The sequence below is a fragment of the Hyperoodon ampullatus genome, assembly GCF_949752795.1.
Source record: "Hyperoodon ampullatus genome assembly, chromosome: 17".
In the NCBI taxonomy this organism is placed as follows: Eukaryota; Metazoa; Chordata; class Mammalia; order Artiodactyla; family Ziphiidae; genus Hyperoodon; species Hyperoodon ampullatus.
Window position 1 is genome coordinate 39,850,214 of NC_136930.1, and position 144,179 is coordinate 39,994,392.

Here is a 144,179-nt window from a genome sequence, read left to right on the forward strand (position 1 = left end):
ATAGAGAAAAAAGGAGCACGGAGGAGGAGAGAGAAAAAGGGGGGAGAGAGTGGGGGGCGGGTAAGGGAGTCAGAAAATGAAGGAATACTAGAGCACTGGAGCACAGACTGCGGACGCACAGACCCAGAGCAGCCACAGCGCGGAGCTGCTGGTGGCCACTGGTCGCCGGAGCTGCCAATCCGGGCGTAATCCTGTAGGAATTTCTCCCGGGTTTAGCTGGGAGTCACACTGCCGCCTCCCCTCCTCGAGACGCCCGGAGAAGCCCAGAGAAGCGGGCTCCGGAGGGAGGCTGGGAGCGGTAGGAGAAGAGGAGGAGGAGGAAGGGAGGAGGACCCTGGGAGGGAGGCGGCGGCGCGGGAGGAGGAGGGGCGCAGCCGCTGAGCCACTAGCTCCGCTCCGACGCGCTTCTCTCCAGATACTCCGGGAGCTCCAGCCGCGCGGATCAGGCGCTCCCACCGCTCTGTGCCCAAACTTCAGCTGCAGCTACATTCCAAGCCACCTAATTTATTCCTCAAAAATCAGAAACGGAGCCGCGACACGGGGAAGGAGTCCGAGGAGGAGTACAACAACAGCAGAGCAAGAAGAGCTCCAGAGAGCTGCCTCACCGGAGTAACAGCTAGGCATCGGTTGTGTAGGAACCAACAAGTGAGAAGGCGCCGCGTTCCCGGGGCGCAGCCGCAGGCGCAGCAGGAGGAAGCGAGAGCCCGGAGCCCGAGCTCCCGAGCCCGAGCCGCGGTCGCTGCGGCTGCTCTGCTCCGGTCCTTCTGCGCAGGCTGCGCCGGGCGCTGGGCGAGAGACTTCGCTTTTCCCTCGTTGCAAAGCGGCGGCTGGGAGCAGCCGGTCCCCGGGGAATATGCGGCGCGCTTGGATCCTGCTCACCTTGGGCTTGGTGGCCTGCGGGTCGGCGGAGTCGGTGAGTGGGCCAGGCTGGGGACGCGCGCGCCGTTTAGGGTGCAGAGACCGAGCAGAGTCCGCAGAGCCCGGGGGGAATCGGGGAGCGCCACCTGGGGGATGTCCCCCACTCCCAGACGTGCCCCTCGGCCCCCGGCGATCTGCTGGGACAAATGAGCTCGCTCCTCCACTCCTCTCCCCCTTCGCTTCCCGCAGAAAAGCGCCGCTCGCTGGAGTTGTCCTGAGGTCCCCCGGGATGAGGGCAAGAGTACTGCAGTTTTGTCGAACCGCAGAGGCCCCTGAAGTCACTCCCAACTTCTTTGCAGTCGGAGGGTCTGGAAGCGTGGCCGGGAAGGACCGATGGGGAAGGGTGGCCGGAGAGAGGAAGCCCGGATAGGTCTGCGAGGGAACTGGCCCCCTCCGCGCGCTCCCCGAGACCCGGAGACGCCCTGGAAACTTTGGGGTCCCTTCTCCTGCACACCATCCCCCCAAACCCCCGCGCCAGCTTTCCTACTCGATTGAATGCAGGTTCTGGGGAGATGGGGCTCAGCTTTAAGAAACCCTTGAGTGTCCGGAGAGGAAAGTTTGCAAAAAGTTCTTTTGTTTGATGTTCCCCTGGCTGGGGCGAGGGAGCAGACACTACGTGGAAACGCTACCGGCGGAGGCGCAGTCCTCGGTCCCGCGGTGGGTGAGCGGAACGCGCCCGAAAATGCCGGGGTGCGGGCCTCTGGACTCCCGGTGGTGCGGCGACCCGTGCTTCCTGCGGGGCGGGGGGCAGCTCGCGGGGCCTTAGGGACAGGAGGGCATTTCAGTATGGATTGCACTCGAGTGCAGCAGCGGGGCGAGGCGGGGTACTGTGACACTGCGACCGGCCTCGGGTCGATCGGCCTCGGGTCGCCCGGCCGCTCGGAGACCGAGGCTTCCATCCCGCCATGCTTGCCCTCGTGGGACCCGGCGGGAGTACCCCGAGGCCCGGAGGAGTCTCTTCTCCGGCGGGGCCGGCTGCGGGCACCCAGCCTACCTCCCCGGCCTCGGCCGTGGGAACTTGGTTTCTCCTCCTCTGGGCCGCGTTTTGGGGGGGGGGTTGGAGCTTGCTTCCTTAAGACGCCCAATGAGCGCCCTCTAAAGAGAACTGCCTCCTGGGCTTTCACTTGTGCTTGGCGGCCCCTACCTGGGCGCCCTGAGCTTTGTCCGCGATCCGGTCTGCAGCCTCAGGGCGGTCCGGGGCCTCGGTTAGGGAGTGCAGCTGTTTCTGTCCCTTCCAGTTCCCCATGTCTCCTCCCTTTGCCACCGAATAACTTGTCCATTTCTAATAAACTGAACCGCCTCTTCGAAGACAAATAATGTCATCCGTAGAGGTGGTTTTGTGAGTTTCTTCCCCTCGCCTTTAGCGTGTTGTTTCTCCCTTCTCCCCCCACCCCAGCCCCCTTTTTTGAGTTGATGCGATTTAGGATTGGGAAACCTCTTTGGCACTCAGCAGCAGATGGGCATTTTTCATCGGTGTGGGAACCTCTGTGTGTGCTAGCAGGTGCCCAAACGTTAGGCGAGATTGGAGAACAAGTAGGATTGTAAACTGAACACAGCAGATGAGAATTTGGGTGCTCCGGCTGTAGAATAGAACTCCGAAACGTATCAGCATTTCTCTTTGGCAAATGATCGTTTTATCCCTTGGGATTGGTAATCTCCCAGCCAGTTATGAACTTTGGCTCTTTGCACACCGAAAGGGAGAGATTCTCTGTTTATTTCAGAAAAACATTATTGATCATCTTGTTGCAAAACAGGGCAAAGGGAGAACTCCATCTAAAGATTTTCAGGAGAAGCCTGCCTGCCTAAAAAGCTGTGCAGGGTTATAAGGAGGTCCCTTTTTTGCTGAGTCCTGTTCATAAATTTGCTAGAAAGTGTTGATGTTTGGGGATTCTAGAGGAATAATGTTTCCTTGGAGTTTTGCATAAATCTGACAGTGCTTCTTTTTTTTTTTTAACATCTTTATTGGAGTATAATTGCTTTACAATGGTGTGTTAGTTGCTGCTGTATAACAAAGTGAATCTGCTATATGTATACATATATCCCCATATCGCCTCGCTCCTGCACCTCTCTCCCACCCTCCCTATCCCACCCCTCTAAGTGGTCAAAAAGCACCGAGCTGATCTCCCTCTGACAGTGCTTCTTAAGGAAGCTTTTTGGCTGAACTATACCTGTCTTCTCTGGTGACACCTCTACCCCCAACTCTGTGCCTTTGGGGTTCTAATATTTCTCATTTCCAACCAGAATTGGATGCTTTCCAAGTGAGCTGTTTCACTGTGGTAGATACTGTTTTCAGTAATTGGAATATCATTCAAAAGGGTGATTAGATATTTTTTAAATGTCAACTTGAAGACTGTAGCAGAGAGTCTTTGTTAAACAGTGAATCAATTTTTCTCAATAGAAGCTTTTTCAAGGCCCGGAACAGCCAATAGTCCATTTAAATTACTTTTCAGCCTCTGTTTCACATGTAGCAGCATAAACGTATGCGAAGTTGAAAGACTTCACTTTTCAACATTTAGTTATTAGAGTACATGATTTCCAGTACTTCTAATTTTAATTGGAAAACTGCAACTGTTTTCTGGGAGTTAGAAGTAGTGATCATCTAAGCGTAAAGCCTCTCATTTTCAAAAGGAAGAACATCTCCAGTTAGTGCATTCTTGAGTTTTATACTAAGTTCAAGGGGGTGAAAAAAGAGGTTCTCAGCAACCAAGGCTCAAAGCTGTCTGTGGAAAGGAACTGGTGGCCCTGCCTTTCTGGACGCTGGAGACAGCAGGGCGAGCCTGGTCATGGCGTTGCATTTATACCTCCCACCGGCATGCGAGAGGAGAGACTGACAGAGTGTGGCAGTAGTGATATGCTGCTGCTTTTCTATCAATTTTTTACATGACTGTTTATCTTCAGAAATAATACATTGCAGACTGCCATAAACACGTAATTTGAACTGGAAGTATGCTTAAGAAAAGGAAGCGTTTTGAACTAGTGGAATTTTTTGCACATGCTTAGATGTGTGTAAATTAAAAGAAACTGTCAGATCATTTGGACCCATGCCTTACGTCTCCGTGTATTATGAAAGGCAGGCCTTGGAAAACTTGCATTTGAAGGAAAAATTAAATTGAAACCATATAACCTTTTGCAGTTCTTTAGAAAAATACATTTTGGCTGCTCTAGTAATGTGGCAGATCATACTTGCTAGGGAATCTTAGAGAAATAAGGGCTCTTTCTCTGTTAGTTGGATATTAGCAGGAGGTAGATGTCACTTGAGAAGGGAAGACCTTATTAAGATCAGGCTTGTGGAAGATGGGCATCCAGAGGAATTTGAGTACACCCTCCAACTCCTGCTTCTGGGACCCGGAACGTATAATTTTGATGGTGCTTGCCATTTGAGGAACTGTGGAATATGCTTACACACAAGGCACCTTGAATAATCATTCGTTTGGAAGGGATTTCAAAAGATCATCTAGTTTTTTTCTTGGGTAGAACTAGTTCTCAAGTCTCCTAGAAGCCCCCAGAGACCTGACTGGCCAGCTTCAGGGGGCCCGGAGTCTCCTCAGGTTGGCAAAGCCTGAGGATGACCAAGCCACACAGAGCCTGGCCAGCTCTGTCAATTCAGGTTTACAGGGAGTCCAGTGGCTTAACGCCACAGTGCTATCGGCATGTCAGCTGGCAGTGATCTTAGGTCATGTGAAGAATGTCATCTGAGTTTAGATTCTCACGAGATTGTCTCTCCTCCTTTGCCAAAGAAGCAAACCAAAAGATCTTGCCCATCGTTTTCTTCTTCCCAAGACAGAAGACCTGCTGTTCATGCCACTGTCGAAGGTACATTCCGGTATTTCAAAACCACCTAATTCTTCCATGCACCAGAAGCCAAAATAAAGTTTTAGAGAAAAGCAAGAAGGAGTGAGGAAGAGCTTTCGCTGAAAACAAGCTACTCTTTTTCAGTCACCTCTGCCAGTACCATCATCTTAATTCTAGATTTGAATCAGATTTGAATCTTGAAGTCCGGTCCTTGACCCATTCATCTTTGTTGACTTTCGTGACCAGTCGGCCACTATATGCACCTATATGTTGTTCATTCCATGATATTTATTCAGCATCTATTGTACTAAGTGCTCAGGATAAAGGCGTAATCAAACCCGGCAGCCAGGAAGTGTTTCCCCTTCAGGTTTTTCTTTGTTGGCACCTTGCCAGCATGTGCCCCATGTCAACAGCCTTGCCATTGCCCTTCCTGGCCCAGATGCTCACCTGCTGTTTGATTTACCCTGTACCACTTGGATCGTGTTTCCTTGTTATCATGGTGTGGAGTCTACATTCCTCTGCCAGATTTATATGATGCTCCAGCATATCACTCCTTCCTAGTTAGTCCCACCCCCCGCCCCCATCCCTCTCCATCACGTCTCCCCACCCTCGCCCTCTCATCTCACTTTTGTGAATGCTCGCTGGACATGGCCACCTCTTCAGTGTTTCTCCTTTTAAATTCTGTTGATTCAAATCCAAGCTCCAGACAGCCTTTCACCACTGATCTAGCCATTGTTTTTCTCTTTCTGTAAATAGTAAGGCAGACTGACAATCAGAATCACTGTAAGTATGTAAAAATAGAGATTTCAGGGCCTTCTAACAATCAGAAACCTAAAGGGGGTGGGGGGTTTGTATTTTTATAAAGCATCTCAGATGATGCTAAAGAATTAGCCACATCTGGGAACCACTGGTCTAGTAACACACTTTACCCCTTCTACGTGCTATTTTGCGTTAGTCTTGGGGCTCCCAGGGGTAAGAAGCTTTGTGACCCTGAGGGACCAGTGTAGAGATAAAGGGTTTGGGTGGGGGAGATGTTGCTACTTTGCCACTTACTCCGTGTTAGGACTTGGACAAGATACTGACACTTTGAGTCACTTAAAAAAATACATATGTGCGTGTGCATATAAATTGCACCTGAGAATGCCTTTATAACAGGATTGTTGTGAGGATAAAATGATGGAGCGTGGGAGTGGTACCTGAGGCACAGAAAGTAAGTGTTGTTTTTTTTCCTTCTTCTTTCTTGGGCTGTTTTCTTGACTATGAAATGAGAGAGCCATATATGATATTCTTGAGGCCCCTTAGCCCTCTGATGTTTTGGAGACTGGCACTGAGGGGAAGGTCCTTGTTTCCACACCTTTGACCCCTGTGGTAAACACCTGTTGATGCTCCATACTTAAGGGCAGGTGCCCACGGCTGGGGCAGTCAGGGTCAGCTGGTCCTGCTGAAGCTCTCCTTCGCTCTGGTCACTGAAGACAGTGTGGTCTGGGGTCAGCTGAATCTACCAGCTTGGGGGTGGACCTGGGTTAGTTTGCAAGTTTTGACTCTCGACCTCAGTTTCATCCACATTGTGGTGTTGAAGAATAAAAAGGCAAATCCAGTGCCTCCCATCAGTGTACATTCCTACTTCTTCCCGTGTCCATGTCCTTTGGCTGAGTTGAGATTCTAGCAGGTCGGAAGGAGAGAGTTACAGTGGCATCGCATGCTTAAGTGCCACTGGGTGTCTAGAATGAGGTGGCACGGGAGGTCAGGGAATGTTGGGCAGCTGTGAGTAGCAATAGGGAGAATTTTTATTTTTTAAGAGTAGAAATGCATGGAAGAATTTCTTCTCTTAGCAATTTGAGATGTGGGTCCTGCTATTAAAAATCTCCATTGCATTTTGATGAGTCTGTTTCTAGGGCAACATTCGTTTTAACAATAAGGCTAGAGGGGTGATTGCCTCTGAGTAGGAAAGGACACTGTTGAAATAGACTGTGTACATCTGTTTTTCTTGGGTATCTCAAAGAATTGGTGGGACTAGGAGAAAGTCATTGGAGATTTCCCATTTGAATCAGCAGTGAGGCCAACTGGTACCCCAGTCAGTGATGTGAGAGTCAGGTCATGGTGTTGGACTCCAAGCTATAGAAAAATATTAGTAAAGACAAGACATGTTTTCACATTTCTCTCCTCTGTTGTTGAATCTGTTCTGTGAAAAATGTCACAAAGATGCAGTAAAATGTGTCCTTTGCAAAGCATTTTGATGTTTTCTTATCTTTATACAGGTATATTAAATACAAATAGTACAGATGTTTAAGGAATATGTACAATAAATAGAGTTTAGTCTCATGGTAAGAATGACACATGGAGCAAGATATACAAATACTAAAGGAAAATTAGTTTTTTAAAGTTCTTATCAAAAAAAGAGTAAGAGTTAAATATGTATTTTTGTACAACGTATTGTTAAATATAAAGATAGTGAAAATAAATGTACAGTATTGAAGGCAAAAGAGAGGCTTTGCACACATATAATTAACAATCTTAATCCCTGTGGGACCTCAGCTTTCCCAGCTATAAAATGATAAAGTGAACTAGAAGAACTTCTGTCTTTAATATTTATTTTTTTCTATATGCTTCAGGGTATGATTGGAGCAATGTTAAGATTAACCTAATCAATAAGTAATTATTAAGCTCCTGCCAAATACTTACTATTTTATTACCGGAGCAAGGAATTTATTCACATTACAGAAATGTAAAGCTACTGGTAAAATGCTGGTGGTAATCAGTTAACTTGAGCTAACTATTCATCATGTACTGGGATTATATACATTGCTCTGAATATTCATGATCTAATATCTAGTGTTTTCCCATGTATTTCCTGATATAGGCCAGTGTAGCAGCAAGAGCAGTTGATGTGATGGAACTCACTTTCATTCTAGAAAGAAGACAACATGACTTGTTGATGTAATCTGGAGGGCTTTTGAAGCATAATCCACTGAGGGCCTCAGGTTTCTCATTTGGTTTCTGGCCTTGACCTTCATTTCCAGAGAGGGGCCTTTAACTGCCTTCCCTTTGGTTCCTTTCTATAGCACCAGAGCCCAGCGTCAGTGCTGTAGAGACCATAGCAAGAGTCTAAATGAGAAGACAGTATGGTACAGTGGTTCAGAGCCTGGGCACTGGAGTTAAGACTTGCCTGGGTTAGAATCCACTTACTGTGTAAACTTGGGCAAGTTTCTAAACCTCTCTGTGCTCAGTTTTCTCATCTGTAAAATGGAATATCGTCAAATAGGTTCTTAGGATTACATGGGACAGAACACACTGGAGCTTTTAACACAGTGGCATCTTCACACTCAGTGTCACATGTTAGTTACTTATATTCTGTTTTCTGCTTCCCTAAAGAGTAGGGGCTTGACATTCTACGGGCTCATCTGATAAGCTCCAGCCCAGAGGGTGGCCTGGAAACTACATGATTGAGCCTGCATTTTCATAGCTGGGGTTCTTTCCCTGACTTGGGGAGGCCTAGCTCTACCTCGAGATATTGGGGACATTTTTGTGTAGATATACTGGGAGATACTGTGGGTTTGGTTCCAGACCACCACAAAAAAGCAAAGATTGCAATAAAGCGAATATCACAATAAAGTGAACCACATGAGTTTTTTGGTTTCCCAGTGCATAGAAAAGTATGTTTATACTATACTGTATTCTGTTAAGTGTAGTGTGTTGTGTCTAAAAAAATCAATGTACATTATCATAATTAAAAATTTTTTATTGCTAAAAATGCTAACCATCATCTGAGCCTTCAGCGAATTGTAATCTTTTTGCAGGCAGAGGGCCTTGCCTGGATGTTGATGGCTGCTGACTGATCAGGGTGGTGGTTACTGAAAGCTGGGGTGACTGTGGGAATTTCTTAAAATAAGACAACAGTGAAGTTTGCCGCATAGGTTGACTCTTCCTTTCATGATTTCTCTGTGGTATTTGGTGCTGTATGATAATCTTACCCACAGTAGAACTTCTTTCAAAACTGGAGTCAATCCTGTCATACCCTGGTGCTGCCGTATCAACTTGGTTTATGTCATATTCTAAATCCTTTGTTGTCATTTCAATGATCTTCACCAGGAGTAGATTCCATCTCAAGAAACCCCTTTCTCTGCTCATCCATAAGAAGCAACTCCTCATCCATTCACGTTTTATCATGAGAGTGCAGCAATTCATTCATATCATCAGGTTCCACTTCTAATTCTAGTTCTCTTGCTATTTCCACCACATCTGCAATTACTTCCTCCACTGAAGTCTTGAACCCCTCAAAGTCATCCCCTCAAAGGGTTGGAATCAACTTCTTCCAAACTCCTGTGAATGTTGATATTTTAACAAATGTTCTTAATGGCATCTAGAATGGTGAATCCATTCCAGAAGGTTTTCAATTTGCTTTGTCCAGATCCGTCAGAGGAATCACTGTCTATGGCCCTACGAAATGTGTTTTTTAAATAGTAAGACATGAAAGTTGAAGTGATCCATGGGCTGCAAAAAGGATGTTGTGCTTGTAGGCATGAAAACAGCATTGCTGTCCTTGTACATCTTCATCAGAGCTCTTGGGTGACCAGGTGCATTGTCAACGAACAGTAATATTTTGAAAGGAATCTTTTTTTTCTGAGCAGTAGGTCTCAACAGTGGGCTTAAGATTACGTAAACCATGTTGTAAACAGATGTGCTGTCATCCAGGCTTTGTTATTCCATTTACAGAGCACAGGCAGAGTAGATTTAACATAATTCTTAAGGGCCATAGGATTTTCTGAATGGTAGATCAGCATTGGCTTCAGCTTTAAGTCACCAGCTGCATTAACCCCTAACAAGGGAGTCAGCCTATCCTTTGAAATTTTGAAACCAGGCATTGACTTCTCTGTAGCTGTGAGAGTCCTAGATGGCATCTTCTTCCAATAGAAGGCTGTTTCATCTACATGGAAAATCTGTTGTTTAGTGTAGCCACCTTCATGAATTATCTTAGTTAGATCTTCTGGATAACTTGCTGCAGCTTCTACATCAGCACTTGCTGCTTCACCTTGTACTTTTACGTTACAGAGATGGCTTCTTTTCTTTTTTTTTTTTGCAGTACGCGGGCCTCTCCCTGCTGTGGCCTCTCCCGTTGCAGAGCACAGGCTCCGGACGCGCAGGCCCAGCAGCCATGGCTCACGGGCCCAGCCGCTCCGTGGCACGCGGGATCCTCCCGGACCGGGGCACGAACCTGCATCCCCTGCACCGGCAGGCGAACTCTCAACCACTGTGCCACCAGGGAAGCCCCGGCTTCTTTTCTTAAACCTCATGAACCAATCTCTGCTAGCTTCAAACTTTTCTTCTGCGGCTTCCTCACCTTTCTCAGCCTTCATAGACTTGAAGAGAGTCAGGGCCTTGTTCTGGATTAAGCTTTGGCTTAAGGGAATGTTGTGTCTGGTTTGATCTTCTAACCAGACCATTAAACTTTCTCCATATCAGCAATAAGGCTGTTTTGCTTTGTTATCATTTGTGTGTTCACCTGAGTAGCACTTTCATTTCCTTTAAGAACTGTTTCTTTGCTTTCACAACTTGGCTAACTGTTTGGCGCAAGAGGCCTAGCTTTCGACCTCTCTCCGCTTTTGAGATGCCTTTCTCACTAAGCTTAATCATGTCTAGCCTTTGGTTTAAAGTGAGAGACTCTTTCTTTCACTTGAACATGTAGAGGCCACTGTAGGGTTATTAATTGGCCTAATTTCTATATTGTATCTCAGGGAATAGGGGGGCCCGAGGAGAGGGAGAGAGATAGGGAACTGATCCGTGGAGCAGTCAGAATACATCCAACAGTTATTAAGTTTGTTGTTTTATATGGCCGAAGTTCATCCCCAAAACAATTACAACAGTAACATCAAAGATCACTGATCACAGATCACCATAACAAATATATTAATAATGAAAAAGTTTGAATATTGTGAGAATTACCAAAATGTGACACAGAGACACGAAGTGAGCAACAGCTGGTGGAAAAGTGGCGCCGATAGACTTGCGAGACGCAGGGTTGCTGCAAACCTTTAATTTTTAAAAAATGCTGTATCTTTGAAGCACAATAAAACAAAGTATGCCTGTACTCACCCTTTTCTCTAAACGTGGGTGATGTGAGAGAATATGTCATCGATTATTTCTGGCCCATGAACAGTTTCTCCAGTAATTTTATCTCTACAAATCTCTCCAGAGGAAATAATCGTAGCTGGGTAAATGTATTTATTGAAGCCTTACTTATAATAGTTTAAAAAAATGGAAACAACCTACGTGTATAATACTAGAGGAATGGTTAAATAAAAGATTCTAAATTATACATTAATTATCATACAACCATTAAAAATGTATTGGAAGAATGTTTATAACTTGGAAACTGTTTTTATAATAGAAAAAAAGTCAGATATAAAACTATGTATAGACAACATTGTAAATCAACTATACTTTAATAAAAAACTATGTATAGTAAAACCCTGGTTATATTAAATAAATTTAAATATATCTACACATATATGTATATATTATGTATTTATGTATCCACAAACCTGTGCGTTGATGAAATTGCATAGAACTAAATACACACAGATGCAAACACAAATGAGTACAGGTAAAACTGGGGAAATCTGAATAAGATTGGTCAATTGTATCAATGTCAGTATCCTTGTTTTTATATTTATAAAATGTTACCATTGGGGTAAACTGAGTAAAGGGTACAAGAGAAGTCTCTGTTATTTCTTACAACTGCATGTGAATCTACAATTATCTCAACAAAAAATTCCATTTAAAAAAAATGGCACCAGGGGACTTCCCTAGCAGTCCAGTGGTTGAGACTTCGCCTTCCAATGCAGGGGGTGCGGGTTCGATCCCTGGTCAGGGAGCTAAGATCCCACATGCCTCACGGCCAAAAAAGCCAAAACATAAAACAGAAACAATATTGTAACAAAAATTCAATAAAGGCTTTAAAAAAAATGGTCCACATCAAAAAAATAAAAAAATAAAAACTTTAAAAAATGGCGCCAGACCTAGATGGTTTTACAAATAAGTTTTGCTGATCCTTCAAGGAACAGATACTTGTTCCAAAGCTTAGAGAATGACAGAAGATTTCATGAGGTTGGCATTATTCTGTGTCAAAACCAGACAAGGAAAGCACAAGAAAACAAATCTTTAGGCCAGTTTCACTTGTGATCATAGATGCCAACTTTTTATTTTATTTATTTTTTAAACATCTTTATTGGAGTGTAATTGCTTTACAATGGTGTGTTAGTTTCTGCTTTATAACAAAGTGAATCAGCTATACATATACATATATCCCCATATCTCCTCCCCCTTGCATCTCCCTCCCACCCTCCCTATCCCACAATTTTAAATAGAATGTTATCAAACTGAGTACAGCAGCTTATTAAAAGAATAATGATGAGTTCAAGTAGGCTTTATCCAAAGAATGCTTCAGCATCAGAAAGCAATGCAGTTATTAACAGTTTAAGGGAGATAACAGTATGGTCATCTCAACAGATTCAGAAAAGCATCTGATAAAAATTTACAAAAATGTTAATATAAAGGTCTAATATCTGGTTAACTGAAGGCTTACTGTATTAGGGTTAGTACATCTGTGCTGAAGACTCAATATATTTGACATGTTTAGGAACCAAAAAGCCACTGTGTACTGAGTTGTTTGGCAACAGTCTCTGCATGGATGACAGGTGCGTGACAGTGCAGTAAATTATGGGTCATAACATATATAGATCCTAATTCACATGAAGTCGTAGTTCTAGTGTTGTCATGTTTCACTTGTGTGCCCTCCCAAATTAAGATAACACAGGAGATGATATTGAAGGGTATGATGATGAGTCAGGTATGCTGTAGTTCAGTTTCTGGTATTACCACCTAAAAGCCACATGACCTTGGGGAAGTTTCTTATCATCTCTGAGCTCGTTTTTCTCAGTGTAAAATTGGGAATTATAATATTTTGCTTTTGGGTTAATTTTGAAGATTAGCCTCAATAATGACTGAAAACTTCTAACAAAAAACCCGACCCAAAGTAGGTGTTATAAACTCATTTGATCCTCTTTCCTTTCAGCTTTAAGTTTCGTGATTCCCGAGTATATTATATATGCACAAATATGTATGCATGTTTCTTGTTTCTTGCTTGCATTCTGACCCTTGGCACCAAGGGACATATGTTTTCACACATTTATGACCAGTTTATTTTTCACCAAGCAAGGTGTGATGCTGAATTATATTTTTTCTTTCCTGCATCATCCGTTTCCTGGATTACATTCAAGTAAAGCTCAAAATAGACTTGCATACAGGTTGGAAATTTAGTTGAGATTTGAAAAATCTAACATAATACTTGGGATTATAATTATAAAATGCTTAAAGGAGGTCCTATAAACACTGATTTATCTGTTAGGTTTACTAATGAATTAAAATCTTAATTTCATTTATGTCTCACCTCTGAACTCATTTAGATAAGAGTGCAGAGTATTTTGGTTTGAGTATTTTGTTTATTTTTGAGTTGATTAGATTTTGTAATTGTTCTGATAGTTATTGGATGAAGTTTCTTATTTGGTAAGTCAGTTAATAATTAACTCATGTTACTGCACATCGAACAAGGGCAAAGCTCTTGCTTGTCTTGCAGGTTAAAAAGAAATGACATGATACCTACCTTCAAGCAACTATTATCTACCTTTTGATTGTTTAGGGTAATTGCACCTGGGTTGAGCCATATTTAACACATGCATTCTTTGTAAACTATGGATCTGTTTGTTTTTGTCTGAATCTAGTTAGACGTATCTAGCAATCAAAACTGCTTAAGAACTACAGTTGAGAAGGATAAGAAGAACCCCTTGTAGAAGAGAAGTTACTGCTTTCCTAGAAAGAAGCCTTCCCTGAAGTGGCACAGTGTGCTAGAGAAAAACCAGAATTAGACACTGGATTTTCATACTTTTTAGTTTTCCTCCACCTGCTCTGCAAGCAAAGACTTCCGAATATTAAAATGTACAAAAGATTCAAAGAGCAAGAAATTGTTTAGAACCTGAATAGGCTATTGATATTTATATCAGGCAAGAAAGAAATCTTACATTTCATCCAGTTTAATTCTCCATACTTTATAAGCTTTGGACTCTTAAAGGGGAGAGCTAGACCTTATACTATGTGTTCAGTTGATCAGATAGTCTTAACTGATGAATGAAAGAGGTATACAAGTGTTGGGATGATTTTCACTGTGTTCTTTTGGATTCTGCCTTTTCATTATGTGACCATGGGTTTTGGAGCTAGAATTGACTTGTCCAAGATCACATAGTTAGTTAGTGGTGGAGTTATAAGTTGGGCCCAGGCTATCTGATTTGCTGATGTTTTCTTCTTACCATAACACATTCCCTTTGGGGCTCATTCCTCTCCCTTATTCCCTACACTAATGATTAGCACCTAATACACTTACTTCTGCCACATGTTTGATAAATAAATGAAATTCCAAGTGGAACATACATTATATGTTATATCTCTGCATCAGTGTGTTTTGTGCAAAATGAATAAAGTGATGTTGAGATAATTTCAGAATTTCCAACAAAAAATGTGCTCCTGCTAATTTCTTTATTGTCTGTGAAGCTTTTGGCTGATTAGGGGAGAAGGGCTGAGAGTACTAGGATCTGGAAGACCCAGAGAGAGAGAGAGACTAAAGTCAAGTTGATTTGTAAATCTTGGGAAGATTGTGGAGACTTGCAGGCAGAAAAGGAGATAAAAACTTCATGGAGATAAGAATCAAAACTGGAAGCAAAATCCTCATGAATTACTACCACATTTTATGTAGGTAGCAAACTGCTGTTGTAGGTTGAGGGGAGAGGAACATTCTTTGGATTTTTATACTAAAATTATGTCAGAGCCTTCAGGGAAAAATGTCTGTGGAACTGAGGGCCCAGGTAGAAGCAATTTTTGCCAGCATTGGATGATCTTCTAACATGTTTCTCTTGAGTACTGATGTAAATCTTAGTGTAATAACATGAATATATTTGAGTCCTAGTTTTTCAGAAAATAAGTCTGTGGGATGATATTTTTAAGAATTGAATTTTGTTAAAAGACAATAACATGAGAAATTACTACACTGATCTCCTACTGTGGGCTTAGAACTATGGTAGGCATTTCCCATTTATTGCCTATAATTGTCTCACAACTGCTAGGCGGTATTACTTACCATGGCTGTATTTTAGATGACAGAGCAGAAGTCAGATCCTCAGTTTTTCTAGCTTTAAATAGCCCTGGCTTGATACTGTAATCTTTCGAGAGAGCAGTGAGAGTGTTTAAATGTATAATCACTTTTTAAAGCAGTCTGATGGGTGCAGCCCCCATTAGTGGTGGGTCAGACCCTTCATTTGCATTGTTGGACTAATATTCTAGGTCACACATTTCCTGATTTCTTTACCAACATTTAGCACCTTACCCCAAAGGCTTCTCTCCACAAGCTTCTGTCTGTGGAGAGAATGGGAGAACTGAGTGTAGAATAAATAGGAATCTCTTTAAATACCAGATCTGCTGGTGTCTGGCTGTAGGGCTTTCAGCAGCTTACTTAGTCTCTCTGGGCCTCAGTTTTCTCATCTGTGAAAAGAAGGTGAGTCACAGTAGCAGCTCATCGAGATGCTATGAGGATTAGTTCCTGCACATCAAGCATTTAGGAGAGTGCCTGGTGTAGAATAGGCACTAGTCTCCTGTTGACGCTAATTGAAATGGATGGCTAATTAGGTGTGCTGATCAAAGAAGAAAGCATCCTCTTTTGAGGTTTTGAAACTGAGACAGAGAAGAATGATGGTGCCACTGACCAGATGGGAAAGACAAAAGCAGAGGCTGAATTTTTTTCTTTTCTATTTTTTTTTTTTTTTTTGTGGCTGTTGTTTTTTGGTGAAAAAAGGTGGTGTTTTGCCTCTTCAGCTCCTGTTCTCATCTGGAGAGTGAAGAGCAGGTTCTAGGTCAGTGGTTCTCAGCTTTTCCTGCACATTAAACTCATTCAGGGAGCTTTTGAAAGCTCTCTGTACCTGAGCCCCACCCAGAACCAATTAAACCAGAATCTCTGGGGATGGGGCCCAGCCAGCTGGAAATCTCCCCAGGTGATTCTAACTTCTAGAAGATTTGAGAAGAGAACTGTTTTGGATGCTTTCGTGGTCTCCTCCAGCTCCAGAGGAAGTCGGGCACTCAAGATTTTGTCTTCTTAAACCATGCTCACCACTGCCTGTGACCCAGCCACGTGGAATACAGTGGCTTCCCAGGACAGTTCTGCTGCCTGGCACAGTTTAAACTGTGTAGAATTGGGAAGTGCTCGCTCCGTCTGAGCTTTTTCCTCTTCTACCCTTCTCTTCAACATCTCTTTCTCTTGGGTTATACTCTTCTGATAATTATGTTGGTGGATTAGGATGCCATTTGCGAGGTCTTTAGACAGAAGATTATACATGTATAAGTGAAAGTTATCTAAGGATGTCTTTAAAAATTTGAAATATTTCCCTTGCCTTTTGAAAACTCTCCTTGGTGGAACAAAGAATGCCTGTCCTCTTGGCCTGGTTGCAGAAAAGCATGTTTGGTCAGCTTATTAGATTTGCCTGAGTTCACGCTTTGAGCAGAGAGATGGTGTGTTTTACTGATTGAAAATGTATTCTAGGGCTTGTCTGAATGTACTGGTCATGTATAAGCTGAGCACACGTGTCTTAATGATGGCCCTCTTATTGTAACTGCACTTCAGCTACTTGAACCTGGTTCAACTCGAATTAATTCCATGGAAATAGACTGTTTCCGGTTGGAGTTGGGAAGAGAGAGTGCTTTAGGCTGTCCTGTGAATAAGACATCTGAGTTGTCTTTAGTTCTTTCTTAAGTAAAAAAGCAGCAGCCCATTATCTAATCTATTCATAGTTTACTTTGTTCAGATATCTAATTTGGGAGCATGTTTGCCCTCACTCAACTCTGAACACAATTTTCCATCCCTTGAATAAAAGAGGATCTCTTTAATTGACTCGGGAAAAAACCTTGTTTGAGAATTCTGGAGTTCTCAAAGCTTTTAAAAACAGCTCTGCAGGATGACATTAAAATGCTGACCCTTTAGAAACTACCACTCAACATGTATCTGTCCTACAATACAGATGGAAGAAGTATTATTCTGAGCAAGCTGTTAAAGTGAGCCATTTGCTGTGATTCATAGGCTTTTAAACCCAATGAGTCTGTAATATCCAGAAGAAAAGTTATTGTTACTGTTTATTATTTTGGCGACAATAGGGTTAAATCTGTCTTTACAAAGTATTAAGCGTGCACAGAAGACTAGTCTTAGAAATCAAGGAAGTGGAAATGTGAATTCTACCCCCCTCCGCCAGTGTATCCCTGATAGATGTTCCGGAGCATTAATAGAATAAAATTGGCAGATAAAGGCATTTGTTCTCAGTGGAAATTGAGGTCTGTTGCAGGAGTCATTAACTCTAGCTTTTGACCAGTGGTTCTTAAAGTGTGGATGGATCGTGGCATCTTTATCACCTAGGATCTTGTTAGAAATGTGGGTTCTGGGCCATACTCCAGTCCATCCAAATCAGAAATCTGGGGGTGGGGCCCAGCAATCTGAGTTTTTAAAAGCCCTTCGGGTGATTTTTGTGGCATGCTAGAATTTGAGAACTACTGAGAAATGGTTCTCATCCCTGACGGTACAGGCACCACTAAAGGAGGGCCCCTAGTGGTGGGGCCCAGATATCAGTGTTCTGTTTTGTTTTGTTTTAAAGCTGCCTTGGTGATTCTACTGTGCAGACAGGCTTGCAGACCACTGCTTTAGGGCGCTACTACTCAAAATGTGGGCACTGGACCAGCAGCCTGAGCATCACCTGGGAGCTCATTAGAAATATAGAATCCCAAACCCCATCTGAGACTGCTGACTTCTAATTTGCATTTTAACAAGACTCTCAGGGACTCACAGCCACATTATAGTTGGTCAAACACTACTTTATGGAAATAGTGAGTTTCCTTTAAAGAAGTCAGTCCCTAGAATGCCCTTAATTTACAGTTTTGAGGGGAGGCAGAATAGCTGCTTTGGCTTCTGTCTGGTGTTGACTCAGGGAAGCAGGCACTGATGAGGAAGCAAGGGATGGCTCAATAGCTACTGCTTAGGAGATCCTGGAACCATGAGGTGTAGCAGTAGCCCATAAGCCATCATCATTTAAGCAGTTAAGACACTTCCCGGTGCAAGTAACAAAACTTCCAACTCAGATTGGCATAAGAAATAAAAAGAAACTTTTTGGCTAAGATAATGGAGAAGTCCAGGAGTAGTTTTGTCTTCAGGCTGGGCTGCCTCAAGAGGCTTAAATATCAGGTCTTGGGTTGTACATATCTTTCAGTGCAACTTTCCTTTCTCGGGTTTACTCCCAGGACTTCTACTAATTAAGGTAACAGCTCAGCTGTTGTTAAAAAGAGATTTCCCCAAATATAGTGGCTTAAAATAGCTGTTTTATTTCCCTTTGACATAACAGTCCAAAGACAGAGCTGGTGGGATGGTTTTACCATGCTCCCATGCAGCTCTTATCTGTGGCTCCAAGGTGGCTGCTTCATCCTTCCCGTCTCCCAGCCAGGAGGAAGAGTCAAAGGGTGGACATGAACATTCCTCTTTAGGCCACAACCTGGAAGTGTAGCGTCACTTCCACTTGCATCCCATTGGTCAGAGTATAGTCATGGCTACACAAAATGCAGTGCAGGTTGGGAAATGTCTCTACGTGGGCGGCCACATGCCTAGTAAGAATCTGGAGAGGTCGTATTACTAAAGAAGGGACGATTTTGGATATTGATGACAACCAGGAGAAACCACTCCCCTTGTGGTGGCAAGATGGGGTATGGCAACTTCAGGTTAGCACACAGCCTGTCTTCTCAGCAGTTGTAGAAACAGCTTCTCTTTCCCAGTTATTCTAGTAAGAATCCGAAAATAGCTTGTCATTAACTTTTTTTAAAATATAAACTTATTTATTTATTTATTTGGCTGTGTTGGGTCTTCGTTGTTGCTGTGCGTGGGCTTTCTCTAGTTGCAGCGAGCGGGGGCTTCTCTTTGTTGCGGTGCGCGGGTTTCTCGTGGCGGTGGCTTCTCTTGTTGCAGAGCACGGGCTCTAGAGCACAGGCTCAGTAGTTGTGGCACACGGGCCCAGCCGCTCCGTGGCATGTGGGATCTTCCCGGACCGGGGCACGAACCCGTGTCCCCTGCATCGGCAGGAGGACTCTCAACCACTGCGCCACCAGGGAAGCCCCCCGTCATTGACTCTTGATCGGCTTGACCTGACTGCCTCTGGCCTGGGTCATATGCATCATCCCTGGAACACAAGTGGAGGAAGAGCCTGAATCCCCTTGGACCGTGATAGGAAAGGATTGGCTCCCCAGATAAAAATGGAGTGACTGTTACCTGAGGGAGGAGAATGAATGCTGTCAAAATGGGACACCTTTTTTTTCCCTTCACCTGTGCTCTGGCTCTTATACAGTAACTTCTCTCTCCTCTTTCAAGCCTGACCTTCACCTTACCTGATTTTGCCAGGGTAAGATATTTGACACACACAACAGTTTGCCTTGGGGCTTACACTCCTGATGACCATATCTTGGAAGTAGGTTCATATCTTGGAAGGGGGGTCATATCTTGGAAGGGGGGGTCATAACTTGGAAGTGGAGGTTGTAACTTGGTTGTGGGTTCAGGCATTGCCCTTTGTCCAGGTAAAAACTCCAGTATCCATCTATTTAGTGACAAATTAAAAAGCAGGCATAGTATACAGTGAGCTTACTCTTTTAACTGACATTTGGACCTAGACAAGAAAGGGAAGTGGAGAACTTGGGGGTGCTAAAGCCAGGGGTGGAGGAGTATTTACTGTCAACTTAGTCGTGTATGGAATATTTGAAGATTATTGGCACATTAGATAAAAGGCATTTAAAAACAAATATTTTGATGAGTTTAATAAACATAGGAGACTGCAGCAATGTACTTTTGATGTCTTATTTTAATGATTGGTAAGTATTGATAAAGGAAAAGATAAATTTGTTTATCTTTGACTGATTGGTAAACTTTTTTAAAAATATTCTAAATGAAATGGTTTGCATCTTTAACTGCAAAAGATTGTATAAATAGAGGCCATCATCAAACAGTGATGAGTGTTATAAAAATGATGAATTGTGCTGTGTTTACCTCTCATTCTCAAGGTTTTGTTTCCTTTAATATATATATATATTTTAAAATAACTTACTCACTGTATAGAAGATTTGAGGTGATATCCAAGACTGCAGACTTTTCCACAAACTTTAGAAGAAATGATATGTGGTTGAATTATATGAAACAGGAGCATTTTAAAAGCATACCATGTTAAAAAAAAGTTGTAACCATTAAATGATAGAAAAATAATGCATAATATTCAAAATAACATGCTATTTCCAAGCCTCTCAACTGAATGCTTATTGCTTATTGCATTATTGTCCTTTTTAATAAAAATGTGGATTGCAGGCACATCTGATGTAAATGAATTAAAATTTTATTTGCCCAGAACTTTGTGTATTGCGTTAATAAGATTTACCCAAAACACTATTGTTGGTTTAATAAATATTAAGAGACGCCTCCTAGTGTTTGTCATTTTTCTCCCTGGGCATTAAGTACTCTTGTGAGTCTTTACCAGACTGTTTGTGTTGTTTTGTGCCTTGAGGTATAAATAGAGACAGAAAACCTAGAAGATTCAAACAAGTTCCATACCGTAAACTATTCGCAGATGTGTTTAGTATTCATTCAGGAAAGCCTTTTAATCTGTTTCATATAAAACTACTTTCTTTTAGCATCTACATATGCAAGAGCTTGTATTTATTTTACTGGAAATTTAAAAAACGATCATAAAAACATTTTCTGGAAAGCATCGTCATCTAACAAGCACTAGGAAGATATAATGTGATGACTTACATCTGACCCTTTGCCTTCTTGGATCTTATATTCTTTTGGACAATTAGGAATGAAAGGGGTGGTAGCTCCCAAAGAGACAGATTTTGATTGAATAAAAGGAAGCCCTTTCTAAAAGGCAGGCAGGGATGGAATAGACCAGTTCAGAAGTAGTGAGGGCCCCAGGCTGGAGGTAAGTAAGCATGTGCTTGGATGGCCTTTTGGGATTTTTAGAGGAGATTCAAAGCATTAGCTGGCTGGGAGATGAGCTGACCTGTATAGATTCCTTCTAACTTTAGATTCTATTGTTCTTATAATATTTTGAAGTTAAATGCCAAACAACTTAAAATATATTTTATTTCCTGATAACCTGGTCTTAGACTAGACATCATTTGTTGTCTCAGTTGAAGGAGTATGGCACTCTAGGGCCAATTTTCTGTTAAACTGTTGGCAAGATGTCTATTTGCCAACTTGAGGGGACAAGTAACTATTGAAATTTGCCATTGCCTCAAACTTCAAGTGACCCTGACAGGTACTTAAATGAGGAAGAATGGACAGCTTGACTGTCTGATGTGAGCCAGAGAGGTGTGGACCTGGGAGATGAGGCAAACTCAAGTCACAGCAAGGGGCCAGGACTTGAGGGCAGCGGAAGAGTCTTCAAAGGAGGAGAGGTAGATGGTCTCCAAGCCAGCATGAAGAGTATCAGGCAAAGAGGCCACTGTCCCAGGCTGTCAGGGATGTGGAAGGTAGGCTTAGCCTCCGAAGCATTCATTCCCCCATCACTTTGTGACATGCACCAAGTACCTCTTCTTCGACTGGATGAGATGGTCATGCTGCATCATGATCACCCATGACCCATGGGACACAGCACAAAGCTTTCCTTATGAGGCTTAAGCAACCACTGTGAAAAACACCACTGAAACAAATGATGGGCAGAAGGACTCTAGGTTAGGAACCATTTCTCTACCTCTTTACTCTTGTCCAAATAGCACCCCATTCATGTTTACTTCTTTATCCTGCATGAAGCAAGAGAATGCTGGCCAGGTAACCAGAAGACTTGGGTTCTTATAAGCTGGCCTTTCTCTGCCAGTAACCAGCAGTGACCTCTAGCACATCCATCACTCAACCTCTTTTGTCTCATTTTCCCCATTTGTAAAACCCGCTGATCTCTGCCACCAAATGTGCTATAGTTCTATAATGGCTGCACTCTTCTTTTTTTTTTTTTTAAGGAAATAATTTTTTCTCCTCTCTACCTATTGCCTTGGAATGAAGTTTTTTTTTTTTTTTTTTTTTTGCGGTACGCGGGCCACTCACTGTTGTGGCCTCTCCTGTTATGGAGCACAGGCTCCGGATGTGCAGGCCCAGTGGCCATGGCTCACAGGCCCAGCCGCTCCGCGGCATGTGGGATCTTCCCGGACCAGGGCACGAACCCGTGTCCCCTGCATCGGCAGGCAGACTCTCAACCACTGTGCCACCAGGGAAGCCCAGAATGAAGTTTTTAAAATTCCAGTCCACATTTTAACATTTTGCTCTATTCTCTTCTCCTTTGTCAGCCAAGTAAATTGGTTACAGTTGTCATTTAGAATGCTATAATCTTTCATGACTAACCACTTCCTCTCAGGGATGCCACTCCATCTAGCTGTTATAGCTCAGATTTCTTCCTCCCAGATAGGAGGATGGAGGTTGCTTCTGAGTATGGGAAATAGAAGCTGGAGTAGGAGGTGAAGTTCTCACAGTTGGGAGAATGTGCTCCACCTGTTAGAGACAGGAAACAACTGGGGTGTGAAGGCCAGCTGTCCTTGTTCTGTGGATGGCAATTCCCAGCAGATTTTTTTCCTCATTTTTGGGCTCTGAATATTACACACTATGCAGTTTCTTTGTCCTGGAATCTAATAGTTCTGTTAAAAACTGTGCAAGTGAATGTACTCTAGAAAGATACTGAGACTTTGAGTAGCTCAAGCATGGTATTCTGGGGGTTCCAAGGAGTGACTGAACCGCCTCTTCTAAAGGCGAGCATTTCACCCAGCATGATTTATCCACAGACTTTCAAATCTGACTATCTCCCAAATGCCTATGAAATTGATGGCAAGTATTAGTATGAAAAATGCTGCCCAACTGTGATCACAACTGGCCCACCGATTTACAGCTCATTAGCTCCAGGACTGCCCAGAGGAGGCTTTCCGGGTGGATGGGTCTCCTTGCCTAAAGTGCTGTCCTCACACTGCCTGGATTAGAAACATCTTGGGGGAGGGAAAGGGGGGGTTGTTAAAAATGCACGTTCTGGGCTTCCCTGGTGGCGCCGTTGCAGGGGATGCGGGTTCGTGCCCCCGTCTGGGAGGATCCCACATGCCGCGGATCGGCTGGGCCCGTGAGCCATGGCCGCCGAGCCTGCGCGTCCGGAGCCTGTGCTCCGCAGCGGGAGAGGCCACAACAGTGAGAGGCCCGTGTACCACCAAAAAAAAAAAAAAAAAAAAAAAAAAATGCACGTTCTTGGTTCCCACCCTTGACTCTGCATTTTAATGTCTAAACACACTGAAGTTACAGAATGAACCGCTTTTGGCCGAAAAACTAGAAAGCTTGGAAGGACTTTCTGTGGACCCCACCTCTATGCTAATAACCTTTTTGGTGTTTTTAGTTCTGGTCTGAGGTCCTCTACAAAATGCAAAATTTGACACTGAGCTCAGGATCAAAACATACCTTGCATTGTCGGGAAATTATTTAGTTATTAAAAAATAGTTTATTTGGCTGTGCAATAGGATCACTGGCAAATAGTCTTTCTTTTATGCTGCTTGCAGTTGATGTACATATATACATAGAATTTAATAGCTTTCTTAAGCTATAACTCACATACCACAAAGTCACCCATTTAACGTGTACAGTTTAGTGATTTTAGTATTTTCACAGTTGTGCAACCTTTGCCCCAATTTGATTTTAGAACATTTTTATCACCTCCAAAGGAAACCCTCTACCCATCCACAGTGACCTCTCGTTCCATCCCCACCAAGTCCTAGGTAACCATTAATCTACCTTCTGTCTTTATAAGATTGTCTCTATAGATGTGTCTATTCTGGACATTTTGTGTAACTGAAGTCATATAATATGTGGTCTTTCGTGACCACTTTCTTTCACTTAGCATAAACTTTTCAAGGTTCATCCATATGGGTGCCTGGATGAGTACTGCGTTTCTCTTTTATTGCTGAATAATACTCCGTTGTATGGAGGTACCAAATTTTGTTTACCCATTCATCAGTTGATGGACATTTGGGTTGTTTCAGCTTTTGGGCAGTTATGAACAACGCTGTTTCGAAAACGCTTGTATAGGTTTGTGTGTGGACATGTGGTTTTGTTTCCCTTGGCTGTACACCTAGGCGTGGAATTGCTGGGTCATATAGTAACTCTATGTTTAACATTTTGAGGAACTGCCAAACTGTTTTCCAAAGTGGCTGGAATATTTTACGTTCCCACCAGCGGTGCACAAGGATTCTCTGCATCTTTGCTAATACTTGTTATTTTCTGTCCTTTTTGATCATAGTCATTCTAGCGGGGATGACATGGTACCTCACTGTGGTTTTGCATTTAATGGCTAATGATGTCGAGCATCTTTTTGTGTTCCTATTAGCCACTTGTATTTCCTCTTTGGAGTACTGTCTGTTTAAATCCTTTGCCCATTTAAAAATTGGGTTATTTGTCTTCTTTTTACTGAGTTTCGAGAGTTCTTTATATGTTCTTAATGCAAGTCCTTTATCAGATATTCAATCTGTAAATATTTTCTCCCATTCTGTGGATTGTCTTTTCATCCTCTTGGTAGTGTACTTTGAAGCACAGAAGTATTAATTTTTATGAAGTCCTGTTTATCTAATTTTTCCTTTGTTGCTTTTGGTGTCATATGTAAGGAACTGTTTCCTCACTGAAGGTTGCAAAGCTTTACTCGTATGTGTTCTAATAGTTTTATGTTTTTAGCTCTTACGTTTAGGTTTGTAATCCATTTTGAGTTAATTATTAATTTTTGCATGTGTTGTGGAGTAGGGGTACAACTTTTTTTTTTTTTTTTTTTTGCATGTGGTTTCTAGTTGGTTCAACACGTTTTATTAAAAAGACTATTCTTTCCCCCATTGAATTGTCTTGGCACTGTTGTCAAAAATCAGTTGACCATAAATGTAAGGCTTTATTTGTGAACTCTTGATTTTATTCCATTTATCTGTATGATCTATAAGCACTATAGGTACATATTTATGTACACAGATAATGTGTGTCTATCTCTATAGACACACCTATGGAAGGGAATCTTCAAACAAACTTGGTTGTGATGGATGTCTTTCCTTTGGCTTTAATTTAGGTGGTTAGGAAATGGGATGAATTAAAAAGTAGGAATGTAAGACATTAACTATATCAGGAGACTTGGCCATGAGGCCCCTCAAGCCTCGCTGAGCCCACTTGCCAGTGATACAAAGGGTAGGTAGCAGAGTGGTTGGATTGCTGTTAGTTTTTATTCTGTTTTTCTCCCTTCTGAAATGGAATGCATTTCTGAATGTTTGGAGTGGAGCACATTTTAGGTCTCTGGTCCCTGGCTTAGCCTTGCCAGTAAAAACTTGGTTAAGTGACCTTCCTGAGCTCTGACTGCCTCTACCCTGCCTACAGTTTCTGAGCCTGGGTTTCTTCAGCTGTGAAATGAAGGAGCTTGAGTAGATTCTGATGCTTCTCCCCAAGTCAGCTTGAAATGTGTGATTTTTGTGCCTGGCCACCCTTTAAAAAATGGTATGTTTTATCATGGTCGCCTACACATATAATTGAAAGAGTAAAGACGTGTCCTACTAATGTTCTCTATTGGTGATTTTGGTGAGAAGTGTCTGGGAAGCACATAAATGGTGGCATTGAAGTGATCCGTTCTCTTAGTTTAACGGTATTAAAAGCCTAGTCGTGTGCTTTCATAATATTTCTTGGTTATTTTAATTTTTAACGATAAAATGGGTGACATAGAAAAAGGAAAAAACAAAATTTTGCTGTGACACTGTGTACTTCTGCCTTGTGGATATAGTTAGAGAGACTGCCTTACCTTGAGAGCAGTTAACTTACAGATAAATAGCTGAAACTTCTTTCAGAAATGTCTTAATTTTATTCTTGGGTTCGTGGGAATTTTAGAAATAAAGGCTTTTAACTGTTCACAGCTGGTGCATGAATATAGTGGTAATAATTAGGAACAATATGGTTCACCTCTTAAGTTGTTAGTTTTTTAAATTTTTTTCTTTTTTTGCGGTACGCGGGCCTCTCACTGTTGTGGCCTCTCCGGTTGCGGAGCACAGGCTCCGGACGCGCAGGCTCAGCGGCCATGGCTCACGGGCCCAGCCGCTCCGCATGTGGGATCTTCCCGGACCGGGGCACAAACCCGTGTCCCCTGCATCGGCAGGCGGACTCTCAACCACTGCGCCACCAGGGAAGCCCCCACTAAATTTTTTTGATCTGAAGTCCGGCAGCGTCTTCCAGTGGAACATTAGGTGGGGGTCCGTCCTAGTTTTCAGTCAGGGAGTGTGCGTGTCTTGCCTTGTCTTGCCAATTTGTTAGAATGATTTCCATGGTTTGATTTTAAGGTCTTCCACCTAAAAGCACATACACAAAACCAGCCCATACTCAACAAAATCCATCCAGACATCCTCACTACAGAGCCCTTGAGCAGATGCAGTGAGCACCATGAGCCTGGATCAAGCATATCTGGGGAGCTTGCGACCTCAGATGTGGCCCCTGCAGTTGGACCCTACCTGATGGAGATGGGAGCCTTGTTAGGAGAGGAAGTGAGCTTGAATTAAGCGCTTGTGAATGGGGGCTGAACCCCATTGTGGAGCTCATTACTTCCTTGGGGTAAAAAACTCTTTCTATTCCCTGGATAGTAGACCCAAATCAGAAAGCTGATTTTTTTGTTTTTTGCAGTACGCGGGCCTCTCACTGTTGTGGCCTCTCCCGTTGCGTAGCACAGGCTCCGGATGCGCAGGCTCAGCGGCCATGGCTCACAGGCCCAGCCGCTCCGCAGCATGTGGGATCTTCCCGGACAGGGGCACGAACCCGTGTCCCCTGCATCGGTAGGCGGACTCTCAACCACTGCGCCACCAGGGAAGCCCAGAAAGCTGATTTTTATAAGTTATTTATCCCTCCCACCTTTGAAGACTTTTGTAAAGTCTTCAAATTCCAAAGTAATAAGACAGTTTATTGGTGGAGTTCATGCTCCATGGTTCCATCTTAGAGAAATTTTTCTAAGTGATAAATATTTATTAGAGAATAAGTATTGGACACAGTGGTTAAGACTTTGTGCTTCCACTGCAGGGGGCGCGGTTACATCCCTGGTCAGGGAACTAAGATGCCACATGCCATGAGGCGCGGCCACAAAGAAGAAAAAAAAATAGAGAGAGAATAAGTATTAAAAAACATGTATTCTTGAACAGTGATTTGGATGGAAGTAGTATTCTGAGAAACTTTAAAGCAACGACAAAATCGATTTCATATGAGAACATGTAATTACATCACACTGTTAAAGGATACCTCTTTTACCTTGGATACCTTGGGGAGAAAAAAAAATCTTAAATTTACATTTCATGTCAAAGAAATGTAAATCCTAATTTATGTTATTTTTAGGAGTTAGTGGTAGAACTTTAGTTTTATGAACAAATTGATAGCTTCTTAAAATTCACACAGACCACTAATTTGGCTGCGGCAGTCCACACTTGTGTTCTGAAACTAAGTGATTCTCATAGCACATCCTCTTCACTTTTCCCACAGGACTTCCTGGAACAAGAAAACTTTTGCCAGGTAGAGCTGATATAAGAATGCTGCCAAGAAAACGTTGTAATGACAACCTTTATGCTTTTAAAGGAACACATTGTAAAAAGCTCTCTTGAATCTACAAATAGAACCCATTTTACAAAGCTAAGCTGTTGTTCACATTGTATTTCCAGGGAAGCAAGTTGGAATTGTTTTTACTTCAGAGGGTCATGGAAGTGAAGTGGAGAGAGGTTCTGACCTTGTGGAAACACTAGGTCACTATTAGGAATTAGTGTGAGATCCATACATTGAGCAATTTCTAAATGGGTGATTTTTTGTTGTTTTAGTCACTTTTGCTATTTCTTGAAAGATTGTCTGTCCAAGTGAACAGAGGGACAGTGAGAATCCCTTTAATAAGGAGCCCTACCTCCCTGCCCCTCAAAGACTCTCTTTTTTTCATCCCGAGCTGTTTATATATGATGAGCGTGTGGACACTGTGCATGCTTATGTCTTTTAAGTATTTGCTTCTGGAGAGCCAGCTTGAAAAAGCAAAACAGAAAAATCCATTGGCATTTTGAGAGTTGAATCCACAGAAGATGTTGTTTGCAATGTGCCGAAAACATAAGGTCCAAACAGCCGGAACAGGCCTGGTGCCAGGCAGTTTCACTGTGAGAGAAAGAGGAGGTCTGAAGTAGTCCTTTTAGGATTATCTCCAACTCCGCAGCTGCTGTCTGAGTTTGATTATGCACATCCTGCTCCGGGAGAACTGCCTTAACCCTTGGGCCCCTGGGGAACATCAGGGCTGTCTTTTAAACAAAAGACTCTTCCCCTGGACACCCAAGGGCAAAAGCCAAAACAATATGGAGGTTAAAAGAAGGTGGAGCTTTTGAAGATTGGATTTGAGAAAACAATCTAGGAAGCAAACTGACTGCAGAAGTTCGGAACTGCATTGTGCCTTTTAAGACCCTTTAATTTTACAGACGAAGGAGCAGAGACTTGGGGAAGTTAAGTGACTTGCCCAAAGAGAACTAGTCAGGACTGAAATCCAGGTCTCCTCGCCCCCGGATTATAGCTGTTTTGTAGAGCACCACATTCTTAATGACACGATTCTCACATCGATATACGTAATACGTTGTATATTTTTGAAAATTGAGCCGAAAGAGAAGAGACTTTAAAAAAGCATTTGGAGTTATGAGCTAACCAGCCACATTCAGATTTTTCTTTAAAGCAGTAGTGTTCCTCAGCGTGTAAATCCTAATAACTGGACCAGTATATAGATTATTCCAGTAAATTCTGTGTATGAGTCCTAAAGACAGTACAGGCATATTAGAGAGGTGTTGGGAGGGAAAATTTGAGTCTAGGAAGACTGTTCTGAAAACTAGGAAGGATGTTTATGTAAAGAACTCTTTTGTTCAACAATGGTGGCTGCCACCTCTGAGGATTTATGGCCTCCAGTCTGGAGAAGGTAGGTGGGCTCACATTATCTGTGCTGAAGAATGTGTGGGGGGTCCTTGAGCCTAATGGTGTCCAGGTAACAAAAGGCTTCGTCAAAGAAGATGGCTGTCTAGAGTTCTTGGAGTGTAATGTGTGGCTGTTTGTTTCACATTTGTGTTGGGAAGTGAGAATTTTCCTTGCTCTGTAGTTGAAACAAGATCCCCAGTTTTCTTCCTTTTAAAGGTTGGGAAGTGAATTTCTTGTAGGAAATAATACATTAAACCCAGGAATGTCACTGAAATGTGAATGCTTTCCCTTCTTGCCCAGTTAAAGGACTGAACTGGTAGAGTTTTGTTTGGTATAATGGAACTGGGTATCATTGTTACCTAAAAGGGTGTTTGACTAAGCAAGAGAGAAAAATCAGGATGATCTTATTCACTAACATGCCAAGTGGATTTGGAACCTATTTTTTTTTTTAAATATAAATTTATTTATTTTTTTTTGGCTGCGTTGGGTCTGTTGCTGCGCGTGGGCTTTCTTTAGTTGCAGCGAGCGGGGGCTACTCTTGGTTGTGGTGTGCAGGCTTCTCATTGTGGTGGCTTCTCTTGTTGTGGAGCATGGGCTCTAGGCGCGCGGGCTCTAGAGCGCAGGCTCAGTAGTTGTGGCACACGGGCTTAGTTGCTCCGCGGCATGTGGGATCTTCCCGGACCAGGGCTCAAACCCGTGTCCCCTGCATTGGCGGTCAGATTCTTAACCACTGCACCACCAGGAAAGTCCCTGGAACCTATTTTTATACTTTCTAATAGTGGGGTTTTTAATTACTTTATTCACTTTTAAAGGTTATGTTGCTTGTGAGCTGAGCATCCTTTTCTATGTCTCACCATCCTTTCTGCAAGACTTAAAAGAAAATACTACATTTAGGATACCCTACTGAGATAACAGTGGAATGTCTTTCTTTGCATTTATTCTCTTTCTAGGATTTTGGTGACGTCTATAGCTGAAAATAAAGCGGTTGACGGGAGGTCTGGAGCATATCCCAAACAGGCAAATGTGAGAGTCTTCTTTTAGAGCTATGCCTTGGGAATGTCTTTTATTTAGTGGTCTAATTAGGACATGCCTGAGTCCGTTTACTGATTGACAAGCTTTTGAAGTACCTGTTGCCTGCAAGTGAATTTTTCAAGTGGTTACCTGATTTTTTTTTCCCCTCGACTGGAGAAAACTTAGGGCACAAGAAGAAGCTATATATTATTTTCCTTGTTCTTCACCAAAGACAGAGTTTTGGGTACTTTGGAAAGAGAAGGTTATCAAAAGGTAATGAATCCTTTCCTCCTTTGTTTCCCTTAATTGATAGCAGTGGCTCTTTGTCCCTTTGGGAAACACTTTCTCAGTGCTATTCTAATGCTGTAATGATATCAAAGGAGGCAATTAAGGTGATTTTCTCTGAAGGCAATTATTCCAGTTTATGATATATTATAAAACTTTTGGAAGAGCCATTTAGACTCATAAGAGAGGGGAAGTAGTTTAGGAATCTATGATCTTTATTTGAGATAGTTCTTAGTCTCTCTACTCGGATATTTTGAGCAAAATGGGCAGTTTCAGAATGTGTAGCATAAGATGAATTTTGTGTATGTACTGCCTCCAAATTGTCACCTTGCCCAGAAGCAACCTTCTTCAGGTGGAAGCTTTCTCTGGGAAGGGGATGTATATGTCTATTTCTGGATTAGTTTCACACAAATGAAGTGTCTTTGCCACCTGCTGCTCTTTGCCTAGGGTTGGAATTTTTCCCTTTCACTTCTTGTCACTTGGCCTCTGAATGGCAATGTGTCCTCCCTTTCAGAGCCAGAAGATTCTGCGTAATTCATCAGGAGAAGTTTCTCCGAGGAGTTATTAATTCAGTTGCTCCGGAGCAAATAGCTCACACTGCAATGATAAACCTCTGAATTTGAAGTCTCTTCAAAAATTCTTTTTCTTTTCTTCCAAAAATGTATACAATGGATTTCCAAGCCGCTAAAAATCCCACATTGCATCGCACTGTCATTGTCTGTAATCTCTTTTTAGAGGATTTAGTGTTGTTTGGCTGCTTCAGCTAAACCACATTAACATGAAGTTCAGGCTTTTGAAGTGTAGAAGCAGTGAAGGAATAATATCAGGAGATCCTTTAGATTCCCTTGAAGAAGAAAGAGGAATGTATGGTGAATATACATGAATGTCCCATGTTTGAAAATGTGACTTATTAATTTTGGCTGGGAGTTAAGCTTGCCCCTGGTGCCTTGGGCCTCTTCCAGGAGTGATACTCAGAGTCCTGGGTACTGTTAGAGAGGACCCTTTCATTCTTGGCATTCTGGGGGAGATTTACATCTGTAAGCCGGATAAAAATACATGGAAAGGTGATTAGTTTAATTGGCCCACTATTATAATTATTCAGTAGGAGGTGACTGTACAGGACGGCTATTCTAGCCCAAAATGCCTGGTCGGAATGGGAGGAAACTCATTGAAAACAGCAACAACATTATAAAATGTTGGTTTAAATGTGCATTTAAAAGCAAATTACTCTGACACTTTAAGAAGGATGGAGGAATTCTTAACTATGTGGGATTAGAATCCACCCTCACCCCCCCGAAATGAGGTGGGCTTTTTTCAAGGAAAATTGTGGGGAGTTCTGCTAATGATCTCTCTCCCCTTAAATATTACCAGGGTAACAGGATTTAGTGGATGTAAACTCGTTCCAAGTGTTTGTAACATTCAGATAGCCATTCATTCCCAAAGTGTGGGGACCGACAGGGTGGCCACAAGGGTGGGGATGTTTTGGCTTCTTTCAGAAAAAGCTCCGTCGAAGGGAATGTTGTAAAGCAGAGTATTTTTCTTTCACATCAAAGACCAGGGAATGTTGTACAGACAGTGAGCTAAGAAGTAGGGAGCAGGCCTCTCAGTGCTCGCTTTGGGAAAATATGTGTGGAATGTCGTAGTTCACGGACCAGGGCCCCCGTCCCCAAGTGAATCCAGGTGCCTGCCCGGGGCTGTTTTCCTGGAGCCCAATGACCGGAGGCAGAAACTGAAGCCAGATGAACCAAAAATAAAATTGATGGCTTTATTGGACATTCTTTTCATGAAATTTAACTTTCTAATGTGCACATATATCACTCGGGGGATGTCATTATCTGTGGCTGACCTTTTGTTTGGGGGAGTTGCAGATCACTGCTGCTGTGCTCAGCTCAGCTTTGATTCGGCCCACATCTGTTGAACATGTGGGGTATATATATATGTATATAATTTTTTTTTCCCCTCTGAAGTACACTGACAATTGGCTAAAAAGATTTAATGAAAACCAGTCAGAACTAATTTCACTTACCTATTCCAGTTTAGGGTCTCAGCTCTCCTCGTTTCAGATGTAGACGTTAGGGCTTCCTGCAAGTCACAGCTGCAGGCAGCATCAGGGAGGCTTCTTGGGCGGGGGACTGGGTGCCTTTGTCTGGCCGCCCCCCTCCGCGCCCCCCTCCCCCGCGCCGCCCCCGCCGGTCCCCCCGCCTCCGACTGCCCCGGTTAATGATTGCAGGGCGGGCTGGGAATAATGAGCCAGCGCTGCAAGGCTTGTTATCAACGTGCTCGAGAAATATTTAAAAACCATCCCTCCTCCCTCTCCGCCTTTCCAATAGGAGTCAGAGCATGGCTGTGGTTACACCTAATAAATCCCTCAGACTTCACTGGGCTGTTTAATGGGACCTAATGGAGTGTCATGTGCACTTCGGTGGGTGGCGGGTGGTTCTTATTTTTGTGTGGTTTACTGCTCACTCTTGAAAAGCTGTGAGGTCTGAAGACATTCCAATAATTACAGTCTTTTATGGGATCAGAACCTGCGGGAGACACGACTTGGGCCATTATTTAACAAGTCATCCGAATTTCCATGTGAGCTTGGGGGATAGCGCAGGAATTAGGTCACAATAATATAAAATTGGACTTTGTCCTTCAACTTACTCCAGAGAAGTGGCTGGAACGCCTGCTCTCCCTTCTTCAGGCAGATCCCAGTCATGGTTTCTCCCTCTGCCCAAGTGCTCCTGAGCGTTCCTGGCTGCCCGTTCCTTCTCCTCACGGCATCCTCAGTCTCATCTTTGGCCAGTCTGGAGGCAAGCAGTGGTGAGGCTTCTGGTTTGGGTATGATGTCACTTAGGGCAGGAGATGGCCTTGTCTTGAACTTGGTCGTCCTAGAGAAGCTTCTGCCTCTCACCTTGGAAGATGCCCTCCTTGGGGTTGATCAGTCTTCTTTCCACAGCAGCTCCATGTTCAGCCTCCCACCTGTGCTTGGTTAATACTGGTCGGTCTCGTTCCCTGTAGCACTGGGCGGTCCACTTAGGTCACTGGACAAGTTCCTCCACAGAGCCCCTTTCCTGTTAGACTGAGGCTGCACCGTCTCCTATCCCTGCTGTCTTGGTTGGACTGCATTATCTGTGGGCCACTTAGGGAGCAGGGACAAGGTTCTTACCCTGGGAGCTAGAAGTCAGGGCCAATTCCTCCAGTCTTTGTCTTCTCCTTAAAGCTTTCTTGTGATAAAACCTTCCTCTGCTGGTCTACCCTCCAGGCAGGTTTGTTGAACTCAGACAGATGAAACCGTGGTGCTTGGAAGGGTTAGACTCCTCTAAGATCATACCTTGATACAAACTAGATTCCCCAGTCTTTATTGATTTCTGGGTGCTTTCTCTTGATTTGTTAGATTCTCACCTGCCCTGGAAAAAGCATTGTCTGGCCTTAGTTTCTCCATAAGTAAAATCAGAATAAGACGACTAACTCATGTAACTGAAAGGGGAGCAGTCACAGTGCCTCCAGAGGGAAGGATCTAGGATGTTTTCTTGGCTCTTCATAATTTACAGAGCTTTTCTCACACTTATCAAGGTCATTCCTCACAGTAACCCTGAGGGGTGGGCATCATTGACCTTGTTTCACAGGTGAGGAAAGCAGTCTCCTCGCGAGGTTGAAGGACAGGCTTAGCAAAACTGAGCATTCGGTCTGAAGTTTATGAAGCATCAAATGGTAGAGATGGCCTTGGCTCTTGGACATGACGGGTAGTGGGAGGCATGTTTTGCCTTTCTTGATGTTTTGGGCCTGGCAGCCTCCCCAAAGTGGCTTTGTACCTATTTTTGTTATAGGTCTAAGGAGGTTAGAATTCAGTGAATACATACTGATTATTTGTGATTCCTGATTTTAAACATAGGAATCTTTAAAGGGAATGCAGACTTTTAAGTCTTACAGAAAATGAAGTAACAAAAATCATTTTACATAAGCCAGAGAAAAAAGTTACAAGTTTACATGCTTGATGTACAGAGCTGATCTCCTTAAAGCAGTTGCTAAAACCACCCTGTTATTATATAACAATATGTGATTCTTGTTATGCCTTACATGACCATTAAATGCAGAAATTTCTTCACTCCTTTCCTTGACCTTAAAAAGGTGGAGCAGATGTCTCTAGTCTGTTCTCAATGTTATGGGGGAAATAGAGAAACTTCTTTCTAGATGACAGGAGTGCCAAGAGGGTGGGCTCCTGTTAACAGTGGGTGGATTGTGCCCAGAGAGCTGTGGAAACCACACCCCCATCAAGGGGAGGAGATTAAACAGTGAGCAAAAAGTGGGGAAAAGCCCTTCCTTTTTCTTCATGAGAATTAAGGGCCTCCGTAAGTACTTGGGATACATCACAAAGACACAATGGTCAAGCCAGGGAATCCAGAATTGGGTTCTGTTTTGATCCCCCTGCATGTAGCCGTGGTCGGGGTGCCTGATTTCACTTGTCTCCGTTGATCCATCTGTAAAACCGGGATGGTGATACCGCTTCAAGGAAGGCTTGAAAGGCACTCACAGGGCTCCCGGATCTGCAGGGGGAGATGGGGACCTGGCCACTGGCCTGGAGTGGAGAGGCAGGTGTCCTCTGGAAGATGGTGGCTCCGTGCAACAGTCGTCCTGATGTCTGGGTGACGCCGGTTTCTAACACTTGGTGTTTGGATGTCAGAGTCATATTCTTCGTTCTCTTGTGACTCCTGCTGATTTTTGGCACTGACCCATCCAGGATTTATTTCAACAGCTAGCATGGTGCCTGACCCATAGTAGGTGCTCAGTGAATACTGGTTGAGTGAATGTACCCCAAGGGGAAGAGGGACAGTGTGCTTACTGACATGTGGGGAGAGACCATGCCCGGGGACAAGTTTCGAGCTTCATTATTTCTGCTTCTGGAGTGTTCAGATGTGCCCTACGTAGCAACAGAGGCGATGCTGCAGTGCCATAAATATCACCAAAATCATTCTTTGTTTTCCGTTGCCATTGTCCTGGTCACTGCTTGTCTAGAACAGGTACTGCGGGAGATTCCCAGCTGTTCTTGTGCCTCTGTTGGATGCTTTTACACTAAGCTAGCTGTCCACTCTCACAGCTATCTTTATCCTTCTAAAAGAGAAATCTGATCATGGCACTTTCCTTACTACTTAAGTGCCCTCAGCGGCTTCCTATCGCCCCCAGTGAAGTCCGCACTCCTTGCTGCCACGGCACAGGGCCCTCTGACCTGGCCCTGGCCTTGGTGCCTCCGCTGTGTGATACCCCAGGGCCTCCTTGGGTGGCCCTGCAGGCTATTTGGTGGGGGGGAGGGGGAGGGGCTCGAATCTACCAGGTGGAATTAGATCTGCTGGGTTTAAAACCAGGGAGTTTTAAAACCTGCTATGTGCTGAGTCTCCAAATGAGCTGAGAATCAATATATTTGGGACAAGTCAGCAAGGTACACTAAAAAGAAAAAAAAAAGTCATTGACTGTTTGGAACAGGAGTGCAATAATTCATGTTAAGGGACCAGAGAAAATTGAGATGTTAAGAGTTCTTTGCATATAGTCTTCAAAACTCTATTCAATAAAAAGTGTTTTTCAACTGATCCTATAGTTTATCTGGAAGAATATATGTTTGTATAGGTACACACATATATACACACATATATATATTTTACTTTGGAAAAGGAATGAGATGGAGACGTACTACTGGAGATTAAAACGTACTGTAAAGCTATAATAAAAGAGGATGATGTGGGAGTAAAAATATACAAACAATCAAACAGAATAGCACCTCTCAGAAATTTTCAGTGTGGAATAGCAATTCCACAATAAGTCCTTGGGGGAAGGTACAGATTATCTGGTAAAGGAGGTCATGAAATTGGATAGTTTAAAAAAAACACACACACAAGCTATTTAGATCCTTGCCTCAGGTCATCACCAAAATACATTCATGTGGTTTGGGTTATATATTTTTATATAAAACAGAAAAAAAAGGATATTTGATCTCTGAACAAGGATATCTTTTAAAGCCTGAAAGCAAGAAACTTAGTGATTGCTCAACTTGAATACAGAAAATTATTCCTTTTACTGAGGAATTACAAATGACAATAATGATCACTAGTACCAAAAAATACAAACCCAAACTAGTGTTCATTGTTCTATCCTATATTAGACAAGCTTTAGAAAATGCAAATACCCAGTACTCATTAGGATACATCCTTTCTAGAAAGAAATGTAATTTAAAATAAATTCTAGATATTTTTAAGTGGTTTGGATTTTACATATACTGGGGGAATGTTACTATTTAAAAACTAGTGTAAATTATTTAAAAATGAAAATCTCTAATTTTAGTTTTATAACCTTGGTTTTTCATCTTAGTTCTGTTGTTGTTTTTTAAAATAACAAAGACCTTTTGGCCTTTGGGTTGTCCAAAAGAGAGATATCTATAATTTACTTCTATTAATCATTTACTTCTCCATATAAAATATGGCAAAGAGATAAACCATCGGAGAAAACATGCCTTATGAAGGGGATTTATGATCCTTAATATTCTAGAAGACCATAATGAGGCATCCTATGTAAAAAACAAGTCATACTAGACTCCAGTTTCTGAAATGTTCACATTGTAAGTTGCAGGGTGACTTTTTTTTTTTTTTTAATTTATTTATATTTGGCTGCATTAGGTCTTTGTTGCTGTGCGCGGGCTTTCTCTAGTTGCAGCGAGCGGGAGCTACTCTTCATTGTGGAGCACAGGCTCTAGGCGTTCAGGCTTCAGTAGTTGTGGCGCATGGGTTTCAGTAGTTGTGGCTCACAGGCTCTAGAGCGCAGCCTCAGTAGTTGTGGCGCACAGGCTTAGTTGCTCCGCGGCATGTGGGATCTTCCTGGACCAGGGCTTGAACCCTGCATTGGCAGGCGGATTCTTAACCACTGTGCCACCAGGGGAGTCCCAGTTTTGCTTATTTTATATCTCAGACTTGCCTTTCTCATTCAATGTTATGTTACTAAAATTCATCCATGTAGTTGTGGGTAGTTATAGTTCACTCATTCTGTTGAGTGAACATGTCATAGAATAATTTATCTATTCTGCTAGTGTGAACATCCATTTTTTTCTGTCCCCCAAAATATGAGTGTTTGTGTAATGCACAAGTATATGCCTAGGAGTAGAATTGCTGGGTCACGAGGCATGACTTTATAGGATGATGCCAAACTGTTTTCCAAAATTAATGTAGCAATTTACACTCCTAGTTGCAATGTACAAGTGAGCCTGTTCATTCGTATCCTTTCCAATATTTGGTATTGTCAGATTTCTTAATTTTTGCCAATTAAATGGGTATAAAATGATATCTAACAGTCTTGATTTGCATTGGCCATATATGTTACCTCTTCTGTGAAATGACTCTTCATTTCTTTTTTCTGTTTTTCTTATTTATTTATTTACTTTATTTTTGGCTACGTCTGGTCTCTGTTGCTGTGCACGGGCTTTCTCTAGGTTGCGGCGAGCGGGGACTACTCTTCGTTGTGGTGTGCGGGCTTCTCATTGTGGTGGCTTCTCTTGTGGCGGAGCATGGGCTCTAGGCGCATGGGCTTCAGTAGTTGTGGCACATGGGCTCAGTAGTTGTGGCGCACGGACTTAGATGCTCCGCGGCATGTGGGATCTTCCCAGACCAGGGCTCGAACCCGTGTCCCCTTCATTGGCAGGTGGATTCTTAACTGCTGCGCCACCAGGGAAGCCCCACTGGGTGACTTTGAACAAGCTGCTTTACCTCTCTGGGTCTCAGTATTCTCATCTGTAAAAATGCGAGAGTTGCATTAGCTCACAGTTTCCCAACTGGGATGCCGTGCCACAGCTGTGCCAAGATTCTGATGCCCCTGAGCATTCAGGGCAGCTGGACAGAGCCTGTGGTGGAGGCCACAGGTCCGTCACCTCCAGACAAGAGCAACTATTTCTTTCCCCCAGTGAGTCGTGCAAATACTACCACAAATCACACTTAATGCATCAAACCTGTGTGAAGCAAGTTGTTCTATTCTTAAATTCAGGAGGTGAAAGCTAGGTGGAGAAGGAGATAATTTCAAATACCATAATAAACCACTCATCCTTTCTACTCAATGTTCAATAGCGTGTTAAAAATGAATGGCGGGGGCCTCCCCGGTGGCGCAGTGGTTGGGAGTCTGCCTGCCAATGCAGAGGACGTGGGTTCGTGCCTGGGTCCAGGACGATCCCACATGCCACGGAGCGGCTGGGCCCGTGAGCCATGGCTGCTGAGCCTGTGCGTCCGGAGCCTGTGCTCCACAATGGGAGAGGCCACGGCAGTGAGGGGCCCGTGTACCACAAAAAAAAAAAAAAAAAAAAAAAATGGCGGAAAATACATCAGAAGGTTATCAGTAATTGTTTCTGGTGGTGGGTAATTTTATTCTCTTATTTATAATGTTCTATATCTTTTAAATTTGCTGTGTTAGGAATGGGTTAAGTTTAAAATAAGAATAGTCTTTAAAAACAAATTCTCCCTGTAGCCGTCCTTATATTCCAAAACTCCATAAGTACAGGTGGCCGCTTGTGGCTGTCAGTGTTAAGATTCTAACAAAAGTAAACCACCAAACCTGGACCCATTTCTCTTTATGTAAGTATCCCTGGGCATTTTCATCCCAGGCTTTCTTGCTCAGGCTGATTTAAGGTGTGAGAAGTAATCTTTAAGCAGAAGACCTGTCTGTCAAGGGAGTTAGAAGCCTTCTCCTTACTCAAGGGTAGCTCACCAGAAAAGTCTTCTTCCCCATAGTCCTCCCCAGATGCTCTCTTCTCTCTCTTTTCCCTTCCCTGGGATCCCTGGAATTACGGAATAATCCTTCTTTCTTTGCTCTTCTTGATCCCCGGTGTGGATTTAGAGGTCCCTTGTGCCCGCTCAGCTAAGTGACGGAGATTCTGTTCACTTGTCCTTTATATGGCAGCCCTTCTCCTTCCGTAGTCATTATTGGTTTTCCTCTCCCAGCCTCCTCCTGCTTATTTACATCGTTCTGGTAATGAGTTGCCTGGAACTTTCCAACCTATTAGTTTAAATCAGATTGGGGAATGTGGGCTTTTATTCACCGTTTGTTGGCTTTGCTTTACTTTGAGGATAAACATTATAGACATTAAATATGTTTAAACCCTATTTTCTCTGGCTTCTTAAACAGGTACTTCTGATTGACTCCAAACATTTTAATTTTCTGAAAAATGTAATTGCTTTGTCTAAGTGATGGGAATGGCAGGCCCATGGGAAATGAGAAGTGCCATTATAATTCTTAAGTAAAATTTTAGATTGATTAATAGCGAGGCTACTGTGGCATATAGTAATTACTTATAAAGGTTAGAATATACTATCATATTGTTTATATTAAAACTATACTAAATATAGATTACTTTCTTTTATATAACACTTTAGGGTCTTACAGGGTGCTTTGACATTCTAAGCAGAGATAACAAACTAAGGTATTAAGTAATAGAAATTTCTAGTCGGTAGAACCCTAGTAAAGAACATTGTAATTATATATTTAATTTTTAAAGTAATGTCGTTTTCTTAAGTGATGCCACTGCACTTTGAGCCATTGTAACAAATTTGTTGAGTGCTTTCTGATTATACAGCACCATGCTCTGCATTGCAGGTGATAGAATCACTTAGTAGCTGGCCACTGGCAGTAGCTCAGACTTAAAATTTAGAGTTACAAAATGTCAGAGGTAGTATGGACCTTGAGGTCATCTTATCCAGTGCTTCCCAGCCATTTTCACGTCATGGCACACATTGAAACGGTTTGCACAGCCCACTGCCGGGAAACAAATGGCCGCTTTTGGCTGGAGGTAATGGTTCTGGGGCCTCCAGTGTGGGCTCTGTCCAGCTGCCCTGAGGGCCCAGGGGCATCAGAATCCTGGCACAGCTGTGCCAGCGCATCCCAGTTGGGGAACTGTGATCTAAACCAACCCTCCCATTTTACAAATGAGACGTCTGTGTTTACACTGAGACCCAGAGAGGTAAAATAGCTTGTTCAAGGTCATACAATGAATTAGTGATGTGTTATAGTAGATAGAATTTGGAGCATTTCGGAGTCTGAAATGACTTCTTTTTTACATAGAATGATCTTTTTCAAGATCATTAAGGACCATGAAGACGTTTTACAGGGCATGTTTTCCCAGAAGGTTTATTATCTCTTTGCCCTATTATATAAAAGAGAAGTACATGCTTAAGAGTAGGAAATTATACGAATATTTCTTTTCAACAATCCAAAGAATAAAAGGTTGTTTTAAAAAAACAGCAAAATGAAGGTTATGAAGCTAAGAACAGTCCAGTATACATAAAAACCACCAAACCATTTTAAAATATTTTATTTACACAAATCAAAAATGTACTCAACATTTAAAACCTGTAAGTTTGGGAGTTATCTTGCTCTTGAAATTCAAGAGATAAAAGTAAGATGGAAAAGGAGATGAAAAATGTTAATATCATAATGAACCACCATCACCTCCATCCTTATATTTACTGACCGACTATTGAATATGACTCAATGATTCTAGTGTATTCGTGGCTTGGTTCAGCCTTATGTACGTCCACGTGTGTGCCAGTCAAGATGGGCACTGGAACACGGCATCTCATTTTCAGTTCCTTGACTGAACTACAAACTCTGTGTGCCAATTTAGGACAATTTATGGCATGCTAGAGTTGTGACATCACATTGAGTTGTTCCATCATTACCTGTAGATGTGTAGCTCTGGACTAGCATCACCTACCATTAACAGCTATATGACCTTGAAGTTCCTTAATCTCTCTCTGACTCCTTTTTCTCATCTATACAGTGAGGGAATAATAGTACCTGTCTGCTAGGCTTGTTGCACAGATTAAGTACTTTTTATAAATGCAAAGACTTAAGAATAACATCTGGCACATAGTAAACCCACAATAAATGTTAGTTGTTGTTATTATTTGCCACGATTGTCATTGAGAAGGCAGCAGTTGGGGTCTTCAGGTGTAGCTAAGAACTACCGTAATTTGTTAGTCTCAGACTTACACCTTTTATATAAATAGTAGTCACCTAACTGAGTGCTTGGGACCCCAGGGAGTATGACTCTTGCTAGGCACCAACTGGCTGCCTTTTGAGGGGACTTTTTGTTGGGCTTTCTTATTTGGGGGGAACAAAAGAAAGCCTACCTCCTGGGACATGGGTAAATATATTTTCCCCCATAGTTAACATGAAATTCTAGTCATTATTTTGCAGAATATCGTGGACTAAGAAGGAAGGATAAAGATCCCAACTTTTGGCTTTCCGAAGACTGCAAGTACCAATAATCTAGACGGCTTCTGGCCCACATGTGACTGAGTACATCCTGGGCTGTGCCTTTACCTTCTCTGACAGTCCTCCAGGTGGGAGCCAACTGCTAGAGGTGTTGCGAGCCATCAGGGATATGGTGTAAGAGACTAACTAGGTGCCTGGAATGTAGACCGCGTGCCATGAATGTGACTTCTCTTTTCTGAGTTCATTGTTGCCAGAGTGCAACAATGAACTCAGAATGCATTTTTTACCTTTGTCTTTGGGCAGTCTTGTGTGGTGGCCCATGGGAGGCTGTTTCACTCCAGTGGCCTTTCCATTGGTGGCTTTCAATGAATGGTTCTCAGGCTCCTCGTTCTCTGCTCTCTTCCCCCACAAACTTTTTGAGCATCATTCTAAGTTATTTCAGCCCCTTTAGTTTTGTCACCCAAGTTCTTAGTCCCCTCATCACAGTCTCTAGCCTCACCACGCTTCTTGCTGTCTCACTGTCCTACCCCCTCCCCCATAGGGTTGACAGATAAAATACAGGACTCTCAGTTAAAATGTAATTTCAGATAAACACCAATTTTTTTTTGCGGTACGTGGGCCTCTCACTGTTGTGGCCTCTCCCGTTGCAGAGCACAGGCTCCGGACGCACAGGCTCAGCGGCCATGGCTCACAGGCCCAGCCACTCCGCGGCATGTGGGATCTATCCGGACTGGGGCACGAACCCGTGTCCCCTGCATCGGCAGGCGGACTCTCAACCACTGCGCCACCAGGGAAGCCCACACCAAATTTTTTTAACATGAGTACATCCTATGCACTAAGTGGGACATACTTATACTAAAAAGTATTCATTATTTGAAATTCAGATTTAACTGAGCATCCCTATTCTTAGGGCTGACAACCCTGTGCATACCTGTACCAGTGACACTGTTGTAACTCACGCCTGCAGGGGCATCTTTTGGCTTTAGGAGCATCAGCAGGAATAAGAGAAGCTTCCTAGGCACCTCCCGAGGCCTTGGTTTGACTTCCTTGAAAGAAAAATGGCCGCAGGTTAAGAGGAGAGTCTGACAGTTATCAGGGGGCTCTGTGATGTCAGGGCATGAGATACATATCTACTACTTTGATTTGGGAGATGGACACTCTAAAAAGATGGTCTTTCAGCAGTTAAGTGTTACATCAGGCAGCTTTATGAAACGTAGAAAAGGCTTTTTCATGCAGCTCAAAGGCACGATGTTGAAGGGGAAAACCCAGACAGGAATGATTTGTGTTCATTGACTATGAACACTTCTGGAAATGTCCGTGGGGAACCCCGAAGTAATCAGATGACATGGACTTGCCCCGCAAGGAATCTGATTTATGGGTGAGAAATTTGAATATAGAATGGCTTATGCCAACTTTTCTTTTTCTTCTTTTTGTTTCTTCCTTTCATGTCCCTCCCGAAAGACAGAACTAGGGGCTGCCACAGCTATGGATAGGAATAATTATGTGAAGGTTGGTTATGGCCAGAAGGCTCCCACATAGGGGTTACGCTGATGGCTCCATGATATTTCCTGAGTACCTGCTGGATGTGGTTGGTCATCGTATTTATTGTGTGCCTTGTGTGTGTCTGGCAGGGCTCTAGGTGCTGGGGTTGCAGCAGCGAGTGACACAGTTCCAGCTACGTGGAGCTTGTGCTCCATCCATGTGGGTGCTTTGAGAAATACAGATGTACCAGGTTGGGAGGGAACCCTGGCCTCCAGGAGCCTAATGAGGATTGGTTCCTATGTGCTTTCCCTCTGTTCAATTAGAGAAAGAGTCTGCTGTTGGCCAGAGCACTGGAAATCTGTCTGTGCGTTGTTGTTTGGGAAGCTCATCAAACCTCAGGTCCCTCGTTGAGGAATTTTATACCAGAATCTTCAGTAGCCAGTCCAAGCTGACAGTGGCAGGCTGTAACAAAATAGCTAGTCAACCAGCCAGTCAATGTATCTTCATAAACGAATGAAGGAACTCTCCATCTTTTGTCAGATAGCAAGCCTCCTAATCTTGGTACGTTAGCAGTACTTTTGCAGGGGTCTACTGTTATGAAAAATGGTGGAACTTGATTAATTCTGATGACATTTTGATAAATTTGAGGGGGCTAAAAAGATTGTACTGTGACAGTTAGGTTTTTCTTCCTTACCAAGAGAATTTATAAATGGTACAGAGTAACAGAGAAAGCTCGTGGTTCTGAAATTTCTAATTTTTTTTTTAAGATAAGAGAAAAAATAAGCCTTATTTTAAACCCCTTGGAGTTTGAACTCTTGCCTGTATTCTAGAACCCTCTTGGGCTGCTTGAGATCCCCAGCCTGAAGTTCACGGGATCTCACAGTGTCCAGGTATCTCAGAGATGTCACAAAGTTCTCCAAAAATTCTGAAAACAATATACTTAAGGAATAGATGCCCTCAGTGGAGTACTCTTTAGGGCTAGCAGGGTTCTCTGTGGGGGCGGGGGGGAATAGCAAATCAGGCAAATCAGGAGGTTATGTCAAAAAGACTGCATAGAAATCATTGGTTTTAGGTGTTCAGGGAAGTTGAAAGAAACTAATAACTTTTCTTCTGAAAGATTTTTGCTTTGGGATATTTTGTTTATTTTGTACTGGTTTCAAATGCTATTTTAATGAGCCTAGTATTTTGTAGTGGGCCTATAACATAGCCATGAATTTTAATGATAATTTAGGGGGGAAAAAGTTCATTCTCCTATTCCTTAAGGGCTAATACACTTAAAAGTATGTCTTTAAAATCTTTTTATTTACAAGTGACCTCTGACTTTAGACCTAATTGGTTCCCGAACGTTTAGTCTTGAGGCATGGCCATAACACAAACTCTTATTTCCTGTAGGCTGTGTTAAATGTAAAGCTTATGTGATGTATTGGGCTTCCATTCCTGGAAGTCGGTTTTATAATACTAAAAATAACAAAATGGATATGAAAATATATCAAAAATACAAATGCACTTTTTAAAAAACAAACATTAAATATTTTAAATGAAAGATACTATAGATAGTAAAAAAAAAAGCAAAAAAGCTTTGCTGTAAATAAATGTTACTTTTGGGGAATTTTTCTGCTTAGGTTGGATTGATTGAAGCTTGTTATTTGAATTTCCCTTAAGCAGATATAGGTATTTTTTTCATTGCTTCAAGGACCTTAAAATTGTATTATATGATAGGGTTGTCTGCCTCAGATTCTGTTGCACATGAAAATTGTTAGAAATGCCACTAAGTTTCTTAATTGCTGAAAGTTGAAGGAGGGACAGTTGCCATGGCAACTTCTGCAGCCACCCATGCTCTGATATTTCAGAAGGATCTTCTTTGCTGAGCTGTGAATGAAATACTAAGAATTCATTCAAGTCTTCAGAATGAGCAATTGCTAAAGAAATTCATTTTCCCTAAGTATGGTTAGAGCAGACAGTTAGCTGGCTGTGTGCTGTCCCCAGCTGTGTCAGCCAGGCCAGTACACTGACCAAGGCATTGACTTTTGTGGGTCTGATTGCCATCAGTTTTGTTATCCCCGTAAGGATCTTTTAAGAGGAGAGGCAGTTGCAAGTTGAGCTGTCTTTGGGGTTTGCTGCCCAAACATCATTAGGATGTTCTCCTTTAATCTGTGTGTGTTTGTGTCTCAAGAAAGTAAGCAAAACATAAATTTTGGCTAAGAGAACAAATTTATGCTGTAATCATTTGTTGGTTTTCCTTTTAAATAAGAAAACAAAGCAGGGCCTGGCATTACTTGTAATAACCAGCACTGACCATAGAATTTCATGTAGGAGTTCCTGCAGAAGTGACATTAGAGGGAGATCTTTTATCTCCCATGTTGTCAAAGATGAAACACATCTAAGTGTGAACGAGATGATATAAAAGTATTTTCTTCAAACATCTTGGGGTACTTATTTTTTCTTACTGATCATCTCATCTAGATTTTGTGCTTTGTAGAGTTGCATACATGGTAAATTACTTAAGAATTTATGGATATGTTGACTCTCACTTTCTGATAGAATTTTTATTTTTAAAAAATAACTGACTTATGTTAAGAAAGGAAGAGAACCAACAATCTTGCATTATTGCTCATAGTCAAGTAAACATCAATCTATATATCAACATGTGTTAATCAACAGTAGTTATTTGCCTAGCACTATACCACAGGGATCCAAAGGAGACACGAGGAAGGGTCTCTACTCCCTTGAAGTTGCCTGACCACTTATTAGTGATTAAAAAGCAATATGACATGCGTTTAATGAGGTTTTCACTACCAGTGCATTCTACGTCCATTTTTTTCATTCATCCAGTTTGCTTGTGTTAGATAACATTTCTGGTATTCTTAGTCTTATAGGTCACTCCCCTATTCAGGTTTTCCAATTTTCTAAGGTGTCCTTTCTGGATCAAGGTATAATTCAACCCTTTCCTACCCTTTGGGACATCATATGAGAGGAATGAACAGAAGCAGTTCTGACCAATTAACGTGGTTGGGAAAATGAGACCATATTGACAGGAAGATTTGACAGAAGAAATGCTTCTAAAACAAGTCATTATATTTAGCTTCACTGACATAATTAGATCAAGCTTCCAAGAAGTTCCAAGGAGTAGGAAGAAGAAGTGTCAGGTTCATTATGAAGAGCGTCTGTGATTATGCATTTCTGATGTCTGTTTAGAATCTCAAGATGGAGGGAGAAAGGAAAAGGGAAGCCCCTACAGGGGCGGCAGTAAACGCCTTGATGACTCAGAATTGTACACAGTAGCTTTCAGCAGGCCCCCCTGTGCTCACCTGCCCGCCTTGGGAGGTCAGCCTTGTGGAGACAGTGGCTGCCCAGAGGCCCCTCCCCACGCACAGCTTTTTTTTTGTAAACTTCTGTGGTTTGTGGAAGTCTGGATTTGAAAAGATTTAGCAATTGTTTATTCATTCTGTAGCGGCTTTCTCTTTCCAGATGAAGAGGCTACCTTCTTGGCCTTCGTGAAAATAGGTTTGACTCCTGCCATGAAACAGAAGCATTAAAATATAAGCTGATGGGCTTCCCTGATGGCGCAGTGGTTGAGAATCTGCCTGCCAATGCAGGGGACACGGGTTCGAGCCCTGGTCTGGGAAGATCCCACATGACGCGGAGCAACTGGGCCTGTGAGCCACAATTACTGAGCCTGCGTGTCTGGAGCCTGTGCTCCGCAACAAGAGAGGCCGCGATAGTGAGAGGCCCGCGCACCGCAATGAAGAGTGGCTCCCACTTGCCACAACTAGAGAAAGCCCTCGCACAGAAATGAAGACCCAACACAGCCATAAATAAATAAGTTAATTAATTTTTAAAAAAGAAAGAATATTATAAAAAATATAAGCTGATAAAAGCAAGGCAGTTTACCAGAAAAATCTCAGTTCACACAGGGCAAGTGAGCTATTAAGTCCCGCCTTCTCCTTGAGTAGTAGGTAATAGAAGAGAGCCTCGGGAAGCATTTTCTTACCTGATTTTTTTTTTTTTAATTGCCAGTTCATCTCTGTTTCTCTAAGAAATTTCAAATAGTCCAGTATAAGAAAGAGACTTAGAGCTTCCCTGGTGGCTCAGTGGTTAAGAATCCGCCTGCCAATGCAGGGGACACGGGTTCGAGCCCTGGTCCAGGAAGATCCCACGTGCCGCGGAGCAACTAAGCCCGTGCGCCACAACTACTGAGCCTGCGCTCTAGAGCCCGCGAGCCACAACTACTGAGCCCACGTGCCACTACTGCTGAAGCCCGTGTGCCTAGAGCCCATGCTCTGCAACAAGAGGAGCCACTTCAATGAGAAGCCCATGCACCGCAACAAAGAGTAGGTCCCGCTCGCCGCAACTAGAGAAAGCCCGCTCGCAACAATGAAGACCCAACGCAGCCAAAAATAAAGTTTAAACAAAAAAAGAAGAAAGAGACTTAAAACTCCCTCACATGTGGGGAAACTGTGTTCTAGTCTCTGAGGTACACCTACTTTGATTCAAAAAGTATTTATTATAGAAAAACTGTCCACGGTCTATACATACAATGGGTTATTATTCAGCCTTAAAAAGGGAGGAAATTCTGACACACGCTACATGGATAAACCTTGAGGAGATTATGCTAAGTGAAATAAGCCAGTCACGAAAGGCAAGTATAAGTCTTGTATGATTCCACTTTCATGTGAGGCACCTAGAGCAGTCAGGTTTATAGAGACAAAGTAGAAGGGTGGTTGCCAAGGACTGCGGGAAGGAGGAATGGGGAGTTGTTTAACGGGGGCAGAGTTTCAGTTTTGTAAGATGAAGAGAGCTGTGGAGGATGGCGGTGATGGTTGTAGAACATAATGAATGTAAACACTACTGAACTGTACACTTGGAAATGGCTAAGGTGATACATTTTATGTTCTGCATATTTTACTATGTTTTTTTTTTAAAAAAAGGTGTTTGTTGAACATCTGGTTTTTGGGTGCCAATTATACTCCAGTGACTGACACAAAAGCCCCCAGGTTTGAGGGTGCTCACGGGAGAGGTGAGGGTGTGATGCTGCTGGGATGAGGAGCACAGTCACGTCACGATTAAGGATGATTTGGTCCTAAACTCAGGTGAACCTGAACTGAGCCAAGAAAAAGGACCAGACGTGGTTCTCTGATTCCCACTTCTGCCCCGCTTCCCCTCACAACACGTAGTGCTGCCTTGTTGCTGCATCCCCAAAGCCAGTGCCTTGGGATCTTTTTTTGTTTTTTTTTTTTTTTTGGCTGTGTTGGGTCTCCATTGCTGCGTGTGGGCTTTCTCTAGTTGCGGAGATCGGGGGCTCCTCTTCATTGTGGCGTGCGGGCTTCTCATTGCAGTGGCTTCTCTTGTTGCCGAGTGCAGTAGGCACACCGGCTTCAGTAGTTGTAGCTCGCGGGCTCTAGAGCGCAGGCTCAGTAGTTGCGGCTCACGGGCTTAGATGCTCCGTGGCATGAGGGATCTTCCCGGACTAGGGCTCGAACCTGTGCCCCCTAGCGGATTCTTAAGCACTGCGCCACCAGGGAAGCCCCCCTGGGATCATTTGAACCAGTTTCTCCTTTAACTGGTTTGCTTTCTGCTCTCTTCCCAAATCCAGCTCTGCTCTTCCTCCTTGGCCTGCATTTTTGTATCCCCTATTTGATGTGTGAGTATCTCTTACTTTATAGCCCATGTCATTTTCCTTCTTGGACTGTAAATTCAGGGAGGACAAGGGCTATGCCCTTTGACATTTGCAGCACCCAACACAGTAAACTACACTTAATGAAGGTTTTGGATAAGAATGAGCCTCTGAAGTTAGAAGATGACATTGCTAATGCCTATTTAATTGAAGGTTATTAATGCCTCTTTAACAGTGAAGGATAGTCCTCTGTTTAAACCAGCGGACAAACAAGGCCTCAAGCTTTTGCCAGTGGTCCCAAAGAATTTGCAGTCAGGTACATTCTGACCTGGACTTTGCATCCCAGAAAGGAGGAGAGATGCGGCAGCAGGGCAACTTTCTTTCCTGTGCATGGTTCAAAGACGGAAATCAGGGCTGGGATGGGTCCGAATAGTTTTTTTTAAGATAGTCTTTTATTTTTTTAATTTTTATTTATTTATTTATTATTTTGGCCACACTGTGCAGCTTGTAGGATCTCAGTTCCCTGACCAGGGATCGAACCCAGGCCACAGCAGTGACAGCGCTGAATCCTAACCGGTAGACCACCAGGAAACTCCCGGGTCCAAATATTTACATACTAGTTCAGCCTATTAAATAAGAGATTTCCTTCTCTCCCTCATCCTGAGTAGACTTTTCCCTCTACCTAGAATAATAGCCATAGGTAGGGTTACTGTATGTCCCAGTTTTTTATACCTGTTTTTCTGGCTTAATTATTAATCGCTCCCCTCTTTCACTCTCCAAAGTGCCCTAGTTGATGATAAATTTTATTGCTACTGTGGTAAAAGGAGGAACATGTAGAGAAAATCAGTTATTAAGGGAAGGTTGGGAGAATGAGGAAGGGAAATTTAGACTACTAGAGATTCAGGAGGTGAGGAATTTGAGAAATAGCTGTGTCATCTGGCATGTTAGATATTCTTTGGATGAAAAAAAATATTTGGCTCTTAAATTATAAGCATGCTAGTCTAATATGTTAGAATTTGAAAGTCTTGAGGGCTGCATGGCATCAAATGAAGATTTATTTTAATTAGTCACACTATAAAATCCTTTAGTGCAGGTTAACAGGTTAATATATTTACTTAGAGCTTCAAACATTTTTATGGCTAATGACAAAAGAGTTCACTGTAATGTACAAGTGGGTGTGAATATCTTGCATTTGTTTCTTTAACTATGAAAATGAATTTCAATCTTTTAAAGTTCTGTTTTATATGTGTATGTATTTAACTTAGGTAATTGTATATTGGGTATTCATTATTGATTGACCCTTGCTTTTAAAAAAAGCCAAGATGATAATGAAGGAAATTAGGTAGGACCATAGTAATATCTTTTTAGTTATTGAGGGAACATCATGTAATCTGAACAGAATAAGTGTTTTCTTTTTAAATCCAGTATCATTTAGGATTTTTTTTATGTCACAGGTTTCAATTTAAACAAGTTTGAGCTGATTTTCTGTTAAGGAGGTGTCTCTGTTTAAGTAAATGGAAAGACTAGCTGAAGGGTGCTTTCAGGGTTGGTTTTCTAGCAGCCCAACAATTTCAGCACCTTCCTGTTTATTTCCATTTTTCTGCTCTGGCATCTCTGGTATCTGCTTCTGTCTGAGCCTAGCGCTCGCCTTGCTGAGGACAGTCATCATGTTATTTGAGGGTCTTTATTTATTTATTTTTTAATCACGACAATGTGTACTTTAAAATAAAATTTAAAACTTTTCAAAACTTATCCAGTAATATTGCCTTACATTTTGAAAGAGCTTTATAATTTTACAGAGGACCTTCATTCACATCCATGTTGTTGGAACAGCACTCTTACTGGGTGGAGAAATTATCATTTGTATTTTGCATGCAAAGAAACAGAGTGTGAGTGACTTACTCCAAGTGTTACAGCTGACAAAATGAACTTGAACTCAAACCCAAGTCTTCTGACTTTACGTCCATTGGTCTAGCCATGATGATCCCTGGTACTTTTTCTCACCTAGTTTATTGCAGAATATCGTTTTTTCCCCAATTTCCTTTCCATGGAGGCTTAATTTGAGGTTGGGCTGCACTGTTGTTAGTAAAGAAATAACCTGGGTGCCTTTAGGCTAATTGGACATGGTTTACCCATCAGCAAAGTGACTTGACCATTGTAAAAGCATCCCTATCCTACGGGTATACCCAAGAGAGGCCAAGGAGCGTCCGTTCAGTTATCCTGTCGACAACTCTGCCTCAACTGCCATCCCATCCCATTCCGAGCAGAAGGATTTTCCCATCTGTGTTCTTAAGCTCTTGCCCTTCTTGCATGCTGACTGTCCTCTCCATTCTAACCTCAAGAACCAGGTGGACTGCTGCTGCCTCAGTGCTGTTTTCTCTATTTATTGTAGTAATCACTCCTTCTCTCCTCTAGTACCTTGACTTTCTCTCATGGCACTTATCACACACTGCTTTGCACTATTTTTCTTTATTATATTCCTTCCTACAAGATTGTGCTGAGCTCCTCAAGGGCAATTAACCATTTCTCATTCATCTTGGTGTCCCCACCGCAGTTAGCACAATTGCCACATCCCTAGGAAGCTTTGCAGTTAATATTTTTTAATAAATGGATGGGTTTAGCGATGGTTATGCCCACTCATAAGGTTTGAGGACTGAAGCTTTTTATAACACATGCATATAATTATATATGCTTATATGCTATATATGCTATAATTATCACCTGGTTTGTGCATAATTAAAAAAATAATTGTATATTTTTATGCAGTAAGTCATCATGTGCAGTTTTAAGTCCGCACTACTTTTTATGGGCCTGTGGTTTAAGTAAATGGCATAGGGGTTTTTGAGACACTGCCGTGAGGAGGGGGGAGGGGCGGAGTTGAGGTCTTTTCCAGAAGCTCAGTGAGCTGGCTCTTTGTGCTGTCAGTATATCCTGTTAGGCTAAGCCCTGGCACAGCTGTTCCCACCTGACTAGCTTTTCTCTGGTAGCTGGCATCTATTGCCTTAGCTGAGAGAGCAGGTTTGAAGACTTTAACTCTTCTCTGCCTGGCCTTGGTGTCAGAAGTATTTTAGAGGACTTTTGGAAAGTAGAAATTTAACAGACAAGATTTTGGTGGTTTTGAGAGTTCTCTCAGTTTTCCGTCTACTTCATTTTTTTTAACATTTACATATTTACATTTCACTCCATGGTCCACCAATTCTGTAGCACCAGGACTGGGCTAATAACTAGTATTTTAAGGACTAGGTAGGTAATCCTGATGTGTGAAGTCAGAGAAAAATTCACCTCGAGAGAGATCAGAATAGATCAGTATCGGGGAAGGAGGGGCTTTGAGATAGACCGTTTGAAGTGCGTAAGATTTAGGTAGGTGGAGAATATTTCCACGTAGAGGTAAGAAATAGAATGGAAGTCTAAGGTGAGAATGAGCACATAATGTTAGGACGGAGGCAGGCAAGGAGGATCTTACCCAGGCTTCAGTGGAGGATGATTTGTCAGCAACAGTCCACAAACTGTGGGTGCATGAGAAATGTCCACGAGCTCTGTAAACGTGCACATTCCTGCACCCCACTCTGAAATTCTGTCAGTTTGGGGTGTTCTGCGATTTAGGGTGTGGCCTGGGCATCTGCATTTCTGACAGACATCCAAATGACCTTGAACTCCCTGCAGTGGATGGAACCCCTGCTCTGGAGTAAAGAGCATAAGCTGACAGGATAACAAGGACTACATTTTGGCAGCTCTTCCATTTTTGGATGAGGTTTTGGGGTTTAAGGTGGGGAGACCAGAGCTCTGGCTGGGGGATCGGTTCCAGGGCTGCTGAGTAATCCTGGTGAGGGGTTACAAGCAGACAGGGGACAGGGAGAGGGGAGAATCAGGAATTAAAGGGCAGAAGTTTAACTCGGAAGAAGATATTAGCTGAAAAGGGAGTTTACTCTGCTGTAAACTGGTCAGAAATTGCAGAGAAATTTTCCATTTCATAATCTGTTGCAATTTTTTTAGAAAGGTAAACCTTTTCATCCATCCCTCGAAGGGTCTGTCAGTGGTCCCTCACAGACATCCAAAATAGACTAAGATCGGAGAGTGATCCAGTCTGGGGGTTTGACTAGGAATCCGGGAATTCTGGACGGACCTAAGGATTTCATGAATCAACTGCCAGAAACTGTAGAAATTTGTGTGGACACACAATTTTGGGGGAGAGAGTCCGTAGTCTCCCTCATGTTCTCAGAGGAGCCCTTACTAGGATTTGGGGTAAGATAATTTAGTACTTGGCCAATTGGCTGGCTTGCTTTCTGTCTCTTCTCTCTTAAAATATGAAACAAAGTTCCTATTAGTGAAAAAATTAGCCAAGAGAACACACAAGACTCCAGTCCATAGTATGGAGTGATGGGGGAGCCGTGGACTTCCATAAAGAAGACCGTCCCTTTGCTTTTGTGTGATGGGAATGCCATCATCATAGTAAACTGGAGGAAAAGGGGAATGGGGAGCTTTTTGTAGAATGTGTGATGAATTTTTCTGTTCCTCATGGAGCAATTTCAGTGGTCTCAGCTGAAGTACAAAGAAAGGGCTATTTTAACGACAGGGAGGTGAATTACTAGTTATTGCTATCAAGTTTGGAACTGAGGGAAAAAGCTGGTGTCTGAAACAGGACTACGTGTGAATGGATTTCTCAAGTGTTTCATTAAAGATTTGTCAGAACGGTTAGCCCTCTAACCAACTAGAATCTCGCCTCTGATACCTTTGTGGAATTAAAAAATGTTTTTGGGAAGAGGGCTTCCACAAGCCTTTTGTTTGAATTTCCATATATTGATTAATGGGCCCAGCAGAGCATCCTGCTGTGAATTCCCTCTGCTGATGGGAGCCTTCACAAAGAGCAAAGCTTTTCTGAACTGGCACTTTCCACGCAGCCTGTAGCCTGCTCTGTTGGGTGTGACCATTTTTAAAAAGCCACCGTGCTAGAATGAAAACGGGCCATTTCTAAATGGCCTGTTGATTTGCAAAACCTTTTGGTGTCAGATTGAATGGTCTCATATCTGAGTTGAGGGGAAAACGCAGGCTATTTTCAATTTATTACTGTGTCTCAAAGGTTTGAGTTGACGGCATTTAGGCAGTGATGTTCCCCTGCTGTTGAAAGGTCTACTACCATCAGATGCCTTGGATGCACATGTAAAAATCTGGTTCAGTAGCTTATCCTGTGAAAGACTCCTGCAGCCCCACTTACAGTGTGAGTCACAGTCGGTAAATATGGATCTAGAAGGCCTAATTATGACTCAAGCTCACCCATAAACTTGGAGACCACCTCCCCACCAGCGCTCTCCACCCACTATTTATAGAAGAAGCTACCGGCGATTGTCAGGGTCTATATTCATTTGCCGCATCCCAGTATTCAATCTTGAGGCCAGTCTGGGCTCTTCATAAGGTTTGCACATGGTAATACGTGGTGTCAGGGTGTACCTGGGTAAATTTTTTTTTGTATTATTGTTATTTTTTTGGCCTGCTGTCCGAGGATATCAAAGTGGCTCTTACACAAAACTGTGGGGTCTGGATTTAAAGGATGCTTTGTTTGTCTTGATATCTGGCCTGACTTGAGTGGGGCCTGGTTTGACTTTTTATGCAAATTATACTGCAGCTTTCGTAGATGTTTATTACTAACACTAGCAGCAACAACAATAATAGAGGCAGTTGAGATATCCACTATTCGTCTTTCCCCAAACATGAAAGGTCAAGGAGGAAGAAAGTTCTAAGGATCACAGATGCTTTTTGCTGCAGACAGACGTACAACGTGATCCATCTTGATTGAGGGATTCTTCTCACCTTCAGGCAGTCTTCCCTGCAGGGAGCGAGCTGCCATCCTTTCACTGTTTTTTAACCTATATTTTACCCCATCATTTCAGTGCTTCCTTTTTTTTCTTTTTGAAGTGACAGGAATATTCATGAAAGGTGAGAAGCTACTGGAAGTAGCTATGACCAGAAATGGACCAATGAAATTCCTGGTCTGAACCTTCTGTTTAAACGGCCAGTTTTAACGGTGAGAATCTGCTTTGCAATGAACACGAAACACGGAATTTGCAGCTTTGAGGGCATGCAGTTTACTGTCTTGATGTCGATTTTGGTGGTAAGTAGGACCAGAGCAACAAAAAAGCTCTGATTCCCAACTTTACAGCGTCCTAGACAACAGTGCGCACACGGAGTAGACATCATTCAATGGGTTTCTGCAGCATATTCTGTGTTGTGTACAATTCCTTCTTATCACTGTTCTAGCAAATTGAACTCAAATGCGCCTGTGTACCTTTTATCTCTTGGATCTCAAATTCTATGTCAGAAACATTTCTTGGGTAGTCACAGTATAGGAATCTAAACATGGAGTGTTTAACAGAACACTTTATCCTGAAATTGAGATCCTCACTTCTTCAAGAAAACTTAGGGAAGAGTGTTATTTGAAACCAACTTGATGCATTTCTAAACTTTCCCCCTCTTTTTCTCCTTTGCATTCATTTTCCTCTCAAGCAATGGCCTTGACATGGGGAAAAAAACAAACAAAAATGTTTTTCCCAATGTTTTCTGTATGTTTCCTGCTGTTGAACCACAATCCCCCTGAACAGCTGGGTGGCTTGAGGCTCTCCTGAAGGGTGTGGTATAAGTGAAAAACAAAACGCTTATCTGTAGGTAACCCTGAAAATGGGACTGAAGTCTTTGTCTCGGAGAGCTGTCCAGCAACTGCTGTGAACTGAGCAGCCTTTTTAGAAATGAGCGGCTCATGAGTTGTTGGGAAAGGTGAAGTTCAAACCTGACAGCAACACTAGGAAGCGTTAACACAGCCGGTAGATAGACTCAGTTGTCCTTCACGAGTAGGTCCGCTGGAGCCAGTAATTTGGGGAATGTTTATTAATTGGCCCTTTGTTTCTCCTTGTCTGGAGTGTCTTCATCAGGCTGTTATTTTGGTGCCTCCTATCAGGGACAATATGGTTTTAAAAGTCCTAATATCAGTTTCTCTTCTGAGGGCTATAGTAATAACTCCCATATGTTTGCATACTCGGAAATGCCTTTGTATAGGGGCTCAATAAGTACTGAATATTACTCAAATAATGACTCAAATATTACTGAATTTGATTTTTTTTAATTTAATGAGCAGCGTTTAAAACAAATAACGCCTATTTGCTTAGGTTGAACCAGAGCCTAGAAACTGTTGTAGTGACTAGTAGTCCTTTAGCTAAAAGAATAGAGTTAGAAGAACTTTTCTGATTCATCAGTTTTGAAATCCAGCTCACTTTGGAGACTGCTCTCTCTCTTTTCGGTTTGAAATTTTACCCTTGGGATTTGGGGGTTTCCCTAGTAGTGTATTGTCCCTCCAGATATGGGCAGCTTAGATAGGCTGCGATCTCTCTGCTCACATGAAAATTTGAACCCTAAAAGCTTGTCAACGATCTCATATTTACAAGTGTGTATAATTAAAATATAAAAATTAAAATCAAAATGGAGGACGGGATGGTTGCCCCAGTGTCACTGTAGGATTTTTGATAGAATCTAGTGATAATTCAAGCAGTTGATGGAGAATGCTAACAGTCATGCCCAGAGAGGGACAAATTCTACTGAAAAAGAAAGCTTAATGGCTAATTATACTATCATTATTGGCACCACACTTGTGTCAGTGGTGCTGGTGAGGAAGGAGTTTTGATACTCCCCGCTGTGCATGTGTAACAAGTGCATTGACTTGGGCTGATTCCCACCCAACACACAGAGCCCTAGAACCCTGGGGAAATAACTTAGCCCAAATCAAGTCCCCTGACCTCCCTTCCCTAGGCACGTTTTGTTAAAGAATAAAGTGTTCCACTGAAGTATATTACAGTGATTCTTATTTAAACTGGCCAATCATCACTGTCCACTGCCCTTCTGTGATTATTCCTCATTGGCGTCTGGAGCCCCCAGGAGCCTCCTTTGTGGGTCTCGCTTCTGGAGTTACAGGAGTCAAATTCCTTCCCGTTGATGGGTGCCCTGATCATTTTTCTAGTCCTAATATCATCAGCTCTTGGTTCCTACCCACGGTCTCCATGATCATCGGGCTGACGAGGTCCCTGGGTTGCACACAGCTCGCAGGTTACTGTTGAGGAGGGCTCGGAACTTGCCTCCTGCCCAGCCAGCGATCAGCACGCTCACTCAAGTTCCACCCGCTAGCAGGGCTACTGGAAAAGTAAGTGACTGTCCCTGGGAAGCTCCTGCTTGGTTCTAGCCATTGAGCACGTTAGCCCATTCGCTGGGGGAGGCTTCCTTTGGCCCACACCTAGCCCAGGCAGGTGGTGTAGGTGCAGAGAAGACACCTGTCACGTGCTTGTTGTGGGTTGCATCACATTCCTCCTACAAGCCCCAAGAAATTCACCTCTCACCCACTAAATGGGATTAAGAGAGAAAATCTGCCTGTGGTTATAATTTTCCTTATCAAACCCATCTGTTCTGCATAGGACAGTAGAAAACCGACGACTTCGTCAGTAAATAATTACTGGTAACTAATGCTATGCGCTGCTTACTTAGGTGCCAAGCAGCTCTCCTAAGCAGTCTATGTCTGGAATCCTCACTGCCATTGTGTGAGGCAGGTATACTGTTATCCACCCCAGGTTACAGGTGAGTTAACCAGAGAGACCCGGGGCAGGTAAGTCACTTGCCCAAAGTCACTGGGCTGGTGGAACCAGGAATTAACCCAGCCTATCTAGCTCCAAGGCTTTTAAGCTCTTGCACTGCTCGTCATCAAGTGCAAGCTAGTTTTAGGGTGGTTAATTTTGGATTCTAATGGACTTTTCAGGCGATTGAGTTTGATTATTTCTGAGACTAGGCAGGTCATTTTGAGAATCTACGGAGGAGAGATATCAAGAAAGAAGCCAGTAACAGAAAGAGTTCTTGACCAGCTCAGCGAGTTTGGCAGGCCCAGTGCTCTGAGACTTCTCTCCTTCAGCTCTGATTCCAACCCATGTGAACTTGGGTGCCTGTTCCTCTTGTGCCCATTTCTTTTTTCTCGGAATAGGTTTTCTTGGATATCTCCATTTCCTTCAGATGTTTTCTTCTCTTCCTCCTTCCTTTTTCTTGAACAAGATCAGCCTGTGTTCACTCTGGGGGGGCAGGGTATCTGCCCCATGAGTCAGGGACTTGATTGGCAGTGCGAGGGGCCAGTTCTTGCTGCCTCCTTGGAGGGCTTGATGTGTCCTGATTTGGGGAAAGTAACCAACTTCAACATTCTTCAACAGAAGCTGCGACCCACTGGTATGCATTTGGCTTGCCTCTGATTTGATGGCGCTCTTCTCCAGCGAGGCTTGGCCAAAACCCCTGCTTCACCCAGACCTTGTTCCAGTGAATGTCTCAGCTTCCAGGTGAAATGAGGAATGAAATACAGATTCTAGTATCTAATATAAAACTCTAACTTGTTTTTACTCTGAGCTCCATCTTGGGACTCTGTTCTATCCAGAGGCCCCGAGGACCTTCTTTCCCTCTTTTGTTTTGATATATTAAAGTTCTTGAATTATATTCCATATTATTGATCTTGGCAAATGGGGGTTTCAAAATTGAGGGAAGTAAATGGTGCTGTGTCGTTACCATGCATTTGTTTGAATTCCATGCAACATCTAAAAGGAAGGAATTCTATCCAGCCACTGTCTTTTGACATAAAATCAGTTTGCACTTTGGATTGATTCACTCAGTACATTTGGTGTTTGCCATGTCTAAGAGTTTATTCTGATTCAATGTCATTGTAAAGTCCTAAATTTTACTTAGGGCAAAATTTTCTAATAGTGCTACCTATAGGCAGTCTTCCTCTGCTTTCAAGGCTAAAAGGGACAAAGGAGTTTTTAGGCTTTTGTCACTAACTTTTAACGTATAATTAAAAGTATTTTTATACTGTTTTGAAGCCTCTCTATTTTGTTTTGTGGTTCTGTTTTTCTGTAGAAGGGATACTTTACAATCCTTCAGTGTATTTAGTTAACTTTTCCTAGAGTGTGGTCTCCCCTCCCCCATCCCACATTGGAAAACTGAATGATGAAATTCCTGTGGAGTCTTGAAGCTTCTTGCCTTTGTTAGCGGGTAATGCTTCTCCAATTCATTAAGCTTATAAGAGTTTTCTGGTATTGAATGAAAAAATCTTGTAGGTATTTCAGGAATTCCAGAATAGCTATTTTATAATCAGACTGATAAAAAAAAAAAGCAGTTTTAGGCTTGGAGTTAATATGTAATGCAAGGTTGATATTTTTAAAATGATGCAAAAATCTGACACGCTTATTTTACAAAATGCTCTTCTACATTGAGGGAGAAATTGCTAAAAGGCATAAAATAAGTTTCATTTGATAAATATTTGTAAGAAAAATGTGTTTTATGAGGCACACTTTTTAAATAGACTTAACCCCTGTAAACCAGTATTAATTTCAGAAAATATTAATTACAGGCATTCAATTCTGATAACCAATCTATAAGAATACTATACACATGGGTTGTATGAGAATGCACTTTTATAAAATTTTATACTGTTTTATTATTTTGATTTTTTTAAATAATATTTTTGAAGATACCTACAGCAGTTGTAACTGTAAAGGACCTAGAAGTTTACACTGTTTAATATGCGAATAGCCTAAACAGTTGAGGGCTGTGTGTGTGTGTGTGTGTGTGTGTGTGTGTGTGTGTGTGTCTACTGAGTCATTCCTCTTGCTAAAGTTTGATTGCTTTAATGTTTTCCTTTTAGGAAGAGATAAGGGTAATGGGAAGCTGTAGAGATAAGCTAACCTCATACCAACATCAGTCTAGAGCACCTTGCTTTTTTTTTCTTGCTTGCTCTCTCTTGGCAGCAAGAATTTCACCCACCAAAAACAGAGTAGATGCTACAGCTATTTATCCATCATAAAGAACCACAGATGTATTCTTTTCTTTCTGCTTTATTGCTGTACTTCAGGATACTGCCTTCAGACCATGAGAGCCACTTGTACTTCAACTTATTTATGTTTAATTGTATACAGGAATAGGTAAGCTCTCTGTCTAGTTTGGCTCCAAGCTCTCTGTGTAATAAGATAATTGATTGATGACATACAGTTCTGGATTTATACCTGGGATATTTTTTCTAGGGAGGTTTACATGGTGATTATTTAAGATATAAGATTCCGGTGCATTGAAATATAATAAATGAATATCCAAACAGCTGGCCATCCATCCGTAAGGGGTCATAGAACAGGTTAACATCCGAAATTTAATAAGGTCTTGAGTTTTGTGAATATAATTTCCTTCAGTGAAGCACAAGTGTGAGAGTATTACTCTTAAAATGATTATATCTTTGGGCACATTTTCCTAATTTGTGATTTTAAAAGGAGAAAGTAGATTTTATGCAAATCCTGGTTTCTTTTACAGCATTTAATTAAAAATAATCTATACTCTTATAATGCTATTAATTTGCCAAACACTTTACAAAGCAATTTCACATCCTTCACCTAATTCATTCCTCACAAGGTGCTCTGAGATAGGTTTTGATATCTTCGTTTGACACACTGAGTGGGGCAGAGGTCGGTGCCCACCTGATTTTGATCTGGAACTGGGGACTGGGGATCCCTTGTCTCATTTGGGATCCAGTCCACTTTCTACTGTGCTACATGAAACTTTGGGGGGGGGGTTGTTTTTCTCTTTTTTTATGTTAAGATAAAGACACATCCTTAACTAGACGCTGCAGGTCTGGCCTCTGCCTACTTCTCTGCCCTCTCGACCCGTATTGCCTGCCTTCCTGTCAGTCAGCGGTGTGGGCAGCTTTCAGCTTCTCCTGTGGGCTGCTTCCTCCCTCCAGGGACTTTTGCATTAACTGCTATTTCTGCTTGAAACGTTCTTCTTCCCTGTCTCCTCTTCCTTCTTGCCTTAGTAAAGACCTAGCATCCTTCAGGCCTCAGGGTAAGTCTTCTTTGACCGCCCCCCGCCCCAAAAAAAAAGCCAAACCTTACACACTTTCACAGCTCTGCTCACCTCTCCTTGGAAGCACTTTTTTCTACAATTTATTTTCATGGTGCTTGATTGTCTCTCATGAGACCAAGCTCCAGAGGATGGGGATTTTGTCCAGTTTTGCACCCTGTGTTATCAATGGGGGAGTATGGCCTCCTTGTGGGGTCTTTAAGGATCATCACAAATGGCCACAGAAGTTACCCCTGGAGAGGCATATGAAATTAAAGGAGTTACTACACTCACAGGTCCCAGAAGAGGGAGGCCCCGCGTGCCACTCAGGGGACCGTGTGAGAGGAGCTCCAGGGAGCACACTCAGCCAGGCAGGTGGCGGGCCCAGGGGGAGAGAGGACCTGCGGGCAGGTGCCTTTGTTGGGCTCAGATGGAGTACACAAGTATAGGACGTGAGGTGAGTTCCTTGGTGTGTCTGAATGTCACTAGCTCGCAGTCGGGGAAGGGCAGGATGGGGAACTTGTGGTAAGACCAGCTATATTGTAGTGGTGCAACTGGTCACCTGGACAAGGTGTTGGCAGCCTATTTGGGGGATGCTGAGGCTTAAGAAAAATAAGAAGTTGGAAAAATTTACTACACACACATTATATTCTCAGCCATTAGCTTGGTGCCCAGCACATAAGAGGTTTCACATATCTGGATGGGTAGATGGATGGATGGATGGCGCAGACTTGTTTTGTCTCCTTTCTTAGGCCATTAGAATCATGGGGAGCTCATGGGATTCAGTTAGCATCCTTTAAGAGTAGCTGGTATGGGAATTCCCTGGCGTCCAGTAGTTAGGACAAGGCGCTTTCACTGCAGTGGCCCGGGTTCAGTCCCTGATCTGAAAGCCATGCAGCAAGCCCCCTGTCCCCCTGCAAAAAAAAGTAGCTGGTATGGCACTTGGCCAGATTTGAACAAATTAGAAATGTTTTGTTTAGTTCCAACTCCAATCAGTTAACCAATATCTATTGCGTATGAGACAGGGTGTGAAGTGTTGTAGCTCTGTTGTCTTTTTGATGTCTCCATCTTAGCATTTACTCACGTTTATAGAGCAATGAGAATGATTCAAGTAGCTGATGGAAGCCACCAGGTAAAACTGCACAGCTAATAAATACTAGTATTTATTTAAGGGAGCTGCATGAACATTTAAACGCAAATGTGGAATTTGATAAAGTGGGCTAGATTAAAATGTTTTCCCTCTGGTGTGTAATACTTCATGGTCTTGGAAGTTTTCAGAAAATGAGGCCACTTCTCAGTTACTCCAGACAACACTTACTCTTCCAATTTAATAGCATTTTCTACACCAATGTCCTTCCTTTGTTCATTTCTCAAACTCCCTTTACTGACCCTGCAAATTGAGGCATCCGTACAAATCCACATGCTTAACTTATTTGCCTGTTGCAGAGGTTTGAGATAGTATAAATTTTCTCATGGTCTAAGAATAGTATATATCCAGCTTGAGCCGTAATAAATTGTTAAACTTTGTGCAAGCTGGACCTCTCAACTTCCTCTTGAGCTTGGTTGTTAAAACATAGTTTCTTTGGAGTGAATTATCAGAATATCACACATACACGTATATTCGAATGGGATTAAGGGACATACTTGGAAGTCCAACTTGAATTAGAAAATTTATGGTTTGGATTATTTTTGTAATGTTAGTTCAGATTTTTCACCATTATGTTTCCCTCTCTGGGACTGATCATTTGAGAGGTTAACTACATATAAGCCAGCTTTATAAAATAGCTATAAAATAGCTGTGCAGTTTTACCTGGTGGCTTCCATCAGCTACTTGAATCATTCTCATTGCTCTATGGGGGATAATAAGAAATTTTATTATGTTTAAAAGAAAAAGAAACTAAACATGGAAATTATTCCTCCTCTTTGGCCGCACTACTGCTCTCATGCTGTGGATTTTTAACTTTTAACCAGTTTTAAGATTGGATCAATTGAATATTTTGTCATATGTGTGATCACTCCATATCTTTATATACGAAGTGTTGTTTCTCCATATGTAAAGATATGTGTTGTTTCTTGCTAAACAATATTTTTGTCTCTTTGATACTTGCCCCAAGCCCAAAAACAAAACAGCTGTGTTGTGTAGTAGAAATGCCTGCTAGAATGCCAGGCTGGGATTTTTTTTTTAAAGAAGATACACAAGTACAAGAGGAACATAAGTACATTAAATCGATACTGAGGATACATGTCAGGGCATGTCTAAACCATGTCTACACTCAGTGTACTTTGTAAATAAAGCCCATACGCATGAGTAGTTAGCAGTTCTAATTGCATGAAACCCGTCTGAGAAGGATCCATTCTGTTCTTGACGGTTGAGGAGATTATAAGTGTAGGGTAGAGACGTGTGTCATTTAGAAATGGTTTGCTAGGGTTCAGACATGCTGCTTTTCTGGTGGGTGGAGATGGGCTCAGAGGAAAGTAACTGGATTTGCCCTGGTTCTTGGGAGAGAAGAGGATTTGTGATTCAGGCTCAAGGTTTGGATAACCAGGAACCAGGGGAACCAGGAATGCTCAAGCAAAAGAGATGGCAGATGGTGCCATTGTGGCAGGAAGCTGATGGACCTTCATTGGTAGGGATGTTGCCTGTGTCGGCGCCTGTGTTGGTTGTTGTCTTCAATTGCATCCTTGATGTGTATGGAGGAAATCTTTTCAAAGTGAATGTAACGATGCTGCATTTCTGAATTTTACCTCTTGAAATTGGCTTGAATTCTGATGATTAAGTTCCTGACACCTAGTGGGTGCTCTGAAATATTTATTGAATGGAAGAACGGATGTGATTTTTAAATGGGATAAGTCCATATAAATCAAATATCCGTTTTTGAAGCATTTCCATAAATCATATGAATTTTTTTATTACTGTGTAATAAACTAAGTGACATATATTAGTAAAGCACCTCAATAGAAAACTCTTAAATCACACATTATCTTAAATGTCACTTATAAATCTAACTTCCAGATTATTTCATGGATTGCTAGTAGAGGAACTGGTCTATTTTTAGACTGTTTTGCATGACTTACTGGAGTTGGGGAGTAAGTCTACTCATGGTAATTTAATGACTAAGTTATCTACCTTATACTCAGTTCTGGTCTAGGTGCTTGTCATGTGGGACCTCCTCCCCAAAGAAGGATGGTGGAAACAAGGTTGCCATATTTGGTACAAGGTCTGGTGGTGACTAGATAGGATGTAATGATGTGAGAGAGGAGAGTCGAGGCTGAATGGCCAAGAAGGAGGTGAGATTTGAGGTTGGGCTTAAAAGATTTAGGAGTTTGAAGGCTAGCGGAGAGAATGAAAGGGATTGCTGGGGAATCTCCACTAATTTGGAGATGGAGTTGAGTGTGAGACTGAGGAGGGTGACCGACCTTGAGGCTGTTGTAATAGGTGGGAAATGAGGTGGGGTGTGAGGCCAGGCAGAGGATATGGGATTTAATAAGATAAATAATAAGAGACCATTGATCATTTCTGAAAAGAGAAGTGAAAGAATGAAACTGTGGTTTAAAGATAAGCTTGATTTGCTGTGTTCATGAGTACTTCTCATGACATTAGTATAACTTGCTGTTTCTATACCCCTAATGACCAGTAATGATTTAGGGATTAAACCTTTCTGAGTATTAGGCTTTTGTCTCCATTTTTATGCCTCTCTAAGTTAGAGTGTAAATAAGTGGTTCAGTCCCCACTCTACAGAAGGGGAGGTAAAGGAAACTCAGGAGTTCTGCAGCCAAATTCTAACCAAGCTGGAATTAATCCAGGAATAGTAAGCCATCTTTCCTCTTCCAGTTACTTCTGACCTTCCTAATGTGAAATGAATTGTAAATACTTGAGGAAACAAAATACCTCCGTGAGTCTTTGAGTTGTATTTACTTTGATCTTAAAGCTTACAAAATATTGAAAATTGATTCCTTCCCTTAGTTTTTTGTTTTTTGTTTTTTGTTTTTTTTTTTTTTTACGGTACACGGGCCTCTCACTGTTGTGGCCTCTCCCGTTGCGGAGCACAGGCTCCAGACGCGCAGGCTCAGCGGCCATGGATCACGGGCCCAGCCGCTCTGCGGCATGTGAGATCCTCCCAGACCGGGGCACGAACCCGTGTCCCCTGCATCGGCAGGCAGACTCTCAACCACTGCGCCACCAGGGAAGCCCCCTTAGTTTTTAATTGATTTTTTAACAGCTTTACTGAGATGTAATTCACATGCCGTATAGTTCATCCATCTAAAAAGTACACAGCTCAGGGGTACAACCATCACCACACTCTAATTTGAGAACTTTTTCATCAGGCCCATGAAAAAAAACCTGTATTCATTAGCAGTCATTCCCCCCACCTCCCAGCAGTTCTCACCTCTTCTCTCCATCTCCCCCCTCCTCAACTCTAGGCAACCACTAATCAAATTTCGGTCTCTATAGTCCAATTGATATTTTTTAAACTAGTATTTTACAGAATGTTACCACAGATTTTTGGCATCAGAAGACCTAGGTTCAAACCCCAGCTTACTAGTACTATGACCTTGAGAAAAAACTTTAACTTTGTAAGTCTGTTTTCATACTTTTGAAACATGAATAATATCTACTTCACAGCTTTTTGTGAAGACTAAAGGATGTTTATATAAAAGTGTTAAGTTATGTATATGTTCATTATTCCACAGGAGGTGTGTAACTGAATTACTAAAGGGTCTCAAATATTGATCCTTTAAAATAGTTGGTGGAACATAATATGATGCATAACAAATATTTGCATATAAAAGGACAGAGTTTATGTTTTTAAAGCTATAGTTTTATTATTTATGTGACTTTAGGGTTTGACATTTAAGATGGAAGAAGTGTTTCTGGATTTCCCTGCAGAACCTAGTGTAGTGGTACTTGGGCTATTATTGGATCACAAACTCCTTTGAGAATTTGATGAAAGCTGTACACATACACTTGATTTTATTTTATTTATTTATTTATTTATTTTTTTGCGGTACGCGGGCCTCTCACTGTTGTGGCCTCTCCCGTTGCGGAGCACAGGCTCCGGACGTGCAGGCTCAGCGCCCATGGCTCATGGGCCCAGCCACTCCGCAGCATGTGGGATCTTCCCAGACCGGGGCACAAACCCGTGTCCCCTGCATCGGCAGGCGGACTCTCAACCACTGCGCCACCAGGGAAGCCCTGATTTTATTTTTTTTTAAATCAGGAGGTTGATGGATCCCTTAAAACCATCCATTTATTCCCTGCGTACTAGATTAAGAGCCCTTACTCTTTTAAAAGAGAGATAAAATAGCTCTTCAACGCTGGAGTGAACAGTCCCACACATTGGCAGGAAAACACAGCCATCAGCTTGAAGTGTGTTTATTTACCCTCCAAGTTTTAGTATCCATGTCAAAGTGTGCCCAGTATGTGTTTGGCCAAGCAAGGTGGATTTTCTTCTAGGTATAGAAATGTACACACATTTCACATAGAGAAGAAATGAAGGGTAGTGTCCTTGAAAGAGAGAGCTGGTGAGAAAAAGAAAAAACAACCAGAGCATCTGTCATATTGTAAGTATCACCCGCCCTGGTCCTGCCCATTTTAGAACCCTTGTATGAACAAGCATCGGATTCCCAAAGGACTGTGGAGAAGTGGGAATTCACAACAGCCTTACTGTGCAAGGTGAGTGGGATGGCCTTGATTGAGTTTATTCTCCAGGTAGCTGCTACTCACGAGCCGCTTGATATTGCTCCACTGTTGTTTATTTCATTGTGGTTCCATGGCCCCATGGTGCAGCATCCCTTAGTAGATTTAACAAAGTTCTTACCATATCGAAAAAGAAAATTTTTGCCTTATCATATCTATTTTCCCAGTTCCTTCCCTTAGCTGGAAATGTTTATTATTGTGGGAAAATATTTGGATACCAGCAGTAAAAGGATCTGACTAAGAACAAAGCCCAGAGGGTCGCGATGGGGAGAAAAAATGAGCAGAAAGCAAATCAATGCTAGTAAACACAGAATGGCCAGGTGGCCCCTGTCAAATAAGAAGACCACTTGCTGCACAACCTTTGAATCATAGTTCTTTATCAGATATATCTTCTGTAAATATTTTCTCCCAGTCTGTGGCTTGTCTTCAAAGACACTTGGCAGTGTCTTTTACAGGGCAGAAGTTTTAAATTTTAATGAATTATTATCATTTATTTCCTCCATGGACTATGCTTTTGGTGTCTCTAAAAAGTCATTCTCATACACAAAGTCGTTTAGATGTTCTCCTATGTTATCTTCTAGGAGTTTTATAGTTTTGTGTTTTACATTTAGGTCTATAATCCATTTTGAGTTAATTTTTGTGAAGGATGTAAGGTCTGTGTCTAGACTTTTTTTGGGGGGGGGGCAGGTGGATGTCCAGCTGTTCTAGCACCATTTGTCAAAAAGATGTTTTCTCTCCATTGTACTGCCTTTGCCTCTTTGTTAAAAATCAACTGACTATACAGTTGACCCTTAAACAACATGGGTTTGAATTGTGCGGGTTCACTTATACGTGGATTTTTCGCAGTAGTAAAATATAATACTACAGTACTGCATGATCCGTGGTAGGTTGAATCGTTGGCGTGACAGGCAGATGCAGAGGATACTGGCAACAATGGATATGGGGGGCCAGGGATACAGAGGGCCAACTGTAGGTTACAGGTGGATTTTTCAACTGTGAGGAGGGTTGTTGCCCCTAACCCCTGCATTGTTCAAGGGTCAGCTGTGTTTCTGCCGGTCTGTTTCTGGGCCACAACCTTTCAGTGACTTAAAGGTAAATGACAGAGGTGGTATGTTTGCCGGAGCTGCCTTGCCTCCCTTGCTTGTTCTTGGCAGGCCTTCTGAAGGCAATGGTTCATGGGAGAGTCGGGATGGCAGGGGGCTGGCAGGGAGGACGCTCCCTGTGGGTCTTGGGAGCTCTGGGAGTTTCTGAGGAAAGGACTGATTGTTACCAGAGGCTCTGCATCAGTAGAATAATAATGAGTCCAAGCCTCGTTTCCCTCTCTTCTGCAGGCTACCCGTTCATAACACACTCATTCTCACTGGGAAGATAATTATCAGTGAGAATGAGTAACTACTAGAACCAAGGATTCCATTGATACAAATATAATTGGTAGTCCTCACCTTCAATTCTTCATTCTAGTGAAACCTAAAATAAAATTAGGATTGTTTTCAAGCAGAGCTTTTGTGCTTAAATTACCCCACTTCTCTCTCTGTATCTGCAGGCTGATCTAAATTCCAGATTTCCTATTTGGGGACTTGGATGGTTCTCCCACGGAGGTCAAGGTTCATTTGATGATAGATTAGTGAATGTAAGAGAGGGGCCAGTTCACTGTAGAGTCCCATTCTTTTTTTTCTCTTTACATTCCCCCCTCCAATATCACTTAACTCTGTGGCTTCACATCATCATTTTCACATGCACGCCTCATCCCTAATTTGTTTTTCTGGCTCTATGCTCTTTTCTCTTCCACTGTTCTAATCACCTGATAGACATTTTCCTTGGACACTCTGTTGGTACCTCAAATACCAAAAGCGACATTGGCTGGTCTTCTCCCAAACTTATCTTTTTCATTGCTTTTTCTATAAATGGTGTCAGTGAGATGTCTCTGTTGCCAAGTCTTACTGAAACTTCCAGTCCTGACACCTTACAAATCCCTCGCATGTCCATATTTCATTACCTTGCTCTAGAGTAGCCTTCTTGACAGCCTTCTGTCAAGTCTTCCTAGCTTTTCCTAACCCACCCTTCTCATGATCTCACTTCCTGCCCCCAAACTTTCAAGAGCTCACAATTCCCAGCTAGAGTTTGGGCTTCCTAGGCTGGCACTCAACCAACTTGAATTTCCTGGCTTTTCTACCTAACTTTCATTTTTATTTCTGGTACATTCCCTCATGCTGTTTGCTACCTAACTAAGCTGAGTGTTCTTTCCATACCCCTGTTTCCTATAAATATCTTATACTTTTTCACTTTTGTGTCTTCATTCTCTTCTAAGCTAGTGGTCCTCAAACTTCAGTGGGCATCAGACCCACCTGGTAGGCTGGTTACAGCACAGATCACTGCGTCCCACCCTGGAGTTTCTGTTTCAGTAGGTCTGGGGTGGGGTCTGAGAATTTATAGTTCTAACAAGTATCCAGGTGATGCCGATGCTGGTGGTACAGAACTCCACCTTATACCTTGAGAACCGCTCTTCTAAGCAATTTTCAAAGCTGATGTGGAAGTATTACAGTCCATGTTTAATACATTTGGGTTAAAAGATAAATTTAACTCTTAAGAAGGTTGTCAGTTATTCAGATCTGTGCACTGGAGTTTGTTTACAACAGTGCTAAAATTGAGTTTTGAACTTTAAAAAATGTATAATTTAAGCTGTTACTCTGTGCCATCTGACAGGCCCTTTGCCTGTAAAAGCACTGTTGAATTGAGGGTTATACTTCTGTTTCCTCTCTACATACTGGATGAGGACACTTGTCCTCTTTACTCTCAGGCCACCGATGACCTTGCTCTGTCATTACAGACCAACAGGCTCTACAGCTAGTCAACTGCCAATTACCAAACTACAGGCCTGTCTACTGAAAGCTTTGCCAGCATCTTGGTGGTTCTTTCTGTTACCAGGCCTGGGCGTAATCTTGTAGCTTGGTGGCTTGGTAATTACACCCTGTTAGAGACTCAGGTGTCCTCATCTGTCCTAGTGAGAAGGTTTTACAGTTTAGTCTTAGTTTTAAATGTAGGGATCTGTCCTTGTCCCATTTAAAATGGTTGTGTAAGCCGCCTTTAGTGCCGTCAGTAGGGGTGGGAAAAGAGAGGGGTGGCCTGCAGCCTGTTAAGAGGCACTTTCATGCTTTTAACTTTGCAAGGGTAGGTCCAAGGGTGACTGCAGTTTGAGGAGGGTGTTTGGAACTCCTGAAAAGGTCATCAATTCCTCATAGATCTCACTCCTCTTCTCACTGCAGTTACATTCCGCAGGTCTAGCCTGCAGTCCCTTAAACGTTGCTTGCCTGTGGCCTGCCTTCACACAGAGAGGTAAAGAACCTCTCATTTAATGGGGCTTCATTTGTGAAGGATTCTAAAGGGAAAGCCTGAAGAGTGCTTGCTGTTGTATGAACGTACCTAAGATGTTTCCCTTACACACCTCTGGACTTTTGATATCTAACCCAAAATAAAACATTCCAAGGAAATGCCATCAGATTTTAGATTTTTTTCTGTGGTTCATCTTACAAGTTTTATTGTTTCCCGTAAGTAAGTGACGAGGTCATCCCTGCCAGTGTTTTGGGAAAGCGCCTTACACATTGCTTTGGGAGTTGAACTTCGTGGTCTTTTGGAAAACTGACTTGTCTTCTGTCGCATTTTAGTCTTTCTCTGTCCATTTTTCACTCTACTTCATAAACTTTGATAAGTTAGCAAGCTTGTCAAAGGGTAGGTAGGTATCTTTTTCTGCCCAGGTGTATTTATTTATTTTTTAAAAATTGCACATTGAGGAAAGAAAAGTAGTTTTTAGGGAAATTACAGTGCATTAAGCATTACAGTAAAGGCATAAAATGTTATCAAGTATTTTAGTTACAGTTTTTTATGAATGAATATTATATGAATGAATTATTATATGAAAGAATAGTATGCATTAATACACTAAGATCTTATTTCTGAAGTTTGTTTTAGAAATGAGATTTTTGTTTAGTCATAGTCTGGCTAAGTGGGTACATTTGCTCTTTGTAAGTCATCAATTTTTTTAAATTGTCAGAATTTTTTTCTAGAGGTGAAAATTTTATTAGAGATGCTCAATCTATCATTTTATAGTTAAGTGCAGTGAGGTCCTGATAAATCACACTGATTGCTGAAACCACCCTGAATCTGACTTGATCTTTTATTCAGAAGATATCTCAGGTCCTATGGGATCATCATACTGAAAAAAATCTTCCTTGTTTCTCTATGCAGAAGAAATGAACTTAGGTTGAGTCTTAGTTTAGTAGGGTTTTGGATAAACAGAGTGTAACATATGTAAATCCTAACACTGTGTTCTTATGTGGTCTTGTCCATTAGGTGAGGACAGGGTGGGCAGCAGTAGGAGAAGGGGAGTCAGAAGTGAACATCTGTGACACCAGCAGGAGCTGCTCCTATGACTGTAGTGTTGAGAGTGTCACCTTGTGGCTGTGTCTCAGTTTTCCCTGACATCCATCACACCCACATCACACAAAGATTGGGGAAAACTGCATTTCCTTCCATAAACCCTAGGTGTGTCTGATCAAAAAGGCCTCATAGGGCTTCCCTGGTGGTGCAGTGGTTGAGAGTCTGCCTGCCGATGGAGGGGACACGGGTTCGTGCCCCGGTCTGGGAAGATCCCACATGCTGTGGAGCGGCTGGGCCCGTGAGCCATGGGCGCTGAGCCTGCGCGTCCGGAGCCTGTGCTCTGCAACGGCAGAGGCCACAGCAGTGAGAGGCCTGCGTACCGCAAAAAAAAAAAAAAGGCCTCATAGATAACTGCCATGAAGAAATTGGAGACATTTAGAATGTAATGATGTTTCCCCTGGGGGCGGGAGGTGAACGGTCCAGGGGTGGAAAATTGAGGAATCAATGACCCAGAAGTTGTGGAGTTGAAGTTCTGCAGCCAGCTGAAATATCTGAGTTGTTACCCCCAGAAGACTCATACTGTGAGTGAAGAATACCATGGGCATGGCGCCCTGAAGACCTGGGCTTGAGTCTGCCTTCTTTCCCGCCTCTTATGTCACTTAGTATCTGTGCGATCTTGAGTAGGACTCTGTAGACTCACATTCTCTTTTTTTTTTTTTTTCCAAACGAAAGGTCTGAACGTATTTATTACCAAGCCAGCCCACTAGTGCAGAAACATTGAAACGAAGAGAAAAATCATTTTCCCAATAAAGCACATCCGGCTGTCCAGATAGTAGCAATGTTTTCAGAGTGATACGTTAAGATACAAGCGACCTTGGTAACAGCGTAAATATGTGTGCCAGCTTATGTGCAACTCCTTATAGACCCAGCTTGGTTCTTCTCCAGTGTCTCTTCTTGGACTTGGACTTGATTTTATTATGAGTTTTCATCCAAATCCATTGGGGAATTGGGACAATTCTGTTTTGTTTCTTGGCTAGGAATCGCTTGATCCTGAAAACCTTGTGAGTAGACCTGGTGAGGAACAGATTCTACTGCACACACCAGGATGGCCGAGAAAAAGAAAGAGCACCCTTTTTGATGTCAATGATGCCCACTGCCTGGTCTGCCTCATCTGGTTGCTGGGAGCATTGACTACCTCACCTGGGTGTGGGGAGCATCTCCCTGGATGACATGAAAGTGTGGCATAGATGTAAAGCAGCCAAATGTCTGGTGTTTATCATGATAATTGTTGTGGTTATATTATATGTTTATTATATTGGCTGACTTTATTGTGGGTTTCTTAGATGCTTTCTCTTAAAGAAATATGGGATTTTAATTTAAAAGCACATTTCATGTAAGAGCATCAGAGTTGACTTTGGTAAATTCATGAACTTAAACACTTAAACTCTCTCCTGGCCTTTAATTATTTCTTGATTACTTAAGAGCATTTAATTCATCCCAATGCTTTGGAGTTATAAAACCATTAATATTATTATGGCTCTGAAAGCAAAGGCTACAGCTAACTCATTAGAATGATAAGAAATATTGTGAAAGGGTTTTCAATCATTCTCCTCACAACATTTCTGGGAAAATAATGAAACGTGAGCCATAATAGAGTTTATCTGGGCATATTTTACATGTCTAAAGAAGCCTTTATAATAACTATTGTACTTATTAGTTTTATGTGAAAGACAATTAATAAGCATATACAACATACCAGAAAATATTTTTGCTGATCTTACTTTCCCTAAGATGTTTGGTTTTTTGTTTGTTTTAAAGTCATTCTGACCTTGCAATTTGAGAAGCATGGGCATTATTTTAATACTTTCCTTTGTAAGCATTTATATTTAGGGAGGGGGTCTGTATATGTGTTTGTGTGTGTATGTTCAAGCATATCTATCAAATGTCATCAAAGGCTGACTTCAAGAATTCTAGTAGCAAAAAGATAGGGAAGAATTCTCATTTCTCAATTGCAGTTTGAAGAGAAAATGGTTTCCTGTTATGAAAGTCTTAAGTTTTGGCACGTTCTGCCATCTTTAATCTGATTGAGTGTTCACAAGGATAATTTAGTTGTCATAGATATTTTTTCCTAAACTTATTTTTGCCATAAAAGCCTCATTTCCCAACTGTATTCTGAGAAGTGGAGCGGAAGTAACATCTTTTGAGTACCTACTATGTGCCAGGCACTGTTAAGACACTTTATGTGCAGGTGTCATTTTACCATTGTAGGGGTATAATCTTCACTTTTTAGCAGGGGAAACTCCTGTGAACTCTTGCTGTCATTCAAACCTAGGTCTCCTGCACACTGAATGTCCATATTTTTCCCACTGTTTCCTTGTAAAGACATAAATTGCCAACTGTTTATCTAATATGCCAGTAAAGCTTATTCTACACTTAAAGGAGAATTGTCTCAGTTTTCTTTGCTTTGTCTTAAAAGTTATATGAGTTAGGGGTCAGGTAAACCCTCTGTCTGCAACGAAGCCTGTGGGTTTTTCCTCTCTTCCTCAGAAGTTCTTGATTACATCTGGCACATCTTATAGTGAAAGAATACGTCTTGTGGGGGTGAAAAATGAAATGGTAACTATAATGAATAAAATTGTTAGCCAGTCCAACAAGTTGGTTTAAACAAAAGGGGGGGAAGCACCTCGAACGAATTTGTTTTTCATAATATACCTTTAAAACGTAATCAGAACTTGTTGAAGATACTAAACAATCGTCCAGTTGCTAAAACGGTTGGATTAGTACATGTTGATAGAGCCCTGAAGCTCTGTCTGTATTAGCTGGACAAGCAGCGTGGCTGGAGGGGGTGATGTATCTGGGTCAGAGAGGTTCAATGACTTGCCTGAGGGAAAACCTGGAGGTGGAACTCTCACTTGGTGTTCTTGATTCATAGGTGAGAAATAAATACCACAGTGATTGAGTTAGAGCCATCTTTTCTTGTATCTGCAGGTTTGTAGAATGTGAACTGGTTTGACACTGTAAACTGAGCACGGGTCTGCTGAAGCCAGGAGCTGATTGGTGTAGCCCTGCTCTAGGACCATAGCTTAGGCTGCCATTTTGGAAAAGTGGGCCTTTACTTGTAAGGAAAAATAGGGGAGAAGTGAATTCATTCAATAAACATTAACTGAATTTTTCTGTGTTTAGTAGGGAAGCAGGTGACGAGGGGAACTCTTCATCTGTTGGTGTAGGCAGACGTAAATCAGAGTGTAATATAAGTAAAAGTCATAAGGAGTAATGAAAAGTCATTATGTGACCAGGGAAAGATGAGGACTTACATGTGGCTGGTGCTTAGGTAGAATGTCCTTTCGTTCTCAATCCCCCTTTTTCCTTCTTATTAGCTCAGCCTAGCTATCCTTTTCTCCATGAAGGCCTTTCCCTGACCCCCGCATCCCAGGACTGGGTTAGATTCCCTTGTGTGGGGTCCTAGAGTACAGTTTACCACCCATAGCAGACAGCTACCCCCTGGATTATAAGTGACTCTTACCTGACTGTAAGCTCCTGTGAGAGAAAGTCCATGTAGACACAGGGCCCTGCACCTAGTAGGTGCTTAAATGTTTGCTAAATGAAGCTGTAAAGGTTGGAATTCAGTTGGGGACGGCCCTGTAATAATAATAGATATTTACTGAATGCTTATTATGTGCCAGGCACTATAAAAGGACTTGATTTGTATTAACACCTCTAATTGTTCAACAACCCAGAAAGTAGGTACTATTTGTCTTATAGATGGAGAACCTGAGGCACAGAAGTTGAATCGGTCCTCACAGGTTGCTTATAAGTGCAGAGCCTGGCCCAACCCTAGTCTTTTGGATCCAGAGTCTTGTTCTCACCCACTTTGCTCCCTGCTTGCCCTGCTTCGGAGTTTAGACTAGCTCCTGGAGCCAGTGGAGGCTGTTAGTGCTCTAAGCAGGGGAGTGTGTGCCCATGTAAAGTAATCCTGGCACTGTTGTGTAGATGGACTGTGCAAAGGAGGGAGATGCCTGGAACAGGGCAGTCATCCCTCACACGGCACTGGCAAGACAGATCAGCATGATTTATTGACTTAACCAACAGGCGGAGCGCTTCCTATGTGCAAGGCACTGTTCAAAGTGCTTTACAAATATTAACTGATTTAATGCTCATAGCAACCCTACAGGGTCGGCACTGTTACGATCATCCCCACTTTATAGAAGAGGAACCTGAGCCTCAGGGAGGACCCATAGGTGGTAAGTGGCAGGGCCAGACAAGGCTGAGTCCAGGCTCTTAACCACTATCCATGCTGCCCTGAGTCTTCCTGTAAAAGGGAACATCTGATTACTGGTGGTCTCCAGGGATGCTCCTATTCCAGATAGTAGAGGATCTCGGTGATATTTTGGAGATGGATTCTTCCATTTGTAAAAGCATCTGCTCTAAAGACATTAGTCTAGAAATATTTAAATGATTCTGTTCTATTTAATATATGCTTGGCTTAGAGCAGAAAACAAAACAAAACAAAAAGCAGAAGACACAGGCCCTGCCTTGAGGAACTTATATTATGCTGAGGGGAGACAAAAAAGCACATAGACATATAAAGAAAAAAATAATTTTGGCTGGAGAAAAATAAGTGAAAAAAGTTTAAAAGGTGATGTGATAGACCTATACTATCCACTACGGCGGCCACTTGCCACGTGCCCATTGAGCACTAGAAACGTGGCCAGTCCACACTGTGAAGTGCTGTGTAAGATACACACTGCAGTTTAGAGACTTAATATGAAAAGAAAATTATCAATATCTCAATTTTTACATTGATTACATCTTAAAATAAATTGTTTATGTATTAGATGAAATAAAATATACTAAATAAATGACAGGTGAAATACGCTAGGCCCCAAAGGACAAATATTGTATATTCCACTTATATGAGGAATAATTGGATTCCTAGAGATAGAAAGTAGAATGATGGTTGCCAGGGGCTAGAGGGGCAAGAAATGGGGAATTATTGTTTGATGGGTACAGAGTTTCAGTTTGGGATGATGAAAAAAGTCTGGAGATGGATGGTAGTGACAGTTACTTGACAATATGAATGTACTTAATGCCACTGACTACTAAAGATTTTAAATTACATTTGTGGTTCACATTCTATTCTTATTGGACTATGTTGGGATAGCGAGTGGTGGGTAAGATGATCAAGAAAGGCTTGTTTGAGGAGATCTTCAAAAAGAAAAGATGAGTCCTCTGAAATGAGAAGGAACTGACCACACAGAATCATGAGGGAAGAGTTTCAGTCAGATGGAGAGCTGGTGCCAAGGTCCTGGGGTGGGAACACGTTTGAATGCCTGGGGAGGCGAGTGAGATGAGGATGGCGGTGGGGGTCCCAGGTCATGCAGAGTCTTATGAGCCATGGTGAAGAGTTCAGATACTTCTTCTGCTCAACTTGAGATGAGAAGCAAAGCAAGAAAAAAATGCAAAGTCTGTATAGACAACACCATACAAAACTGCTAACATTTCGGACCTACAAAATGGCAATTTCATCTGATTGAACCTAATATTGGGATTTGTTATGCCCTTTCTGCAAGCAAAGAATGCACTTCATTGTTTCTAATTACCTGTTCTTTGTTGGGCGCCTCAGAGGACAGCACCCTTCCTCTGAGAGCTTGAGAGCACTATGCCTGATAACAAATCTGTGTTGAAATGGAAGAAAACCTAGCTGGCCACAAACTGACACTGTCACAAATCATAAAAAATTCTGAACGCAGTCTCTTGAATGTTTCCTGTTTTATAAACCTTTGTCTTTGTCACCTCTGTGGCTTTTGGAACATGGAGGGAAAGATAATAGTATCATTAGCACCTTTGGATCTCTTGTCTCTATCAAGTCATTGTGGGCATTTATTATTATTGCACAGGGAGACTTTTCCTTCTGGAAAGGGCTTGACTCAGGATAAGAAAATTGAAGGATTGGCCTTCCCCGTAGGGGAGGGTTGTTAGGAAGGCAAGTTGGGTGGTTTACCCATGTATTAAAGGCCGTTGGTGCTGGCTCAGGTCGTCTTGCGGCCGTGCTCTGCATCCCGCACCCACCTTGGTGGCCTCATTATGTTATTACAACCTTTCCTGGAGCAGGGGGCCTGGGACAATGAAAGGAGACCCCATGGGAGGTGCTGCGGGACAACTCTTTTTCTTAATAGTCTTTGATACCAGAGCCCCTGGTGGAAAATGTTTGTTCATATTAGAGGGGGAGATGGTTAATACCTAAAATCTTTCATCTGGTGAAAACATTCTCTGGGCTTTGAAACCTCTCTGGCCACCTGCTGGGGACCAGTGGGTCCAGCCAGAAATAATGATTACCGCCTTGGACTCTGGTCTTTTGTGGAAGTGGTCTGGGTTCTGTTTGAACTCCCCAACCAAACGCTTCTAAGTGGCTCTGGGCATCTCAGGTGGTGTGAGGGGAAGAGGTGAGTGCGGATTCCTCAGGCTATGTGTAGTTTTAAAAGTTGACTGGATGCGTTGTGCTCCCCTGGGATGAGTAGACATCTTTTCCAGCCTAGGTGCTGTGCAAGCTAATTTTCTAAAAAGAGTAGAGGCATGTTATGTAATTGTTGATATCTGAGCCACAAAGCAAAAATCTGTCCCATAATTCCTAGAAGATCTCTCAGCTCTGCATACTGTGATCTGTTTCTGTGGAGTCACTGTTGTGTCATCTTTGTTTACTGTCAAATGGCCAACTAATAGAAGTCATGAACTGCATTCATTCACCACTTTCTAACCACATGAGGAACTCCTTATATGGATAGTTTATATGAAGGTGGAGTTGGGTTTAGGGTAGTAACACAGCCTTTCCTTTATTCTTCAGTCCTGATCAGCTTCATTTGGTTTGTTTTATATCAAAGTTAGCCAGATCATTGTGACCCCCAGGCTTCATTATGACACAGACTAAGAAAGCTGTGTGATTCCCCAGAGTAGCTTGAGTTTGAAGAACAGTCACTTTTTTTTAACAGGGTACCGGATCTGCCTAAAAGAGCAAATGTGTCTACACAATTATAAATAATCATGCATTGGGTTTTTACTTTACAGTTTACAGTGGCTGTTTCACACGTTGCTTCTCTTTAATCTTCCCATGAAACCTGGGAGATGGGCATTGTTATTTTCTCATCTTACAGGTAAGGAGGCTCAGCCTCCGAGTTTCTGTCCAGGTGCGCTGACTTCAGGTTGGATTCTCTTCAGCCCCTTCTAACTCACATGTTGCCTAACTTTCTGGCACGTGGCCCAGTGGTCTCTAAGGATATGGTCATTCAACATAATGGGAGGAACCCATCATCCATCAAGTATTTCTGATTCTCTGTCTAGTAACTCCCACTGGCACGTCCTGCTTGCTTGGTCACCAAACTCATCATGTCTCAAACCACCTTGCTGTGTGAGCCGCATGCCTGCTTCTTCCTGTATTTCTGAGTCACTGAAAGACTCAACCCCTCATTTGATGAAACCTGGGTGTTAGGATTATATGGTGCGTGATGGTGGACACACCATGTGATTGCTAGGGCTCAGGGTTCCACGGCTGTAAAATGGGGCTAATACCTGTCTTATTGGGTGTTGAGAGTATTTTGGGGTCTCATCCATCTACATTTGGCACACAAATGCTCAACAAGGATAGCAGCTACTGTTGTCATTTTTAAAATATCATTATAGCCTCTTTCCCCTCATTCAATCAATTGGCAGGTCCTGCAGATTCTACCCACATTAATACCATCGACTCTGTCCTTTCCAATCTCTCTGCCTTGGACTTCTTACATAATTGCTGCCATAATTTGACTCATCAACCGTGGCTCCATTCCAGCCCCTCTAATCCATCATCTGCACTATATCCAGCCTCATATTTCCAAAAGCACAAATTTGAAATTCTCCTTGAAGTCCTTCATTTGCTTACAGAATAAATATAAATTCTTTAGTTTCTCCCCGAAGGCCCTTCATGACCTGACCCTTTTCATAGCCTCATCTCACTATCATTCCTGTTCCTGGACACACACGCTACCCTCCACCATGCAGAACTGGGGCTCCTCTGAGTAATTCCCCATCCTGTCTGGGTCCCCTAAATGTCTTGGTTTTCTGTCCCCAGTTTCCCGTCTTCCCTCCTGCCCCTCAGATCCCCCCTGCTGCCATGCCTAGCTGGTATCAACCCACCTTCAGCTTCGTGGTCTCAGCACCTCACATGGCATCCTGCACACAGTAGGTGCTCAAGAAGTGAACGAATTAACTCTTGGCTTCAGTGGATACTGCGTGGCCAGCATCTTTAGCCCAGGGTCCTCTCACGTCTCCGGTGTCTCTCGGGGGTTGACAAGGCTGGACGCAGACTGGATCTTCAGGGGAAGACCCTGGGTTGGTAACTGAGCCAGCAGGAGGCCTGGAGTCTGCCCCTGGGAACTTGGGGTGAAGAGAAATGAGGTCACCGTCACCACAATTCATCCACTTTATCACAGCAAGAAAGCCTACCTGAGGTTCAAGTATATACAGCAGCAGCTGTCCCACCAGGAATTTATCCAGAGTTGCCATTTGACTATTCAGAATTTACATCATAATTGTCCCTAAATATTCCCTGCAGAAGCAGCCATCCTCCCCCCACCCCCACCCCATCAACAACCAGCTGAGTGATTATCCATGGTTACCAAGCCTACCATCTCCATCAGCCGAAAAGTGACAAAGCCAGGCCTGCTGGCCCTACAGGCCGTAGGCACTTACCCTGTTGTGGCTGGAATCACACTTGTCCAGAGTCATCTGACAGCTTTCCACAGAAGGTTGTGAGGCGTTAGTCTAGTCTTATTGTTTTGTGAGAAAGACATTTAACGCTTCCTTCCATATGTTATGCTCTGGAAAACTCAAGAAGCATGGAAAACTTATTGCATTACATGTATGTTTGAAACCACTAGAAATCCAAGCCTCTCTCCTTCATGAGAACTATGGGGATTTGCTTTGTCCCCCCCACAAAAAAAAGATGCAAAACCTGCTAAATATGTTCCCAAGCAAGTGTTGACATCTCTGAGTTTCGTGCTCAGATATACAGAAGTGCCTGAAAAAGGACCCCACGATCCACCTTTTATGGATCTTGGAAATGCAGACTTCTCTGAAAGAGAAGGCTGTGACCAGGGAAAAGGATTTATTCTCTAAGACATAGGTTGCTCTCTTTATGCTGGTGTGTTTCAGTCAACTTTTTACTGAAGTATAATGCCATCAGCAAAGGACACAAATCAGAAGTGCCCAGCTTGAATTTGCAAGTTGCCCTTTTCATATATATTAATATATAATGATTAATAGGATTTGGTGCCACCACCAATTTCTCATTGAATTAAATGAAGGGGTCAGTGAGGATGGAGATGGGAATGAAGTTCTGAATTCCATTCTCTTGACACAGCTGTTTAATAACCTCCCCGTTACTCACATGCTCAAGAAGGCCAAGTTTTGTTTCCTGGTGCTCACAGCCTGTAACTTTTGTCTCCAGTTCTGTTGCTTTAGCCTTTTGAATACACAGATGAATTCCAGTGAAGCCCCCACATATAAAGGTGGCCTGCTCCCGTCCTACTTGTTTGTCCGAAGAAAGGACCCCAAAGAGTTTATCTGCACATGTGGTTCTGATAAGGGAGTTCCTTACCTAGATTGGATTTCCCCCCCTTATGACAAGGCCTCTCTTACCCCTATGTCTTCCCCTTTTCTGTCTTCAGAGGTGGAAACTCTTTAGGGCTGTAGTTTATCTCTAAAGTTCATGGCCTTCTTTTCTTCTAGAAGATTTGTCCGATCATCTCCCCTCCTCCCATGCTGTCTTCTGTGGGTCCACTTAGTTGAAGCCAACTTAACACAGGCTGGTGTAATTTTCAGTCAAGTGTAGTTCACTCTTCCCCCTTGTTAGGAAAATAGCACTTTCTTGGCCCATTAGTGACGAACTAATACTCCATAATATTTTCTAATATCCAGTCCACATTCAGTTTTCCCCAGTTGTCCTAAGAATGTCTTTTCCAAAAAAAAAAAAAAAAAAAAAAACAGAGTATACTACAGTTTTTATTCCTGGTAGTTTATTAATGGATCAGAATATGTGGATGATTGTGATGGCTCAGTGGATAGAACAGTGGTGCAGACATTGTTAATCATGTAGACAGTTCCCCAGGAGAAGTCTGCATTTGCCTGTCTGTTGTTGGCAGTTTCCTTACTTGCTTGATGCAGCAAGTGTAGGCAAAAGTGAATGAATAAGCATGAATGCAGACACCCATCACCACTGTGAATGGGCCACTTATCACTCCTAGAAGTCTGGAAGGTCTCATTTCTTTCATGAACCTAATTGTCATTGGTGTGAGGCAGCCACATACACACGTTGTTAGTACCCAGGAACCATCTTGTGTGTGCTGGTTTGCCAAAAAATGTGTGTTTTTATTCTAGAAAGGAGCATAGCTCAGCACAGGTACATGGGCAGGCCTTAGGAATTCACCAGAGATTTGGACGTCATGATCATTAATAGACTTTATTTTGGGGGAGTACATGTTAAGATTTACAGAATAATTGAACAGATAGTATATAGTTTTATATATCCCCCAGGCCCCTCCCCATTTCCCTTATTATTGCATACATTGGTTACAATTAATGAACCAATATTGGTACATTATCATTAGCTATAGTCCATGGTGTACATTAAGGTTCACACTTCGTGGTGTACATTCTGTTGGTTTTGACAAATGCTTAATGTCACGTATCTACCATTACAGCTTCACACAGGATAGTTTCACCGCCCTAAAAATCTCACTTTCCATCTGTTCATCTGTCCCTCCTTTCCCCGAACACCTGATGTTCTACTGTCTCCATAGTTTTGCCTCTTCCAGAATGTCATATAGTTGAAATCGTACAGTGTGTAGCCTTTTCAGACTAGCTTCTTTCACTTAGTAATATGCATGTAAGTTTCCTCCTTGTCTTTTACTGGCTTGATAGCTCATTTTATCTTATCGCTGAATACTATTCCACTGTTTGGCTCTACCACACTTTGCTTATCCACAAAGCTTACTGTTTTATTTATTTATTTTTTTAAATACATCTTTATTGGAGTATAATTGCTTCACAATGCCGTGTTAGTTTCTGTTGTACAGCACGGTGAATCAGCCATATGCATACATATATGCCCATATCCCCTCCCTCTTGAGCCTCCCTCCCTCCCACCCTCCCTATCCCACCACTCTAGGTCGTCGTTATTTTTAAATAGATGATAGAACATTCCGGCACATAGTAGATGTTTGGTAAATCAGTAGTTGTTAAATGACTTAGTTAGATTGAATCCTTACTTTTTCTGACAGGTGTGTAGTGCAAAGGGAGTGTTGTGATGGAAAAGGCAATTCTGTGTTAGGCATTGATTTCTGCTAATATGCAGTTATTGTTTAAGGAGAGAGCATTTAACCCCACAGCGGCTTAGCCCAGCAGCTGCAGACAGCTTTGATATGCCCAGGCTTCCAACAACAGTTTAAGCATTCTTCCTAGTACTGCGCTGTCCATTGTAGTAGCCACTAGCCACGTGTGGCTATTTCAGTTTCAATTGATTAAAAGTAAATAAAATAAAAAAATTCAGTGCCTCTGTTGCACCAGCCACATTTCAATTGCTCGATAGCTATATGTGACTAGTGGCTCCCATTTTGGACAAGGCATTGTCATCATCACAGGCAATTGTATCGGACAGCCCTGATCTAGAGCATTCAAATGGAAGGAGGGGATTGACATGAGCTGATCAGGCCGATTCTGGTTTCTCCTTAATGCTTAGCTGTTTCTGAGCTGTAACAATTTTACAATGGAAGAGAGGAAGGCCAGAGATTTGTTTGCTGGAGAAAAGTTGCTTAAAATAACTTACTGGGGATAAAAAGGCTGCCCAGGCCAGTGAAGCTGTGAAATCCTTCTTGTGTGACAACCCCAGGAGGCCTAGCTTGCCAAAGCTTTAATCCCTTGATCAACTAGTGTTAACGGAGTTTTATAGAACTCTGAGTTCTTACTTATTTAGTTTGGTGAAAAAGCAGGGGCCTTCTCTAATTTGAGGGGTTGGGTTGGGTGTGGAGAGGGAGTTAAACTTCTCAACTAATAAATCTGCAAATTGTACACCCACCCCTGAGTAAATGCCTGTGGTCCTTGGATGCCAGGAATGTGAAACCTGAACAAATATCAGATATTTGCCACAGAAATTGTAGCTCATTCCCTTGAAATTGAGATTACTTTTATTTGGGAGCAAAGCAAATGACAGTTAAGTTTTCTTGGTTTTTTTCTTTTTTGCCAGCTCTTTGGATGTGATCAGATCTAATTTCATTCCCGTGGTAAGTGCCATGCTGACACAGTGTTATGGGTTTCTTCAGTCTACTTAGATTTCAATTCTGTATGCATTTTATGTATGGCATTTTAATAAAGTCTTCAGGTTGTTTTCTTCTAAATAGAAGTACAGATAACAGACATTATATGAAATTGTGCTTTTCCTTAATGCTTAATCTGGAAGTTGGCTGTTGATGTTGGTGAGGGTTTTTAATATAATTTTCAACTGAAAACACCAAATTGCTCTGTTTGCACATTGTAGCTTTAAATATTGACTTTTCACCTTTTGACATGCTTGGGTTTCTAAGAGGGCCTCATGTGGAAAGGCAAATTTGACAGCATAATATATCTACCAGAATTCCTATGAAAAGACTTAAAATATTCTGGTATTTGGACGTCCATTCAGGATGTGACCACTTGGAATCATGACTGTCTGTAAACACAGGCTTAGAATTGATAGTTTTCCCTAAGAATAGGCACAGAGAAAATAGTATATTATCTTGCAAATGAAGAATTGGAAATGCCAGACCTCAAATGAAGACAGATTTCCCTTTAATCTTTCGGCTAGGGTCACCTGCTAAACAACTCTTAGAAGAGTTGCTGAGATTTAATCAGTATTTAATAATTACTGCATTTGTTCAACTGACTTTTCTTTGAAAACAAACACGTTGGCCCTTGAATAAAAGGCAGGATAACGGATGGATTTCTTATATTTACTATGGTTTTCCTTTAATTTTAAAAAGTATATTTTAATTTAGACACTGTTTCGTGTTAGCAAAGTCTCAAGAAATTGATTACGGTTTCTTCCATGGGATTGTTTTCTTAAAAGCCATGCGAGGGGAAAGAATCAATATTAGGGCTTTCCGAGTGGCAGCTTTTTACAGAGTCCCCCAGCACGATTGATTACAGCTGTTTTTGTAAAGGATTTTAAAAGAACAGTCTGTATTAAAAGCCTCCTTCTTTGGTATGAGCTGGAACAGTTCCAAGCGGGTTTCCACGGGGGCTGCGCTGCCATGTGACCACTTGAATGTAGGGCTTGTGGCCGCACCGGCGCGCCAGGGCAGCCAGGCAGGGAAAGGCTATTAGGTGAGGGGCTGTTGGCCTGCATGCCAAAGAGGTTACCCTGGCAGCTGACATCACTCAGCCGAATTCCTCAGCCTCCAAAGCAGGAGGGGCAAGAAGCAAGTGGTTTTTCTACCAGCCGTGTGTAAGCGGCTGGAAGAGAGAGATGGAAGTATCCATATACCTTGTTCCATTGGCCAAAGGCAGGTAGGTCCAGTCCAAGTTAGGAAGGATAGAAACTGATAGCCCCCGAGCTTCCACATCCTCAGCTGTGGCCTGGAGGCCGGTGAGGAGTGGACGCATCTTCCCTGGGTCTCTTACTCTTGAGCCCCAGGAGAGAGTTCTTCTCAGCCTGCCTGCTGATCTTGTACCAATTAAATAATAAACTCTACTCTGTGGGCAGAGGCGCTATGTGGCAGCAGGGTGCCCGGAGCAGTTCCATCTATTCGAAACCGGTCCCATCTCAAAAGGCTGTGTGTGACAGGACCCAAGTGAGAGACCATGAATGTGGACTGGGCTCCCCGGGCTTTAATTCTCAGTAAGACCCTGTGCTCTCTAGGAAATGAAGATGTAACAAGTAGCTCCAGGCGGCTGTCATCTGAAAGGGCGGGGCTTTCTACATAGATCTTTCCATTGGTTGCTTTGCAGAAGGCATTTGCAGGCATGGGGTGGCCCATTAATTTGGGAAGAAGGAAGGATCCTGGGGAATATGGGAATTTTTAGAAAATAATTTAGCACACTTGGGTGCTAAATCACCTCAGGCTTTTGGTATGGCTTGCTTCAGAACTGATGGAATCAGCTAGTAAGCTGCTTTTATTACTGGATTCACCTGGAGAAAAAAAAAATTCCTTGCGATGATCTGATGTGTTTTTGACTCCTAACTATTTGCTTTTCCTTATCTCCCAAATTTTTAGAAAACTAAGTGCTATGTCTCCTATGAAATGGTACTTATGAATGTGTGTTCCAGCTGAGACTTTTAATTATCACTAGTGAATTACCATGAAGTGGCCTCATTTGGGTGCAAAAAATAATGACAGGCTCTTTTCAATATATTCTCTAAAGAGCTTCTTAAATATTATTTTTTAACTGAGTATGTAATTTTACCATCTTGCAGGCTCTGTTTTTCCCTTCATCTTTGACATCCTCGTATTTTAAGAATAAGAGTTACGATTCCATCAGCAGAATGTCAGAATGTCTTCATAGATAAATTCTGATGGAGGCAGATCAGAAAGACAGGCAGCACTGGAGTGGATTAGGTTACCTTTTGGATTTTTGAAGGCTTTGCTCACATGTTAGTTTGAACAGCCAATAACGTGTTTATTGTTTTTGGAAAAAAATATGACTAGCCACACATCTCCTTTCCTCTTCCTATGGCAAGACTGTAAATGTTATCTTCAGATAAATAACTCATAAACAACACTTGAGAACACCAACAGGAGCGCTTTCTAAAATGCGTTCGCTTGAGAGATGGCACAGGTCACGTGACTGTAAACAGTCCTTGTGAAACAGGTGCTTTTGTCTGGGAGCTCAGGCTTCATTTCTTGGGAAATTCCATGCAGGGTCCACAGTGGATTTCATAATGGGACTCTAATACCTTTAAACTTTTTCCTGCTTCCTCTATCAAGGAAATCATTTCTTTAAAAGCTGCTTGGCCTTCATTGTTTACTGGTTGGAAAGTTTGGTCAAGAACAGTTCCTTTATATAACAAGAAGAAATACAGGGCCAGGGGCTATGTGCCTTGGGCAGAATCAGAGTGTTTTTCCAGTAGATAATCAAGAATATGAATAATCCTTCAGCACACGGTGCAGCCGCCGCTGTGACTTGGCACTAGGTATTAAAAGCCCACTGTTCATGTACGCTTTGCTATATTTAAAATAGACAACAAGGACCTACTGTATAGCACAGGGAACTCTGCTCAATGTTCTTTAATAACCTACATGGGAAAAGAATTTGAAAAAGAATAGATACATGTATATGTATAGCTGAATCACTTTGCTGTACACCTGAAGCTAACATAACATTGTTAATCAACAATACTCCAATATAAAATTAAAAATTTTTAAAAAGCCCATGTTCAGAACAGCTTGACTCCACTTTTGAAGTCCGTGTTCTCATCCCCTTTGGGTGTGTCCCTTTCTGTGTAGCTTTGTTCCTTTTATTTAGATAAGTGCTGACACATTCTCAGTCTTCCAGCGTAAGGAAGTAGCCGCATGTCATTTTCTTCATTGAAAAAGTCTCCTAGATCAGGTAGTCACTGTGCCAATCCAAGGCTCTCTGGAATCAGCAGAAGGAGAGATAGAACAAGAGGCTCCCCTTGCAGACAGACGAGATCAGTGTAACAGAATGGACTCTGAAAACCAGGAACAACGGGAAACATCTTGGGGGCTCACTGGCACATCAGCCCTGGAGGTGTGTCGGGGGCACAGTGCTCCCAGGTCAGGTAGTGGCCACTGCAGGTGGGGACTAAGCTGGAAGGGAGCTTGTTGACTGGGGCACCGGCAGCCTCACCTTGATGTGGAGTGTCTTCCTTGCTTTAAATAACTCAAGAGCAAAGAGTAGCTAATGAGATGGGTAATTAGACCCAGGACATTTTCAAACCTAGAATCTTGTGATTAAATATCCATTTTACTATACGTTTGGCCTTTATGGCTTCAGTTAAACTGGATCGGAAGCGGCCCAAGCACTGTGGTATGATTCTGTGGCACTTTTCTGAAGTGTGCACTTTTTTTGTTAGTGTTTGTCACTTATACACCCATATACTTCCATGATGCTTCCTTTAGGTTCTTTATATATGTATGTACCTGTCTGTTTGAATGCATTAACTGTTAAAAGTTACTGTTGATGTTTGGAAGCTGGTCCCTGGCCCTTTCCATTGATCTTGTGCTTTCTGTGCCTTTAGGAGCATATATATGTTGGAAAATATAACAATGATATCAATTAGGAATGAAATCATTCACAAGCCACCACCCTCACCAATTAACTCTCTTCATTTTTCCACTCCCCTTTCAATGCTTAACCAAATGATATGAAATTTTAAGAGTTGTAATATTAGAAAACATTAAAGCAATATATGCTTTTTAAACATAGTGTGTTGTCTAAACTTTTTACTCATTGTTCTGTGGTATATGCTTTTTAATGTCTGTGTTGAGAAATTAACGTATCATACACAATTGACATAGCTACCCCTCTAGGGTTGCATTTAGGTTGTCTCAGGGTGTTCGCTTTAATGCAGTAGTAAACACCCCACCTCTCCTTCTTTTTAGAATATTTCCTTAGGGTAATTCCTGAGAGTAGAAATACCTGGTCAGATGGTAAGAAAGGTTTCATATCTTCGTAAAACACATTGCCAGTGTGCTTCCCAAAGGACTTGTGCCCATTTCTGTTAGTTGGCATCTTTTAAATAAAGCTTCTCTTGACAGGCCCGCAGTAAAGCTTCCCATATTCCTATCAACGTTCAAACTCAGTGCTAGCTTAGACCTGAAATACAGGCTCAGTTGGAAATTCCATCCACCAACCGCTGCTCACTGCCAAGAGCAGGTTCATTCTCCAGCATCAGCTGGAGCCTGGAAGGGCGTGGTGTGCCCTTTGGACCGGTCTTTCCCATTTTTCTGTCCCGTAGGCGTCCTGTGGCACTCTGTCAGCTCCCGTATAGGGTGGAGAGTATATGTGGTTGTGCCTTGGGGCCTAAAATTGTAGCAGATGAAAAGCCTTTAGAGTGAATTATTAAATCTAAACCAGAGCCTGTTGGCTTCCTGTGCTTGATTTGGAGTCTGTTCCATTATGGTAGTTTTTACAAAACACTTCTGAATGAGAAATAAATTCCAAATCTCTTTTTTTCCCCCTCTCCTGTCAAACGCCACCAGGAAACAGAATCTCGTTATTTCAGTTAGAATATATTAATACTGACCCTCTCCAGCACTTGGGAGTTTTCAGGTTAGGCCCACACAGCTTCTATTTTTACCCTAGTCTAAACTGTGGTCATATGGATGGCAAAATAAAAACTGGAATATTCTAGTTTGGGAGGGGGAGAGGCAGTAGTGCTTATAATAACATGGCTGCAAACCTCTTGCTTCCCTCTGTTTGATATTCCAAAAAAGGAAGAAAGCACAACTTGGAGCACATCTGTAAGTCATGAACATTTTCCTTTTGTGTGTCATGCATATTCAACATAATCCCACTCCGCATCCCAGGCGTTGCTTTAATGTACGTTGCTTCATAGAGCCCTGTTTTTGTAGCCGACAAATTTAATTCAAGACAAAGGAGGCTTCCCTTCTCTCTCTGGATCAAGAATCCGAACGCTTTACCACAGACAGAAGTAAAAAGTTTTGGTGTGTTCTGCTTTTGTCCCCCACTACCTACCCCTAACCCCCTACCTCCCGGTTGACTTCCTTGCTCCCAAAGAGGAAGACTGGTTTTTGTTTACTATTAGCAGTAAACCAATCTCAGGAAGAGGATTTTAAAAAAAAAAAAGTATTGATTAAATTTTGTAGTATAGATGTTTCAAAATTCAAAAGTTATGAAAGGACATAAAGTGAAAACTCCAGGTGAGAGATTTTGCATTTAATTAGTTGTCCCTGTAGTTTCTCTAGGTGCCAAAGCATAAAGTATGTCAAGAATTTGGGTGCAAGGTTTAGATTTCTTTCGGCTTGGTTTATTTAGTTGAGAGCTTTTCTTCATGAAATGGTGGCTTATAGAAATGAAGGGCTTTGGAACATGGGGGTTTGTAGAGGGATAGGCCAGTGGTATGATTATTGGTAGATGAGCATATTCTCAACGAGTCTGTGTAATCAGGGCTGTTCACAGATTAAAGAGAAATGGGACTGGGGACCAGCCTCCTGCCTGTTCTGTGTGTCTTAATGCTTGGGGGCAGAGGAGGGTTGCATCATTCAGTTAAATAAGCGTGCAGGATTTTCTGGGTCCTCCTATCTGAGAGGCTGGTTGAAATTTACCCAACAAACCACTTACTGAGCCAGATACCGTACTGTAGACTCAACAGACAAACGTTGTAGGGAGAAAAATAATTTTGAAGCTCCAGCTACACCAATATACCTACAGTGAGGCATGTTTGGTGAAAATGATATGGATTCTATTGAATCATAAATATAAATTGAGATGAGTCAAGTAATCCTTTGGCAAGATTATTTTGCTGTTGTTTTTTTTAACATGCTGATTATTGGACTGAGCATTTTATTAGAGAAAGATTTTATTTGAGCTTTGTTGGCTAGAAAATCTAAGTACTTTGAACCACATTCATTTCTTTTTTTTAAACAAAGAGGAAAATTTCTACTGTGAAGTACACTAACTCAGTGTTACTTTTTAAAACACTTTTCAGCCATTTAATGTTCTCCAGAGACTAGTGTTGTACCCAGCTCATTGGAGGCATTCTTAATGAGTTGGTGGGTTCTTCTAAGGTCATACTTATCTTTCTGTTAGTCCTCCTCACAGTAAAAGGCTGAATTCCAGATCTCCCTTTTTAAAAAGAGACCTAGTAAGAGTACATCGGTTGAGTTTTCCTTGATGCGAGGTAACCAGCTAACTTATTTAAAATACATGGTTATTTCCTTTCACCAAATGGCTTAAAGCTTGGGTTTAGCCTTTCAGAAAAATGTGACCTCTCCTACTCTTTGTTGAACCTTTTTCGTGTGCTGGCTCTAAAACAGTAGGGGATACAGAAAACATCAGACCTCCTCCTGGTTCCTGGACCTCTTCAAGGAACGTACATTCTAAGTGGTGAGATAAGATTCCCACTCTGTATGCAGTGTCCAGCAGGAAAATCCGCCATGACTGGTCAATTCCAAATGAGTGGTTCAGACCTGAAGGATTGTAAATAGATACGGTAGGAATTCTGTCATCTGTCATGCTTTGGTTTGTTTCAAAAGGTTCATGGAACTAGTTGAAATTCTCCACGGTTGCCGATGATTTGACTTTTTTAGAATTTATTTTTTGATGTGACGTTTTTATGAGCAGCCCAGTCATCTTTTTGTCTCATTCACACCCAAATGTGATTCCACCTTCATAAACCTGATTTTTTCTTTTCAGAATTGGATTTATTTTCCTATGCACCAGTAAATAATTTAAACTAAATCCCCACTTTATGGAAGGTATGCTGAAGTGTTTCTTAAAGTTAGAGACTTTAGCAAAAAGCTAAAAGGACTAGTAATTAAGGACTAGTCTAGGTGTTTGAAACAGGTCTGAGCTAAAGATCTTTCTTAAGGATTCCTTAAGTAAGGATTTAAGAATTTGCTTTCAGGGCTTCCCTGGTGGCGCAGTGGTTGAGAGTCCACCTGCCGATGCAGGGAACACGGGTTCGTGCCCCGGTCTGGGAAGATCCCACATGCTGCGGAGCGGCTGGGCCCGTGAGCCATGGCTGCTGAGCCTGCGCGTCCGGAGCCTGTGCTCCGCAATGGGAGAGGCCACAACGGTGAGAGGCCCGCGTACCGCAAAAAACAAAAAAACCAAAAAAAAAAAAAAAAAAAAAAAGAATTTGCTTTCATGTGTGACCTCACCTTTGACCTCAGCTTTTGTGGGAATTATATACAGGATAGTAGAATATGCCTAGGACATTGTTAGGTACCAGGTAGTTTTCTGTAAACAAGTGCTTGGTAAATACAATAGCATTTGCCTGGAAATATATAATACAGTCATATCTCACGTATTCAAGGACAGCAATATCTTTTCCCAACAATAAACATAGGTTTCTTTCCTTCCATTACATCTTTGGCTTGGATGGGACATCTGATAGAGATGAAGGTATTACTAAAAATGAATGAATGGCAGTTGGCATCCTTCACATGGGCAGTTTACAAGAAGTTAGGCAGAGAAGAAATTGTTAAGCTAGAATTCTAACTCTTCACACAGACTTTTTCCCCATCTATGATGCCAAGAATACTAGTTCTAAAAGATGCTAAATAGATTTTTGGGGAGGGGGGGTTGGAGAATTTCCGTGGCCAAAGTTTGAAGGTCCTGGATCAAGCAGAGTTCAACAGGACTCTTTATTACAATTCTTCTCAGGACCTTTATTGTGTGTGAATCACCAGGGGGGCTGGGGGGAGGCACAGCATGGCCAGCCCTCTCAATGACCACACACTTTGAAGCCCAGATTTGGATGTGAACCCCTGCCTCCCCACTTCTGAGCTGTCTGTCTTTGGACAAGCCTCATTTCTTTGGTCGGCAGTGGAGACTGTTGAGATGATTACAGGTGCCAGTGCTTATAAAACACTTAGCACAGAATGCCTGGCACATAATAAACACTTAACCATTAGCTACAGCTAATCCTTTTGAACCCCAGGCTGACTGGCTCTGATAGCTTCATGTTGTAGGACATTACAGTGCAATAGTAAAACTTAGGAGGGAAAAGTTTTGGGCTCTAGTTTGGCCACCAACTAGACTGGGTGATTTTCAGTGACTTTGCCACTGTGGTGTTCTGTGTCTTCACTTTTGAAATAAATCGGTCATCTAGATACCTATAGTGTCCAGTCAAGCTCTAAGATTATATGTTCCTTTGGGCTCTACCTAAGCCAGAATTGGCAAGTTCATCTTAAGGGCAAGTGTATCATCTCTGTGGGACTATGTGGGAGAAAATTTTAACTATTATTTCTTTTACAGTGTGTGTTAGCTAGTAATAAAATAGTTTATTGAGTCACCTCTGGAAAAATAAGCTAAAGTTACAGCCAGTTTGGTGCTTTGTAATCACCATAAAAGTTAATATATATTTGAGTCTAAGTCAGGACTGGATGTGCCTTTATCCTAAAACTAAGAGACACCATCCAGGTGTTTGTTATCTAAGATATGATTTAGAATGTCATAGCAGGCCACATGAATATTTAAATTTTATGTCCAAAGGATAATTTTCTGAAGCTTGGGTCTGGGAGTGGTATCCATAAATAGTTAGGTTTTCTACTTTCTGACTTTGTTATCAACCTAAGTTTCCACCATAAGGTGAATTTAACACCTACTGCTTTGAGCTTTAATTATCTTGACCACTGTTTATCGGTTGCACTAGTTTAAGGCATTTAGAGGACATTCATCTAGTAGATAAGGCAGTGTATCTTTCAAGGAAGACCTCTAACTTCTAAATAACAGATTTCCACCCTGGCAGTTTGAAACATGATATTTGTTTGATGTAAGCTTTACCTCACAAGAAAAAACCAACAAGTAGATTTGTTCAGTTGCCATCCCACGATTTTCTTTGCTGACAAAGTGGGCAGGTTTGTGATATTGCTTACTAAAATCGAGACTGGTGCACTTGTGGTCTTCCAGGCACTGGATGAGCATTTTCTCTGTTCATTTTTATTACAAATACCATGTATGTTTGGGCCAAACTGTCTTGTCAGAATATTAGTTTTCACCATTCTCAAGTATGTGAGGCCTAGATCACCATTGTTTTCCTCAATTTTCTGTCCTTAGGGGAGTTTATTTCCTCTTAGGGGTTTTTGTTTGTTTGTTTGTTTCTTTATGGTACGCGGGCCTTTCACTGTCGCGGTCTCTCCCATTGCGGACGTGCAGGCCCAGGGGCCATGGCTCACAGCCCAGCTGCTCTGCGGCATGTGGGATCTTCCCGGACCGGGGCACGAACCCACGTCCCCCGCATCGGCAGGCGGACTCTCAACCACTGCACCACTAGGGAAGCCCCTCTTAGGGGTTTTGTATAAAGGAAATTGGTGTCACCAGGTCTCTGAGTGGAGTTTTCTTTGTCATGGAGCCCAGGGTTTGGGCGGAGGAAGTGGCAGCAGCTGACAGGGGAAATGCAGGTGAGGTCATATGGTATTCTTTCAAGGAAAAGGCATTTTTCTTTCATCCTATAGGTGATAGGGAGCCACTAAAGGGTTTTCTTCAGCAGGGGAGCAATGTGGTCCTTTTTAAGAAGAGTACCTCAGCAGACAGTGGATTCAAAGACAATGTCTTGAGGGATGGCTAAGTACGGAGGCCTCTGTAATGGTCTGGACCCAGCATGATGAGGTTGCTGCAGTTCGAAGGCTAGAAAAGAAGGGATGGAGTTGGGAGACAAACGTGTATCTTGCCTGCCTTCCAGGCATGTGGGGACCCAGCACTCAGGCAATGGGCCTTCTCCTCTGGGAGGAGCTGCTTCCTCTATGAAGGCAACTTAGTGCTCAGTTTCCATGGTTGAACCTCCATTTGGTCCTGCAGTCAGTTTTCCTTCTCGTGTACCCAGTTGCTCTCTACAACTTCCCCTTGCTCTCCTGCATGCATGTCTTGCATCAGCCAAGGGGGGAAAGGTCTGAAAGGCCAGCTTTGTTTTTCTTCCAACTTGTACTCTCAGCCCTGTTAGCCAACAGTCTTGGCGCTGCCTCGTAGAGATGGCTGGTCCCAAATGAAACAAATGCATTAGGAAATCCTACCGTCAGGCTGCATCTCCACCCCCTGGGCTGTGCCTCTGCCCGTTTCCTCCTGGTTCCTTTCATCCAGTGGCTCTGTCTCATCGAACACGAGAGCGTTCTGTGTGTCTTGGGGTTTTCTGCTGAGTGAGGCACATCGCAGTTGGCTGGTGTAGAAGTAGTAGTCTTGAGTCACCCCTTCTCTTGGCTTTCTAGAGATGCACATCTTGCCCCCAGGGAATGTCAATGCAGAATTCTTTTCCCTCTCCGGGCATGTTAACTTCAGCAATCCTTTCCACAGACTGCGGAGGCTTCACCAAAGGAATTGTCATGTTTGTGAAGGTGGTTTTTTTTAAAAGGAAAGACAGTGGAGGTGTTTCTTTGAGCATTATCTGCTACCGAGTGAAAAGGAGTCTGCTTAAATTGGAATCTATAGAAGGATGGATATTGGTAATTCCTCTTAGGTGCTTGGTGCCCCCGACATCAGAGCAGGAGTTAACTTTTAGTGTGAGGTCATCACTATTTGCACCGCACCGGATGCTGGAGGAACAAATACTTTTAGCTGCCTTTGAGCACATTAAACATCCAGTCAGCCGCAGGACCACCCTGGAGCCCCGCAGAGCCCGAGGGCAAGCCAGCTTCTCTGCATGCATCCTGACCCCAAGTCTTATAGTAATTCAGGTCTGACAGCTTCTTCCTAAGGAGCTGGTTGTCCTGGAGAAGTGAGTTGCTTGTCAAGCCTCCCCGTGTGGTTGAACTGTGTGGTGGCCAGAATCCTCTGGGAGACGTTTTTGGCCCATCTGCCTGTGAGTGTGACAGACATGTCTGTCCGACAACTGGGTCACCTAATGAATAGAAATTCAGTTTACAAGGAGGGATTAAATATCTTCGTGTGGCCGGCGCCACCTCAAACTTCTTTGACGGAGCCAGGAGGAAAAAGGCGTTCAATGTTAAGAAAAGGCAAACGGGTTTCTGCTTTTAAGACTCAAGGTCACTTAAGCCAGGTGCCATGCCATGTGTGGGGGAGGTTTGGGGCCAGTGATCTCCCAGGCTTCAGATGGAAAGATTTCAACTTTAGGGGTCTTATGACACATGTTATCTCTGAAGCCTGAGTCAAAGGCCAATTTGTTTTAGGTAATCTCAATTGGCAAATATTTACTGAGTACCCATGCAGTCTTAGAGGCCCGGGGAGCACACACAGGGCATTGAGGCCCTGCCTTCTCCAAGTGTGCTCTGCTGAGGGGCAACAATTTAAAATAACACTGAGGGCTTCCCTGGTGGCGCAGTGGTTGAGAATCCGCCTGCCAGTGCAGGGGACACGGGTTCAAGCCCTGGTCCAGGAAGATCCCACACGCTGCAGAGCAACTAAACCTGTGCGCCGCAACTACTGAGCCTGTCCTCTAGAGCCCATGCTCCACAACTACTGAGCCTGCATGCCACAACTACTGAAGCCTACGTGCCTAGAGCCCATGCTCCACAACAAGAGAAGCCACCACAATGAGAAGCCCGCGCACCGCAACCAAGAGTAGCCCCCACTCTCCGCAACTAGAGAAAGCCCACGCACAGCAACGAAGACCCAATGCAGCCCAAAAAATAAAATAAATAAAAATTTTAAAATGTATATATATAAAAAAATAAATAACACTGAGAGTTTGTCTTAAACTGTTCATAGGCTACAAAATCCAAAATAGTAGTCTGGAACGAGAGGACATGGAAGGACTGAAGAAGTCAGAGCCTGTTTTGTAGACAGGATTTGAGAGAAAGAACGACAGGGTCCTGCAGATGAAGTTCACAGGACAAAGTTTAATACAAGCAGGACAACACATGAAACAGCCCAAGCAGTGTTTACTGAGCATGTACTATACGCCAGATACATGATTGTGGGGAGTTGGGGTGGACTGAAGATGTATGAGGTGCGGTCCTCACCCTCAAAGGAGCTGACTGCATACTGTGGCTCAGTGACGCTGATGGTGGGGTTGTGGAAACCAGGGCTCCTGATACGGTCGGTTCACAAGCTTGGGAAAACACCCAAGGCCTGGACTGGGGAGAGACTTGGAGACCTGTGTCATGCAGAATGGCCTCAGAGGGCGGAGTTAAGCTCTGACTGTTCTAGTAGGAAAACTCCAGCACACTCTTGGATCAGGGTGGTCACTCAGTGTCTGCAGGCCAGGCCACTGGGAAACCAGTCCCCGATTAAAGTCTCAGTTCTCAGAATGTGCCGATGTGGCCGCTCACACAGAGTGGGCGCCCATACCTTTCCGTCAGTTGTCCCTGACTCCTGGAGAACACAGCCTCGGGTTTAGGACACTTCAGCCTCTCCAGCCAGCGGCCGAAACCTGAGGGAAGATGGTGTTGCTCTGATGGGGGGCGGGGCCAGCATCCTCCTAGGAAGGTTCCAGTGCCAGTGACAGCTGGAACAGAAGGCTTTAAAGGAGATCTAATGAAAGCCTCTGTCGTGAGGGAAACATTTTTTTGTCATTCCTATTAGGAAGAGACATTCCATTGGATTTTAAAAAATAGGACAATAATGAGTGTTGCCTTTTTCCAAACACAGATGTTGTTTTAGAAGCTGACAGATTGCTGTATTTGTTTCTGGGCTTTCATGAGATACTGGTGGTAAAATATCAATTGACTGAAACCATTTAAGAAAAAAATTATACATCTACTCGGCCTCCAATTCATACGACTTGCTTTCTTGGTAGGATTAGGTTGAATTGTAATACTAAAATTCTTACCGAAGAGCTAAGAAGCTGTGGAACTGGTCGACTTAGTGAATGATCCTTCTCCATATTCACTGTGTGATTTGCTGTTACCAAGTGCCAGGAATATAAAAAGAATGTGCTCATGTGGGTTTATCTGCATTTGTCATTAAGGCTCTGCTAAGCCCATGAGCCCCAGACGCGGCTCACGGTGGGCTGTCGCCCTGGTCTGTGAGCCTCACAGACCCTGCTCCTCAAGGGGTATGGTGCTGGCATCTGCATGCGTCTGGGCTGTGGCAGGAAGCCCTGTGACAGCCTGCCCGCCACCACGAGCTCCTGGCTGCAGTGATGCCTCTCTGAGTGTGGCCAGGCCTGCAAACATCCAAGGGGCCTTGACGGATCCCTGGGTGGTGATTTTGCCCAAGCACCCTAATACATCCCCAAGAAAGTCTTAAATGATTTGAATGTCTTGTATCTTTTCCAGTAAAGGAGCCTCACGGTGATTTAGTGACAACAGGAATGCCTGAGATAGTTCCAACTAGCACTGGGGGGCCCTGGAACTCAGACAGGTTTAGTGGGACGTAAGGAGATAAGCCCGTGATAGGCGCTTCAGCCTCTGAGCCATCTTCATGTTACTGAGTTAGGTTCTGTAGGCTTCCCTCAGGGGCATTTGTCTGTGGTCAGCCCTTGACGTAATATGAGTTGTCAGGGTGTCCTAAGGAGGGGTAGGGCCAGAAATGTGGGTTCCAAGGAACAGGGGAGAGGGACGGGTAGTCGCCGAGGTGTAAACCTGCACAGTGAGTTGAATAAGCTCATTTCCTAATTTCTCACCATCCTGAATCCCTTCTCTCTCCTTTCTCAGCGGGCAGAGCTGACATCTGATAAAGACATGTACCTTGACAACAGCTCCATTGAAGAAGCTTCAGGAGTGTATCCTATTGATGACGATGACTATGCTTCTGCATCAGGCTCGGGTAAGGCAGGCTACGTCCACACTCTCCTCTGTTCTCTGCGCTTGTGTAAGCACGTGTGTGTGTGCACGCATGCACACACACACACACACACACACACACACACACACACTAGTGGAACTTACTTCGGGGAGACAGGAGGTATGCACAATGGTTAAGAGCATGCTCTGTGGAGTCACAGCATCTGGGTGTGAATTCTAGCTCCCCGCCACTTGAGCTGTGAGATCTTGGGAATGTATTTAACTTGGCTGAACCTCAGTTTCCTCATTTATAGAATGGAAGGTAATAATAGTCCCTCCCACATAGGTTTGTCGTGAGGCTCAAGGGGTTGACACATCTGTAGCTCTTAGAGTATGCTGCTTGGCATGTAGTCAGTGTTCTGTCAACATTAGCTTTTAATTTTATTATTAACGCTTTCAGAGTGATGTCATGGAAACCACCCTGAAAGAGATCCCTGAGACAATGGTTTCATACAGCTGCCAACCCTACCTTAAATATTATAGGTGAGACCGAGAAGAGTTATACTTTCTTACTCCTAGTGTATTGCTCAAACGTAGGAGGGAGAACGTAGTAGCCAGGTAAAATGATTGTACAGTGATATCCTCAACTCCAGTGGTGTATCAGTTATCTATCACTGAAGTAATGACTCGTAACAAACCACCCCGAAGTGTAGTGGCTAAAAACAACAGTCATTTTATTTAGCTCATTACTCTGCAGGGTGGAGATTTAGGCTGGCCTGACTGGGCTCCTTCACATGTCAATTGTCAGTTGCAGGTTGGGTTTGCAGCTTTGCTGATCTTTCTGGATTCTGTCATATCTCTGGGACAATGGGACAGACTTGGCTCTGGTCATGCAGTCTCTCATCCTCCAGAAGGCCAGCCATTTGTCCACAGGGAGGAGGCAGAGATTCCAAGACAGCAAGCAGGAGTGAGCAAAATCTTCTGAAGCCAAGGCTTAGAACTGGCACAATTTCACTACCATATTTGATGGGTCAGAGCCAGTTATAAGGCGAGGCCAGAGTCCGCCTCTTAATGAAAAGAGCTGCAGGGCCACATTGCAGAGGATGTGGATACAAGGGGGAATAAAGGATTTGGCCAATTTTGCAGTCTACCATACCTGGGAAATGTTTCACCTGTGCCAGGATTGGACCCCAGGCAGCAGAGAAAGAAGAAGAGCTTGTGCATATGTTAATGATCCAGTCAGGAACTCGAAGTCAGCAGCATGCTAGGCAAGTCTTATCCAGGATCTTCCTTGATCTGAGTTTTCATTTTCTGTTCAACATTTGGTAAAAGTTACGCTGAATGTAGATGTCTCACAATCAGATTGGCCTGGGCTTCAGAATGACCCAGAGGAAATTAAAATCAGTTGTGTCTTTGGGAGAGCTCTAGCTACATAAGAGTGAGTGTTTTAGGTTGGAAAACAGCAAGTCTGAGAAAGACAAGAGAGGTGGTGGCTGACCTAGTAACAATGAGCTTACAATGCAGTCCTCATGTAAAAATAGCCCTCATGTAAAACTAGTTATTCTGGGGAAAGTGGTATATAACGCACATGCAGGAAGAGTGTGAAAAGTTGTTCTCCATAGTCCACAACTCTATTAATAACGTTCACTCATGGCACTTCTTTTTTTTTCGTTAGCACCTCAAAAGTGCTTTGTAACTGTCTTCTTCAAAATGTCCCAGGAAATAATAAATATGTATACATTTTGGTCCCCATTTCACAGGTCTTAGAATCTAAGAGTTGTTAGAAATTTGTGGAGGTTGTCCAAGTCATTTTGCTGATTTCTGCCAAGATTGTCCCTAAGTTTAATATAAGGACTCAGGTTCAGTCCTGCTCCTCTGGCAGCACCTCTCCTCCCCCACTCCCCCCCATCCAGGTGAAAGGGGATTGGAGTGGATCATTTGAAATCCTGAACCACTCATCAGACGGATCGAGCTGAGGCTTAAATGTGGTCCCACATTGCTTCCGCCTTGGCTCCAGCCTCAGACAGATCATTGCTACAAAGAAGTGTATCATTCTGGGGCTTCCCTGGTGGCACAGTGGTTAAGAATCCACCTGACAGTGCAGGGGACACGGGTTTGAGCCCTGGTCTGGTAAGATCCCACATACCGCAGAACAACTAAGCCTCTGCGCCACAACTACTGAGCCTGCACTCTAGAGCCCGTGAGCCACAACTACTGAGTCCGTGTGCTGCAACTACTGAAGCCCGTGCGCCTAGAGCCCGTGCTCCACAGCAAGAGAAGCCATCTCAATGAGAAGCCCACATACCGCAATGAAGAGTAGCCCCCGCTCACCACAACTAGAGAAAGCCCGCACGCAGCAACGAAAACCCAACGCAGCCAAAAATAAAATAAATTTTAAAAATAAATTAATTAATTAAAAAAAAAAGAAGAAGTGTATCATTCTGGATTTTGGAAACCTCCTTGCATTGCACTGGGGATGTTGATTTTCAGCTTAAAGGTAATAGAAGCTGTAACTAAAATTTGTAAAGCCCTTACTGCATGTCAGGCACTGTTCCTAGTCTTATAACATCTCTGTAAAGAGAGATTGTATTATCTCCATTTTTCACATGAAAAAACCTGAGGCTCAGGGAGATTGAATAACTTGCCTCAGATCACACTGTTGGAAAGAAATGGAGCTGGGATAGGGGCCAGGGAGTTGGGCTTGAGAGTGTGTTCTCTTTCACTCCTTTGCTCTACTGCCTCCTTGTGTCTCAAAACTCTACTCCAGAATGAGGAGACCCTGCCTAACTGATGCCCAGTCCCAGCTGGAGACTGGGATCCCCCAGGTTTTGGCCAGAGGGTTTCGTTCCCTCTGTCCTCACTCACGTCATGCTATCCAGTGGAAGAGCAAAGGGACTGGAGGGAAATGGCCAGAGGCCTAGAGGGTGCTTCCCAGCTGAGAAGATGGTACCAGACTATATATGTGCACTCAGGGGTGGACATTGGCAGACATGAAAACTTCAACCATTCACTTAAATGTTTCATGGGCATTCACTGTGGACCAGACACTAGGCCGTGTTCTTGGGACACAGATGAAAAACTAGGTCCTTGTCCTCAAGGAACCAAGAGTCTGATGAGAAAAATGTAGAAATGAGAAAAAAATCATTGTTATAACTTGTCATGGGTGATATAACATAAGAAGGTGCTATAAAACAAAAATGTAAGAGTGAAATGCAGAGTTCTGGTTAAAGATGGCAGATTGAACACACATACCTTTCAATACGCAACTAAACCAACAATAAAGGAATTGGGCCTAAACTCACAAGGACAAACAAAACAGTACAGGAGACAAACGCCACAATGTTTTGAAAGCTGGGAAGCAGATGGGCTAGTAGTAACAGACTTGGCAGACGTGAGAAAGCTGAGTTAGCCAGTAGTGGGGGTGAGGAGAGCCAAGAGGCAACCACTTTACACAGTAGAATCCTCGTAGGGCCCCAGAATTCATGGCACTAGATGGAGCGTGAAAATGGTACTAAACTCAGGATGATTAGTTGAAAGTCTGTTCAAGATGCAGGTAGATTTCCTAATTCCTTCCCACCATAACGCAGCAAAGGGACTGATGCTCCCAACCTCAGGAGAAAACTGGAGGTTTATTATCTGGGGAAGATAAAACAGAGGGTCTTTGGACTGGGAGTGTACCAGGCACAGATGGGGCAAGGGACCCCACACTGAAAACAGGAAATACAAGTTCTCAGATTAAGAGTTATTTAATGCAGAGATATTCCCAGTTGTCTTCTCCCAGTCAGTTCCTGGAACACTGACGGGCTGGCCTTTACCCTCTCCAGGAAATTGGACCAACTCAAAGGAAACAACTCCAAGATACTGGCATTGGCAATTTCTCCAACAAAACACACAAGTCTATCTAACTGATGATGCTAACGTTTGACAGACCTCTCCTGTGTGCTCAGAACTTCTAGTCAGCTTCTCAGCCTTTCCTTCTTAAATACAAGAAGACAACCAAGGCTCCTCAGACATTTACAGGAGAACTTGTAACTTCTGAAAGATAGAGACCTTCCCACACCCCCAAATTGGAAGAGAACAGAAACTCACAGTGAGAAGAGAACTTACAGAAAAACTTATTACAGTTGGAGAGATAAGGCTCTTTAATGTTGAAACAAGAAGAGGATACTTTGAAAAAGGAACATTCTGAGAGTGCAAGAGTCCTTGGAGGGTGGAACTGTCATCTAAGAGGTGAAAAACTCATTAGGAGATGATATGCAGATATTTATTCAATTCATTCCACAACTATTTAATAATGACCCATAACACGGGGGAACAGACACCATTCTAGGTGCTAGGAACACTTCAGTAAATAAAATCTAATGATGCTTTCTCTGGTGGTGGATTAATTTTATTTATTCCTTCCTGTATTTCTGTTTCCCAATATCATCCATGAAAAATGTATTTTTTAAAAATATGTATTCTTTTTATAAGTAGAAGAAAATGTTATTTTTTAAAAAAGAAGAGACTTAGTGAACAGTGGAAACATAGAGAAAGAAACAGTTCCACAATGGATGGAAAGGGGATGACACTGATTCTGGGCATAAAAGTGTAAGCATGAGTTTCCCAGGTGGAAATGAGCTTTGGGCTCTGGACTAGCATGTCTCAGGCAAAGCGGGCTGAAAGGGGGTCCCTAGATTACTGGTTTGGGCAGGAGGGTCAATCTTTTTAATAAAGATAATAAATGCAGTGGAGGAGCCTCTGAGGTGGGTCACTCACCTATCTCTAATTTAAGAAGTGCCAACTTGAGGGAATTTTCTACTTTACAAAATCTCGTCTCTCACAACAAATTCTCCACACTCCTAATTTGGCAGTTCGTATTTGTAACTCTTGTGAGCCAAGGGAGTCTTAAAAGCCCTTAATTGAAAATTTTTCATTTCTCATTGAATTTTTTTTGTAAGAAGCAAGTTAATCATATTATGTATAAAACTTTGATGGAAAATTGGGGAGACTGATATGAAAGAGCAGTGTATTTGGAGCCATCATTATTAATGACTTACATTTATGTAACATTTTATGTATACAGAATGCTTTCAAATATACATATTATATTTGCACCTCTGAGACTTAGTTGTTGTTATCCCCATTTTACAGGTGAAGAAACTGACTCAAATGTTATTTGCCCAAGGTCACAGAGAAAATAAATGCCAGAATCAGTACTGTTTGTTTAATGCCAAATCCAACATTTGTTCCAATAGACCCTCACCATTTCTTCTCTGTATAATGAGTGTACGTGCCAGAGGCAGTCGATATATCAAAATATTTTTAAAATGAGCCTTATTCATAGCTTTGCACTATTCCCAGTATCTTACCTCTTGCTTTTTGAACCGCTTGTTATTGTAACATGCTTCTGTGAGGAATTTGGGGCTATTCATCATTTGTTCCTGTCCGAGGAAGCAGGTTAGCTCGAGTTACAGACTGAGTTTTTTTTCAGTTGTTACAAATTTGACGAATGGTCAGCTTAAAAAGAATGTTATAAAAAAAAAAAAAAAAAAAAAGAATGTTATAGTCTGAAGTCCGGGAGGCTGATTCCTCCATCTCTGTGTTTCTTTCTCAAGATTGCCTAGGGGCAGGACAGGAATAAAGATGCAGACGTAGGGGATGGACTTGAGGACACGGGGAGGGGGAAGGGGAAGCTGGGACGAAGTGAGAGAGTGGCATGGACATATATACACTACCACATGTAAAATAGATAGCTAGTGGGAAGCAGCCACATAGCACAGGGAGATCAGCTCAGTGCTTTGTGACCTAGAGGGGTGGGATAGGGAGGGTAGGAGGGAGACGCAAGAGGGAGGAGATATGGGGATATATGTTTATGTATAACTGATTCACTTTGTTATACAGCAGAAACTAACACACCATTGTAAAGCAATTATACTCCATAAAGATGTTAAAAAAAAAGAATGTTATATTTGAATGTGAGAAATTCTCAAATTCTTCTGATAAAAAAGCAAAACAAATGAACAAAAAAACATAGTGCCCAGCTGGCAGTCAGTTGTCAGTCCTTACTGCACAAATACTGGGTCAGAGTCTGGAGGTGTTGGGACTCTGTTAGGCACTTGGCGAACAATCCCTTGGCCATATGGAGCTTCAGTTTTGTAGGGGAAACTTCAGTCAATCATTACACAAACAAATGCATCATTACAAACTTTTGATAAATGCAATCTTAGGGTAAGAAAGGTGGTGTTAAAAAACCACTTAATGAAGACTCTAATCTAATATGGAAGGGAGGCCTTCTCCAAGGAATGACATTTGTGCTGAGGTCTGGAGGTGAGAAGGAATTAACTAAGCAAAGGCTTCTGGCCAGAGATCGGGGACCACAGCTGGAGCACAGGGGACAGCAGGGAAAATGATGCTGTAGGAAGCTGGAAAGGTAGGCCAGGGCTGGACCACACAAGGCTAGGTTGAGGCATTTTATATTCATCTTGAAATCAGTGGAGTGCCATTGTAATAGCTTTAAACAGGAGGATGATGTGGTCACAGCCAGTTTGTGGACAGTGGACTGAAAGGGAGCTGTTAGGAAGAAGGTAGGTACAGTGATTGATAGGAAGATTACAGTGGTTTGGATGAGGGCGGTGGCCCTGGAACCATAGAAAGGTGTAAGAATGAAGACATAATAAAAAGGTAAAATCCACAGAACTGGGTGATGGATTCAATGTGGTGGTAAGGAAGAGGGGAAGGGGCCAGAGCTGTGATTTATAGGAATGGAGGGTTCCATTCACTGTAAGATAATATGGGGAGAAGACCAGGTTTGTAGAGGGGAGAGGCAAGGAGATCATGAGTTCTATTTTTTTTTAATTTTATTGAAGTACAGTTGATTTACAATGTTGTGTTAATTTCTGCTGTACAGCAAAGTGATTCAGTATATAATTAGATATATACACACACACACATACATTCTTTTTCAATATTCTTTTCCATTATAGTTTATCACAAGATATTGAATATAGCTCTCTGTGCTATACAGTAGGACCTTGTTGTTTATCCATTCTCTATATAATAGTTTGCATCTGCTAATCCCAGACTCCCAATCCTTCCCTCCCCAACCCCCCTGTCCCTTGGCAACCACAAGTCTGTTCCGTGAGTTGTATTTTGAACATGATAGAGATGTATATGGTACCTTTGAGTCATTCAAGTGAAAATGCCAAGTAGGCCAGTGGATATGTAGGTCTATATTTCAGAGGAGTGGTAGAAGCTAATGATGTCAACTTAGGTTTCATTTGTCTTTAGATGGTAATTGAAGCCATGGGTGAGAGAGGAAGTGTGGAGTAAGAAGCAGCCTAGGGCTCAGCCTTAAGGAACTCTTCATATATTGTGTCCAGGTAGAAGAGAATGAGCCTGCAAAGGAGACTTAGAAATAGCCAGAGAGGTGAGGGGAGAAAGCCAGGAAGTCAAAGCCATAGAAACCCAAAGGTAGTATATCAAGAAGGAGGTGAGAGTTGACAAGCGTCCAGTGGCGCTAGGAGGTTCAATTAGATGAGGACTCTGGAAAATGCCACTGGCTATGGAACGTGGAGGGGAATGGTGACCTTAACAAAACAGTACCAGTAGTGTGGTGACAGGGGACACCTGACTAGGGGCAGTAGAGCACCGAGTGGAGTAGATGGTGAGGGAAGAGGCTGGTGAGTCTGCACGCCACCACTAGAAAAATCTGGTTGTAGAAAGGGGAGAGAGGACAGCAGCTCACACAGATAAAGGGTCCGTGTTCCTTTTTTGTGGTGGATATGTTTTAAAATGGAAAATGTAGCACCTTTCAGCACAGAAGGGAAGAAATCTCTTGAGTAGGACAGACTGAACATGGAAGTAAAAGAAGGGCTACTTGAGAGCATTCAGGATAATAATAATATAGAAAAAAATGCCAGGCTCCCCACAGATCCACCTTGAAATCACTCTTCACTGCTATGAAGACTGCAGGAAGGTTTGTGCTAAGTTCTTGAGGAGCAGGTGTTTTGAGAGAACATGGCTCTGTCATCGTCAGCCTTAGACAATGTTGTCTGATACTGTAGAAATCTGTGTCCTGATTCTTGGGCTTAGCTCATCTTCGCTTATTTTGCCAGGAGCTGCTGAGGACGGAGAGAGTCCAGAGCTGAGCACATCTCGACCGCTTCCAAAGATCCCATTCACCAGTGCTGCTCCGAGAGTGGAAACCACGACTCTGAACAAGATACAGAATAAGATCCCCGCTCAGACAAAGGTGTATTTTGTTTTCCATTGCGTTCTCAGGTTATTGTAAAGGTGCCTTTTTAAAAAATTGTACAGACTGTGCTTTTTTTTTTTTTTTTTTTGCGGTACGCGGGCCTCTCACTGTTGTGGCCTCTCCCGTTGCGGAGCACAGGCTCCGGACGCGCAGGCTCAGCAGCCATGTCTCATGGGCCCAGACGCTTGGCGGCATGTGGGATCTTCCCGGACCAGGGCACGAACCCGTGTCCCCTGCATCGGCAGGCGGACTCTCAACCACTGCGCCACCAGGGATGCCCCAGACTATACCTTTTAAGAGGTGCCCTTTAACACTGTGTAAGGACAAATGGTCTTTTCATTGTATCGTAAATGGCTCTTCCTTACTCTTTATGATCCTTTTGACATTTGCCCACCTACTGCTTTTTTGTTGTTGCTGTTAGATAGCCTTTGTTTTTCAGAGCAGGTTTAGGTTCACAGGAAATTGAGTGGGAAGTACAGAGAGTTCCCAGAGACTTCCCAACATGCACAGCCTCCTCCCATCAACATCCTGTGCCAGAGGAGTACACTTCTTACAACTGATGAACCTACACTGACAGGTCATAGTCTCCCAGGGTCCAGAGTTTTACCTTAGGGTTCACTCGTGGTGATGTACATCCTGTCAGTTCTGACAAATATATAATGGGCATGTACCCACCATTATTGTAGCCTACAGAAAAGTTTCACTGTCCTACAATGCTCTATACCCTACATATTCATCCCTCCTGCCCCAGCCCCTAGAAACCACTCATCTTTTTACTGCCTCCATAGTTATGCCTTTCCAAAATGTTGCATCGTTAGAATCATGCAGTCTGTAGCCTTTTCAGATGGGCTTCTCTCACTTAGTAACATGCATTTACAGTTCTTCCACGTCTGTTCATGGCTTGATAGCTAACTCTACCTAGTACTTTTATCACCCAGGCGTAGCTTATGAACAAATCTTTTTTACAGGGTACTCCTTCTTAAGGACCTCATAGCCCAGTTAAGAAGCAAAACCTTTTCAGTTTATTTGGCTTATGCTAAGAAAATTTGTTTTTATTTCATAAAGAATTTGTTCTGAGTTAAAACCATTGTGAACTTTTACATCTGCTGAAACAGGTTATGGACTAAGGAGCCTCCAGGTACTAGTCTCAATACGTGTTTTCCCAGAGTTTTTCAGGCCCACCTTCAGTGGTATGTAAACCCTGACCTCTTCCAATGATAATGATGCATGCGGGTACATCCCTATATTCATTTTGAGAGCTGACTTACTAAGAAATAAGGTCTTTGGGCTTAGAACAGAGCAAAGCTACTAGTTCATGGAAACTGTGAGACCAATGATTTTGGCCTTATTAGCATGCTGCTGCAACTAGCTGACTACCCACTAACTAGGTAAGCTATTTAAGTTGGAAAATGCATATTAAAGTCTGAAGAAGGCCTAGGTTTCAAATCCTAGATCTGGTCAAGTTTCTTAGCTTCTCTGAGCGCATTCCTGATGGGTCCTTGAGAAGGTTACATGTGAGGGCATGCAGCGTGGCACCTGAGAGCCAGTAAGCATTTTGTAAGCCTTTATTGAATTTGGTTAGAGCGGGAGAGATCGAGGCAGTTCACCAAGTGAGCCTGTGGAGTGCAGAGCAGGAGGCTTTGCAGGCGGCCTGGGGGGTAGCATGCTGCTTATGAGAACTTGGAAACACAAGTGCCCCCTTTTGGAGCTCACCCGTCTGCTGGTGAGAAATGAGGTGCTGCTAAGCTTTAGCAGCAGACAGGCTGTGGAAGGCTGTGTCACGAAGGTAGGGACGGGCCTTCTCCCGAGGAAGGAGCACCCCCCTGCAGGCCGGAACGCACGCAGGCTTCCTGCCCACTGATGTGCCTCCCCTTCCCAGGGTGCAGCTGTTCTTCCCCTGGCCCGCCGTCCTCCCGGTGCCTGGGCACAGGGTGGTGAGGGACAGGCGGGATGGGTTTCTGCAGATGTGGAGCGGTCAGGTCAGCCCTCTCCAGACGGGAGTGCTGTTTGTCGGATGGAGAAGGGCTCGTTGCTGTTAGCAGTAGACTGACTTCGCAGGCCAGGCAGCAGGAAAGGAGGGAGAAGCTCTGAGCACTGAGGCAGACACACCTGGCTCCGTGCACGGTAGCTGCTCCAGCAATGGATTCGGTTCAGTGAGTGAAAGGAAGAAGGGAGAAGAGGGGCAATGAAAAGTAACAGGTGCAGCTGAGGGTGGGTCACCCAGTGTGGCTGCTGAAAGATGCACCTGGCTTTGTTTATTTGACCACATGTCATAACTGAATCCCTTGAAGTCAAGAACCGTTAGGAACCATTAGGACTCGCTAGCGTGAGACAAGAAATTCAGTTTTGGGCTTCCTTGGTGGTGCAGTGGTTGAGAGTCTGCCTGCCGATGCAGGGGACACGGGTTCGTGCCCCAGTCTGGGAAGATCCCACATGCCGCGGAGCGACTGGGCCCGTGAGCCATGGCCGCTGAGCCTGCGCGTCCGGAGCCTGTGCTCCGCAATGGGAGAGGCCCCAACAGTGAGAGGCCCGCGTACCGCAAAAAAAAAAAAAAAAAAAAAAAAAATCAGTTTTGGCTCTTCATGGTGGAGTTTATCTTAAGCAAAACCTAGTTTGACGTAGAGCTCTCTGGTCAGTTCACAACAATGAATTGAAAATTGGTTGAAGTTTTTAAGAATTGTTTGGTTTTTTTGTTCTGTTCTTTTTGCGGTACGCGGGCCTCTCACTGTTGTGGCCTCTCCCGTTGTGGAGCACAGGCTCCGGACGCGCAGGCTCAGTGGCCACGGCTCACGGGCCCAGCCGCTCCGTGGCATGTGGGATCTTCCCGGACCGGGGCACGAACCCATGTCCCCTGCATCGGCAGGCGGACTATCAATCACTGCGCCACCAGGGAAGCCCTAAGAATTGGTTTTAAGGAAATAATTGTGTCAGATTAAAATAAAGAAGACAGATGTTCGGCAGATGAGCTCAGAAATTAAGGACCCCCAAATCTTTTAATGTATTCCTGGTATCATTTGTGTTCGATGTAGTAATAATAAAAATTTATCCATTTGTGGGAGATTTACTGAGTGCTACTCATTGTATCAAACACTTTTCCAGGTACTTATCATGATAATACTGATAATGAATAATATTAATACTGGTGATTCAATTTTCTATTTTGTCGTTACATGGCACAGCTAAATTAAACATTGCCTCTAGGATACCATTAAAGTAGACTTTGCTTTTGAATGGGCGTCACTGTGGCATTAATGTCACTGTTATAGATATTCTGTCTAGTTTGTTATGGGACAGAATAAAAGGAACACAGTTGTTTGTTCAAGCAGAGCATTGCTCGTCATCTTTTACTTCCATCACATTTCCATGGCATCCAAACAACCAGACATGGATGTGACAGATCTTTAATTGGCCTAATTTAATTATCTCTGCTGCCTTTCCGTACTTTCACTTTGTACATCTATACAGGAGTTAAGGTATTTCAGGTTAGTTCTATACTATTGGAAGAATTCTTATTAGTCAAGCTCTTGCTTTCATACAATAAAACTTTTAAATTTAAAGAGTGAATGCTGCATCCAGAGCACCTGGAAGTTTGTACACTGGTGGACCATTCCTGTGAGTATGTGGTGGCCCCAGTTCTATGGAGACCTCCTGTTCCCACACCCTCAGACCCCCTGAAATGCAAGCTCCTTCCTGGCTGCTGGATCAGAAGCTGAGTCAGAGGGAAGGTCAACTCTCTCAAATGATTTTAGGGACTGAAAAAACCTGAGGGGACTCATGCGATCTGTCATAATAATGGGACACAGATGATACGGATGAGTTAAATTCAGTCTCTAATATCACAGTAGCTACTTATGCTCACCTCATTCGCCACCAGAACTTCCTTTCCTCTTTCCCTAGTCAAAAACCTGAGTATTAACGTATTTTTCTCTTCCCTTTCCTAACCCTTCCCCGACTGCTAATGCATAGTGAAAAGGCTCCTAGATTAGAACCCAGATAATTCATTCTCTCATCTGTCCAGTTGTCTGTCCTTCTACCAGGTATCCAAATAGTGATGGGCTTTCTATGAGAAGAGTGTACTTTAGGCTTGCAGAATACTCAGGAACCTGAGAGTGCCATTCATTGGACAGATATAGAAAACGAAGTCCAAAAAAGTGGTATGACTTGATCAGGACCACATAGGAGCTACTTGCAGAACCCAGGCCCCCTGAAGTTCTTTGTCATCCAGGGTTTGGTGAAGGTGTTGTAAGAGTGAATAAATAGAGGGGAGCATTACAGATGAAGCCTGGGGGCTGCTCGCCACAGACTGGTAGCAGGCAGAGCCCTGGGAGAACACTTGGAGAGAATGCCAACAAGGAAGCTGTCATCACAGTGCCCTGTGTAGCAAAAAGATGATAAAGGAGTGAGGAGAATCGGGGCAGTGCTATTGGGTTGGAGCAGCCAGAGGGGGATGGTGGCCTAAAGTCCGAAGGGTGGTGAGAAAGAGATCTTACGAAATGTCGACTCAAACAACCTAACCATGTCATTAGGATTATTATGAACTCACTAACTATCCATTTTGCCTATGCATGTGATGGGTGTTATATAAAACCATGAACAATGTGGGTCCACCATAGGACGCACCTACTGATATGCACATCACACAAAGCGATGATTGCAATTCTTTCCTGAACTCAGTGTTTGAAAAGAACCAACTTGGGAATGTGCTTATCTACTATTTCTTCTTTCCAGCACATTAAAAGAAAATCTTCATAATCTTTTTTTTTCCCCAGTCACCTGAAGAAATTGATAAGGAAAAAGTTCACCTCTCTGACTCAGAAAGGAAAATGGACCCAGCTGAAGAGGCTACAAATGTGTATACTGAGAAGCACTCAGACAATCTGTTTAAACGAACAGAAGTCCTGGCAGGTGAGTAGCCCAGTGGGGATCAGGTGGCACGTCCTTAAATAGGCCAGCATTTGCCTAAGTGATATTCAGAGGTATCGGCAAAGCTTGCTGGATGTTACCTTAGCACCATATTGAGCACCTGTCTCATTCCAGAGTGAGAGACAAGAGTTAGGCAAATGTTGTCTTTATTTTCTGTCGGCTCCCTCAGCCTCCCCCTTGGCCAGCCTTTTGGGCGGGGTGGGGAGAGGCAGGAAGAAGAAAGTTAAGGCCTGAGCTGGTCCAGAACAGTGGGGCGTTGGGGGTGGCAGAATATGAAAATCGATCAGTCTTGATCCAAGTCATTCATCCTGATTTCAAAACAAATTTAAGAGAAGGAAAGGTTCTTTATGGGGAGGGCCATTGATATAGTGCCCAAGGTATTAAAGGATGTTGTCTCTAATCGTAACTTACTGATGAAAGGATTAACATTTGATTTTAAAGGGGAAGATTTGCAAGATTTTAGAACACTTAATCCTTTTTAAAAATTTTTATTTTATTAAAGTATATTTGATTGACAATGTTGTGTTAGTTTCTGATGTACAGCAAAGCGATTCAGTTAGACATATATATACTAGTTTGCACCTGCTAATCCCAAGCTCCCAGTCCATCCCTCCCCCACTCCCTACCCCCCTTGGCAACCACAAATCTGTTCTCCCCACCCACCTTGGCAACCACAAATCTGTTCTCTATGTCTGTACAACACTTGATCCCTGAAAGAGGATAGTCCCAAATCCAAGACTAGAAAGGAAATTTGCATGCTTTTTTTTTTTTTTTTTTTTTTTTTTGCGGTACGCGGGCCTCTCACCGTTGTGGCCTCTCCCGTTGCGGAGCACAGGCTCCGGATGCGCAGGCTCAGCGGCCATGGCTCACGGGCCCAGCCGCTCCGCGGCATGTGGGATCTTCCCGGACCGGGGCACGAACCCGTGTCCCCTGCATCGGCAGGCAGACTCCCAACCACTGCGCCACCAGGGAAGCCCCGCATATTTATTTTCCTTTACAGAATTTAAGTCGATTATATCATGTTTTGTGTTTTCATTGAAAAAAGCAATTAGAAGATTAGACTACAAAATGTGAATACCGAAGAGACTCAAGAGTTTTAAAGTATGGAATTAGTTGAGGTCACAGCCAGATTTTTCTTATTGAGGCTTTTGGGGGATATTATTAATATTAATCAAAGAAAGTATTATACCTCCTGAGGAATGTCAGATTTGCATAATTACCTGGTTGCTTCATTGAATCCAGTTTTGGGGTTTTTAAATTAAGCTTTTTATGAAAGTGTAGATAGATTGGGCTTGACAAAGCTAATTTCTGCCACCCTTGAATCTCTTCTGAGAGTAATCTTCCTTCTGGTGTGTTTCAGCTGTCATTGCTGGCGGAGTTATCGGCTTTCTCTTTGCAATTTTCCTTATCCTGCTGTTGGTGTATCGCATGAGAAAGAAGGATGAAGGAAGTTACGACCTTGGAGAGCGCAAACCATCCAGTGCCGCTTATCAGAAGGCACCTACTAAGGAGTTTTATGCGTGAAAACTCCCATTGAGTGTCTCTATTTATGAGATCACTGAACTTTTAAAAATAAAGCTTTTGCATAGAATAATGAAGATCTTTGTTTTTGTTTGTTTGTTTGTTTTTTTCATTAAAGAGCCATTCTGGAACTTTAATGATAAAATCCCATTGTATTTAAAACTTTTCATGTATTTCTTTAGGACAACATAAAATTCACATTTAACATCTGCAGTGTTCTGTGAATAGCAGTGGCAAAATATTATGTTCTAAAAACCCTCAATGTTCATGGAATCGGTTTAAACTTTTATGTGCAAATATGAAAAGATTGTTTTTATCCTACAGTTTGAAGATGAAAGCTGTTTCGTTTGAGTCTGCATGTCTCAGATTGACCTTACCAAGTTCGTCTTACTTTGTTAATTTATCTGTTGTTTCCCTCTCCTCTGCTTGCCCCTCTTGTCCCCTTGAAAAGAAAACAAAACTCTATGCCTTTTGTAGCTGTTACGGTGCAGTTTGTCTTTGGATATTTCAGATAATGGTAATTTAGTGTATATGTGATTTTCAAATATATAAACTTTAACTTCCACTTTGTATAAATTTTTAAGTGTCAGACTATCCGTTTTACACTTGCTTTGTTTTTCATTACCTGTAGCTTCAGGCAGATTTGCAACAGCAAATTAATGTGTAAAATTGGATTATCACCACAAAACTGTTTAGTCATGTCTGTCTAATCAGATCTCCTTTTGGGAGGATTTGAGTTACTGACAAGCCTCAGCAAACCCAAAGATGATAACAGTATTTTGAGAAGTTGCTGCAGATTCCTTTGGCCACTGTATTTGTTAATTTCTTGAAATTTGAAGGTACGAGTAGGGACTTAAGGAAAAAATCAGTTTTTGTTCTTAAAAATGCATTTAAGTTGTAAACATCTTTTTAAGCCTTTGAAGTGCCTATGATTCTATGTAACTCTTTGCAGACTGGTGTTAATGAGTATATATAACAGTTAAAAAAAAAGTTGGTATTTTATAAGAACAGACGATTATAATGGTAACTTTTGTAGTCTTACGAATAGACGTAAATTGTAATTTGGGAACATAAAAACTACTGAATAAATCATGTGGCCTAATATTGAAAATGTCACTGTTATAAATTTTGTACATTTTCGGTCAAATGTACACCTCCCCTTTGCTAACGACTGTCTGCTCTCAAGGATGATGTGGGTTTGATTTCTGAGTGTTCCACAGTGTCTGTAAATCAAAAACCAAAGAGCTCAGTGATGAGGCTGTTTATTACCAGATTCACTTGTGAATTGGCCAGAGGAAATCTGAATGTATCATCCTGTGTGTGTTTGAATGTAGATATCGAAAGGCCGCCAGAGAGGGAATTGTGACTTTTGCAACCTTTATGGAGATAGCTGATGGCAATATTGAGACGGATGCCTGCTCTTGCAAATAACTTTTAGGACCATAAATTCCCAAGGACTAAAGGGGGCTTTCCTGACATCGGTGTCTATGGTTTAGTCCTGTAGATTGTTTTACCTTCGAAACTGCTCCAAATCTCTCCTGAAGCTTAACCGAAGAGATAATAGATGGAATACCATAGTTCACACTGTAGGGAAGAAGAGTCAGGCAGGGAGGCTCTGTGCATTAAAAGGAGGGCCTCACTGCTTAGGAATGCAATTGCCAGAAAGCAGCGATGCCTGAGCAAGAGCTGGAAATATGAGAGTACCCTGTCTGGGGACTGCCTTCTAACTGAACATTTCCTTTTTCTATTTTACCACCAATTTTGTTTTAAACTGTGAGTGGCCAAAGTAGGAAGACAGCAAAAACAGCAACCTTTCCAACACGTAATTTACTTTTAATGAAGTATGAATCCTTCATTTAGAGAACATTCCCCAGAATTGCCACAGAATTCATTTAAAAAAAAATTTTTTTAATGTAGCACTCGGAACAGTGTTTACGTCAATTCTTAATGGCCTTAATTCTCAAATTCCTGTCCAGTCACTTGCACAATCAGTCCACTTTGAAGTGATTAAAAGGAAGTGATAGCACCTTCTTAAAGCTGCACAATGTTCCTCGGTTACGGAGGTTAAGAATGTAGTGGGTATACCTCTAACTGTGCAAAGCATAGCGAAATTCAGTTCGTAGAATAACAACTGCTTGGAATATCCATGCCAGGAAAAGGAGATTTCTGGCAAATATTTTGTCACTGCTGTAAAGCAAAATATTTGTTAAAGTGCCAAAATAAAGTCTGTCATGCTGAAAGTAAAAAATCATTGTATAGACTGACATCCAGTTTTCTTCAGCTGTACATTTTCTGCTTAGTTATTTTATTTTTAAGATGCAGTAAATAGTACTATAAGAAGTGTTAGTAATGATTACCAAGTTCAGGAAAATTTTGGTAAAATATAAATATTAAAGCCAATGCAAAAATTTCCTGTTTCCTTAACCACATCTAAATGATTTCCTGCATGTGAATGAATATGGCTTTGTTTGAGAGACTTGCAATATTCAAACTGTCCCTTTTTCAGCATGTGGGGGAAATGGTATGAGCTCATTTTTTTAAAAAAGTTTCACCTGCAAGTGCCTAGTACCTGAACTTCAGGATTAGGACCTGGTTAATAACATTGAATTTTGTTTGGACAAGATTGCAGAAATTGCCATCTATTAACATTAAAAGTTGATAGTTTCAGATCAAATGTTTAGTGAATTGATATTTGCTCTTTTTTTGGGCAAAATGCACTTGCTTCCTGAGGATGCCTGTTTGTCTAGGGTCTAAGAGACTAAGCTAAATAAGTAGAACATAATTAATTTCTGGCTGCCCTAAAGAACCAAAGGGTGCTAGTTCCTGAAAGAACAGATGCAGTAATAACTTCGTAGTTTTTAAGAGTTTATTTCTTCAATATCTCAGACATTTTGAAACCTTAAGGAAAAATTTTAAGTGAGGAGCAAAAATATAAAACCTAAAAATATTGCAGGGTTAATTTTAGAATCAGGATCTTCTTTACAGCTCTATTATAATTATATAATGGAATGCTAGAAAAAAATGTTTTAAAATCTATTTGGTTTAAAAAGGTAAAGATGTTAAACAAAACAATCTCTAACTTGAATTTTACGTTCTAAGCCTCTGGCAGAAAACAGTGAGACCCTAAGAGGTTTCCAAATAAAGGGAATCAAGCCAGCTGATAAATGTAGGTGTCTGAATTAAGTAATCACTAAGTTTTTTTTCAATGCCAGTATTTTATGACCAGAGTGAAATTGGAGGTTTGGTCATTTCTGGGGAATTAGATTTAGCTGGCATAGAAAATTGTAAAAAAGATAGAGCAACTGTCTGCCAAGTAACACTGGTAAAATAGTATCAAAATGAATTTTGTTCCACTCTGTCTCCTAACTCTGGGCGGCTTCACTCTCATGATTTATGGTTCCAAGATTTCATTCCTTTTTGTTTATCTGCTGCATGTGGTCTTTAGCAGAGCTTTTTCTGACTAAGGAATCATGGTGACTTTGGGAAACTTGGTTTCCTGTGAATTGGGAAGGGTGTAACCCAAGCAACTGTCCTAACCGGTAAATAGCAGAGTGAAGCTTTAGGCCTCGATGCTTCAGATGTGCTGAGTACAAGACCCACGCATTCCAGTTGCCTTGGCAAACTAACACATAAGGCACAAATGCTAGGTGCAAGGCACTGGAGGTTTAATCAACAGATACTTGCCTAGTGACTTGTACTGGGCTCTCTTCTAGAAGCTAGGTAAACAGAAGTCCTGCTCTCATGGGGTTTGGAGAGGGGTGCAGAGGGGAAACAAAATTAATGAATAAAACCAGCAAGTAGAAATGATCACTTGGTGGTATTTCCACGATGGCCCTGAAGCAGGTTGATGTAAGGGACTGAGGGACTCTTTCAGCCCAGATGGGCTAGGTATGCTGCAGTCACCATCTCAAAGCCTCAGCAACTTAAAACAGGGAACATTGATTTCTTGCTCATGCCACGTGTCCGTAGGTTGGCAGAGAATTCTGCCCTGAACGATCATCATCCTAAGTCTGGGTCTCAGGCCAGTGGAGGAGCCATCATCTGGTACGCTGCTAGTCTCTGAGGCCGAAGAAAAATCGTGGCAAAACACACAGTGGCTCGTAGGCTTCCACCCAGTGGAGCCGTATATCACTTCCACCCACATTTCATTGGCCAAAGCAAGCCACGTGGCTACAACTAACTGCCCAGGTGCAGAGAAGTGCAATCCTACTTTGTGCCCCTATGTAGAGAGATGGGACTTTTGCGAACAGCTGTAATTACTACCGCCTGGTCAGGAAAGTTCTCTGAGAGGGTAGGGACTGAATGATGTGGAGCCGGCTGTGCTAACATAAAGACAAGCGTTCCAGGCTGTGGACAGCCTTAAGGAGGGAAAGGGCTTGGCATGTTGTAGGCACAGGGAGAAGGGGAGTGGCTGCCAAGCAAGTGAATAGCTGTGGAAGAGCTGGGGTAAGAGGGCTGAGATGTGTAACTGCCTCCTAATTAGTCTTCCTTCCACTTTTTGGCCCTTACGTTTTATTTCCCACAAAGAAGTTAAGCTGACCTCTTTATGATATAAATTATTTATGTCATTCCCTTCAGTGGCTCCTAAAGCACTTAGAATAAAGTCCTGACTCCTTACACTTGCCCCCCAGGCCTTCAGGGGGGACAATGCGTTGGAAGGAGACGGGGTGGGGAGTGGAGTACCATGGCCAGTTAGCATGTCATTATTGTTCCCTGTCAGAGCGATGATGGTGGCTTGGCCTAAGGTGGTGAGAGTGAAGGCACAGAAGCCTGGAGAGGTACCGTATGGGAGACGGAATCAGTGGGTCTTGCTAAAAGGTTGGAGGGAATACGGAGTAAGGAAAGAAAGGAATCCAAGATCACCCATATTTCTGGCTGAGCTGGGTGATCCGCATTCTGAGAAGGAGAATATCGGGGGGAGTTGGCGGGTAAAACCAGCTCCTTTTGAACCTTGTTAAGTTAGAACTATTAGACACCCAAGTGGAGGTGTCAGGTGAACAACTGAATGTAAGAATCTGCAGCTCAGAGAAGAGGTCTGAGCTGGAGAAGTTAATTTGGGAACAGTGTCCATCGTTGCCTGTTGGCACTCTGATTCATTTCCCTCTCTTCCCTGCTCTGCTCTGTATTAAAGTGGGGGTGACCCATGCAAACTACACTTCCCAAGCTTCCCTGCCAACTGGCTCCCGGGAAAATCTGGCTGATGGAAGGTACTGGCAGAACACTAAAGGTCAGGAGGAATGGAAAAGCCAGCGTTCTTTCCCCTCTCCCTGCTTTGGGCAGCGTCTGTAGCATTAATGAGTCTCCTCTATGGTTTGAGACCCCACTGATCTGACTCTCTTCCAAGTTCCCTGCTCCGACTGTTCCTAAACTCTCATAAACACCACTGTGGCCCTTTTGTCTCTCCAGCCTCAGGGAGGGTCACAGCTTCCTGCTGTTGCTCTTCTCTGGGTTATCTCACCCCCCCCATTTACCCACACAGCTTTTCCAACATCTTTGTAACTAATTCCCTGGATAAATTCCTTCCATTGTGTTACCCGGCATGGGTTCTATTTTCCTTCCTGGACCCCGACTGATGACACAGGAGCAAACAGCATGTAGATGGTGTTAAAAGCCATGGGACTAAATGAGATCATCTGGAGATGTGCACAGATAGAGAAGGACCATGGCCCTGGGTCGGCCTGCTCGCATAGTCTTTCTTTGTAGATGAACCACTACCAGATTCACTCTTCAGCACTGGTCACAGGACTGGATTTTCGTTTTGGCAGATGCTCAGCAGAGAACACAATGTTTAACGGCCGGGGGAAAAAAAATCCCCATGAGGCTTGATAGAGAGCTCATTTTCGAGCACATTAATAAGCATGTTCAAGTATCCACTTCTACCAGGTCATTAACAACATATGAACTGTTTTTAAAACTGAAAAAAAGTAATTGGGAGGAAGAGTAAGAACTATTTGAATATTCAGGAAATATCTGTTTCCAATGGGAAAATATCAGCAAACAAAGCAGCAATTCTCCTACTTGTAGCCTTGTCCTGGGATCATTGAAAGCAGGATTTTACCTCTTTAGTTACATTCTGCTTAGGTAAATACCAGAGTAAGCTGGCATGTCCTCTGCCCAGACCAATTTCAAGGAAAAACAGTAAAGTTGGTACAAAATGTAGGTGGATTTGGCTCCATGTCAAACCCAGAACTTGGGGATTATGAAAAGTTTCCTTTTCTGATAACCTCGTATCTCAGTCCTTTCCTTTTTTAATTTTTTAGTATCTGTCACTCTTCTTTTTTGCATTTAGTTCACTTTTTCATCTGTAAAATAAAGATGATAACATACACCATATGCCTTGTGGGAATTCAGTGAGGCACATTCAATGAGGTGATGCACCTAGAACAATATCTGGCATCTGGTAGGACCTCAATACAGGATCATTTATTCATTCCTTCACCAGCTGTTTCCTGGATACTCACTATGTACCAGCTACACAGTTCCAGCCCTGAGAATACAGGAGTCAACAAAACAACAACCTGGTTCTCAAGTAACTTACATTCTAGTGGGAAGAGACAGACCATGGATATGTAATGTATCAACAAGAAAGTGACATTTGAGGTGGGGGGTGGGGAAGGTGAGGAGGGTTTGAGCCATGATAGGTGGGGTAGGAGGCCTGGGGAATGGGCAACATTCCAGACCAAAGGAACAGTAAATGCCAAGACCTTGAGTATAGCCAAGGAGCAAGTGAGCTAGAGACTAGAGTGATGGGCAGTCAGTGAAAGATCCACAGGCCAGACGGTATATGGATGGCCTTGTAGCTTTGTAATGGCCTTGGAGAGTTGTAGGATTTTGAGCCAAGGAGTGACATTAACTCACCTTTGCTTACAATTTGCTCTCAAACCTCAGCACGCATCGGAATCACCAGGAGCACTTTTTAAAACACAGATTTCTGGACCCTACCTCCAGAGTTTCTGATTCTAGAGGTGAAGAGAACCCAAGAATTTGCCTTTTCAACAACTTTCCCAGCAAGGACCCCACTTTGAGAACCACTGCTTCCAAAGGATTGCTTTGATTATTGTGTTGAGAATAGATTGGTTGTGGGTGATGGATGTAGGCAAAAACACAAGCAGGAAGACTAGCGAGGCTGTTGCAGTCCTCCAGGAGAGAGATAACCACGGTGGATGGCAGTGGTGAGAAGTGATGTATTCTGGAGAGCCAAGGTGGCTGCAAAGTCTGGAAATCCAAGTTAATACATAATAAATGGTTTATTGACATTATATTATAACACCTGATCACATTATATGATTCATGCTCCCAGATTTTATGGCCACCCCATGTTTTGAAGGTGTAGTCAACAGAAATTGCTAACAAAGCCTGGGTGATGGTCTTCTACCAGATGGCCGCAAGCTCCTGACTCTTCCCTTCTTAGGATATCAGGAATCACGGTCATGATCCATTCCCCAATCAACCCCACTCCTTTCTTTTCACTACTATAACCTTCAGCATGTACCTTGTTCCAGCCTTGTGTTACATACCTGCTTTTTCCTTCAGCTCTCTGTGTGGGGGGCCTAGATCAGGTTTGATTCATTTTGCGGCTTCCCACCCACCCTGAGCACCTAGCCCAGTTCCTAGCATTGGATGATGGATGAATGCCCATATCATCAGATCTCTTACTAGCTCTTACTCAATTCCTCCCTGAAATTTAGTAAGGCCCCATATGTCTGGGACAGTCAGCCAAACCAAACCAAAGCAAGTAATCTATATCACATCAAAAATCTAAACAGAATCCAAGCAACTAGGTATTCACAGATATTTGTTAAGACCCTGGGCTTGAACGTCCCCCACTTAAAACACAGAATGTGCTCTTGATGGGTTAATGGTTTTCTTGCAGATATATTTTATCATCTTGTAGATAAATATTTAGCATTTATACAGGGAGTTGATTAGTGTTTTCTTGCTTTGTTCTCTCAATATTTCCGTTATTGTGCCATATAATCACCAAGCTGGATCTGTGCTGTCCTGAGATCAAAAACTACCCTTTTTATGACCTCCTCTCCCATCTATGCGAAGGAGGCTGGGCTGTAAACACGGTATGAAAGAAAATTCTTATATGCCGTCTTGATTGCTAACATCTGTTCAAATTTCCATTCATAAATTTAAAATTCAGCCTTCTACAGTCATCTGTTTTCTTGCAACAATCCGAAAAGAAGAAAAGCCCAAGGCAGATGTGCAGGTGGGAGAGAAGGTTCTGCCTGGCTTGGCCACCTTTTCTGAGTTTTGCTTTGCTTTCTTTTACCTCCCCAGCAGAGGAAGGCATGACTTTCCTTCCTTCAGGGAGGGATTTCAGTCCCTGTGTCAGTTTCCTGCTGCACTGGGAGAAGGCTTAAGGAGATGGCCAGCGTCTTCTTTCTCTCCCCACTCCTCTTTTTAGTTCATTTAATCACGTTAACCTTATCTTCCGGAACAATTTGTAAAAAACTGTATTTATTTATTTATTTAAGCTGTGTGGCTTGTAGGCTCTTAGCTCCCCGACCAGGGGTCAATTGAACCTGCACCCTCGGCAGTGAAAGCATGGAGTCCCAACCACTGGACAGCCAGGGAATTCCCTAAAAAATTGTTTTGTTCATTTTATCATTGCCTTCTAGTGCACTCTCTGTCTCTCCTTGTCTCTTTGTCTGTCTGTCTGTCTGTCTGTTTCTCTCTCTCTCTCTCTCTTTCACACACACACACACACACACACACACACACACACACACACTAGGAGTGGAGTGTCCATTTTATGAACAAGAAATCATCCTACTGACTTGCTTAATCAGGACTGCCTGGCAATCTTGGCAGAAGTTGGAGAACTGGAACCCACTGCTTGCCTGGATCATAGGCGATTTTGTAGCTTGCTGGGCCACTGGGCCTCTCACTGGGAATTTTTCTGAGGATGACTTTGGCATGGTGAATGGATATGATTTGGCCGCTGCAGGACCCAGATGCCATGGCCCTTTTTTATTTTGTTCTTGGCACTGTCATCTGTGTCTAAGGGACTGGGCTGCTTCTAAAGCTGCTTAGCTTTATTCCAACGGTGCTGTTGCAGCAACTGTGAAATGCCTTCGAAAGCTGACATGACATTTTGGGGGCCTGCTGGGCTACAGTACTCTCTCAAATGCAACCTAGCCTGGCACTCACTTTTAGCTTTATATAATTAACTTTTTCTAGTTTATCTTGAGAAATAAGTCCTCAGCAAACCACATGCAAAGTCTATTTCACATTCTAATGTCCCTCTCTGAAAACCTCAGCAGTATGAGCAAGGATCCACCCATCCCAAACCCTAGTTTAACAGCACTGTACGTAAGCTGGTGGTTTGTGGGATCATCTTGCTGGGTTCTATGTACTCATTTTCTTTCTACTCTGACATTGCTTTTATATATAACTCATGACTGATCTCACTGTACGACCTGGAATAAATCATTTAACCATTCTGACAACTTCTTGAAATGCCATGAGAGTAGACAAAGACTTACCTCCCTTGGGCTTGCTGGTGTGTGGATCACTGGGGTGACGTTTGTGAGTGTGAGGAAGGGCTAGGCCAGCGTGGTTGACACACAAATTTTCAACTTGCAAGTTACCCATAATTCTGAACAGCTGTTGTCACCCCATCAGAGGCATCTCAGCCACTAGTTTCACCAGGTCCCACACGCTGTCAACAGAAGCCTCAAGCAGTTTCTGCTCTCAGAATCCCTGCCCTGTCCCTTTCTTCCACTCCCTGGATTCCTCTGGGCTCTAGATTGAGGCATATCCAGAGACAGGGTCGCAAGCCTTACCTTACAGCTTAGTGTCAGGGTGTAAAAGGGTCTGGAGCAGAGATGGCAAATGCCTGGCTTTGGGACCTCTCTTCCTGCTTCTCCATTCATGGAAGACATCATTAATTGACACTGGTATCCTTTCCTGCTAAGGCCAATCTCAGAATTCTTCTCCAGACAGTGGTCTGAGTTCTGTGCAGCCACAGTCATTGATTGGAATTGAGTTGGGAGATAAAACCTATTCACTATCCTTTGCCCAGCGGGACACTGGTCTTGAGGCCATAGTTGCTCTGAATCAGCTATGTTGTTAAAAAAGTTTGGTCTATTTAAATAGGTTGGTCTGGGAACCAAACCTAATTTGCAGTATTGTTTTGGTGGGAAATGCATTCAACTTGAAATACTAGCTTACAAGTGAACTTTTGGAAAGCAACTCGTGCATAAATGTACCAGTAACTCCTGTACTTTGGTTATGTGGTGGTAAGAGCAGCTACAAGGGTTGAGGTTAAGAGTGTGGACTGCATGGTTCTAATCCTGTCCCTACCTCTTACTGGCTGTGTGACTTTACACAACTGAACCTCTCTGTGGCTCAATTCCTTCAACTATAAAATGAGGAAGGTAATAGGATTACCCTCCTCATAGGATTATTATGAGGATTAAAAATGTATTATTTGGGGCTTCCCTGGTGGTGCAGTGGTTGAGAGTCCGCCTGCCGATGCAGGGGACACGGGTTCGTGCCCAGGTCCAGGAAGATCCCACATGCCATGGAGCGGCTGGGCCCGTGAGCCATGGCCACTGAGCCTGCGCGTCCGGAGCCTGTGCTCCACAACAGGAGAGGCCACAACAGTGAGAGGCCCGCGTACCACAAAAAAAAAAAAAAAAAGTATTATTTGTAAAGCCCTTAGAATAGTGCCTAGCATACAGAAGGTACAATATAGGAGTTCATGAATTAAAATAAATGCCATATTCTGATCTGAACTGGGAGGCTATATCTGTTTCCTTTTATTCTATGAAACAAAAAAATGAGATGATCACAAATTTTGTAGTTGTATAAATGAGGTGCTATTGGTATCTATTAATAATTTATTTAACACTTTACAAATGTATTAACTCATTTAGTACTCCCAATAACCTTCTGTGGCAGGGCATTAGTTCCAATTTTACAGGTGAGATAACTGAAACGTTTCTATATGGTATTAAAATGGACTGGTACAGTCAGACACACCCTTAGGCACCTCTCAGACACATGGAGCCGAGGTGATGACCCTATGCCAGAGACAAGGAGATACTTCAGGGACTTTGTCCAAACGTCTTCTGTAATACTAACATGTCCCAGAGGATAAAAATGTGGGTTATTCAAAGTTGTATACACTGACCCCATTGATGCTTTCCCCCTAATTCTGTTATTTAAATTTTGCTTAAAAATTATCTTTTACTACCACAGAAAAAGGGCATAGACATTGCTGTATACTAGAAAATAAAGACAAGCAAAAATAAGAGAATAAAAAGGTATTCCCGCCACTCAATGAGTACTAGTACTAAGGTTAGTATTTATCCTTCTAGAACTTGACTTGTATTTCTCTTTTTTCCACAAAATCAGATCACATGATGCTTACCACTGTTCTATTACCTGCTTTTTTTTTTTCTTTTCTGGTCAATGATGTCCATTTTTCCATTTCAACACATTTCATCTCATCTAATAATAAACCGTATTTACATTACCCAATCATCTCCAAAATGTGCTTTGTTGCTGTTTATCCAAATTTGAATCTCATCCAAGACCATGTTTGCATCTGCTCGTCATGTCCCATAAGCCTCTTTTAATCTATCCCTGTTTTCATGACACAGATTCTTTGAAGAGACTGGGCCAGTTGTCCTGCATCCTTGACCTTTTTTTTTTTTTTTTAATTTGGAAACAATCGTAAATTTACAGAAAAGTTACAGTACAAATAATTTGTATTTTTTTTCTCAAGTATCTGAGAGTGAGTTGCTGACATGATGCCCCGTCACATCCAAACATTTATGTGTATATTTCCTATAAAAAAAGACACTCTCCTACATAACCACAATACCCCCATCAAATCAGGAAATTAACACTGATCCATCACTTCCATCTAATCTTCAGACCCCCTTCAAGTTTCTTTAATTACCCCAGTAAAGCCTTTCAGATGAAGGATTCAGTCTGGAATAACGTGTGGAGTTTTTGTGTCGCATCTCTTTAGTCTTCTTTGATATGGAACATTTTTCAATCTTTCCTTGGCTTTCATGACCTTGACATTGGTGGAGATTGGAGGCTAGTTATTTTGTATAATGTCCCTCCACTTAGATTTGTCTAATGTGTCTTCATGATTAGATTCAGGCTATGCATCTTTGGCAGAAATATCACAGAACTGATGTTGCATTCTTCTCACTACATCCCATCAGGTGTCCTAAGATTTAGATTTGTCCCATTACTGATGCTGTTAACAATAACCATTAATGCAGTGTTTGCCACCCAGGCATCTTTCTCTTTGTAATTAGTCAGTATCTAATGGGGAGGCACTTTAAGACTAGGGAAATATCTCATTATCCTATTACTTTTTTCTTTTTTTAAAATAAATTTATTATTTATTTTTGGCTGTGTTGGGTCTTCGTTGCTGCGTGTGGGCTTTTTCTAGTTGCAGCGAGTGGGGGCTACTCTTCCTTGTGGTGCATGGGCTTGTCATTGTGGTGGCTTCTCTTGTTGTGGAGCACGGGCTCCAGGCATGCGGGCTTCAGTAGTTGTGGCTCATGGGCTCTGGCAGGAAGGCTTCAGTAGCTGTGGCGTGCGGGCTCTAGAGCGCAGGCTCAGTAGTTGTGGTGCACGGGCTTAGTTGCTCCGCGGCATGTGAGATCTTCCCACACCAGGGCTCGAACCTGTGTCCCCTGCATTGGCAGGCGGATTCTTAACCACTGCGCCACCAGGGAAGCCCCTCATTATCCTGTTTCTTATCATACCTTCAATTTGTTATTTATTTATGTCAGTATAGGTTCATGAATTCCTCTTTTATTGAATGGGTCATAATCTATAACTATCTTTATTTTCATGCTTATTATTGTTCCATATTTGCCTAGTGGGAGTCCCTTCAAGCTGGCTTCTGTGTCTTTTTGATGTGACGTGTCTCTTAATTCTTTGATCACTTTTTAACTTTCTAGTACAAAAAGAGGTTTCAGGGTTATCTTGTACTTTTCCTAGCCCAGCTCTGGCATCAGCCCTTTATCCAAGGATCCCTGGTGTCTTTTAGTGGAGAATAGTGTTTAGAAACCAAAATCTAGGTACTTAGGATGCTCACTGATATTGGAGTATCACTACTCCCAGATCCTCTCAGTGCACAGAGCTAGGGAATGTGTATTTGTGCATGTACACATTTACATTTTTTATCTATCATCTATCTATCTGTTTATCCTCTATATATCTGTCTTGAAAACTATGTGTTCACACCATCATCTCCAACTCTAATCCAGCACCACAGGGTTCACTCTAGTCTTCCCTTTTCCGTATTTGTAATGTCCTTCTCCAACCATGAGGCATCTAGCTTTCCTTGTCCTTAATACATTTTCTTATTTAATCAACCCACCTCTGTGTAACCAGTCTCTCATCTGTCCTCCTTATACCTCTTGGGCTCCATGTGGATGTCCTCTTCGCCCAGCTCCAGCCCTGCCACTTCACACTACCTCGCCCTTCTGTCTGGGCATCCTCCTCACCCCACTGGGGCTCCAACCCCGTCCCAGCCTCCCCTCCACCCCCCGCAATGTGGACAGCTTCCTCACTCTGCTCAGGCTTTAATGTCTTACACTGGGTTGCACCTCTGTGGGGAAGAGACATCCTTCTCACCTTGTTCTGGCCATGACACCCCACACGGGGTCACCCTCCCACATGGAGACTTGCCTCACCCCACTCAGCCTTCAACTCCTTACACGAGCAGCTCATCGACATAAATGCCCTCTTCACCCTTCCCGGGCCAGGCTACCCTGTGCTAGGCTTAAGCCCTTGTGTGGGTACCCTCCTCCTTCCACTCAGACACTAGCACCCTCCTCTGGGTCACCACAGCTTACCATCCCCCTAGGCCCTAAACACACACACATACACACTTTACTTGCTCAGCTCTATCTAATGGCTGTTGCATAAATTGTTCGGGAAGGAGACAGGAAGGGAAAGAAGAGAAGGAAGAGGGGCCACAATTGACACTGGAGGAAGAGATTACTGTAGTATCATCCTCTCCCACCAAAGATCAAGACCCCAGATCCACACCTTTATTACTGGCTGGATAAGAAAGTGTTTAGTAGTAATTCCACAAATACCATGGGTTTCTTTCCTGTGGATATTTTTTGAGAGAGAGAGAGAGAGAGAGCCAGGAAAAGATTTCTATTGTTCTTTTCCAATGAATTTGGTGAAGAGTGATGCCAGTTTGCTAATAATTAGTAGGGAACTGATTAGTTTACAAGGGAACCCATAGCAAGGTACCACAGACTGGGTGGTTTAAAAAACAGGCATTATTTTCTCACTGTTCTGGAGACTAGGATTTCAAGATCAAGGTGTCCGCAGGGCTGGTTTCTTTGGAGGCCTCTTTCTTTGGCTTAGAAATGGCCGTCTTCTCCCCATGTCTTCACTTTGTCTTCCTTTTGTTTATCTGTCCTAATTGCTTCTTGCAATAAGAACACCAGATATATTGGATTAGGGCCCACCCTAATGACTTCCTTTTAACTTAATTACTTCTTTAAAGATTCTATCTCCAAATACAGTTACATTCTGAGGCACTGGGGATTAGGAAGAAATTCAAGGGGACACAATTGAGTCTACAATAGGAACATACTCCCATAGGCTAAAAGTCTTATGTAAGGCTAAAAGTGGCCAGAGTGCCTTATGCAATACAGATTTTTAAGACTTCCTTATTTGAATGACTAACCTCTCTGTAAAAGCTTATTCTTTCTTATCCTTTCCCATCAAAAATTCCTATTAACAAATCTGGGGAAAATAGTCTGAATATTTTGTTCAGCTATAGAGGACGTTTTGACCTTTGGGTTTCCTGAACAACATAAATTAAAGCCAAGGGCAACACCACCAAAAGAAGGGGAACATGTATTAAGGGGCCCATGCAAGGAAACAAAGGGCGCACAGAATGGAAGCAAAATGACTCGGTGGTTCTCGCTTATAGAGAGAGGTCTGGCTCAGGGGTCATGGGCCGGGTGCAGAGGTTGGAGACATTGGCCCATGGGATACAAAGGGTGCAGCCCAGGGTTTTTGGAGGAACTGCATTCAGGGTGAGACTGAAATAGGCGGCCAGGCTCAATGTACCATGAAGTGTCAATCCAAAGAGATCCAGGTACCAGACCACAGGACAGAAGTAGAGATAAGGAACCAGGGAAGAAGTTTTAGAGTGGAAAGTACAAAGTGGAACCTGGGGCAATTTTCTGAACCAGTGGGACATGACTAGGAGCTGTCTCTAGGTCCTCAGCAGTCTCAGCCATGGGTGAGCTTAGCCCTTACACCTGTTAGGGTAATCCAACCAAAGCATGTACTCTATGAATCAGGACTCTCTTAGAAGCAAATGGCAGAAACACTAGCTAAAATAAGCTTAAATTAAAAGGGAAGTTGTTGGTGCATGTAGCTGAAAGGGGCAAATCTAGCTTCAGGAACAACTGGATCTTGGCGTTCAAATTGTATCAGTACTTTCCAACTGATATCGGCTCAACCTTGCCTCCCTCTTTGGTTTGGCTGCATTTTTTCACCACATATGTCCTTTCTAGCACTAGGATAGATGTTTTCAAATAGATCAACTTCCACTTTCCTTTATCTGTCCAGAAGAATCCACCCTCTCTCTTCCAGCATCTGCATTACATTTTAAGGAAGACTCTAGTTCAGTTTGAGTCATATACCCACTTCCAAACCAGTCACATGGTTAGGAAGATGGCGTACTCATTCTGGGTATGGTGGAGGGGTGGGCACAATTGTACGAAAACCATGTGGAAAGAGAGAGCAGTGGATCCCTAGAAGGGCAGCAAAGTGCTGTTGCCAGAGGAATGGAGCATGGGTACATGGAAGGTGGGCCAAACCATGCATCCATTCCAGACTGCTCTGCCAAAACCAGGGGTGGACACATTTTACATGCCCAGGTCATCTTATGTCCTGAAGTAGTCTGTGTGCTAGATTATCTCTAATGTGCCCAAGAATGACCTCAGAAGACTAGGTCTGAGGACTCCTAGAGTTTCTTGCTATGGCACTGGCCTCTTTCTGAGTCAGGCGCTGTCTCTACCTGCTAAACCAATGTCCACTCTCATCCACTTTTGCTTGTCATTTTAGTGTCCACAAAGAGATCGGTAAGAGTTACCTTGACTCTAGTACATGTAGTAGGCAAAGTACATCTAGGCTTGGCCAAGCAAAGAAATGAATCTTCAGGTTTCTGGTGAGATGTCTCCTGCCAAAGAGGCCTAGTGACAGTTTCTGCCTTTAGTAGAAAACGTTATAATATACTCACAAATAAGGCAGATAATATCAGGTTGGTTCTCATTGTGTTTCCTTCATTCCATCTATCTATCTATCTATCTATCTATCATCATTTATCTTCTATCATCTATAACACTTATATAGCACTCACCATGTACCAGGCATCATTTTAAGTGCTTTTTACAAATACCAGTTCCTTTATTCCACATAATCTTCACATCCTAACAGTCCCCTTTGTGTCACAGTTGAGGAAAGAGTGTTTCTTCTGCAGGTTTATGAAAGTCCAAAAATTGATCCTGAACATTTGAAAGTCAAAGTAATCAATAATTAAAACTAACATGGGGCGTGGGTGGGAGGGAGGTCCAAGAGGGAGGGGATATAGGTATACATATAGCTGATTCACTTCATTGTACAGCAGAAACTAACACAACATTATAAAGCAATTCTACTCCAAAAAAAAAAGCTAACAATGAGAAACTTACCTCAGGGCACATCAAGTTTACCCTCCCTCCCCTGCCAAAAAAAATAAATGTTGAGTAAGTATTCACTGAAGTATTTAGTCCTTGGGTCTTTTGAAAATTATCATTTCAGACAGTCCTCTGAACTACCTTAATGTGATATAAATAAAAGGAATTCAATCTTCTACGTATTGGATACTATGCTAAAAACATATATACTTATTTATTTGTCCTTAGTAAATGAGTCACAGTTCCTGCTCTCATGAAACTTACTCTCTAGTGAATAATAGTCAAATGTGGCAGAGACTGATAATTGTCTCCCTGTTTATTCCATCCTTCTCCTATTAGTAAAAGAATCCCCCAAAGTTTTAGCTGTGCCTATGGCTGCCAAGGTATAAACTACTTTCCCCAGCACCATTGTAACTAAATGTGGCTGTGAAATTATATTTTGGCCAATCAGGTGTGAACAGAAGTAATACATGCAACTTCCAGGTCAGTTGATTAAGAATCCCCTTTCTCTCTTTTCCACAACGGGTTTGCCGCCAGGATACAGGTGTCGTGAAAACCGCCACTAAACCTAAGCAAAAATGGGAAAGGAGAAGACCCACATCAACATCGTTGTCATCGGACACGTAGATTTGGGGAAGTCCACCACTACTGGCCATCTGAACTACAAATGTGTTGGGATCGACAAGAGAACCACTGAAAAGTTCGAGAAGGAGGCTGCCGAGATGGGGAAGGGCTCCTTCAAGTATGCCTGGGTCTTGGACAACCTGAACGCTGAACGCGAGCGTGGTATCACCATTGATATCTCCCTATGGAAATTCGAGACCAGCAAGTACTATGTGACCATCACTGATGCCCCAGGACACAGAGACTTCATCAAAAACATGATTACAGGCACATCCCAGGCTGACTGTGCTGTCCTGATTGTTGCTGCTGGTGTTGGTGAATTTGAAGCAGGTATTTCCAAGAATGGGCAGACCCGTGAGCATGCCCTTCTGGCCTACACTCTGGGTGTGAAACAACTAATTGTTGGAGTTAACAAAATGGATTCCACCGAGCCACCGTACAGCCAGAAGAGATACAAGGAAATTGTAAAGGAAGTCAGCACCTACATTAAGAAAATTGGCTACAACCCCGACACAGTAGCATTTGCGCCAATTTCTGGCTGGAATGGTGACAGCATGCTGGAGCCAAGTGCTAACATGCCGTGGTTCAAGGGATAGAGAGTCACCCATAAAGATGGCAATGCCAGTGGAACCACACTGCTTGAAGCTCTGGATTGCATCCTGCCACCAACTCGCCCAACTGACAAACCCTTGTTTTTGCCCCTCCAGGATGTCTACAAAATTGGTGGTATTGGCACTGTCCCTGTGGGTGGAGTGGAGACTGGTGTTCTCAAACCTGGCATGGTGGTCACCTTTGCTCCAGTCAATGTGACAACTGAAGTGAAGTCTGTTGAAATGCACCATGAAGCTTTGAGTGAAGCCCTTCCTGGGGACAATGTGGACTTCAATGTCAAGAACCTGTCTGTCAAAGATGTTCGTTGTGGCAATGTGGCTGGTGACAGCAAAAATGACCCACCAATGGAAGCAGCTGGCTTCACAGCTCAGGTGATTATCTTGAACCATCCAGGCCAAATCAGTGCCAGCTATGCACCTGTGCTGGATTGTCACACAGCTCACATTGCCTGCAAGTTTGCTGAGCTGAAGGAGAAGATTGATCGTCGTTCTGGGAAAAAGCTGGAGGATGGCCCCAAATTCTTGAAATCTGGTGATGCTGCCATCGTCGATATGGTTCCTGGCAAACCCACGTGTGTTGAGAGCTTCTCTGACTATCCTCCTCTGAGCCGCTTTGCTGAGACAGACGGTCGCTGTGGGTGTCATCAAAGCAGTGGACAAGAAGGCAGCTGGAACTGGCAAGGTCACCAAGTCTGCCCAGAAAGCTCAGAAGGCTAAATGAATATTATCCCCAATACCTGCCACCCCAGTCTTAATCAGTGGTGGAAGAATGGTCTCAGGACTGTTTGTCTCAATTGGCCATTTAAGTTTAGTAACAAAAGACTGGTTAATGATAACAATGCATCGTAAAACCTTCAGAAGGAAAGGAGAATGTGTTGTGGACCATTTGTTTTGTGTGTGGCAGTTTTAAGTTATTCGATTTTAAAATCAGTACTTTTTAATGGAAACAACTTGACCAAAAATCTGTCACAGAATTTGAGACCCATTAAAAAAGTTTAATGAGAAAAAAAAGAAAAATCCCCTTTCTCTCACGTTTTTTGTCTCCCCATGGATTAGAATGTACAGATGTGGTGCTGGGGTCCAGCTTCCCCCACGGGGTAAGAACCTCACTCTAGCAGCCTATCTCAAATGGGGTTCCTGTAAGGGAAATAAACCTTACAGAAAATGATTTAAGTAACTCTTTTTTTTTAAACATCTTTATTGGAGTATAATTGCTTTACAATGGTGTGTTAGTTTCTGCTTTTAAGTAACTCTTATCTCCATTATTCCAAAGATGGTACAAAGCTATACTATTCCAGATACATAAGAGAAAGGTTAATTCATTACCACAATGGATGCTTTAAAGCATTAAAGCTTAATTCTCTCAATTGGGAAGGGCTGCTTGAGGATGTTGAAGCAAGAAAATAAAAGAAACCTGCATTCCTGGGTGTCCACTTGGACTTCAGCCTCCAACCCATTTTGACTGCCTGCCCATCTCTGGACAATATGAGAGAGTAATGAATGTCAATATTATCTGAATTTCTATGTTTTGTGGTGTCTTTTATACAGCAGCTTAGCCTTTTGCCTATCTAATTTATACCAATAGGAGAAAGAGCATTGCAGTGGGATTCAAGAGAATTGGGTCCGAAGAGCTGTGTGATGTTGGGCCAGTTGCTCTCAATCTGAGAAGATAAATAAGAACACTTTGCGTATTGTCTTTGGCACAATGCTTCAGCCAAGGGAGGCCATCTGGACAGAGCAGTAGCTACAGACTCAGGGAGAACATCTCTAAAGCAATGCCAGGAGGTGCTTTTTCCTCCTGCCTCCTGCCCAACTTTGTCCTAGACACCAAAAATTCAAACTGCCAAGGAATAAAGTGGATGTGTAAAAGAACTGTCAGACCAAACACATACCATTTGGCTGGCTTTCTTCTGGGAGACACATCTTTCCCCAAAGACAGAAAGTTGTAGTTGCCAGCAGAGAGGGTGTTAATAGTCATCTTAGGGGAATGCTATATTCTGGGTTCTACTGAATTTTTGTTTCTCTCCAATATGTTGACTTTGCAGCACCAAAGTCAAACCACTGATCTCTCTCCCCACAGTTCTTATCCATAGAGTCATGGCATGCTACATATAACTAGCAGTGGTGCCCAAAATGCAAAGTCCATGGACAATATCACATGCAAGTCTTGCAATCACAAGATGGGGGAGATACAAATCTAGATTTTATGGATGAGAAAACTGATGTCTAGAGAATTTTAAATAACTTGTAGAAGGCCACAGAGATATTAAATAATAGTCTGTCTGTAGTCTCTAAGTATTGAGTAAAAATGGCCTCTATTGTGGATTGAACTGTTGACACCAATTTTTCACCTCTCCTTGTATCTACATTCTTTACAAGTGAGTTTACAGTTTCTCTCACTAGAGGCATGGTGTACTTCCCTGCCTCTTAACTTTGGACTCAGCTATATGACTTGCTTTGCCCAATGGAATGTGGGTGGACATCATTATGTCCCTGTTCTGATCCTAGGCCTTAAGAGAATCACAGTTTCTGCCTTCTCTCTGGGGCTTCTGCCACTGCCATGGAAAGAAGATGCCTTGGATGATCAACTGCACCAAGGAGGATGAGAAGAAGCCCCCATAGGTAGTACTTCACCTTTATCCCAGGTCCCAGAATTAACACACATGGAGCAGATGTGAGGTCCACGTACAGTGAGGAACTGAGCCCAGACAGACTTGCGGATTGAAGCAGAGAAGCCAGCTAAGCCCAGCCTAGTATAGGCCCGGCCAACCCGAAGACATGTGAGCAAGAATAAATGAGTTGTTTTAAGACGCTAGGATGGTTTGTTATACATCAATAGATGGCTGAAACAATCTCTTAGAACACTTTTTATCCACTGTGGAAATATTGCATTGTCCTGAAATGGGGATGTAATTATTCTGCTTATAAAAGCTCCCTGTAGATTTTATGATAAAATCCACACTCTAACTGATCTCCAAACAGTCTTGGATCTGATCTTTGCCTAACTGTCCACTCTATCTCCTCTGCACACTCATGATGTTCCCTCCCCACATAGGTCGTCGTGTTTCACACCTCCATGTCTGCAGCCTCTTCCTAGAATGTCTTGACTCCTCTGCCTAATTAATTCTAATCATTCTTCAAGATGAAGCAAAACATCGCCTCTTTCAGGAAGCTTTCTCTGCCCCCCAGTATGATTTAGATGCCCCCTTAGATGTGCTCACCTTTAGTCTAGCCCTTGTCACATCATATTAAAACCATCTTTTCACATGCTTGTCTGTTCCACCTGCCTCTAATCTCCTTGAGAGCAGGGACAGTGTTTCATTTGTCCTTGATTCCTGGAATCCAGCACAATGCTAGGCAGAGGACAACCCCTGCAGGAAGTGAATACTAAACAAAAGCATGAGATATCAAGCAATCACTTAAAACATTCCTAGACTAAGAAATCCATCTGCATCTTTAAGAAGAGGCTCTTTTCCCTCAATAAGAGAAGGATTTTAACTGTACATGATCCCCAGGCTCCTACCAACTACTTAAGGGCTGCCACTATGTTTTTGTTTTTTTGAAATTTTAGTTGTCATAAAATGCATATACCACAAAATTTACCATCTTAACCATTTTTAGGTATACAGTTTAATGACACTAAGTACATTCACATTGTTTTACTACCATCGTCATCGTTCATCCATAGAACGCTTTTCCTCTTGCAAATCTGAAATTCTATACTCCTTAAACAATAGCTCCTCATTCTCCCTTACCCCCATCCCCTAGCAACCACCATTCTACTTTCTGTCTCTATGAGCTTGTACCTTAGGTACTTCATGTAAGTGGAATTATACAGTAATTTTCTTTTTATGACTGGCTTTTTTTACTCAGCATAATGTCCTTAAGGTTTATCCTTATAGCATGCATCAAATTTTCCTTCTTTCTAAGCCTGAACAATATTTCATTTTATTTATGCAACACGTTTTGTTTACCCATTCATCTGTCAGTGGAGACTTGGGTTGCTTCTAGTTTTGGGCTACTGTGAATAATACCACAATGAATATGGGTATATAAAAATCTATTTTCAATTATCTTGGGTATAAACTGCAGGGGAGGAAAAAAATCTTTTTCCTCTACCTTCTTTGGTGACTGGGACCCTGAAAATTCAACTGCCAAAAGACAGGTTAACAAGAGAAATGGTTTACTATGTATGCATAGTAAGGACTTCATAGAAAAGAAGTGAAGACCCAAAGAAGCAGTTAGACCCAGGGGCTTGTATACTATTTTAACAAAGAGCAATAAATTTGTGGAGACTTGCCAAAATAAAAGAAAAGAGGTTTTGGATTTGTGGGGAGGTAAATTGTAGGATGGTAAATAGATGCAGGAAGCTAATGGAAGATAAGTATTATTTTAATAAGGTTTGTTTGTGCAGGTTTGTTCTAGTGCCATCTCTAACAATGAAGGTTGTTTTCCTTCTCTTGGTACAGGAGAGGGGAGTGGGGACTTCTTCACAAAGGAAAATTTGTACCTTCCTTTTAGGCAGAAAGGGGAGGGTAGAGAGCTTTCCCCTGCACTTGCTGTTTGTCAATTGTCTTCAGCTCAAATTAATCCTTATGCTAAAGTGGCATATTTTTTTGGTAGCACATTCTTTTCCTTTAAAATTTTATTTTATTGAAGTATAGTTGATTTACAATGTTGTGTTAGTTTTTGATGTACAGCAAAGTGATTCAGTTCTACATATACATAAAAGTTTGCATCTGCTAATCCCAAACTCCAAATCCTTCCCTCCCCCTTGGCAACCACAAGTCTGTTCTTTATGTCTATGAGTCTGTTTCTCTCTCATAGATAAGTTCATTTGTGTCATATTTTAGATTCCACAAATAAGTGATATCATAGGGTATTTGTCCTTGTCTGACTTACTTCACTCAGTATGATAATCTCTAGGTCCACCCATGTTGCTGCAAATGACATTATTTCATTCCTTTTTATGGCTGAGTAATATTCCATTGTGTATATACATATATATATATTCATTGTACATATATATCTCACATCTTGTTTATCCATTCATCTGTCGATGGACACTTAGGTTGTTTCCATGTCTTGGCTATTGTAAACAGTGCTGCCATGAACCTAGGAGTGCAGGCATCTTGTCAAATTATAGTTTTGGCCAGATATATGCCCAGGAGTGGGATTGCTGGATCATATGGCAACACTATTTTTAGTTTTTTGAGGAACCTCCATTCTGATCCCCTTGAATACCTGGAAGTAGAATTACTGGATCATATAGTAATTCTATTTTGTAATTTTTTGAGGAGCTACCATACTGTTTTCCATAATGGCTCGATCATTTTACATTCCACCAACAGTGCATGAAAGCTTCAATTTCTCCACATTCTTTCTAATATTTTTATTTTTTTGACATACTTAAGGGTATGACATATGAGGTGGTTGCTTCTATGTTTTAAGTAAATTCTTGTTTGGATTCAGGACATACTGTCCATAAGAATTTTCAAAGGAAGCAGAAAAGTACTTAAACTCAGCATTGTTTGTTCGACCAGTGTCTAACTGGAATCATTTGCAGAGGTTATAATGAAATCATACAATATGCTTAAAACCAACCAACACAACACCTATCACAGGTTGGGTTTTCCAGGATGCAGACTCTAAGAGAGAAATTACCATGCAGAAAAATTATAAGGGAGGGCTGGAGGGATCAACACCTGTGGAAAAAAGGGCAGGGAAGAAAGCAGGATAAGATAGAAGCTAAATCTATGGGAAGCTCTGAAGCTAGGATGGCTCTTTCCAGTTTTCCTCACTAGGAATGTGGTCTGGGAAGGCCATCTGTTTTCGAAGTGTGTATTATATTTCTTTGAAGGTGACATAGACCTGTTCCAGAATCCTGGGGGACTATATTGTGGTTTTTTCATTAGGAATTTCCATAAATTCTCTATGGTGTGTTTTCCCACACTGATAAATCCAGTATCATAGCGTTTGCCTGGTTGTGTGGCCCAACTTCAGGGCAGTGCTTACTGCCGTCTGGATCTGCTGAAAAGCCTTTTCCTGCTCTGGTCCTGCTCAAACCTGGCAGTGTTTTTTGTCCCTCAGTATATGAGTTAGAGAATCCCTAGTTACAGAAATGTTGACTCAAGGAACCAAAGAAGTCTACCAAGCATTGTGCTTTCTTCTCTGTGGTGGGAAATGCAAAATTCAATAATCTGCCTTTTACTTTGGAGGGATGTCCCGGCACACCCCAGGCCACTCATCAAATATTTTACTGATGTAGTGGGTCCCTTCATCTTGTTTGGATTTACTTCCCACTCTCTAGAGCTCATGTGTCTTACAGTATTGCTACCTCTCAGCCTTTTTTGCTCATCCTCTTCAAGGAGTATCATGTAATTGCTATAGTGGACCAGTGCAAAATTCTGTGAGATGTCCAGCTGGCCTACGTGTTTTTGTACTATATTACGACAGAGGATGGTAGAATTAACATAGCCCTGGGGTAAGACTGTTCGTTCTAAATGAACATGACTTATTTTCTCATCTTCCTTTCTAATGAGAATGGAAGAGAATATATGCATCTGATTAATGGCAGCATACCACATGTCTAAGGCCATGATAATCTGCTCAAGCAAAGGTACCACATGGAACAGCAGCTTCACTCAGGTTATAATCTGCTCAAGCAAAGGTACCACATGGAACAGCAGCTTCACTCAGATTACTATTTGATTGAGTTTACAACAGTGCACCGTCATCCTCTAACTTTATTTAATTTTTGAGGGAACCAGGCTGAAATTTAAATGGAGATACAGAGGGGACCACCACCCCTACATCCTGTAGATCTTTGTGTCACTCTGAACCTACTGCTAAATTTTGACAATTGGACACACCTCCTTCTGACATTTAACTACAGCTGCCTGACCTCTATTATCTTGGAGTTCTTGCCCCAATCATCAGCCCATCCTTACTGCTTTGGTAAATGGTTGGCTGGTGGACTTTATAGCCTTAGGTAATCTATCTAGTATGCCCACCTCTCTGAACATTTGATCCCTTCCTAAACCATCTACCTTGGCAGATCTGGTACTTGTAGTGTGGGGCATCACTTCTTCCAAGATTCCCAAAAAACTAACCTAGCTGCATATTAGTATCCTTTTGTGAGGTCCTTGCCATATGTTAAATCCTATCTCAGGGGAAAGTGCTACCATGTTGACAAACCCTCTCTTATTTATCTCTGCGTTCTGCCCTCTTTGATCCTGCATCATTAGGGACAGTACCGTATTGATCGAGCTCCTGTTGGTACATAATAGTCAGATCCTGCCTCAACTCTGGGAATAATCCCTTCTTCTTGTACAAGGTCCAGCACAGCCCAACCAGAGTCCTGACCTTTGCATAGGAAACCTGCCTAGGGTGAGAATTTTATCTTCTTCGAAGCTCTTCTCTAATGATTAAGGAGGGTCATCAGCTTTTACTGCTCTCCTGTGTAGCAATGAAACCTCTTTATATGCCACCAAAGGAGCACTCTTGGCTTTCACACTTATCTTTTGATTATACATTAATCATTCTCAACCACTGTCTATGGACTTTGCACAGCTCCTCAATCCCAGTGTCCTTATAATTTCTTCCTTATTTCCCTAATACATCACACCCTCTTTTTGTGCTAAAAAGTAAGGAAGCACTCCATGAATAAGGCAACTGCAACAAAGGAAATGCTGGAAGAGGGCTAACAGCTGCAGGCTGATTGTCTGCCAGCAGTACTTCCAGAAGTTAGGGAAATGAAGACACAGAGGCCTGGAGTGCTGTGGTATGTTGCACGACTATCAGCAATTCAGAACTGGAGTTGGAGCTGGAACCACACAGCTAAGGGTTAGTAGTAGAGTCAGAATTCATGTCTTTTGAGAGTTAGCTTAGTTATTGTTCTACTGTAACAAGCAATCACTGTGAAGTCAAATAAGGCAGCTAGATTCCTTGGTGATGTTGGGGAAAAGCCATGTGCTCTCCTTTTCTGCTTCCCAATACCACCACCCCTTTTCACAGGAACAGGACAGAGAGGTTCAGCAAAGGGGCTCTGGCAGGGCACTCATAGCTCAGGCCCTATTCCAACATTTGGGGGATCTTTCAGCACCAGTTACTGACGTTTCCTTGGTGTCCTCTCCTCCCCCTACTCCCAGGTTCAAGGGTTCCTGTACAGCCAGCTCTTCAGGGAGATAAGATCAGTGCCGATGACTAGTGATTGTTCCCTTCCTCTTTCCTAAGAGGCAGAGGATGCAAGAAAGCTCTACCTTCTGTTTCTAGGATTGTTACCACAACCTTCCAGTAGAGACTCAATTTTATTAAAGGATGTCCTCTGACTGATCAATCTGTTTGAGGATGTAAATTTTTTCCAATGTAAAAGGAATAAAAGTTAGTTCTAGAAAAATTAGAAATTTCATACAAGAAAAAGAAGAAATATACACATTCAACCCATCATACAGAGACAACCGTTTGTTGATATTTTGGTTCATTTCATTTCCAAGTTTTTCAGGATTTTTTTACACAGTTATAATCATATAAAGCATTTTTCTTGCTTTAATATTATAACAAAAGCATTTCCACTGTTTTAATCCTTGTGAATATAATATTAAGTGTAATATTATTAAGTGTAATATTAGGCATAAGTGTATTCATAATATTGATATTATTACATAGCTATGAGAGTATTGCCTACTTAATCATATCCTTGTTTGGGGGTAGATGTATGATATATGATGAAATACATATATTTATATAATTAAAGCATTGTAAATATGGCCATGTATCAAGCTTTTTAATTTAAAATTATATGCTGATATTTCCCATGTCATGAAAAATTATTTTTTAAGCCTAATTTTTAATTGCTGTATGATATTTCACTTTGTGAATGTACATAAACTTGTGAATTATTCTGGTATTATTAGTCATCTGATATATTGTCAGTGTTTTATTATACTAAATTAATCTGCTGCCTGTATAATCATTTCCTTAGAAGAGATTTCTAGAAGTGCATTACTGGGCGACAAACACTGTGAGCTGTTCAGCAAACACATTGCCCCTTCTTCCTGGACACAGCCAGATACATTTCCCGACCATCCTTGCAGTGAAGTGTGCCAATGTGACTGAGTTCTGGCCAGAGGAATGAGAGCCACTTCCACGCCTGGCCATAGAACATTACATGCAGACTTCTATGTATTCTCTCCAACTCTGCAGAATGACTCTCAACATCTCCATTAAATTGGGCCAAGGATCCACGAATTTCCAGGATCCTGAGTGATTGTATGGAGCATCTATCTTTCTCTCTCTCTCTGTCACACACACACACACACACACACACACACACAACTAAGACCTGAAGCAGTTCAGGAAAATCATGTGAACAAGAAGAAAACTTTTATTTTGTTTGAGCCATTATACATTTTTGGATCAATGTTGTCAGACTAACAAAAAATACACACTTTAAAATATCTTTGTACAGTTTGTTATTTTTGTATATATTTTTAAACTGCTGTCTAAAAGGTACTGATAATATATATTCTCATTTGCAATGTATGAGAAAGCCCACACCATGGTCAACGTTAAAAATATGTCTACCACCTTACTTGAAAAGACTCCTTATTAAATTTGCCTTTTTTGATTACCGGTGAAGTTGAATATTTTTGTTTATTAATCATTTGCATTTTAGGAAGTTTTTCAAGTATGGAAGTTATATAATTTTTTAAAGCACTCAAATATATCTTTCCTTCTTTGATGCACTTCATTGTTCCAATCTACAAGTTTATAGACAATTTGAAATTAATACTCTATTGACCTGGAGAGTCAGGCTTAGTTTTCTTGGCTAATATTTTAGAAGATCCTAAACTATCATTATGTTTTAAAGGTATAGTAATATATCATGACCAACAAGACCAAGAAAAAAAACCCAACTGGATTTGATCCTGCAATTCTGGGAAAACTAAATTGTTAATCAGATAACTGCAGAATAGCACATTCAAAATAAATATCAAGCAATTCCTTTGAAATTCTGGTGTTGGAAAACAGGGCCACCACCTGGTATATTCTATATTTATTTGGTTTGGGGGAATGTAATTTGGCTGCAATTCACTATTATTAGGAACAGTATTATAGTGAAGTTTAGCTCAACTCATACATTGGCTTTGATTTATGGGGCACGTTACCATTTTGGGTTTCTTACATGAGCTGAATGCTTTATTTCAAGCATGGTTTCTACCACAGTGCTGTACTCTGCTGGGAGTGGAGGAACGGCTGGTGATTAGGATTCTGGAAGTATAACCCATTCCTTTATACTTAATTTTACCTCTCTGTTCTTACATGGCCAGCAAGTCAACTTACTTTACTCTCCCGATTATCCTGGCCAGCTCAGTCTTAACTATTATTAGGACTTACAACACAAATATTTATTGAGTGCCTACTATGTGTCAAACAGTGGTCTAGGTGCTGGGAATACAGTAGGTAAAAAAGGAAAAAAGGAAAACTCCCTGCCCTTGAGGAATTTTCAGAAGGTATACAATAAACATAATAAATAAATATTATTATATAGTATGTTGGAAAATGATAAGTGCTATGGGAAAAAAAGTAGAGCAGGGTAAGGGTGATTGGGGGCTGGTTACTGTATTAAATAAGTGGTCAGGGTTAACCTCATAGAGAAGATGAGATTGGATCCAAAACTTGAAGTGACCGAGGAGAGTTGGTTAAGTAGATGTCTAGGAATGAGGAGTAACTAGTGCAAAGTTCCTAATGTGGGAGTGTTTAAGAAGTGGCAAAAAAAGAAAGCAGTATGGCTGAAGCAGAGTAACCCTGAAGAAAGGAAGTGAGGATGGAAGCTACATCATGCAGCATCTTATAGGCTGTTATAAGAACCTTTACTCTCCGGGTACAATGGGAAGCCACTGGAGGATTTTGAACAGAATGACATTATCTGACTTTCACTGTTTAGAAGTTCTGTTTGCATTATCTACTGTTGTGAAAAACCATCCCAAAATGTAGTGACTTAAACAATTTATTGTTATCTCTCATGGTTCTGTGAATTGACTGGGCTGAGTTGGGCAGTTCTTCCTTGAGTTCTCTCAGTCAGATGACATTTGATTCTCACTGTTGGTTGGGTCCTCAGCTTGAGTATTGATTGGAACACCCACATGTGGCTTCTCCATGTGGCTTGAGCTTCTCAAGCATGGAAGGTAGGTTCCTAGTGGAAGCATCCCAAAGGCAAGACTTCCAAAGACCAAAGCAGCAAGGGTTCTTATGAACTAGCTGTGGAAATCCCAGAATGTTACTTCTGCCATTGTTCAAGCAAGTCTTTGAGGTCAGCCCAGATTTGTTAGAGGTGTTTTAGACTCCACTTCTTGTGGGAGAATGGCAAAGCTCACACTGCAAAAGAATATGTGGGATGGGAGGTATTATTATTATTTCTATCTTTGGAAAATATGCCTCAGAGTCCCTCTAGCTGTTGTGATGAGAATAGATTGGGTGGTTGGGGGAAGGATGGGAGTGGCAGGTGCCAAAGACAGACTATCCAAGAGGTTAATCTAAGCAAGAGGTGACAGTGGTGTAGACCAGGATGATAACAGCAGAGATAATAGAAAGTGGTCAGATTCTGGATTTAGTTTGAATGTAGAGCCATCATTATTTACTGATGCCTTGGATGTGGGTGTGAGAGAAAGAAAGGAGTCAAGATGTTACCAAAGTTTTTGCCTGGGCAACTAGAAGGATGGAGTTGCTAACAGATGTGAAGAAGACTGCAGGTAAAGCAGACACAGATACAATAAGTTCAAGACATCTGTTGGATATTCAAGTGGAGTAGCTAGCAGTTGGATATACAAACTTAGAGTGAGGATACATTAACGTATTCAAAATACATTATGAGTGTTCTCTGAATGCCTTCTAAGCCCTAAAAATCTGGTTGGTTTTTATTTTCCTTGTTTTAATATACGTGTAACACTAATTGGAATAGCCCCAACTAGATACTTCCCAAATGCCCATCAACAGTAGAATAAGTAAATATATTGTGGTATATGTATATAATGGAATAGCAATGAGACTGAGTGAATCATAGCTATGTACAATAATATGAATGAATCTCCCAAACATACTTACATTAAAAAAATTTTTTTAATTATGGTAAAAAAACGTAACAAAATATATTAAGTGTACATTTTAAGTGTACAGTTCAGTAGCATTAGGTGTATTTGCCATGTTGCACAATACGTCTCCAGATCTTTTTCATCCTGCAAAAACTGAAAAACTGTACCCATTAAACAACAACTTCCTATTTCCCCTTCCTGCTAGCACCAGGCAACCATCATTCTACTTTCTGTTTCTATGGATTTGACTACTTTAGATACCTTATATAAGTGGAATCTTACATATATTTTTCTTCTTGTGAGTGGCTTATTTCACTTAGCATAATGTCCTCAAGCTTCATTCATGTTGTGCATGTGACAGGATTTCTTTCCTTTTTAAGGCTGAATAATATCCATTGGATGTATATACTGAATTTTGTTTATTTATTCATCTTGATGGACATTTGGGTTGCTTCACTTCTTGGCTCTTGTGAACAATGCTGCTATGGACATGGGTGAACAAATACCTCTTTGAGACTCTGCTTTCAATTCTTTTGGATATATAACCAGAAGTGGGATATCTGGATCTTATGGTAATTCTATTTTTACCATTTTGAGGCACCATCAAACCATTTTCTATAGTGGCTGCACCATTTTACATTCCAACCAACATGGCACAACAGTTCAAATTTCTTCATATCCTTGTCAACACTTGCTATTTTCTGTTTTTTGTTTTTGTTTTTTTAAACAGTAGCCATCCTAATGGGTATGAGTTGGAATCTCATTGTGGTTATGTTGAGCATCTTTTCATATGCTTATTGGCCATTTGTATGTTATCTTTCAAGAAATGTTTGTTCAAGTTCTTTGCCCATTTTAAATCCAGCTATTTGGTTTTGTTGTTGTTGTTTTTGAGTTATAGGAGTTTTTATACATTTTGGGTGTGAGCCCCTTATCAGATACATGATTTGCAAATATTTTCTCCTGTTCTTCAGGGATAAATTTTCACTCTGTTGATTGTGTCCTTCAATGCACAGGAGTTTTAAATCTTGATGAAGTCCAATTAATCTATTTTTGCTACTATTGCCTGTGCTTTTGGTGTCATATCCAAGAAATCATTGCCAAACCCAGTGTCATGAAGTTTTTTCCCTGTGTTTTCTTCTAGGATTTTTATAGCTTTATGTCTTGCATTTAGGTCTTCAATCCATCTTGAGTTAATTTTTGTATATGGTATAAGGTAATAGTCAAATTTCATTTGTTTGCATGTGGATATCCAGGTTCCCAGCACCATTTGTTGAAGAGACTGTCCTTTCCTCATTGTGTGGTCTTAGCACCCTTGTCAAAGAACATCTAGCCATATACATGATGATTTATTTCTGGGCTTTTTGTTCTAAGCCATTTGTCTATAAGTCTGTCCCTATGCCATCAAACATTTTTAAATAAAAGGAGTCAGAAAATAATATAAACTGTATGATTTCATTTACATAAAACTCAAAAATAATCTAACCTATGGTGTTAGAAGTCAGGGGGTATCCTTGTGGGTGTGGGTGGTAACTGGAAAGGGCAGGAAGGGAGTTTTGGTGCTACTGGTAATATTGTTTCTTGATCTTTGTGTTAATTATACAGGTGTGTTCACTTTGAAAAGTCATTGAGTTATAAAGGTATTTAGCATTCATAATTACCAGCAGACTCTTTATACTATTTAATGTAGTCTTATTTAAAAATGATTGTATAGAAACAGAAAAATATGATCAAAATCCATTGATCCTGTACTGCTTTTAATTACTGTGACATGCATTTTTTTTTTTTTTTTTTTGCAATTGGATTCTCAGTAGACAAGATAAGTGTCTTGGTACAAGTTTCAGCCATTCATATTTAGGTAGACTTCTTTTCTCACATACCTGGGAGAGTAGTTAGGAGTGAGTGATGAAAGAGAATAAGCAATGCTTCTTATTGCATTCTTTGAAGAATCAAAACAACATTGACTTTTTCTAGCTGACAGATAGCATTTGATTATAACATCTTCCCTAATTGCAATATTCTGGTAATGCCAACTTTGACCAAAAAACACTTTTCCATCATGCCAAGTTGATCAGGACCCACCAAAATAAGGACCCAACTGTTATTCCTGCAAGCCCATGTCAAGAGGAAAAGAAGGTGTAGACGTCTCTTCAGTAGTACTTATACTAGAGCTGCCCAGTCTGTGTGCCTTGGCACACTGCATGCTGGGAATGAATTACAGGTGTAGGGAGGCACGGGTTCTACTCAACCTTCAAGGGTGGTCAAGCCAGGCTTGAAGAGAATGCGATTACTGGGCTGGTCACTCCTACAGTGAGATACCTCAATCCTTCAATCCATTGTTTCCTGCAGATTTCATTTTCTCTGTGTGAAGTAATGTACAAAGGGTTGGAAAGTCAGTAATGAGAAAAAATAGTAAGAGACCCCTAGCACACTGAAAAGTTCCACTTATAAATGAGAATTATTCTTAAATCCTGATAGTAACCCAGGTCCCTGGATGGGCAAGAGGAGCCTCTAGGGAGGAAAAGTAAGGTCTAGTGATTTCCAGGGAAGGCTCTAGAGTCAAACTACTTGATTTTGAATGATGACTCTATCATTAAACAACTGTTTTGTAACGTACTTAAAAAACAAAGTGACACTGTTTTGTGCCTCAGTTTCTTCATCTATGATTCATAGAAACCTATTTCAGAGAGTCATATGAAAATTAAATTGCATTAGCTCAGTGCTTAGCATATACTAAGTGATTAAGAAATATTAGCTATTGTTAACAT

At 42.3% G+C, this 144,179-nt stretch overlaps 1 protein-coding gene and 1 pseudogene across 2 annotated transcripts; both read left to right on the plus strand.

Annotated features, from left to right (window-relative positions):
• Positions 1-853: 853 nt before the first annotated feature.
• SDC2 (syndecan 2) lies at positions 854-111,432 on the plus strand (the record flags this gene model as incomplete). Its single annotated transcript, XM_079722667.1, has 5 exons — positions 854-913; positions 96,639-96,750; positions 104,804-104,940; positions 109,713-109,848; positions 111,227-111,432. The coding sequence occupies 5 exons, from the start codon at positions 854-856 to the stop codon at positions 111,388-111,390; spliced, it is 609 nt and encodes a 202-aa protein (XP_079578793.1). The 3' UTR covers positions 111,391-111,432.
• Positions 111,433-128,665: 17,233 nt separating this feature from the next.
• On the plus strand, positions 128,666-130,162 carry LOC307065802 (elongation factor 1-alpha 1-like; annotated as a pseudogene). The gene has a single exon. The product of its transcript is annotated as an elongation factor 1-alpha 1-like (transcript).
• Positions 130,163-144,179: the final 14,017 nt, after the last annotated feature.